Here is a 144,179-nt window from a genome sequence, read left to right as displayed (position 1 = left end):
ATAGCCTAAAGAACTATCTATTATCATCTCTTCTTGCTTTAGATCTTTTACAAAAAGCATTTGTACTCCACCCATTCGTACGTTTTGTATCACTTTTTTTTATCTCTCTCTCTATATATATTTCACGAAGCTCCTTTTTCATTCGTGACCATGACTCTTTCATACATTTTATATCTCTCTCCAATCGAGACTCATTAAAACCTTGTTTTTCATATTTTTTATTCTCATTAGTACCTTTAGTACTTTCTCTCTCTCTCATACAAATTGAGCCTCCATTCTTGTCAATCCATTTTTGTGACTCCTTTACTAGTTTAAAACTTAACTTTATTCTCTAACAACTATGAACTTCCTCAAATCGAGTTTCTTTAAAAATATGTTTATCAAATAAACAATAACTCATGTCAATCATAACTTTATTTTATGTCTTTTATCTCATATCAATCATGATTTTTTATTACTTCTTATCCTACTCGAAAATCCATATATGTCATCTCACTTTTCTCTATAACTACTCTCACTCCTTCCGCACATATCCATAAAAATATTTCTTATACAAGCAATTATTACTCTTCATTCATAAATATCTTTTTGTCTCATCACTATTCATAGTCAAAGTGTGTCCCTCTCATCTTTACGTATACTCATAAAACAATACAAATGTGAAGACACATTAATCATGACACATTTTTTTAAGGCATTCTTTTCTTTCAAAAATGTCATATCTTTCAAACCACATATCCGTATCACCCTTCTTTATGTCTATTCATTCTTTTTCCACACATATCAAAATATATACTTATTAAATAACAAATTATTGCCTCTCACTCTCTTATCTTTGTTTGTCTTATTCCAAAATCACTCTTCACGAATTTGGAATGCTTCCACATCAAGTAATATCATGTAGAAAAAGTTATTTGTTTTATTAGTCCATTATTTTCTTCACTCTCTTCAATATGTCACTCCATACTCCATTCATAACATTTTTCACTACTCGATAAACTCTCTCATAGTATATTTGTTCAAATCTATGTCCTTCTTAACTTACATACCAATATGATACACTATCTTCCACCATTGATTTGATTTGTCATTCACAAGCCCCTTAACTTACAACTCACGAATTTCCTTATTCAAACTACAATCCAAAAATCATTCACTTCCATTGTCATTCAATTATTGTCACAATTATTTTCTCTCTTCTATTTAATCGATTGGTTCATTCCTCACCAATACCACTCGTAGCTCACTATCTTCATACATACTTTCAAACTCCTCCTCTCTCAACTTCCTTTTGCAATGGCTTCCTCTTCAAACTCTGCAATCACTGCCGCAGATCTTAGGTATCCAGATCTTTTTCACTTCTACAACTCCCTTTGTTCTTGACCCATTCATGAAGGAAAATTAGTTCACTATGAAGACTTCATGCTATTTGACCTAGACAGCTATCTCCCCGAACTCAAACATCTACTAGGATCTTCATCCCAAGCTGCCTACTATCCTGAACTAGTTCGACTATTCTATACAATTTTTTCTTCTGATCATGAACGAACTACCATCACCACCAAAGTACGCGGACGTTTGATGTTCTTTCATGCCTCCTCATTAGGTCGTATTCTTAACCTTCCGTCCACCGGCATAGACCTCAACAACATAGTACCAATCGAACGATCGGTACTTCAAAAAATTCTTCTCTGCACCAACTGCTACCCACTTCCCTGGCACATGAGGAATCTCCAACCTCATGCTCAATTACTTGCCCAGATTCTTCTCCACAACATCTATCCCAAGCTTCCCCGTAAGGGATTAGTTCCACGAAAAATCTTTCTCCTTATCTACGCAATTTTTTCTTCTACTCCGATAAACTGGTCCAACATTCTTTTCGACCTTTTTCTTCGTTATCAAAAATTCAAGCCTCTTCTTTTCAGGTGTTTTATAACTCCCATTCTAAAATACTTCAAAGTATCCCTTCACAATGAAGTTATCCTCCATCCTTCTCAGGTCCTTGATGCTACTACCTTCAATCTCAGGTCCCTGCACCTTCCCGGCTCTGATGAAGACGATCCAACATCCAACTTTGATTACTTCTCTGCAATGATGGATGTCCAGCGCTCTCAGGATCGTATCCTTCGCAATCAAGCCTTGTTGCAGCAGACTCGTCAAGCTCAACAGCAGGATCTAGACGCCCCTACACATCAACCTACTCCACCTTCAGAATAAACTTATTTTTTTACTGTAATATTTATTATTGGTCTGTAATAACTCTCTTACTATGATCCCTTCCTTTTTGTCTATGACAAAGGGGGAGAAAAACCTGTCTCCATTATTGGAGAAATACCCTCTTTAAACATTTTTCAATATTTTATAAAATTATTATTTCTATGCATAATGTCTTTTTGACAAGGGGAGCATATTTTGTCATCATCAAAAAGGGGGAGAATGTTGAGAAACTCTGTTTTGATGTCACATAATATGATACACTGTCGTATTTGAATTTATATGATATGATAATATGTCATCTTGAAAAATGTTATATTATGACTGAATATGTTTTGCCATAAATCTAACGAGTATTTGATGCAAGGATATCTCACCCAAAAAGGATGGAGACTTCCTGTTCAAGTACAACTAGTGCAATCATACTCCTTGAAGAAAAAGCTTGATGAGCCATGCATTCCTAAAGATCAACTGAAGAGATCGGCTACCTCAAGATGAAGATTTTTTTCTTCTTTAGAGTCATATGTAACAGAACCTTCAGGAACATGCATATTGCATATTACATACTCATTCATAAAACCTATATCATAAAAGTATACGATAGTTTCAAAAAGCTCCTTTTTGAAAACTAATAATTGTACCTTCTTACAACCCTTTATGAAAAAGGTATTTTTGACATGATTTCAAAATGTAATAATTGTACCTTACATCATATACAAAACAACATGAAAAGAAATATAGGAAAAAGACAAAACATAAAATCGGCTACATAAAGAAAAACAAATATAATATGTTTTGAAAAGACTCTAGTTACCTTCTTTAAAGAAATGATTTTAAATATAAGAAAAAGACAAAACATGAAATCGGCTACATAACAAATATAATATGTTTTGAAAAGACTCTAGTTACCATCTTTAAAGAAATGTTTTCAAATATAGGAAAAAGAAAAAACATGAAAATCGGCTACACAAAGAAAACAAATATAATAAAGGTTTTGAAAAGACTCTAGTTACCTTTTTACAAACCCATAGAATGTCGACTTACTTGAAGTCATCATTCTCTTTATATAGCATTAAATACCTCCTGTAAGAAATCCTTGTTAAATATCCTTCTCAAGAATGTCGACTTTTTTGTAGTCCTCATTCTCTCTGAAGACTTTAAAAAACACAACATAGAGAAAACACTTGACATGACTATGTATAAATAAATATCCCAAAGCACTCATTGTACTTACACTCATTTAAAGTAAAGAAGTACTTATGTACCTCAAATCATTAATTAGGATAAAGACAAAACTACAATCCAACGTTCAATGTACTATTGTAAGAAATAGACTTTTTACATAAAATATGTATTACCTAAAATATTACAACGACTAGTGTACCCCATATTTTACTTTTATGGAAAAAGGCTTTCTCGAATTTCTCTAAAGATGTTTTTGAAATGACATAACATTTCACATCTCAAAAAGGCTATAATTTCAAAATGTAACGACTACTTTTTTAAAAGCTATATAAACACACTCAAATAAACTATTCAATAGGGGAATGGAATGGACATGTGAGCTTACAAAGAGAAAAATACCTATTCGATATTTGAAAAGAGAGCCTTGAAAAAGAAAGAGAAAAAGAAAAGAAAGAAAAGAGAAAAAGTCAAGTATAGCTCTTTGACAAAGAGTATCCTCTGAGTGACAAACAGAACATTCTGAGAATCCTTCATTCGTGCATTCATATCATTCTGAAGGTTCTATAGGAAGTATTGTAACTCTGTTATTCAGTGTTTTCCTTCTTTGTTGAAAGAAGTAGACCTCTGTGAAAGAGGGTGTTGCCCTTCTCTGTTGAGAGAAGAAGACATCTGTGAAAGAGGGTGTGCCCCTTCTCTGTTGAGAGAAGAAGACCTCTGAGGAAGAGGGTGTTGTACTATTTATCCGGTGACTCGGATGTTATAGTGGAAAGCTCAAGTGGTTTGCTTGGGGACTGGATGTAGGTCTGGGTATTGACCGAACCAGTATAAATTCTGTGTTTTATGTGTTGTGCCTTATTGCCTGATTATTTTATTTTATCGATCTTTATCGTATTTCACTATTCACCCCCCCTCTAGTGGAATTTCACACAAGACCAGTGTGTCATGAAGGTTTGGATTTGATTGTCAGAAAGTCTCTTGAAACAAACCCCCATAAATAAGGTCCACTGATGAAAACTGAGATGGGTTTTTTTATCAGTTGGAAGGTTGGTTCTATTGGTGTTTTTTTCAGCCATGTCTGCCTTTGAACCAGCAACATGTGTGGCAGATAAAGCAACATTATACTCATCAACTTGGGAATCATTGTTCAGTGGCAGTGCTTTTGTTTGGATTTATTGCAAGTTTATTGGGAGGTTGAGCATAAGCGAAAACAGCTTGAAGAGGCGATTTGTAAGTTGTAAGAGGATCCCTATATGGCGTCTTTGGTGAGAAAAGAGCACTTCTAGAAGCAACATGGGCCATTCTTTTATGGCCCAAAGCAAACTCAAGATGTTGGCAATTAGATGGGGAAGGGGCCATAATTGGTAGGATTGATGCTGAGCAATATTTACCACAGGATGGTGTGGAATGGTGGGCACAACAAGGTGTTGTTGTAGGAGACCAAGTGGAATATGAAGACAGTTGGGAGGCTGCAGGGAGAGAGAAAGGAAATGCAGGGTGAATTCTGTGTTGAATGCACAGAGTTGATGTCGTGAATAGTTGAAATTCAGTGAAGCAAAAAAAAATGTAACCAAAGTAAACCTAGTGAACAAAGGGATCGAAATGCAACCAAAAGGATGATCGTATGCCATCAAAACGGGAGATCGATTGTGAACATATAATCAAAAGAAGATCACACGAAAACATGGAAATCTAACATCAAAAGGAGAGATCACAATGCAAACAGGAAATCGAAAATTAAAGGAGAAATTCAAATGTAGACAGGAAATCGAAAGTCAACCGAAAAATCAAAATGAAAGGGGAAAATTAAAACAAAAAAGGTTATCAGCGAGATACAAAAATAAATAAAAAACGAAAAACGCAAGAGATCAAGGGATACCAAACAAAATTATATATATATATATATATATATATATATATATATATATATATATATATATATATATATATAAATGCAGATGCCAACAAAGAACTAATGCCAAATTGTTGAATGTAATACAAACGTAAGTAAAAAGAAATTCAGAAACGAGTTATGAAAAAAAAATAAAAAGAAGGTTGTTGGAACATGGCTATTCTGTTGGTATTGCACATGCGTAGGTCAATTTTGCTATAAACGAATCGACACTACATGGGTGCTTCGATGAGGTAATGAACACGAAAAATCAAGAAACACAGGAATAGCAGAGAGAAGAGGAAAGAGACTTACCGTGGTTCTGCAAAAGGCTGAGATGAGAAAGGCTCCTTCTCTGGATGTTACTGTTGCAGGGTCGGATTTCCTTATGTAGTAAGAAGGGAAAACGTAATCCTGTTGCAGAGGCCGGCTTCCTTCAATCGGGGCCAGATGAGAGACCGGATGAAGTGAGAAGGAAAAGGGGGAGCGATGTGCATGGATGATATGATGACCGTTACAGAGAATATTAAACAAAATAAAAGTAAAAGGATGATGCTAAATCGAGGAAAAGTAAATTTACAACAAGGAACGAATGGTGGCACGATGAACAAATACATTTTAACAGTACATTGGAAATTTAAACAGAGAACCAGCCGGAAAGCGATAGCCATGCGTAATGTAAAATATGTTGTGCGATTTTTTGTAGCCTCAAAATGCAATAAGCATTTGAAATAGAGGTGATATTATTGTTGCAATGTATATACCATCGAGGCTGCGATAAGCAGATCGATGATATAAGATTGCTTTTAGTGAGAATAAGAAGAAGAAATCATGAAAAGGGGGGAAAAAATACAGCAAGGAAATAGAAGAAAGAAGAGCATAAAAGAACAAGTGGGAGAACACGATACTTACCTTTGACTATCGTCGTTCGTGAATTGGGATCTCTTCTGTGGCTCAAAGGATGATACTAGAGGGATCGGGAGAAAAGGGAGGAGAGGAAGGGAAAAAGCAGAAGGATTGAGAGCGATGATAAGGTGAGAGCGGATGGATCATCGACCCCCCTGGGGGTCAATTTTATAAGAGATGGTCGTTAGGCCTCTTTCAGATCGGGTCCCCCTCTATTTGAAGTTTTTCAAAACAATGGCTCCTTTGTAAAAAAAAATCTAAAAAAGGGTTTTTCAAAAACAACTTTTATAAAAGGGGCCTCTCAACCATTTTTCGCATTTTTTTTTGTTTTTGTTTTTTTATTCTTTTTCTTTGTAATTTCTATTTTTTTTTGGTGTTTTTGAAATAAAAACTCTGAAAACTAAATGATTTTAAACTAATTTTGCAAAATTCATAAATATTTACAAAAGAAGGGTTTTCTGAGAATTCGGGTTTGATTTTTTTGAAATTTCTTAAGAAAAAGGGTTTAAATCCAAATTTTGAGAAAATATTCGAGTTTTTGGACCTCAAATTGAAAAATATAGGACAGTGGATCCAAACGGATACCGGATGGACTGTTTGAGTCATTCAGAAATCATTTTTGGATTTTTTATAAATTTGATTTAAAAATTAGATAACGAGGCACAGATTTGGATTTTGACACTAGATCCGGATCCAAAATTAAGTCAGATATAGAAAATGGATTTGATTCTGGTAAAATCCGAGAAATAGCTGAAATTTAAAATTAACTCAATTACTCAAAAAAATGGGGGCCAGGGCAAAAAACGAATATTTGAAATTTTTGGGGTGTTCACAGATGTCCCTCTTTGATGCTAAGCCGATTGTAAGCCGTGCTTAGCAGCAAAGAAAACACACCAAATTTTCTTCTAAAATGCCCCAGTCAGGAGGTCTGAACTAGGTGTGAAAGAATTATTTTTGTAAAATATTATTCTCAGGTTTGATACCTTATCTTGTAAGGTTTCGGGAAGAAACGAAATCCTTGAGAATGAAAATAATTTGGACAGAAGAAAATGAAGAAATCGTGATGAGACGTTGGGATGAATATCCAGAAATGATAAAAAAAGAGAGATTTTGAAGAAGTCCCATGGCTGAGACAAAAATGAGAATTTTTGAAAAGACTCAGATTTAGCCCTTAACCTAGATGGGATGAAGATATTTAAAAAAACCATGATGGGACATTTTTGAAAAATACCTTATGAGACAAGGTTCGTGTATAATCCTTATTTAAATGGATATACAAAGCATGGATTCCTTGATGGGGAAAACCATGATGGGATTGGGAGAAATACCTCACTAGAACGAGGCAACTCTCTTTGAAAAATATAAACAATGCTAGGTTGCATCAAAATAGATATTGAGCATTTATTTCATTTTTAGATAACCAGAAAATTTTGCCAATAAGATGAAATTGTAATTGATTCAAATGCTTGAAAGTGTGCACGTATGTGCGAAAGATATTCCCTCTTTTTTCCTAGAGTATTTCCTCCAAAATAAGGTTAACTTCCCGGATTCCAGAGTCAGATTCAAATTTTTATGTTGTTGAGTTTCTTCAAGGAAGTTATTTATTTCCTTGATATGAACAGAGAAAAAATACTCTTAATTTCATAAAAGCAAGCAGTGAAAAGATATTGATGAAAGAATTTCGTATAAGAAAAGATGATTTCTGGCAATTTTGGGTAGTTTGATATCCTAGGGCTTTTCCCATAATGATCTTTCTGGCACTCTTTTTGAGACATTGAGCTTTCTTGGGTTTTTGGTGAGAAGTTTATTATATCATCCTTTATTTTGGAGATGTCCTGACTTTTTTTTTCTGCGAAGGGTACGTCACAAACTCCATCTTAGAGATGCTCTGATCCTTCTTTGTCTCAGGAATTATACTGATGATATTGGCTCATTGGTCAAAAATCTCTTGATGATAGCAGAAATCAAATATCCTTTAGGGTTTGTCGGGAGGTTCATCGCATTTGTCTTCATCTTGACGATGATCTAAACTTTCCTTGGAAGGATCTGTCATAAACTCCTTCATCTCGGAGATGATCTAAATCTTCTTTGTCCCCGGGGGTCTAAACTCGCATATTCATCTTCAACTTGACGACAATTGAGAGATCTCTTTTGCAGATATTTGATTGCAGCTTAAATGATTTAAGAGATATGGATTGAGTGAATTCTTTTTATCGTTCAGGATATTTTCACTGCCTGATTGCCAGAAAGTCGTCTTTAAAATGCGCCATAGCTATGAACAATATCGATTCACTTCTAGCTTTTCAACATCATTGAATATTTCTTTCGCTAATCATACCAAGGATATTTCTTACATTCTTTTGGTTGATCAACAAAGAAAAGATTTAAATTTTATCATTTTTCGCAAAAAGCTTCACCCTTTTGAAAAGAATACTAGAGGTAATCTCAGGTGATTCTTTTGTACAGTAAAATATTGGAATCAACACATATTTTTAGTAAATTGGCAAAGTTTTCGAGAATCCTTTGTGAAATAATCACTCAATATAGATTTTGATAGGACCTTGAGCTGAAATTCGGAACACTACAAGAAAAATGCGTAATGTCGACGGATGTTATTCGTCGCTAATTCATCATTGTACATGTTTATGATGAATTTTGTGACGGACTAGCGACGGATATCATCCGTTGCATAATCCTAGTCGCTAAATTGCGACAAAATTTATTTGCCGCCAATCCGTCGCTATGTTGCGACGGATCATGTACGTCACAAATTCATCGTTAAATAGAGACTGATTTGGTTAAGTGATGGAATTTAATCTCTCACTATTTTTGTCGCTACCATTTATCGACGGATGAATATCCATCACTAATTTTCGTCGCTAATTAGCGATAGAGTAGCGATGGATTAAATTTTGCCGCAAATTGATGACTACCTCAAATTGGCGACGAAGCAGCGACAGATATTATCCGTCACTACTCCATCGTTAATTTGTTATAAAAAATTTAAATAATTTTTTTTAAATATTTTGAAAATTGAGAAAAATTTCTCGTACAATTCATATATTCTGCTTATAAAAAATAGTACAAATAAAAAATGCATACAAATTAAACAGAAATGCTAAGTTAAGCAAACTTTAATTACAAAGTACAGTCCTTGCAAAGTTATAATTAGTTACAAGTTTGTCAAACAAATTAAACAAAAAAATCTAATCCTCGCCAAGATTTTGGGCATCATCCTCTTCATTTTCTCGATCTGCCCCTTCCTCCATGCCTCCATCAGTTCCTCTATGTTGATCATCTCCATCATCCTACAAAAGAGAACCAAAATGTTAGTATTCATAAACAAAACATAATGAAATAAATTATATGTAATCCATCTAATCTAATGCAATAAAGTAAATGGCTGAATGACAAATAAACTAGTAATAAACTTGAGGACATTAACAAAATTATAAGAAAAAATTTATAGCAACTCAATCATGCATACCTGATGGGTACCTGAGCTCATGTTGAATGCAGATGAAGTTCTACTTTCCTTAAAAAAGTTGCACAACTTATTACGGACAAGGTTGGGAATGACATTATTTGAAAAGTGTTGCATTTTGTCCTCAAGATGTTGATAAACACCATCCCAAGACACAACAGGGTCAATAGGACGTTGGGAGTTGATGCTGGCGGAAGAACTCTGTGAGCCCGAGCTGTAGGAGGCAACGACTGTGTAGTGTTCATGTCACTCCCAAACTCGAACACACAACTTTTTTTTGGTTCACCTGTAGCAGTCACCCATGCTGCAGGATCAAAAGACGGATGCTGAGTGGAGTCATCGCCATATCGTTGTATCATTTGTTGCTCGTATGACTCCTACAAAATAACAATTAGAATATGAATTAATAATTAAGAATTACAATGTTTATGATAACATAATTCAAAGTAACTTGTATATTATAATGTTTATTAATAAAATAAATATATACCGTTGTCGCTCTCGCCTTCTCTGATACAAAATCTCTCATGCTCTTACGTTTATGTGTTTCAACAAATACATTCTTGTAAGGCACAATGCTTCCTTTTTTTGCTTCTTACAATATGACATGATATAAAAAATTGATTAATAAGTATGCAGAAATACTCACAAATTTGACAATATATATATATATATATATATATATATATATATATATATATATATATATTGATGACTTACCATTTTCTTCTGGTGGCTACCAATCCTAGATCCACTTGTGTGTAGATGTGCATCGGGCATCGCTGATCGGTTTTGTGCAGCCTTTGCTGAGTGGTTTCGAAAATCATTGCTCGCCCACTTGTCACACATGCCCTCCCAATAATCTCTCCTCATAGTAGTCGGCCCATGGCCCTTCCACTGCAGTGGATCATCTATCCCACCAGCTGTTTTTTTTGCTGCAGTCTTCATATTGTGCAGCATGTCGGCAAATCGATTGGCAGCCACCTTCTACCACACTACCCTCACGTCCTTCTCCATGTTTGCACTCGCGAAGCGATGGGAGGCCTATAAATACTTTCAGAACATTAGCACATATTTCAAAAAAACACTGCTTGTTTTGATAAATGATTGCATACCATGAATGAGGAAATTAAGTTGTCCAACACCTCTCTCGGGTACTTTTTCCCAAGGTTGTTAAATGCGATGAGGCGAAGCGAGGCGTTGAGCCTGCGCTTCACCTCTGAGGCGTACGCCTCTCACAACTGGTATGGAAGTGAAGCGGTGGGAGGGGAGGCAGTAGGAGAAGGACCACGCGCCCAGCTGGTACGGAAGTGAGGGATATGTCGGTCGTCCGGTGGTCGGAGAAGACTGAGCAGCACAGCAACTCCGGTGGTCGGTGGTCACAACTGGTCGAAGGTTGATGAGGGGCAATTTGCACATCACAGCAACGCCTCAGTACCTTGAGCGTGTGCCTCGCCTCTGAGGTGTACGCCTCTCACAACACTGCTCTTTCTATTGTGCTACCGGTCCTGGAAGATGATGCAATAATAACTTCATAATTTCTCGTATTACTTCTTGTTGCTCAAACCTCGCACTGCACAAGAAAAGATACACATTAACAATCGATCGTCAATATACATTCTTTATAAGTTAAATATTGAACAAGTGACAATGAAATACTTACGGTCGACCATTGATATACACTATTTGAATTACTTGTCGTGGGTCACACGGAGAAGACCTTGCATTCAGCATATATGGGTCATGTGTAGGAGAAACAACACCTACAAAACATTGAGTTAGAAATTCATATAATGTAAATTTCAACTAATCAAATATACAATTATTTAAATGATATACCTATCGACTGGCTACAACTGGGTGCTCGACGATTGTGTCCTTCATGAACCATATTCTAACAAATTAAAATATAGTGGCAATATATTCAAACATTGCAATATATTCAAATTATTCTAATCATTCAGATCAAATTAAAAAAACCTTCATGTAAGACATTCAATAATTGCAACACATTTCAATATATTCAAATTAATACATTACATTTCAATACATTTAAATCAATCATATGAAATTGAAAAAAACTTCATGCAAGACATTCAAACATTACAACCCATTTCAATATATTCAAATGAATACAATACATTCATATCATTCTAATCATTTAGATCAAATTGAAAAAACCTTCATGCAAGACATTCAAACATTGCAATACATTTCAATATATTCAAATCATTTTAATCATTCAGATCATTCATATCAAATTGAAAAAAACTCCATGCAAGACATTCAAACATTGTAACACATTTTAATATATTCAAATCATTCTAATCATTCAGATCAAATTGAAAAAACCTTCATGCAAGACATTCAATAATTGCAACACATTTTAATATATTCAAATCAATACAATACATTTCAATACATTCAAATCATTCATATGAAATTGAAAAAAACTTCATGCAAGACATTCAAACATTGCAACATATTTCAATATATTCAAATCAATATAATACATTTTCATACATTCAAATCATTCAGATCATTTATATGAAATTGAAAAAAACTTCATGCATGACATTCAAACATTGCAACACATTTCAATATATTCAAATGAATACAATACATTTCAATGCATTCATATCATTATAATCATTTAGATCAAATTGAAAAACCTTCATGCAAGACATTCAAACATTGCAATACATTTCAATATATTTAAATCATTTTAATCATTCAGATCAAATTGAAAAAACATTCATGCAAGACATTCAATAATTGCAGCACATTTCAATATATTCAAATCAATACAATACATTTCAATACATTAAAATCATTCATATGAAATTGAAAAAAACTTTATGCAAGACATTCAAACATTGCAACACATTTCAATATATTCAAATCAATACAATACATTTCCATACATTCAAATCATTCTAATTATTTAGATCATTCAAATCAAATTATATTACAAGTTGTATTTCACTAGCTCGTGAATGACTCATTATTACTTGTCTGATTTTCATAGTCTTCTTCCTCCTCCTCCTCCTCTTCGCCATCATCTTCTTCTTCTTCATTTATCATCCATCCACTTCGTATATCATTTGGATCACATTCTTCCATGCATGTGCCATCAGCCAATAGAGATATGACATGCATACCATGTGCGACATTGTGACCATAAGAGAAGTCATACATATCATCTGATTGATAGTATTCATCATCTTCATCAATCTTGTCTTCTTGTAACTGATCATACTCGGGGTATAGTTTAGACTTTACCTTACAAACTACCCACCATTCATTTATATCTGACTTCCTTGTAGTCGGATATGATGTATAGTACACTTGTTGAGCTTGTGAGGCTAATATGAATAGTTTATATGTTCCAAACCTTGACTTACCATTCACCTCCACAATGCATGAGACTTTGTCGACTCTAGTTGTTGTGGCATCAAACCATTGACACTTAAATAAAGTTAATCTGTTATGTGTTCCTAAGTAAGTAAACTTCATTATTTCTTCTATAACACCGTAGTAGTCATGTTCATTTTCACCATAGCTGCTACCCTTAACGCACACGCCACTATTCATCGTTGATTTGTTGACACCGTAGTCTTTTGTATGGAAACGATAACCATTTACGATGTACCCATTATAACACTGCACAACTTTAGATGGACCATTCTGTAAATCACATATTTCTTGATCTTTAACATCACCATGGTGAACCTACAAGCACAAACATGAACTATGATCATGACAAGTATCTTATTGTTGTATAAAGGGAAAAATGTATACAATCGTCCTTATTAACTCTTTCAACCATGCCACGAATTTATTTTCATGTTCTTTTTGTACTTCTGCATCAGTGAGTTGTGAAAGTTGTCTTCACAATTCTATATCAAATTGTCTACACTTAACATAAACGTATTTTACCGAACCATGTACACACGTATAGAACTTAACGTTACGTATTAACTATACTTACTCAATGTATGGGTCGATTGTTGAGCAATTGAAAAGGATATATATTTGTGTTGCATCTTGCTCTCGATCTTCCAAGAGTTATGACCGACAACTGCCAAATGCTTGTCCAAGTGATTGAAATACAGATAATTTGTCAGTTCCAGTTAATTGTTCTCCATCATCATTACGAGGTGGGCATGTGTAACGTGTTGGAATGTGAGGATCAAAGTACATAGATGAGAAATTTGAAATCTCTTCGAAGGTGTACGCCTTACAAATAGAGCCCTCTACTCTTGCTTTATTATGAACCTTTTTTTTAGGTCAAACATGTATCTGTCAACAATATACATATCGGATTATAATAAATTTCTCAATAGTATTGAAAAAAAAATTAAATAAACATATACCTTTCAAATGGGTACCATCCACGGATATTGCACAGGTCTACCAACCCTAAGTTCATATGGCAAATGTATGACCACATGTTGCATAACATCAAAAAATGTTGGTGGAAATATCTTCTCCAGCTGACAAATAGTAGTTAAGATAGATTCCTCTAGATTCTTTACCTCAAATACAACAACTCCAGTTGCGCACAATGTTTTGAAAAATCTACTCAACTCGAATAGTACCCCCCATATAGGTTTGTCTAACATATCATAGAATGTTAGGGGTATCAACTCTTGCATAAAGATATGACAATCATGGCTCTTCAACCCATATAACTTTCTATCGTCTATCTTCACAGCCCCAGCAATGTTAGAAACGTAGCCGTCTGGAAATCTCAACTGTCTCAACCATTGACATACCAGCTTTACTTGATCTGTACCAAGCACATACCTTGCCTTTGGTTTCAGTATTTTGTCATTGTACTCTTTGAGTTTCAATTCTGATCTTTTACATACCACTTTTAAATCCATATGTGCCTTCGGATTATCCTTTATTTTCCCTTTCACGTTCATTTCTGCATTGAATACATTATCGAACACATTTTTTTTCACATGCATGACATCTAAATTATGTCGTATCAATAACATTGGCCAATATGGTAGTTCCCAAAAAATAGATTTTTTTATCCAATTATGATCCTTTCCAAATCCAATAAGTTGCCCTACGGGCATCTGTCAGTCCACATGCAAAGTATCGCAGTCTTCTTAAAATGTCTATGTCAGACAACCTTATTGGTGGACCTTCCATTTGAGTTGTGCCTGCTCGAAACACATTCTTTTATCGTCGAAATGGATAATCGCTAGGTAGAAATCGACGGTGACAATCAAACCAGCATGGCTTCCTTCCATGCGTCAATCTAAATGATTTTGTATCCTCCATGCAGTACGGACATGCTAACCTCCCATGTGTGCCCCAACCAAATAACATACCATATGCAGGGAAGTCGCTGATTGTCCATAGAACTGCAGCCTTCATATTGAAGTTTTGTTTTTTGTGGGCATCGTACGTCAGAACATCGTCATCCCACAGTATTTTTAGTTCATCAATCAATGGCCTCAAATATACATCAAGATTTTGGCCGGAAGACGTCGGACCAGGGATCAATAGAGACAAGAAAAGATTTTGACGCTTCATACACAAGCTTGGAGGAAGGTTTTATGGGGTGACAAATACTGGCCAACACGAGTATGGGGTTGATCTACCCCCAAATGGATTAAATCCATCCCTACATAAACCTAACCTAACATTTCTTACTTCCAAAGCGAAGTTCTGATGAGTACGATCAAAGTGACTCCAAGCTTCTACGTCAACATGATGTGTGATCTTGTCTTCATCATGTCAAACTTTATTTGCATGCCATATCATTTTTTTAGTTGTCCTCGAAGACATATAAATACGTTGTAATCTAGGGGTGAAAGGGAAGTAGCGGAGTGACTTATATGATATTTCTTTTGACCTTGTGCTAGCATTTTCCTTTGTCTTTGGCTTGAACTAAAGATGTCTACATGATGGACATGATCTGCTTTTTTCTTGATCTTTAAAATACAACATGCAGTGATTGGGATAAGCATCTATCTTTTGATACCCCATACCTAGAACATTGACCATAACCTTCGCACGGTAGAGATTTTGTGGCAATTTTTCATCTTTGGGCAACATACTCTTCACAATAGAGCACAGACGGTCAAAACATGATTGACTCAAATTAAACTCGCACTTCAAATTCAGTAGTTGAAGAAATGCATACAGGATAGTGTGACTCTCGCAACCATTCCACAGTGGTTCATCAGCATCTCTAAGTAAGTCATAGAATGTACTAGCTGCATCGTTTGTTGCTTTTTCCTCTACCCCAGTTGGTGCATCACTATGTCCCAAAGCAGAACCCATTTTCGGTCCTACGGCATCAAATATCAGGTCCACATATAAATTATTGTGCACCGCATCCACCCTTGCGTCATAATTATTCCAAAATTATGATCAGACCGATAGGATCCACTGTACTGACACTTGCCGTTGCGAATTCAATAAAACTGTCAACACCATCCATATATATTCATGCGACACCTCATTATCAACTATCCTATGATACATTCATTCACGGTTTGCAGCCATTTTATCCTAAAATATTACAGATATTTTCATCACTAGTTAAAAGAAAATCTTAATAATGCTATGATGGCACAAATATATTCATTTGAGCAAAAAATTTATGATACAATTTCACATAGAAGGCATAATCAAATGGAAAATAACTTCATGCAAGTATGGATACAGAAATATCAAACATTGCAATACATTCAAATCATTCATATTAAAACAATATCAAACATGTACCTGCAACAAACACACTCCAATATCCCGCTAACTACTACCATGCCTAGCATGGAATCCGTACTTCAAAAATAAGAATACTTCTATTCTTATACATTAAAGTCATGTTCAGCATGATCTCCAAACTCCATCAAAGCAGTCCTAGATATCCATAACTAAGTGAGTGTGTAAACAAAAAAATGTTGCATCTAATAAATTAAATAACATGTGATGCGCTTGCATCACTTACTCACCTCGGGTATTTACCCGATTTGAATTGCTTTTCACCGGAAATCCTTTACAAGCACAGTGCTCAGAGCTCCTTATATTTACTAAAAAATAGTAAAACCTGCTGAAAATCACACCAGAAACTTAGTTGAATGCTAAAACAGATTAAAAAAAAAACAAAACAAAATCGAGGCACCCCCCTGCCTGTCAAAAACACACAGAGATAGGGGCTTTTCCCCTTGCCTGTCAAAAAACCTAAGCAGCAGGGGTTGAGGCCCCTGCCAGACTGTAGGAGACAGGTCCTCACCCTCCCTGCCGGAAATCGAGGGAGGCAGAGGCAGGGGCGAACCCCTGCTTGCCGAAAAATGAGGTAACAGAGGCAAAGCCTCTGTCTGACCAAGAGGAAAGAGGTAGGGGGCTGCCGGAAATCCAAAGGTGGCAAGGGGGCTCACCTCTGCATGCCTAAGGAAAACAGAGGCAAGGGCGAGGCCCCTACCAGAAAAATCCAGAGGTGGTAGGGAGGATCGCCCCTGCCAGACTAGAAAAAACATGGGTAGGGGCAGGGTCCCTGCCAGACATCCCAAGGTGACAGGGGGGCTCACCCCTGCTTGTTTGGTAAATAAAGAGGGCAGAGGCTTCGCCTCTGCCAAAAACTACAAAGGCTCCAGGGGCATTGCCCCTGCCTGCCAAAAAAATAGAGACAGGCAGGGGCTCTACCCTTGCCTACCATAAAAATGAGAGGGGCAGGAGCATCGCCCCTGCTGGAAAATAAGGTGGCAGGGGCGAAGCCCCTGCCTGATAGAGATGAAAGAGGCAGAAGGGCTCGATCCTGCTTGACCAAGGAGAAAGGCGGTAGGGGCATCGCCCCTGCCAGTCTGCTAAAAAATGATAGGCGGCAGAGGCAATGCCTCTGCCTGATAGAGAGGAAAGAGGTAGGAGGGCTCGACCCTGCTTGACCAAGGAGAAAGGCGGCAAGGGCATTGCCCTTGCCAGTCTGCTGAAAAATGACAGGCAACAGAGGCGATGCCCCTGCCAAAACAAGATGAAGAAGAGGAAGGGCGAGAAGGAGATGAAGAAGAAGAAGACCGGGGGAGGGAGTTACCTGAGAGACTGGGGGGCGGTCGCCGATAGCCAGAGAGAGGGACAGGGCGGTAGCCGGAGGGCGTGAGGGGGGCGGTCGCCGGTAGCCAGAGAGAGGGAGGGGGCGATAGCCGGAGGGCGTGAGGGGGGCGATCGCCGGTAGCCGGAGAGAGGGAGGGGGTGGTAGCTGGAAAGAGGACAAAAAGCAGCGTGAGTGAGAGAGAGAGAGAGAGAGCGGCGCGAGTGAGAGTAAAAAAAAAATCGATTTCGTGCCCTAGGGGGATTTACATCGACAGTTCGCGACGGACTAGCGACAGAATATTTTATTCTGTCGAAAAACTTTTATAGTAATTCAATCATGCATATATGTGTTATAAGGCAGTAAAAAAACTTTCATAGTGATGAAATCAAGCTTATATGTGTTATAAGGCAGTCAAAAAACTTTCATAGTGATGAAATCATGCTTATATGCGTTCTAAGGCAGTCAAAAACTTTCATAGTGATGAAATCATGCTTATATGTGTTCTAAGGTTGTCAAAAAAAGTTCATAGCAATTCAATTATGATATATGTGTTATACCGCAGTCAAAAAACTTTTATAGTGATGAAATCATTCTTATATGTGTTCTAAGGTTGTCATAAAACTTTTATAGTAATTCAATCATGTATATATGTGTTGTAAGGTAGTCAAAAAACTTTCATAGTGATGAAATCATGCTTATATGTGTTCTAAAGTTGTCAAAAAACTTTTATAGTAATTCAATTATGCATATATGTGTTATAAGGCAGCCAAAAAACTTTTATAGTGATGAAATCATGCTTATATGTGTTTTAAGGTTGTCAAAAAACTTTCATAGTAATTCAATCATGCATATATGTGTATAAGGCAGTCAAAGAACTTTCATAGTGATGAAATCATTCTTATATGTGTTCTAATGTTGTCATAAAACTTTTATAGTAATTCAATCATGCATATGTGTGTTGTAAGGCAGCCAAAAAACTTTTATAGTGATGAAATCATTCTTATATATGTTGTAATGTTGTGAAAAAAAATTTATAGTAATTCAATCATGCATATATGTGTTATAAGGCAGTCAAAAAACTTTTATAGTGATGAAATCATGCTTATATGTGTTCTAAGGTTGTCCAAAAATATTTCATAGTGATTCAATCGTGCATATATGTGTTATAAGGTTTGTCAAAAATTTTATAGTGATTCAATCATGCATACATGTGTCCTAATGCTAGCAATAAAAATTCATAGTGATTCAGTCATTCATACCTGACGGGCACCAGAGCTCATGTTGAATGCAGACGAAGTTCTCATGTCCTGAAAAAAGTTGCACAACTCATTATGGACAAGTTTGGGAATGGCTTCATGTAAAAAGTCATGCATTGTGTCCTGAAGAAGCTGGTGGATACCATCCCAAGAAATGGCAGGGTCAATCGGACAATTGGAGTTGATGCTGGTGGGAGAACTCTGAGAGCCCTGACTACATGAGACAAGGACTGGTGTGGTATTAATGTTACTCTCAAACCCGAACACACGACCCCTTTTTGGTTCATCGATTGCAGTCACCCATGCTGCAGGATCAAAAGGCGGATGCTGAGTGGAGTCATCACCCTATCGCTCTACCATCTGTTGCTTGTATGACTCCTATAAAGTAATGATTATAGTAGGAATTAATAATTAAGAATTACAATGTTTATTATAATGTAAATCATGGTAACTTATATATTACAATATTTATTAATACAATAAATACATATCGTTGTCGCTCTCACCTTCTCTAATACGAACTCACTCGTGCTCTTACATTTATGTGTTTCAACAAACACATCCTTGTAAGGCATAATGTCTCTTTTTCAGCTTCTTGCAAGGTTAAATGATAAAAAAATCAATTAGAAAGTATGCTCAAATAGTTATAAATTTGACAATATATATATATATATATATATATATATTGATGAGTTACCATTTCCTTCTAGTGGCTCCCAAAAGTCCTAGAACCATCTGTGTGTAGATGGGCATCGGGCATCTTCGCTCAGTTTTGTGTAGCTTTTGCTGAGCGGTTTTAAAATTCATGGCTCGCCCACTTGTTGCACATTGCCTCCCAATAATCTATCCTGATAGTAGAAGGGTCATGGCCCTTCCACTGCAGTAAATCATTTATCCCACCAGTTGCTTTTATTGTTGCAGTCTTCATATTGTGCAGCATGTCAGCAAATCGATTGGCAGCCACCTTTTGCCACACTATCCTCGCGTCCTGCTCCTTCTTTGCGATCGTGAAGAAATTCGAAGCCTATAAATAATTTCAGAAAGTTAGTGCACATGACTATGACAAAAAATTATATATGAAATACATTAACTATGATAAATGATTGTATACCATAAATGAGAACCATAATCTTTCCAACACCTCCTTTGGGTACTCTTTCCATTGAGCGACTGGTCCTGGTAGATGCTGAAGTAGTGACTTCCTAATTTCTCATATTACTTCTTGTGGCTTGAACCTCACGCTGCACATGAATTGGTACACATTAACAATCGACTATCAAAATACACTATTTACAAGATAAGTATTGGATAAGTGACAATGTAATATTTACGGTCGACTATCGATATACACTATTTGAACTAATCGTCTTGTGTCATACTGAGAAGATCCTGCATCCAGCATTGTCTCGTGATGTGTATGAGTACCTAGTGTAGGTGGGTCATGTGCAGGCGAAACATCATCTACAAAACAATGAGTTTGAAATTCACACAATGTACATATAAACTAATCAATTGTACATTTATTTAAATGATATATCTATTGAAGGATTACGTGAAGACGAACGCTGATACTGGCTATCACTGAGCTGGGATCCTATAAAGACAATTAACAAGTAACAATTTTTATATCAATATATAAGAAAAAATATAATGAATTCTTATATTTCAATATAACACAAAGACATCTACCTAATGATGTCCCACAGCCTCCACTTGGTCCTCGACCACTGGGTGCTCGACTATTGTGACCTCCATGAACCATATTCTAACAAATAAAAATGTTATTTGAATTAGTTACATAACTCTTGATCTTAGCATGGACATGACATATGCATGAAATGTAAAGATTTAAAGGTCTTACATGAATAAGTTTTATAACTATGCATGTATATGCTAATTATCTATAGAATATAACATGATATGCAATTCCATGAACATGGATACATAATCAAATAAAAAATAACTCCATGTAAGCATGGATACAGTCACGTCAAACATGTACTTGCAACAAACGCACTCCAATATCCCGCTAACTACAACCATGAATAACATGGACTCTGAACTACAAAAATAAGAGCATATGTGAAACTGATGTGGTATGTATTACAAGATGTACTTCACTAGCTCGAGTATGCTTCCTCATCACTTGTTTGACTTTCATATTCTTCTTCTTCGTCCTCCTCCTCTTCATCCTCTTTGTCGTCATCTTCATTGGGCGCCCATCTACTTGGTATATCATTTGGATTACATTCTTCCATACGTGTGTCATCGGACAATGAAGATGTGACATGCAAACCATGTGTGACATCGTGACCATAAGAGAAGTCATACATATCATTTGATTGATAGTAATCACCATCTTCAGCAATCTTATCCTCCTGTAACTGATCATACTTGGGGTATAGTTTAGACTTCACCTTGCAAACCGTCCACCATTCATTTCTATCTGACTTCCTTGTATTCAGATATAAAGTATAGTAAACTTGTTGAGCTTGCGAGGCTAATATGAATGGTTCATATATTCCAAACCTTTATTTATGATTCACCTCCATAATGCTTGAGGCTTTGTCGACTCTTGTTGTTGTAGGATCAAACCAATGACACTTGAATAAAGTTATTGTGTTATTTATGTCTAAGTAAGTCAACTCCATTATTTCTTCAATAACACCATAGTAGTCAAGTTCATTTTCATCATAACTGCTATCCTTGACACACATGCCACTATTCATCATTAACTTGTTTACACTGTACTCTTTTGTATGGAATCGATAACCATTTACGATATACCCGTTGTAACATTGCACAATTTTGTTTGGGCCATTTTGTAAATCGCATATTTCTTGATCATTAACATCACCATGGCGGACCTACAAGCATAAATAATGACTGTAATCATGACTAATTAAGTAACATATTGTTGTTTATACGAAAAGAATGCATGTCATCATTCTTACCAACTCTTTTAACCATGCCCCAAACTTATTTTGACGTTCTTTCTGTACTTCTGAATCAGTGAGATGTGGAAGTTGTCTTCGCAACTTCAGATCAAATTGTCTGTACCTAACAAATATTTATATTACTGAACCACGTATGCATGTATAGAACTTAGTGTTACATATTAAGTATACTTACTCAATGTAGGGGTCGATCGCTGGGCAATTAAAAAGGATATAGATCTGTGATGCATCTTGCTCTCAATCTTCCAAGAGTCTTGACCAACAACTGCCAAAGGCATGCCCAAGTGGTTGAAATATCGATAGTTTGTCAGCCACAGTAAATTGTTCTCCATCATCATTACGAGGTGGGTAAGTGTAACGTGTTAGAATATGAGGTTCAAAGTACATAGATAAAAATTTTGAAATCTCTTCTGAAGTGTACGCCTCACAAATTGAACCCTCCACTCTTGCTTTATTCTGAACCTTTTTTTTAAGTCAAACATACATCTGTCAACAATATACATCTCGTAATACAATAAATTTTCAATAGCATTAGAGAGAAAAGTATAAAAATATACCTTTCAAATGGGTACATCCACCGATATTGCATAGGACCACTAACTCTAAGTTCATATGGCAAATGTATGATCACATGTTCTATAACATCGAAAAATATTGGTAGAAGTATCTTTTCTAGCTGATAAATAGTAGTAACGACCGAATCCTAGAGATTCTTTACCTCAGTTACTATAACGTTTGATGCACACAATGTTCTAAAAAATCTACTCAACTCGGATAATACCCTCCATATAGGTTTGTCTCACATATCATGGAATGCTAGGGGAATCAACCATTGCATAATGACATGACAATCATGGCTTTTCAACCCATATAATTGCCCCCCGTCTATCTTCATAGCCTGAGCAATGTTAGAGACGTATCCATCTAGAAATCTCAATTGTTTCAACTACTGACATACCTGCTTTACTTGATCTGGTCTAAGCACGTTCCTTGCCTTTGGTTTCAATACTTTGCCATTGTACTCTTGGAGTTCAAATTCTGGTCTTTTACATATTACATTTAAATCCATATGAGACTTCGGATTATCCTTTTTTTTCATTTGACATTCATTACCGTATTGAACATATTATCAAACATATTGTTCTCCATATGGATCACATCTAAATTATGGTAGTTCCCAAAATATAGATTTATTTGTCCAATTGTGATCCTTCTCAAATCCAAGGAAGGGCGTCGGACTACGGGCATCTGTCAGTCCATATGGAAAGTATTGCAATCGTCTTAAAATCTCTATGCCAGACAACTGTGTAGGTGGACCTTCTATTTCAGTTGTGCATGCTCATAACGCATTCCTTTATCGTCGGAATGAATGGTCGCTGGGTAGAAATTGACGGTGACAATCAAACCAGTACGGCTTCCTTCCATGCATCAATCTAAAAGATTTTGTATCCTCCATGCAGTATGGACATGTCAACCTCCCATGTGTGCTCTAACCAGATAGTATATCATACGTAGGAAAGTCACTAATTGTTCATAAAGCATTAGCCTTCATATTAAAGTTTTGTTTTTTGTGAGCATCGTACGTGAGAACACCGCCATCCCACAGTATTTTCAGCTCATGAATCAATGGCCTTAAATATACATCAAGATTTTAGCTCGGAGAGGTCGGACCAGGGATCAATAGAGACAAGAAAAGATTTTGACGCTTCATACACAAGCTTTGAGGAAGGTTGTATGGGGTGAAATATACTAGCCAACACGAGTATGGGGTTGATCTACCCCCAAATGGATTAAATTCATCTGTATATAAACCTAGCCTAACATTTCTCACTTCCATTGCGAAGGTCTAATGAGTACGATCAAAGTGCTTCCAAGCTTTCCCATCAACAGGATGCATGATCTTGTCTTCATCATGTCGAACTTTTTTTGCATGTCATCTCCTGTGTTTAGCTATCCTCGAAGACATATACAATCGTTGCAATCTAGGGGTGAGCGGGAAGTAGCAAAGTGACTTGTATGGCACTTCTTTTGACCTTGTGCTAGCATTGCCTCTTGTCTTTGGCTTGAACCGAGGATACCCACATGATACACATGATTTGCTATTTTCTTGATCTTTAAAATACAACATGTAGTGATTTGGACAAGCATCTATCTTTTGATACCCCATACCTATAGCGTTAACCATAACCTTTGCACGATAGAAATTTTTTGACAATTTCTCATCTTTGGGCAACATAGTCTTCATAATAGAGCACAGACGGTCAAAACATGATTAGCTAAAATTATACTCTGACTTCTAATTCAGTAGTTGAAGAGCTTTATATAAGATAGTGTGACTCTTGCAACCATTCCACAGTAGTTCATCAGCATATCTAAGTAAGTCATAAAATCTACTGGTTGCATCATTTGTTGCTTCTTCTTCTACTCCAGTTAATACATCTCTAGGACCCATAGCAGAACCCAGTTCTGGTCCTGTAGCATTAAATATCAAATCCATATATGGATTATCGTGCACTACATTCACCCGTATGTCAAAATTGTTTCAAAATTCTTTACCATGAAGCCTCTAATTCTAATAATCACTCACAAAACCCTTTCTGTATAGGTAATATCTAACGCCATGAGGTTCTACAAATTGATTGTTCTTACACATCGTGCAGAGGCACCTGATCCGACCGCTGGGATTCATTGTACTGACACTTGTCGTTGCAAATTCAATAAAACTGTCAACACTATCCATATATTCAAGCAACACCTCATTATCAACTATCCTACGATACATCCATTCATGGTTTGCAGCCATTTTATCCTATAATGTTACGGATATTATCTTCACCAGTTAAAAGAGAATCATAATAATGCGTCGATGAAAAAAATATCAAATTTATCATGCATTGTTGGATATATATTACAAAGATATTTAGAAATATGAAATCACATTCACAAACACAATACATTCAATTTAAGCATGTTTTCATGATACAATTTTACATGGAATGGATAATCAAATCAAAAATAACTGCATGCAAGCATGGATAGTCATGTTAAACATTGCAATACATTCAATCATTCATATCACAACAATGTCAAACATGTACCTACAGCAAACACAGTCCAATATCCCGCTAACTACAACCATGACTAGTATGGAATCCGAACTATAAAAATAAGAGCACTTCTATTCTCATACATTCAAATCATGCTCAACATGATCTCCAAACTCCAATAAAATAGTCCTAGATATCCACAACTAAGTGAGTGTATGAGCAGGAAAGTGTTGCATCCAAGAAAGTAAATAACATGTGATGTGCTTGCATCACTTACTCACCACGGGTATTTACTCGATTTGCATTGCTTTTGCCTTTGCGTTTTTTTCTTATTTCTTTTTACATTGTATTTTTAGCCACATGCGATACTTATCACTATGCATCATGCAATTAGCACAGCTACATACTTGCAAAGCACAAATATACAAAACAATACAATACCAAATGATCTACTCATCCCTCTCACAAGGAGAGAATGCTACTACTGCACACACACACAACGACCACCTTTTTGTCACTCGAACAGACCTTCACGATTGGCGGATACAGGACAAAGGCCCGACGAGATGGATGGAGCTCGACTGGTACATAATCGCTCGTCGCTATTTTCACACAAACAAGGGTAGAAAAGAAAAAGAAGAAGAAAAAAAATACAAAGAAGGGCCAATGGAAAATCTGGTACTGGTCGATGAGAGCCGCAATAGTGGAGGGCCTCCGGGTCGACACTTGTCAGGGAGACGAAGTGTGTCTCGACGACAGCGGTGGTGCAGGGTGGACAAAAGAAAATAGGGGAAGAAAAGATGGGATGGGAGGTTGGTGATGGCGGCGGTGATGGTCGGTCTGCGATGGCTTGGGCGGGACTCAATGAGCGGGAGGAAGAAGAGGAGGTCGGCGATGGCGCCGCTCCGGTGGCCTGCGGATGGGGAAAGAAGGAGGTGAGGAGAGGACTCGGGGAGGGGGAGGAAGAAAAGGAGGTCGGCACACGACAGTGGTCGGACGATGGGCGTCGATGGCACACTGCGGCGAGAGAGGAGTGAGGGAAGAAAGAGGAGGTGATGGGCGACGGGCGGCGATGGCGACAGGAAGCGATGGCACATGGCGACGAGAGAGAAGGAGGAGGTTATGGGCGACAACGATGGGCAATGGGCGACGGGCGAGGGATAAAACAGAAAGGGAAAGAAAGGAGCCCATATTAGGGTTTTACGGGAGAATTAGCAACGGCTTAGCGACAAAAAAAATTTGTCTCAAAATCCATCGCCAATTAGAACAAAGTAACGACAAAATGTTTTTGTCGTAAAATTACGACGGAGTTTGAGCCATATTACATTCTGTTGCTAATTAGCGACAGATTTTGAGACAGAATTTTTTTGTCACAAATTTCACAACTAATTCTAATTTTAGGGACAACTAATTTTCTCTCGCTAATCCATCGCAAAATTGAGACGGATTATTTACATCGCAAATGTTCGTCGCTAATTAACGTTTTTCTTGTAGTGCAAGCCCTACAGGTGTCATACTGTAATGACCCCAAATCGTACCCCTGAAAAAAGTGCATAGTTTTTTTTTTAAATCAATTACGAAAATCTTCCCAAAAACCCATGGCTTTTAAAGTTCCATTTTCAACTAGATAACTCAAGACACCACAAGGGATCTTACACCCCATATTTCAATTCAAACCCAAACTAAATCAACTTTATTAATTAAGAAATGATAGAGTCATAAGACAAATAAATAAGAACATCAGAGTACAAAAAGGAAAATAAAAAAAGAGTCATTGTCCATAGAAGTCTGTCAAACAATCATGTGATCATCTTGTAGCTTCTCTCATGAGCATGTCGCCTCACTGGGCATCTGAGGCTGCAAAAAATACTAAAAGTAAGGTGTCATAATACAAGAAATTTTGTATATGAGTCCCTCTAATAAAAAAAATAAGCATAAAGAATATAGACAAAATTTATGCAATAATTAAGAGGGATGCATTTATGACAATTTTATAACTTAGACAATCATGTAAGTAATAGAGTACAAATGCTAAACAGAAGGAAATAATTAATATTAACAAAAAACCTTAATTATACATTAAATACATGTTGTCATGCAATAGAGAGCACATATCATGTATTCATCTATACATCACAAATAAGAAAATAAGTAAATATGCATGATCTAATGCATAGCAGGATTATGCATGATTTCTATGCATATGCATGAATGAATTATTATTTTTTATCAAAATATTCTTTTTATATGCATGTCCTTATTAGATACACACAATTTAAGTTTTTTTTATTACTGTTGCCCATGGATACACCAAACGGATAAAATCTTTGAGGTCAAGTAGGGTTCTCAGGGTAACTTAGCATCCAAGTTATATTTTATTAATAGGTTTCAAACTTAACCCTCGACCGAAACAACCTCCAGAACATTAGACCACACATCTAATATCGAAAACACTAGGGATCTAATGCCCCGGATTTCCAAAACAAAGCTAAGTTAAAATTTTCACAAATTTCTTTTTTTTTTCTTTGCAGCGGAACTTAGAAAAGCTTTTAGCAGCAGAATCAGACGATAATGAGTCGTCAGTTTTAGAAAACTCTGGGCACATTAATGATATGTGGTCAAGCAACACATTGACCACCAAAGTGTTCCATTTTATCGAAAACCACATGTTTATTACATCAGTACTTGAGAAAGCAGTATAGGTTCAATAAAAGAAAGCAGTACAACTCTGTCTAGAAAAACCCTGGAACTCGATGTCGCCTTGCTCTGCATATCACAATGCATGTCCAACACCTGAAATCCTTATAAAACGGGGTCAAAACCACTGATGGTCTGGTAAGCAAGCAATCACATATTCATTCAACTCAAGTAAATGCATTGACAACTCAGGGTCGCAGTTCGCAATAACGACGCTCAAGCCTCCACGACTTAGCGTATATCGCAAGAGCCTCCTCAGGGCTATGAGTTGAACATCCGCTCAAGTCTTCATGACTTAGTGTAATCCTCTTCCGGGCTGTGATTGAATAACCACACAAGTCTCGATGACTTAGCCTTGACCTCTTTCGGGTCTCAAAGGGATGTCTAGCTCAAGTCTTTATACTTGGCGCATCCGTATCCCACGCATCTAAAGACAGTTCCTCGAGCTTCGCTTAGTCGTGCGGATACAACACGGGTCTTTGCTCAGTCGGTCAAGTTGTATATTGATCATGACACCTTCACAAAGGTTATGCAGGGCTGACTCAACAATGTTCATCCACTCATACATTCAAGTATCGTTGAACCTAGAGCTAATGCATTGTTTTGATATTTAACCTCTTTCACCCTTGGTACACAGGCGAAGCATTGTCCGGGCATCAACTCGATGTTCTGGGGGTTGATTATTCTATGTATTTTAGATACCCCAGAGGCATGTTGACCCTCTCCATAGTAGGGCGGTGTGTCAACCGGGAGAACCCTACTAGGCCCATATTCGGATGCATCCTCTACTTGTAATAGTTGGGTTCAATTCTTAGATCTTAAGGATAACCACGACCCCAAAACCCATGAGTGATTGAGGTCATCGTGGAGTCTATCAGGTCCAAAGTTTAATACATGTCACTCAAGGTTGTACTATCACTGTCATTCCACCGTGAGCATAATTCTTGAAGGGGTCTGTCAGTCTTATGATTACTTGAACAAATATTGCATGCTATTTAGGCAGCCTGTGCCTCAGCACTACAGGAATATGTACCCGACCCCATTCAGTATGCCCTAAGCACGGTTATCAACCAAGGAGGATACCCCTAACACGATCATCAACCGTGGGGTATAAGCGACCTTAAGTCTTATTCATATGCATGTTTAACTCTGCTCTCGGCACTGCAACCATCACAAGCATCTCACCTCTTCCAGGTGGAAACAACACACTCTGGCTCTACGGCCCTTACGAGTCTGGTTGTGTAACTATTCTCAATGAGCATGCATATGACTCGATCTCAATAAATCGGCTACTCGGCGTATTTTTATGCAACAAGACTAAACCATGTCAAGGCGAAACCTCTACACTAGCTCAACGGCCCTTACAAGTAAAGTGCCCTTACAGGTATTTGAGAGATGAGTCATTCTGGCATTGTTCCAATAACGGACATCATTATGTCGTTCAATCGGTTCTGGCAGCTCTTCTGCCAACCATTTTGTCAGCACCTCTCTTAATCTATCGGCAGTGGTGCGACGATCCTTTCTACGTTGTAGAAAGCATTCCATGAACTGGGTAGCACTCTGTTATATCATGGAGTATCCTTCTATATTTTTTCTGAGCTACTTTTAGCTTCTTCAAAACTTTATGCAGCATTCCCTCTCTTTGACAGAGAAAGCATGTGTTTCTTTTATCTATTTCAGCGGCATCTCTCCTCTTTGGTCAAAAAACGCTACGCTTAACTCGGAAAATGGATACGCACCATTATGTGTACCATGCATCCATCAAGGTTGTTAAGAACCCTAGGCCATAGTCAGGCCATACGCAAATGACTTAGTCTTTACGTAAAGAGCAGTTTTGCCAAAAAGCAAAGCCTTTCCAATAGAAGCTTCATTCGTCAAGCAAAATCTTGAACGAGGAGCGGTAAGGAAATCCCATTTGGCAATTTGGAGTTGATCTTTATTTGAACGCTCACAGCGTCGGCGTCGGCGTAACAGAAACATGTGTTTTATACAGCGTCGGCATAAAGGAAATGCATATAATTAGTGTTCAGGGTGTGTAACTTAACGAAATATTCTACATATATATTTGCAGAAAGCAGGAGCCTTGACGTCATTCAACGCGATGGCGTAATATAATTGCTTAATCAAAAGTGCATAATTGGAAATGTAGAAAACAGAGAGCCTTGGCATCATAAGATACGACGACGAATGGTAAATTACACAACCTTGGCGATATAAGATGCGACAGCCCATTTCCAGACGATATACACCAAGATCCATATCCAACAATAGTTATAAGGTGAGCGAGTAAATACTGAAGTGTCCTAGAGGGCTCAACCAGAAACTAGGGCGAGATACCATTTTTAAGAACGCATATACAGTGCATTCGAACATATATATTCAACGATAGTTACGAGGTGAGCACGTGAACACCGAGGTATCCTAGAGGGCTCAACCAAGAACTAGGATCAGACACTACTTCAGAAAGTATATGCTATATACAAACAAGCAAATACTTGAGAGAGATGGATCAACGAAGCGAACTTACTTTAAATCGTGGAAGAAATGACTCATGAATGCTCCAACACTTCGAACAAAGTTTGATCCTTCCTTCGAAAGGTCAGACTAGGTCTGGGTTCAGAAAAATTAAACCAGAATCTGGGACCAAAAAGGACTTTGACTTCAAACCCAACTAGGTTCAAGTCAAGTCAATAAGGTTTGGACTAGGTCAGGTGAGCTAGAACCAGGTCAGTCACGCTAGGACCAGATCAGTCAGGCTCAGACCAGGTCAGGCAGGCTCAGGTGGGCTAGGCTAGGTAGGAGAGGTTTGGAAAAGGAGGAGAGAGAGAGGGCTAGACGATTTTTCAAAAGAGGGGGGCTCCTATATTTATAGATTCGGAAACTTGATCCCCAAGTTTCAGAATTTCCTTTTTAGTCCATAGCTTTTTCAAAAATTTCATGTTGATCTTATCTAGATGAGTCACTGATCTTATCCAGATGACTCACTGATCTTATCCAGATGAGATATTTGATCTTATACTGTGGGGCCCATCAGATATTTCCATGGGATATTTTGTGGGTCCCACCGGATATTTTTTGAGGAATATTTCTGTGGGTCCCACCAATATTTTTGTGGGTCCCACAAAAATTCTAGGTTTTCAGCAATTTTTTTTCAAAAATTTTTCAGTACGCCATTCTCTTCGTATTGATGTAACTAAGAAAGTTGGCTCGTGGAAATCTCTTGATTTCGTTCAGGTAAGAAGTTATGACTTCCAGAGTGTTTGAGCATATATTCGTGAAGTGATGAATATCCTAAGTATAATTGGTTCGTACAAATCGATTCAATTTGTATTTCGGATCCATATGCTATTTTTACTTGGAAATGCCTCATGAATTTCTTCAGAAAGATACTGAAAAATTACGGGTCTTACATCATTACCCCCCCTTAAAAGAATTTCGTCTGCGAACTTCCGTTAAGAGTACTAAGTGCATTATTCGGGATATTTCTCTCATACGTTAGATTCATAATGTTATTCACTTAGTTCAACTTCGTATTCATTCCAATCATAATCTCATATCATGATTCATGCTCGATGAGGTATGCTTCTCATATCTGAGTTCAAATTACGCTACAACCATGGCAGTTTTGTTGAATCAATGTTCTTCCAACTGGCTATCAACATAGTCATCTTGTGTAACTATTTCATACACAGATCATTCTTACTAGGATTTAACCATTTTGGAACAAGTCCTCCATCAGACTACCTGGTATTGGAAACGTACCTCCTCACAGGTTCGCCCTCGTCAGACTTACCTGATATTGGATCAGTACACCCTCACAGAATCATACTAGCCAAGCTAGTGGTTTTGGAATATATACACTAGCACGGAGTTATACACCCTCGCAGCCTCGCCCTAGCTAGACTATCTGATCTTGAATATGTAAAACCTCACAGGACTCTCTTCTTGGGAACAATTTCTCGATGGTTTATTTTATTAAGTGACTTTTAATGTTCTAATTACGCAAACTTAATTTCCCAATCATGGGGTCTATAGCCATCAATTTTGGGCATAAACACTCAAGATTTAATTTGACAAATCCAAAATTACTTTAGAGAGCAAGGATATATATCGGTCTAGATGACCGTACACAATATAAGCCTCTTGTCTCAAGCATTCATTGGATCTTGTCTTTAAAATCATTTTTTACCCATTATAACTCTATCTATCAAGGTATTCAGATTCCTTGATACGATCATTATCCGTGAGTTGTTCGGTTGTCACTGCATAGACACGACCTGCCACAGGTTTTTGCTCTGCCTTGGGTAGTTGCAGTCGTTGTGTTTGTTGAGAGGGTCTTCTAGATCCCATATTTTTCTGTTGAAGATCTGAGGCCTTCTCGCGACATTCACTTATATGATGCCCCGGTTTGCCACAATATAGGCAACCTCCAGTATCGCGAGGACAAACCCCTCCGGGGTGATCTGAGCTATACCTCGGGCATCGAAAATTAAGTTGTTGGTAGGGTTGATTGGCTTCTACCATCTGTAATGGCCGCTCGGCCGGTGGAGTAAAGCTTTGCTCTTGAAAATCTCTCTTATAAAAAGGTGGTTGTGATTCCTGACTACCTGGAAACGTCCTCTTGTTGTTCCCATTAGTGGTTATTGGTCTCTTTCCTACAATTCTTTTGAATCCTCTCAATATGCGTTAATCTTTGAAGCTGCCGCCACAGCGGCTTGGAATATCTGGGGCATACTAGTTATCACACAAGACCGTAGTTCTTCCCAAAATCCGTTGATATATTTATCGCCCTCTCTTGGTCAGTATCAAATAACTGAGAACAGTATCGCTCAAGGTTCTAAAACTTGGTAGTACAGTCGATGAGACTCATACCACCATGTTCTAGTTCCAGAAACTCCATCTTTTTCTTATTTCTGGAGTGCAACGGGAAGTAGTTATCCAAGAAAGTTCTCTGAAAATCATCCCAAGGGATGACTTCAAGCTGAGAGAACTGGATGATCTTAGTGGTATCCCACCACTTTCGTGCATTATCCTTCAGCCTATATGTGCCAAAGTTGATCTTTTTATCCTCTAGTACTCCTAATACCAGGAATGTACGCTCTGTCTACTCGATCCAACTTTCTGCAAGCTCTGGATCGGCACTACCAACAAAAATCGGTGGGTCGAGTTTGAAGAATTTTTTATAAGTTATTCTCCCAAGGTTCTCGTTGTGAGGCGTGGCTGGTTCTTGCCTTGATTTATGAATGGCTGACACAAGCTTGTTGAGTGTCTCCAGCAAGAACCCCTGTGTATGGGACTCCTCGCTCGGCATGGTTCTTCTTGTCATAGAAACCATTTATGTATTCACACAGATGCACCCAAATCAAAAAAAGTATAAAATTTATACTTACAGTGTGATAGCATAAATATGATGGATCTCGAACCAGGTTTTTCAGACACATGCTTTGATACCAATTCTATAACGCTCCAGATTTTCAAAACAAAGCTAAGTTAAAATTTTCATGAATTTCCTTTTTTTTTCTTTGCAACGGAACTTAGAAAAGCTTTTAGCAGCAGAATCAGACCACCAAAGTGTTCCACTTTATCGAAAACCATATGTTTATTACAACATCACTGCTTGGGAAAGCAGTATAGGTTCAATAAAAGGAAGCAATACAACTTTGTCTAGAGAAACCTTGGAACTTGATGTCATCTTGCTTCGCATATCGCAACGCAGGTCCAACACCTGAAATCCCCATAAAACGGGGTCAGAACCACTGATGGTCTGGTAAGAAAGCAATCACATATTCATTCAACTCAAGTAAATGCGCTGATCACTCAGGGTCGCAGTTCGCAATAACGACGCTCAAGCCTCCACGACTTAGCGTATATCGCAAGAGCCTCCTCAGGGCTATGAGTTGAACATCCGCTCAAGTCTTCATGACTTAGCGTAAGCCTCTTTCGGGTTGTGCTTGAATAACTGCTCAAGTCTCGATGACTTAGCATTGACCTCTTCCGGGTCTCAAAGGGATATCTAGCTCAAGTCTTTATACTTGGCGCATCTGTATCCCACGCATCTAAGGACTGCTCCTCGAGATTCGTTTAGTCATAAGAATACAACACGGGTCTTTGCCCAGTCAGTCCAGTCGTATACCGATCATGACACCTTCACAAAGGTTATGCAAGGCTGACTCAACAATGTTCATTCACTCATACATTCAAGTATCGTTGAACCTAGAGTTAATGCATTGTTTTGAAATTTAACCTCTTTCACCCTTGGTACGCAGGCGAAGCATTGTCCGGGCATCAACTCGATGTTCTGGGGGTTGATTATTCTATGTATTTTAGATACCTCAGAGGCATGTTGACCCTCTCTATAGTAGGGTGGTTGTTATCATCGCAAAAATTTTCCCCTCCCTTGCGAGAGAGAAACGAATTTGCGAGTCAAACTCGACCAAAGTTTTGAAAATGGTTTTGAAAATTACTCGCCTCCGTTTTGAAAACTTGCGGGAAAATTCCATGGAATGAGATCCGCCTGTCGGTACGAGGTTCAATCGTTCCTGGCACCTTTACCAGGGGTAATTGAACCAAGGACCAATTATGTGCCTTAACTTGACTCAAATATCTAAATTAAGCTCTATTTTTCCTAAAATGCACAAAGAATCAGGCTTGTGCTATGGAATTTTGAAAATTGCAAGTTTGAGAAAATATGATGTTTGCTTTGGAAAATTGAAATGTGCTTGAAAATTGATTGAAAAAGTACTTGAAATTGGGATTCCTGGGAAAATCATTGAAGTTCATTGAAAATCAGAAATTTGCATTGGAAAGTGATTTCTCAGGAAAACTTGAACTTTGGAAAATCGATTTTGAAATTTGGAATTGCTTTTCTGAGAAAATCTAAGAAATTCATTGGAAAATGACTTTTGAAATGGAAAATGAATTCTCAGGAAAAACTGGAAAATATGAGAAAATCGATTTCTGAAAACTTGGGATTTTGAAATTTGAGAATTTGAAAACATAGGAAAATCTTGATTTGAACTTGGGAAATGCTTTGAAATGTCATTTGAAAACTTAGGATTTTGAGAAAATCAGATCCTGAGAAAGACTTGGAAATTCTTGAGAAAATTGAATTTTTTTGAAATTGAAATTGGAAAATGAATTTGAGAATAATGCCATTTGAATGATATGAATGAATGAATATGAATTTGAAAAGGGAATTTCATTGAGGAATTGGAAAATCCTTTTAAAACTTTGAAAAATGCAGTGCATTTTGAAGTTAGCCTAAATGTGTAGGCTGAATGTGGCTAATACGAAGATCATAAATCTTGGTTTTCTTCGTATTCTGACTATGGCCATAAATACGAATCCCACCGAGTTTATAAACTCCATAAAAGCTTGTGCACGTGCCATTCGTGTAAACCATAGTGAATTTGAAATAATGTGCATGAATGATACATCACATATTGAAATTTGCATAAATTAAACTATATGCAATGCAGCCCTATTCTAAGCAGAAATGTAACTCTTATTCCAAATTATTATATTTGATGTTACATTGAATTTAAATAAAATAAATAAAATCTAAGTCTTCTTCTTGAATGTTCCTGCAAAACTAGAAAACAAGGTTAGCACAAAAATGTAGGTTTTTCTGAATTTATCCGAAAATATGGGAAATTGTCGGATATTATTCAGATATAAACCCAAAATCATACCCCATTTGATATAAACATGATGAATAATGAATAAATTTCGAAAATAAACTTGAAAATTCGAAATTGGGGTCAAAATGACCAAAATACCCCTGATAACCTTGAAATCAGGGTTTTCTGAAAGAATTTTTGTAAATTTTGGAAATTTGAAAATCAAATGAAATAAATCAAACATAATATGATGAAATATGATGATATGCATGAAATTTTGGAGAATTAGAAATTGAAATTTCGAAATGTAGGTCAAAATGACCAAAATACCCCCGATAACAAGACTATGGCCTTGAAACCAGGGTTTTCTGAAATAAATTTTGCAAAATTGAAAAATATGAAATGCAAAGAAGATTAAAATTAACCCTAATATGATTCTACATGCTTATGTACATGATAAAAACCCTAAAATGGCGAAAATATCATAAAATATCGAATTTAACCTGATTTTCGCTTGATTTTCGCTTCTGAATTTAAAGATAAACTAACACATGGAGCAAATGAACTTGGAATTAAACCAAATTTGGCATGGACACCTAAAATAACCTTAAGAACAGAATGAAGCTCGAAAATCTAATTTTTTTGTATTTTTAAATATGGAAATTCAAATAAAAACCCTAAATTTCATGATTTTTGCCTAAAATATTGATTCTAAAGGGGATTTAGGATATCAAACTTCCATTAAAATTTCCAAAATTTTATGGGATGACAAAGGACAGTAAGGCAAAGATTTTTGCCTTTTACACTTTCTGGTTTTGACCTATGGTCGGAGCTGTACCACTCCGGCAAGTCGGATCGGAATCCGGCGACTCTAGTAAATGAAGGAAACAGATAGGTTTCGGTATAAAATGTGGGAAAAATGGAAGACAGATGGGAAAATGGCTGAAATTGTGGTAAAAGGTCCCTGACAAATAGAGGAAGATTTGATCTTTTGACACTATTTGAATTAGGGTTACGGTTTGGAAAAGGCCACACTGCTATCAGAGACCTAAATCTCTGGAATTTCTGGACATTGGAATCTGTTAGACAGAAAGATAAAATCCGGGAAAAATAATGAAACAGATCCAAAAATTCCCAAATTTTGGGAAATTGCAGAACATTATGTTAGGAAAAACTTTCATGTTGAAAGTTTTTGCAGACAGGCTATAGATTGAACAGACTCGATATATTAGGGTATGTCTGTACCCTGACACAGGAAAATCAAAATTTTCCCAGGGGTCTGGGAAATCCGATTTTTGACAGAGATCAAAACTTATTGGAAAAAGCTCAAAATTTCCAGATCATTAGTAGATTCAATCCTGAATCTACTGTAATTTTTTTAAGGACGATTTGAATCTTCCACATGGGTGATTTTGAAGGTTCTTTTCTGCTAAATCAGAAATTGAAATCTCAGAGAGACAGAAAACCCGGTTTAGGGTTTGATTGGTTTAGAAAGGTTCCGAAACCCAAATTGAATCAAAGTTTTGACAGTACAACAAAGACATGTAAACCTAACTACTCTAAAATTTACAAAATTTTTAAATGCATAAAATCACATAAATTGCTGTATGGACTTTGTCTAAAAACTAAAATTTTACAAATTTTAAACTAAGTAAAGCATGGTTCATATATAAAACGAAATAACTAGCAAAACGAATTAATCTAAGTGCATGCAAACATAAGATGACATGAATCATAAAACTAAAACCTAAATCGAGGAGGATATGATCAATTTAATATTGGCTCTCCAAAATGAGAGATTTGATCCATTGAGTGGACGGATCTTTTCATTTTTTAGCCTACACATAAAGCACAAGTTTTGTATTTATCTATATATATATATATATGTATATATATATATATATATGTATATATATATATATAGAGAGAGAGAGAGAGAGATTAAATGAGAGTTTTCAACAATATGAAACCAGCTTTGGTCTGATCTCACGTTGTGTTTAAATAAACCATGTGATAAATATCTTAAAAAAAAATGAAAGCCAAAGGGTAAAGCAACACTTTACCTTGAGAGAGGGCTGGAAGATGGGGATGGCTTGGATGTGGAGCAGCTGCTGCCAGGCGTGAGGGAGGTGTGGCTGTTGGCTGGGAGCTTGAAGGTGATGCTTCCAAGTGGAGACCGGCTGAAGCAAGGTGGAGGCTGCAGCTGTTTGTTGAAGCAGATGGTGGCTTGAACCGGCTAGGCGTGGAGGCTGCAGCTGGAGATGACCGGAGGTGCTGGTTGGAAGTGTAAGCTGTGGCTGTTGTGGCTGCAGCTGAAGCAAGAGGGTTGCAAAGAGTTGGTGCTGGAGTACCAATGGAATTTGATGGTGGCTGCTGCAGGGGTGCTGCTGGAGATGTCACCTAAGCAAGGGAGTTGGGGAGTATCTTGGAGATGCTAGCTGAAGGTGGGCTGACCGGCTGAAGAAGGAAGGTCTGCTAGAGAGCTGTTGATCCCAACCGTATGGTGATTGCTTGGGCTGAAGCTGCAGCCAAGTGGTGGCTGTCGGCTGGAGAAAGGAGCTTGAAAGAGGGCTGCAACAAGGATGGTTGCAATGGAGAGCCAAGAGGGAGGGAGAGTATCTGAAGAAGATGGTTGAATGTTGTTGCAGCTGCAAAGAGGATGTCGGAGGTTGAAGATGATCTGGAGCTGCTGGGCATGGAGCTTCAAAGAGGTTGGAAGGCTGCTGTGGCTGTAGCAGCTAAGGAGAGAAGAAGGGAGGTAAAGAGAGAGAATATGAGAGAGAATAGGAGAGAGGCGTGAGATGGGAGAGGAGCCGTTCTTTTCCTTTTTTCTTTTTTTTGGTATTTGCTAACTTAGGTCTTAATCAACTAAGACCTAAGTTTCTAATAATATCAAATGACCTTTATGAAAAGCCATACGTGAATGGCTGGAGGCTAGGGAAAGGAAGGGAGGAAGGAAGGGAAGAAGGAAAGAAAGAAGGAAGAAGAAAAGAAAGAAAAAGAAAGAAAAGGGAAAAAGAAAGGAAAGAAAGAAAAGGAGGGAAAAAGGAAAAGGAAAGAAAGAAAGAAATGGGGCTGGAGGTTTGGGCAACCACCTTGTGGGTCCCACCTCTCTAAAAAAAATAATACTAATAATAATAATAATAAATAAATAAAAATCAATAAAAACAAATAAAAAGAAGCATTTTTTTTTTTTGAATAAAATAGAAATGCAAATGAATGGGCCATCTCAGAGCGGGTCCAAATTTTGATTTTGAAATTCATTTTGACGATTAGAGGGGTAAAATAGTCTTTTTAGAAAAATTTTAGACGAAACGAGCTATTTTTGGCAGTTTTTGAAACGAGCTCGGATTTTGAAGTTCAATACCCCGTTGCGAAGCAAATCCAATGTAGAATTTGAAAATGTAATTTTGAAAGAAATCCAAATTGTTTTTCTCAAGAAAATGCTTCCAACCGAAATGAGCTATTTTTGGCAGTTTTTGAAACGAGCTCAGATTTTGAAGTTCAATAGCTCATTGCGAAGCAAATCCAGTGTAAAACTTGAAAATTTGATTTTGAAAGAAATCCAAATTGTTTTTCTTGAGAAAATATTTCCAAATTTAGACTCCCGGGGTGAAAATGTCAATTTTGGAAACCCGAGGTTTGAAATTGATTTCTGAAAACTTTTAAAACTCAATCTGGATTGGAATTTATAAAGTTGGAGTTCTGGACTTCGAAAATGAAATGAAATGTGATGAAATGTTATGAAATGCTGAGAAATGATATGAAATGATGAGAAATGACATGAAATGCTATGCGAAATGCTAACCCTGAATGAAGAATTTTGGATGTTAGACCCCGATTGACACTTGTACCAGTTTAAAAAGCATTAAAATTGATAAAATTTGCAAAATAGCTCAAGAAATGGTTTTCGGGACTCTACTGGGTCAGAGTGACACTAAAAATTGGGGTTCGAGCTGGATTGAACTGAGATGAGCTAGATTGAGCTGGGTTTTAGAGTTTCAGAACTCAAATGAACTGACCAGGCACTGACTCAACTGACCTTTCCGACTGAATTTTCAAGAAAAGTTGTCATTTTTAGAGAAATGGTACGGAATGATCACTAGAGTGAAGTGAATTACGAACCTGAACTGGGTTTGAGCTAGAACAAAGGTCAGTAATACTGATATGAACTAAAATCAAAGCTTGAACACTAGCTCAATTGACTGAACTCAGCTCAATTTCAGCTGAAAGAGCTAAAATGGACTAAAATGGGCTCCTAGACACTTGGAAATGGTTTTGAACTGAAACTGGAGCACTTGAACTCCTGGTGAGCTCAAGTTAGACTCTGGGGAACATGACTGACTGGGAATGACTGACTCAAAGACAATTTGTTTGGATTTGAGTGAAAAATGAGCTCATTTCTGAAGAAATGATCCCATTTTGGCAGGAATGGTCAGAAATGAAAATGGCTTTCTCACTATGATTTCAAATGAGCTTGAAATGACTAATATTCTAAATGTTTTGAACTCACCAATGAGATTGGTTGACTCCGACTGACTGGGGTCTGGGATGACCTAGGGGTAAAATGGTAATTTTCCTAGTGAAAATGGGTAAAATGGTGATTTTCTGAAACTGACTCAGGGTTTGACTCCTACACTGACCTAACAAGGTTGGCACTGCATGAGGGGGGTTGTTTGAGAATGGATGTGGAAAATTTGGGGTGTTTACAGATGCCCCTCTTTGCTACTAAGCCGGCTTGAAGACGGGCTTAGTGGCAAAGAAAAACACACCAAATTTGGGCTATAAAAATGCCCCAGTTAGAAGGATCTGACTGGATATGAAAATATTAGCCCTGATGAAAATGGTAGATATGAAATGAAGAATAAAGAAGAAAATTTTACTTCAAAAGAAGTGAGATTCAGGTTTTGCCCTTAACCTGGATGGGACAGGAAATACCTCGCATAGAAACGAAGCTCAGGTTTGACCCTTAACCTGACCGGGAAATGAAATACCTCATCAAAGGAGGCTCAGGTTTATACCCTTATCCTGATTGGGCAGAAAATGAAATACCTCATCAAAGGAGGCTCAGGTTTGTACCCTTATCCTGATTGGGCAGAAAAATGAAATACCTCATCAAAGGAGGATCAGGTTTGTACCCTTATCCTGATTGGGCAGAAAAATGAAATACCTCATCAAAGGAGGCTCAGGTTTGTTCCCTTATCCTGATTGGGCAGAAAATGAAATACCTCATCAAAGGAGGCTCAGGTTTGTACCCTTATCCTGATTGGGCAGAAAATGAAATACCTCATCAAAGGAGGCTCAGGTTTGTACCCTTATCCTGATTGGGCAGAAAAATGAAATACCTCATCAAAGGAGGCTCAGGTTTGTACCCTTATCCTGATTGGGTAAAAAATGAAATACCTCATCAAAGGAGGCTCAGGTTTGTACCCTTATCCTGATTGGGTAGAAAAATGAATGGAATCCTCGAAGGAAGAAACCATGATGGAACCTTCGGATTTCCGCACAATGAATCCGATAGGGGTTTTGCAAAAGGATGAAATTGGGGTCCCTAAAGCTTGAAAAGGGGTTGATTTTGGGCGCCTCATTGCTGAGACTAAATAACTTTTAAAATTGGTGACCTTTTGCTGGAATTGGTGGCTTAACCTCAAGCCGAAATTGGACTGTCTATGGTGGGACAGTGGGGACACAGGGAAGTGTGCGAATCTGAGAGCCCATGCGCTCAGATTATACCAACAGAAGGGAAGGAATCTTGAAAACTCCCATTATCAAGTCCTTAAAAGGGATAACAACTGATGTCGGGATGCGCCAAAGATGAACCTCAAGCTCTCGCTTCACGCCAGGATAGCTAGAAAATATTGTCAAAATGTTGAAAATTGTTGTTGATTCAAAATAATTGAAAATGATGCACATTGTTTTGAAAGTATTCCCTCTTTTCTACCTGAAGTATTATCTCCGATTGTACTTAACTTCGTAAAATCAAGATTCGAATTCAAATTGCTTGCAATTGACTTTCTTTCAAGGAAGCTATCAATTTCCCTGATATGAGCAGAAAAGAGAGTATTCTTGAATTGTGAAAGCAATTTGTGAAAGAATATTGATAATAGAATTTCACAAAATTTAAAGAGGATTCTTTGGCAGATTTGGCAGTCTGATATCCTGGAATTCTTTCTCATGACGATCTTTCTGCCTACTAATTTTTTGTTTTTTTTTTTGGCAGAATTAGAGCTCTCTTGGGTTTTTGGAGATTACATCATCCTTCATTTTGGAGATGTTTTGACTTTTCTCTCTCTCTTTTTTTTTTTTTTAGAAGGGTACGTCACAAACTCCTTCATCTCAGAGATGTTCTGATCCTTCTTTTCTCTCAGGGATTATATTGACGGTTATTGGCTCTTTGGTTGGAAATCTCTTGATGATAGCAGAAATTAAATATCCTTTAGGGTTTGTCGGGAGGCCCATCGCAATCGCCTTCATCTTGACGGTGCTCTGAACTTTCCCTGGAAGGATCCGTCACAAACTCCGTCATCTTGGAGATGATTTGAATCTTCTTTGGCCCCGGGGGTCTACTCGCCTAATTCGCCTTCATCTTGACGACAGTTGAGAGATCCCTTTTGCAGATATTTAATTGCAGCTTTAGGTGATTGAGGAGATATATGGATTGAATGGATTTTTCTGTATCACCCAGGATATTTCGACTGTTTTATTTTCCAAGACTGATCTTTAAAAATGTGCCATTGACTGCGATCAATACCGATCACTTATGGCTTTGCAACAATATTGAATTTCCTTTGCTGGCCATATCGGGGATTTATTCTTCATCCTTTTGGTTGGCCAATAGAAAGAATTTGAATTTTGAATCCTTCTTCGCGAAAGCTTTGTCCTTTCGAAAGTAATACTGAAGGTATTCTGAAGTAATGTTTTTATACAATAAAAATTTTGAAATCAACAAATATTTAATAACAAATTGGCAAAATGTTCTTGAAATCCTTGGTGAGAGCGAGCATCTGAAGCACAACGCAACGCACCCATGACAAAAATTTTCTTCTCCTTTCCCCAAAGGAGAAGATTTAGAAATTGGAAATAGGAATTACTCCTCTCTTCCCTGAAGAGGAGGTGTTTGCAAAACGAACTTTCGAAGAGAAATTAAGCTTTCGTCAAAACTTCCTAACATTAGGCTTCTCTTATGTAAAGGGGGCCAAAATTGACTTCCTAACATTAGGCTTCTCTTATGTAAAGGGGGCCAAAATTGGTGAGGTTGGTAAATTGGTCATGAAGGAACGAGTTCATCACACTCTCCCTGAAAAGAGGGTCCTTCATGATGAAATGGCCTAGTACGAAATTATGGTCACAAGGAAAGCGAACTTCCGTCGAAGCTCTCCCTGAACTAAGGGTTCCTTGTATGAAATTGGAATTTTGTTTTGCAAACGGTTCACAAAGACACGAGTCCCTTCAAACTCTCCCTGAAAAGGGGCTAAGTGAACGAATTGGATAGCATGCGAAAAGAACGAGCTCCCTCGAACTCTCCCTATAAAAAGGGTCTCTTGCAAGAGAAATTTATTGGAATTGGTATTGGATGACCAAAAGGGTCAAATTTTGGAAATTGGAATTTTGAAATTTGATATTTGAAATTGAAAATTGGAAATTGGAAATTGGAAATTGGAAATTGGAAATTGGAAATTGATTGGCTAAAAAGGTCAAAATTGTGAATTGGTTTACTGAGAATGACATGGGTTCTATAGGGATTCCTCCTAAGAACGACATTGGTTCTATTGAGAACGGCATTGGTTTCGCAGGGGTTCGACCTGGGTTCAATAGGGATTCAGCCTAAGAACGACATTGGTTCAATTGAGAACGACATTGGTTCACTAGGAACGACATGGGTTCGATAGGGATTCAGCCTAAGAACGACATTGGTTCAATTGAGAACGACATTGGTTCACTAGGAACGACATGGGTTCGATAGGTATTCAGCCTACGAACAACATTGGTTTAATTAAGAACGACATTGGTTCACTAGGAACGACATGGGTTCGATAGGTATTCAGCCTACGAACGACATTGGTTCAATTAAGAACGACATTGGTTCACTAGGAACAACATGGGTTCGATAGGTATTCAGCCTACAAACAACATTGGTTCAATTGAGAACGACATTGGTTCACTAGGAACGACATGGGTTCGATAGGTATTCAGCCTACGAACGACATTGGTTCAATTAAGAACGACATTGGTTCACTAGGAACGACATGGGTTCGATAGGTATTCAGCCTACGAACGTCATTGGTTCAATTAAGAACGAGAACTATTATATAGACTTGGATTGCTTCTATGAACGGTTTCAGGATTATCCCCTTATCCTGAACGGGGATAGAAATTGGATGACTTGGCGGTCGAAATTGAGAATTTTGGTAATTTGAAAATTGGAAATTGGATGACCTGGAGGTCGAAATTAAAGAATTATGGAAAATGATTCAGGTTTATCCCTTAACCTGAAGGGGTAGTTCAGGTTTATCCCTTAACCTGAAAGGGAAATTCAGGTTTATCCCTTAACCTGAAGGGGAAGTGAATTTGATGCAAATGAATGTAAATGGATGCAAATGAATGCATGTAAATGTAAATGAATGCAAATGTATGCAAAATGATGTAAATGAATGCACATGTATGCAAAATGAGAGATTTGTTTGATCCTGCCTGCATACATAATGTTTTGAAGACAAATTTTAAAATAATGCCCCAGTGTAACTGGGAAAGAAGGATTTGACCATTATTGAGGAAAATATATTGAGGAATTACAAAGGATGGAATAGAGGATTTAAGTATAGAAAATTTTCAAATGTTGAGCATTGATGGGGTCTGATAATTTCACACCATCGGCATTGATGAACAGATATGAATTGTGAGGTAATGCTTCCTCGACAATATAGGGCCCTTCCCAATTCGATGACCATTTGCCACCTGGGCGGTGCTTGAGATAGGTCGTTGATCTGATCACTAGATCATTGACTCAGAATTTCCTTTGAATGACAAATTTTGCATATTGCCTGGCTATCCTCTGACGATATGATTGAGCATGCTCTACTGCTCTGAGTCTTCTTTTATTGAGCAAATCAAGTTGTACCAGTCGCTGCTGCTAATACTGATCAAGCGATAACTCCAGTAGTGATGCGAACTTCAAGGCAGGTTTATGAACATGTAGAGGCAGTACTACTTCAGTTCCGTAGACAAGTTCTGACGGAGTAGCATTAGTTGGAGTACAAATGGTGATTCTGTATGCCCATAATGCATCATGGATCTTCTCATGCCAATTATGGCCTGTTTCCAAGGTTCGCTCCAGGATTCGAATCAAAATTTTATTGGCGGCCTTTGCCTGACCATTCCCTTGAGGATAATAGGGAGCGGAGAAATGATGCTGAATTCTGAACTTCGAGCCAAATGTCCTCATTCTCTTATTCTTGAAATGACTCTCATTGTCTGACACGATATCGTGTGGTATGCCGAAACAACAATATTCTTGTGGATGAATAAGACCATGTGTCGACCTTCTATTATACGTAGAGTGACTGCTTCTACCCATTTAGTAAAATATTCTGTTGCAGCAAGAAAATATTTATGGCCATTTGAAGCAGAAGGAGTAACGGGGCCAACAACATCAAAAGCCCACATAGAAAATGGCCATGGTGAGACGACAGATTGCAAATATGTCGCTGGCGCATGAATGGAAGGTGCATGCATCTGGCATTGAACGCACTTCTTCACAAAACGATAACAATCTTGTTGCATAGTTCTCCAGTAATAGCCTGCTCGGATGATTTGCTTGATAAGAGTTTGGTAGCCGATGAGTCTACTGCAAATGCCTTCGTGAACCTCCTGGACAACTTCTTTGGCTTCATCTTCGTCTAGGCATCTGAAATATTTAGAACTGAATCCACGATGATAGAGGACATCGGCAATAATAAAATATCGGGCAGACACATGCCAAATCGCTCGTTACTCTTACCAGTGATATTCTAAGAGAAGGAGACAGATGTCTTCTTTTTTATGGGAGCCTTTCTGAAACAGTCCTTAGCTTGCTCAGACATCATCCTAATCATCATTTTCTTGAACATCTGATATGTAGTAGGATCAATGCCATCCCTATCATTCAAACTCTGTCTTCTGGCAAATCTTGGAGAATCCATTTCTTCTTGCCTGCTTCTAAAATCACTGATGCCCTGATACAGTGGTGTCTTCTTGCTTGATCTGATCTGAACCACTTGGGAATACTGATGCTCTTTGTAGAATGGATGATTAAATTTCGATGATGAAGATTCAAGATAGAAATGAATATAATAAAAATATTTGATGAGAATTTGATAGATAATTGAAAGAACATCCCATTACTAGGGATTGGGTCGCCGCTGGAGTCACGACAATTATGTTGTCATTCTTTACAAGGAGAACGAACAACTACAAATATGCCTTGTCACCTAGGCGAGGTTATCAAACCATGATAGAATGAAAATTGAAGGATTTTTTTTTTCTTTATTGAAGGAAAAATATGATTGCATCAATAGTGGACTTGAGAAAGAGGGAGTATATAGACAGTCTGTCACCACTCTTAACGATCAACAGAGACACGAGGACCAAGGAAAAGAGTGAGAATGATGAAAGAATCCCAGCCATATATGGCAGAATGGTATGCTCCGGACCACTGTGCTGATGTAAGGTCGAACTCTGGCACGACTCCAGATAGCAGCCGCATCTCTATGTGCTTCTGTCTCTGAGAAAACTGTCGAACACACCGCTCCGGATGATAGTAAGCACAGAAGAATGGACCAAGCAACTTGAATCTCTTGCCATATGCATAGGTGTATCTGGGAGGCGATAATTCTCGATCAAAATAGTCCCACACCACTTCTTCTTCCTGCAGATAGTCGATCAGGAATCGGTACCGCGCAACTGGAAGGAGCTCCTTACCGTTGTATCTGAATGAACTAGCTCTGGTTGGTACATGCTGAAGGAACCAAGATTGAAGAGCATAAGTACATCCCTCGACTAAGATGGACTCTCCAAGTGTGAAGCGGGTCAGTCCTCTGTATAGAAAAGCAAGCGCAGCCATGGCTATCGAGAGACGGCTGGTCTGTCGACTTCCTCATCTTCTCAAAAGCTGAACTATTCTGACATCCACTTAATTTTGTCCATCTGGAAAGAAAGCAAGTCCCACAGTACATAGAACCATCGCATGTTGAATTCTCTCTTGAGCTGTTCTGGACAGCGAGTTGACTTCTGCAAATTTTCCATGCTGTCGGTAGATCTCGATCAGGCTCACGTACTCATTCTCGTTTTCTTCAATCAGTGGCAAAGACTTGCCCCCTGTCATGCGAGCTACGACATCTTTGGGGTCCAGACCCTTGACATTGATCAGAAATTGCTGCTCTAATGGATCTCCAGGCTGATCGACTGGCTCGGGCAGTCCCATAATCTCTGAAAATTCATCCACCAGTATTGTCATCTCGCCCCACGGGAACCAGAACGTGCAAGTGCGCGGATTCCACCGCTCCGCCAGTGCATGAATCAGATTGCCGTTGACTGTCAACTTTCCCACTGCAGATGCCAATTCCAACCCACAATCGCTCAAGTGGTCCGGAAACATACGAGAGAAATTTTTGAACCAGACATAATACCACCGGGGGAAGAAGGGTCCGGTGCTAAGAGATCGATGCTCAAGAAGACTTTGTCGCACCTCATAGGAGATGTGACCCTCAGGAAAAACAGAATTGAGCTGACTGGATGCCATTGGACTGAAAGACAAGAAGACTGGAATTAGACTTTGGAAAAATATAAGAAATTTGAAAATTGCAGGCAGGATAAAATGAAAGCTGGAAATTCGAAGTCCAGAGGAACGAAAGAATGGAAAATTTCCTGGAGTTTTGAAGGAAAAGGTGGATAATTTAGAAAAATCGTCCAGGGTTTTTGAGAAAAAGGAGATATTTCATAAAAGATGAAAAATGAGGTATTTTGGAAAATTGTTTGGTATTTTGGAAAACTTGGGAAAAATATGAGAAAATAAGGCAAAAATGAATATCATATATACAATTACAAACAATTATGCACATACAGCAATCCCTAGGAAGCCAACTCTAAATGCATTGATTTTGAAAGAGCTTTAGGACCCTAATCCTGACTCTAGGCTTAGATCAACTGTGTCCAATCATGCTATGCCGATATACTCGAGCCGAGGCTCGATGTACGTGGCATAAAACTCATCTCCGGGTCTAGGCTTGTGTTTTCCCAACATCCTTGAGCGCCTGCCGATATACGTTGGACTATGGCCCTTGGTACGTGGCAGGGGGGCGTTAGCCCAAATAAGTGGCCCAGTTGTGAGGCTCTGTCCCGAACTATGGTTCTGGAAGAGAGCCCAGCAACGTGAAGACCGGGTAGACATAGGTGGGGTGGTTTTTGAAATATGATCACATGCAGGCAAACAGAGGGCTCTAAGTCCTAAAGAGATAGAATTTTGAAAACTTTTGAAGAAGCAAACATTGTTTTCATACAAGTCCTAGATTGAGGAGTGTTGTATTTCAGACCTAAGTCTATGTGAGCATGCATAATTCTCCTCAATATGGTCCTACCAAACCATGCCTAGTCTATATGCAATCCATGTCAGCTGGGTTCAAGTCTAGGCTCCTAGGTTCACATGATATCAGAAATTAAAGCTGACATTTCATAGAACATAATTTTGACAATTGGGCTAAGTTAAAGCACATAATTGATCAGGCGAGGACAGGTCCCATCTTGGTCGCCAAACCTGTTATCATCGCAAAATTTTTCCCCTCCCTTGCGAGAGAGAAACGAATTTGCGAGTCAAACTCGACCAAAGTTTTGAAAATGGTTTTGAAAATTACTCGCCTCCGTTTTGAAAACTTGCGGGAAAATTCCATGGAATGAGATCCGCCTGTCGGTACGAGGTTCAATCGTTCCTGGCACCTTTACCAGGGGTAATTGAACCAAGGACCAATTATGTGCTTTAACTTGACTCAAATATCTAAATTAAGCTCTATTTTTCCTAAAATGCACAAAGAATCAGGCTTGTGCTATGGAATTTTGAAAATTGCAAGTTTGAGAAAATATGATGTTTGCTTTGGAAAATTGAAATGTGCTTGAAAATTGATTGAAAAAGTACTTGAAATTGGGATTCCTGGGAAAATCATTGAAGTTCATTGAAAATCAGAAATTTGCATTGGAAAGTGATTTCTCAGGAAAACTTGAACTTTGGAAAATCGATTTTGAAATTTGGAATTGCTTTTCTGAGAAAATCTAAGAAATTCATTGGAAAATGACTTTTGAAATAGAAAATGAATTCTCAGGAAAAACTGGAAAATATGAGAAAATCGATTTCTGAAAACTTGGGATTTTGAAATTTGAGAATTTGAAAACATAGGAAAATCTTGATTTGAACTTGGGAAATGCTTTGAAATGTCATTTGAAAACTTAGGATTTTGAGAAAATCAGATCCTGAGAAAGACTTGGAAATTCTTGAGAAAATTGAATTTTTTTGAAATTGAAATTGGAAAATGAATTTGAGAATAATGCCATTTGAATGATATGAATGAATGAATATGAATTTGAAAAGGGAATTTCATTGAGGAATTGGAAAATCCTTTTAAAACTTTGAAAAATGCAGTGCATTTTGAAGTTAGCCTAAATGTGTAGGCTGAATGTGGCTAATACGAAGATCATAAATCTTGGTTTTCTTCGTATTCTGACAATGGCCATAAATACGAATCCCACCGAGTTTATAAACTCCATAAAAGCTTGTGCACGTGCCATTCGTGTAAACCATAGTGAATTTGAAATAATGTGCATGAATGATACATCACATATTGAAATTTGCATAAATTAAACTATATGCAATGCAGCCCTATTCTAAGCAGAAATGTAACTCTTATTCCAAATTATTACATTTGATGTTACATTGAATTGAAATAAAATAAATAAAATCTAAGTCTTCTTCTTGAATGTTCCTGCAAAACTAGAAAACAAGGTTAGCACAAAAATGTAGGTTTTTCTGAATTTATCCGAAAATATGGGAAATTATCGGATATTATTCAGATATAAACCCAAAATCATACCCCATTTGATATAAACATGATGAATAATGAATAAATTTCGAAAATAAACTTGAAAATTCGAAATTGGGGTCAAAATGACCAAAATACCCCTGATAACCTTGAAATGAGGGTTTTTCTGAAAGAATTTTTGTAAATTTTGGAAATTTGAAAATCAAATGAAATAAATCAAACATAATATGATGAAATATGATGATATGCATGAAATTTTGGAGAATTAGAAATTGAAATTTCGAAATTTAGGTCAAAATGACCAAAATACCCCCGATAACAAGACTATGGCCTTGAAACCAGGGTTTTCTGAAATAAATTTTGCAAAATTGAAAAATATGAAATGCAAAGAAGATTAAAATTAACCCTAATATGATTCTACATGCTTATGTACATGATAAAAACCCTAAAATGGCGAAAATATCATAAAATATCAAATTTAACCTGATTTTCGCTTGATTTTCGCTTCTGAATTTAAAGATAAACTAACACATGGAGCAAATGAACTTGGAATTAAACCCAATTTGGCATGGACACCTAAAATAACCCTAAGAACAGAATGAAGCTCGAAAATCTAATTTTTTGTATTTTTAAATATGGAAATTCAAATAAAAACCCTAAATTTCATGATTTTTGCCTAAAATATTGATTCTAAAGGGGATTTAGGATATCAAACTTCCATTAAAATTTCCAAAATTTTATGGGATGACAAAGGACAGTAAGGCAAAGATTTTTGCATTTTACACTTTCTGGTTTTGACCTATGGTCGGAGCTGTACCACTCCGGCAAGTCGGATCGGAATCCGGCGACTCTAGTAAATGAAGGAAACAGATAGGTTTCGGTATAAAATGTGGGAAAAATAAAATACAGATGGGAAAATGGCTGAAATTGTGGGAAAATGTCCCTGACAAATAGAGGAAGATTTGATCTTTTGACACTATTCGGATTAGGGTTACGGTTTGGAAAAGGCCACACTGCTATCAGAGACCTAAATCTCTGGAATTTCTGGACATTGGAATCTGTTAGACAGAAAGATAAAATCCGGGAAAAATAATGAAACAGATCCAAAAATTCCCAAATTTTGGGAAATTGCAGAACATTATGTTAGAAAAAACTTTCATGTTGAAAGTTTTTGCAGACAGGCTATAGATTGAACAGACTCGATGTATTAGTGTATGTCTGTACCCTGACACAGGAAAATCAAAATTTTCCCAGGGGTCTGGAAAATCCGATTTTTGACAGAGGTCAAAACTTATTGGAAAAAGCTCAAAATTTCCAGATCATAAGTAGATTCAATCCTGAATCCACTGTGATTTTTTTAAGGACGATTTGAATCTCCCACATGGGTGATTTTGAAGGTTCTTTTCTGCTAAATCAGAAACTGAAATCTCAGAGAGACAGAAAACCCGGTTTAGGTTTTGATTGGTTTAGAAAGGTTCCGAAACCCAAATTGAATCAAAGTTTTGACAGTACAACAAAGACATGTAAACCTAACTACTCTAAAATTTACAAAATTTTTAAATGCATAAAATCACATAAATTGCTGTATGGACTTTGTCTAAAAACTAAAATTTTACAAATTTTAAACTAAGTAAAGCATGGTTCATATATAAAACGAAATAACTAGCAAAACGAATTAATCTAAGTGCATGCAAACATAAGATGACATGAATCATAAAACTAAAACCTAAATCGAGGAGGATATGATCAATTTAATATTGGCTCTCCAAAATGAGAGATTCGATCCATTGAGTGGATGGATCTTTTCATTTTTTAGCCTACACATAAAGCACAAGTTTTGTATTTATCTATATATATATATATGTATATATATATATATAGAGAGAGAGAGAGATTAAATGAGAGTTTTCAACAATATGAAACCAGCTTTGGTCTGATCTCACGTTGTGTTTAAATAAACCATGTGATAAATATCTTAAAAAAAAATGAAAGCCAAAGGGTAAAGCAACACTTTACCTTGAGAGAGGGCTGGAAGATGGGGATGGCTTGGATGTGGAGCAGCTGCTGCCAGGCGTGAGGGAGGTGTGGCTGTTGGCTGGGAGCTTGAAGGTGATGCTTCCAAGTGGAGACCGGCTGAAGCAAGGTGGAGGCTGCAGCTGTTTGTTGAAGCAGATGGTGGCTTGAACCGGCTAGGCGTGGAGGCTGCAGCTGGAGATGACCGGAGGTGCTGGTTGGAAGTGTAAGCTGTGGCTGTTGTGGCTGCAGCTGAAGCAAGAGGGTTGCAAAGAGTTGGTGCTGGAGTACCAATGGAATTTGATGGTGGCTGCTGCAGGGGTGCTGCTGGAGATGTCACCTAAGCAAGGGAGTTGGGGAGTATCTTGGAGATGCTAGCTGAAGGTGGGCTGACCGGCTGAAGAAGGAAGGTCTGCTAGAGAGCTGTTGATCCCAACCGTATGGTGATTGCTTGGGCTGAAGCTGCAGCCAAGTGGTGGCTGTCGGCTGGAGAAAGGAGCTTGAAAGAGGGCTGCAACAAGGATGGTTGCAATGGAGAGCCAAGAGGGAGGGAGAGTATCTGAAGAAGATGGTTGAATGTTGTTGCAGCTGCAAAGAGGATGTCGGAGGTTGAAGATGATCTGGAGCTGCTGGGCATGGAGCTTCAAAGAGGTTGGAAGGCTGCTGTGGCTGTAGCAGCTAAGGAGAGAAGAAGGGAGGTAAAGAGAGAGAATATGAGAGAGAATAGGAGAGAGGCGTGAGATGGGAGAGGAGCCGTTCTTTTCCTTTTTTCTTTTTTTTGGTATTTGCTAACTTAGGTCTTAATCAACTAAGACCTAAGTTTCTAATAATATCAAATGACCTTTATGAAAAGCCATACGTGAATGGCTGGAGGCTAGGGAAAGGAAGGGAGGAAGGAAGGGAAGAAGGAAAGAAAGAAGGAAGAAGAAAAGAAAGAAAAAGAAAGAAAAGGGAAAAAGAAAGGAAAGAAAGAAAAGGAGGGAAAAAGGAAAAGAAAAGAAAGAAAGAAATGGGGCTGGAGGTTTGGGCAACCACCTTGTGGGTCCCACCTCTCTAAAAAAAATAATACTAATAATAATAATAATAAATAAATAAAAATCAATAAAAACAAATAAAAAGAAGCATTTTTTTTTTGAATAAAATAGAAATGCAAATGAATGGGCCATCTCAGAGCGGGTCCAAATTTTGATTTTGAAATTCATTTTGACGATTAGAGGGGTAAAATAGTCTTTTTAGAAAAAATTTAGACGAAACGAGCTATTTTTGGCAGTTTTTGAAACGAGCTCGGATTTTGAAGTTCAATACCCCGTTGCGAAGCAAATCCAATGTAGAATTTGAAAATGTAATTTTGAAAGAAATCCAAATTGTTTTTCTCGAGAAAATGCTTCCAACCGAAATGAGCTATTTTTGGCAGTTTTTTAAACGAGCTCAGATTTTGAAGTTCAATAGCTCATTGCGAAGCAAATCCAGTGTAAAACTTGAAAATTTGATTTTGAAAGAAATCCAAATTGTTTTTCTTGAGAAAATATTTCCAAATTTAGACTCCCGGGGTGAAAATGTCAATTTTGGAAACCCGAGGTTTGAAATTGATTTCTGAAAACTTTTAAAACTCAATCTGGATTGGAATTTATAAAGTTGGAGTTCTGGACTTCGAAAATGAAATGAAATGTGATGAAATGTTATGAAATGCTGAGAAATGATATGAAATGATGAGAAATGACATGAAATGTTATGCGAAATGCTAACCCTGAATGAAGAATTTTGGATGTTAGACCCCGATTGACACTTGTACCAGTTTAAAAAGCATTAAAATTGATAAAATTTGCAAAATAGCTCAAGAAATGGTTTTCGGGACTCTACTGGGTCAGAGTGACACTAAAAATTGGGGTTCGAGCTGGATTGAACTGAGATGAGCTAGATTGAGCTGGGTTTTAGAGTTTCAGAACTCAAATGAACTGACCAGGCACTGACTCAACTGACCTTTCCGACTGAATTTTCAAGAAAAGTTGCCATTTTTAGAGAAATGGTACGGAATGATCACTAGAGTGAAGTGAATTACGAACCTGAACTGGGTTTGAGCTAGAACAAAGGTCAGTAATACTGATATGAACTAAAATCAAAGCTTGAACACTAGCTCAATTGACTGAACTCAACTCAATTTCAGCTTAAAGAGCTAAAATGGACTAAAATGGGCTCCTAGACACTTGGAAATGGTTTTGAACTGAAACTGGAGCACTTGAACTCCTGGTGAGCTCAAGTTAGACTCTGGGGAACATGACTGACTGGGAATGACTGACTCAAAGACAATTTGTTTGGATTTGAGTGAGAAATGAGCTCATTTCTGAAGAAATGATCCCATTTTGGCAGGAATGGTCAGAAATGAAAATGGCTTTCTCACTATGATTTCAAATGAGCTTGAAATGACTGATATTCTAAATGTTTTGAACTCACCAATGAGATTGGTTGACTCCGACTGACTGGGGTCTGGGATGACCTAGGGGTAAAATGGTAATTTTCCTAGTGAAAATGGGTAAAATGGTGATTTTCTGAAACTGACTCAGGGTTTGACTCCTACACTGACCTAACAAGGTTGGCACTGCATGAGGGGGGTTGTTTGAGAATGGATGTGGAAAATTTGGGGTGTTTACAGTGGTGTGTCAACCGGAAGAACCCTACTAGGCCCATATTCGGATGCATCCTCTACTTGCAGTAGTTGGGTTCAATCCTTAGATCTTAAGGATAACCACGACCCTAAAACCCATGAGTGACTGAGGCCATCGTAGACTCTATCAGGTCCAAAGTTTAATGCATGTCACTCAAGGTTGTATCATCACTATCATTCCACCGTGAGCATAATTCCTGAAGGGGTCTGTCAATCTTACGATTACTTGGATAGATATTGCATGCCATTTAGGCATCCCGTGTCTCAACACTATGGGAATATATACCTGACCCCATTCAGTATGCCCTAAGCATGGTCATCAACCGAGAAGGATACCCCTAACACGATCATGAACCACGGGGTATATGTGACCTTAAGTCTTATTCATATGTATGCTTAAATGTACTCTCGGCACTGCGCCCATCACGAGCATCTCAACTCTTTCGGGTGGAAACAACACACTCTGACTCTACGACCCTTACGAGTCTGGTTGTGTAACTGTTCTTAATGAGCATGCATATGACTCGATCTCAATAGATCGGCTGCTCAGCATATTTTTATGCTACGAGTCCAAACCTTGTCAAGGCGAAACCTCTACTCTAGCTCAGTGACCCTTACGAGTAAGGTGCCCTTACAGGTATTTGAGAGACGAGCCATTCTGGCATCGTTCCAACAACGGACATTATTATGTCGTTCAACCGGTTCTGGCAGCTCTTCTGCCAACCATTTCGTCAGCACCTCTCCTGCTCTATCGGCAGTGGTGCGACGATCCTTTCTACGTTGTAGAAAGCATTCCATGAACTGAGTAGCACTACGCTATATAACGGAGTATCCTGCTACATTCTTTTTGAGCTACTTTTAGCTTCTTCAAAAATTTTTGCAGCACTTCCTCTCTTTAACGGAAAAAGTGTGTGTTTCTTTTATCCATTTCAGCGGCATCTCCCCTCTTTTGGCGGAAAATCGCTACGCTTAACTCGGAAAATGGATGTGCATCATTGTGCGTATCCTACATCTATCAAGGTTGTTGGGAACTCTGGGTCATAGCCAGGCCATACGCAAATGACTTAGTATTTACGTAATGAGCAGTTTTGCCAAAAAACAAAGCCTTTCCAATAATGGCTTCATTTGTCAAGCAAAAGCTTGAACGAAGAGCGGTAAGGAAATTGCATTTGGCGATTTGGAGTTGATCTCCATTTGAACGCTCACTTACGCGCCATATATTTAGTATAAGCAGAAACATGTGCTTTATACAGCGGCGGCGTAAAGAAAATGCATATAATTAGTGTTCAAGGTGTGTAACTGAATGAAATATTCTACATATATATTTGCAAAAAGCATGAGCCTTGGCATCATTCAATGCGACGGCGTAATGCAAATGCATAATCAGAAGTGTATAATTGGAAATGTAGAAAATAGGGAGCATTGGCATCATACAACGCGACGGTGAATGGTAAATTACACAGCCTTGGCGATATAAGACGCGACAGCTCATTTCCAGATGATATACACCAAGATCTGTATTCAACGATAGTTATAAGGCGAGCGAGTGAACACCGAAGTGTCTTAGAGGGCTCAAGCAGAAACTAGGGCGAGATATCATTTTTAAGAATGCATATACTGCGCATTCGAACATATATATCAAATGATAGTTACAAGGCGAGCGCGTGAACACCAAGGTGTCCTAGAGGGCTCAACCAAGAACTAGGATCAGACACTACTTTAGAAAGTATATGTTATATACAAACAAGCAAATACTTGAGAGAGATGGATCAACGAAGCGAACTTATTTCAAATCATGGAAGAAACGACTCATGAACGCTCCAACGCTTCGAACGAAGTTCGATCTTTCCTTCGAGAGGTCAGACTAGGTCTGAGCTTAGAAAAATCAAAACTAGAATCTGGGACCAAAAAGGACTTTGACTTTGACTTCAAACCCAACTAGGTTCAAGTTAAGTCAACTGGGTTTGGACCAGGTCAGGTGAGCTGGGACCAGGTCAAGCAGGCTAGGACCAGATCAAGCAGACTAGGACCAGATCAGGCAGGCTTAGATGGGCTAGGCTAGGTAGGAGAGGTTTGAAAAAGGAGGAGAGAGAGAGGGCTAGACGATTTTTCAAAGGAGGGGGGCTCCTCTATTTATAGATTCTAAAACTTGAGCCGCAAGTTTCAGAATTTCCTTTTTAGTCCATAGCTTTTTCAAAAATTTCATGTTGATCTTATCCAGATGAGTCACTAATCTTATTCAGATGACTCACTGATCTTATCCAGATGAGTCACTGATCTTATCCAGATGAGATATTTGATTTTATCCTGTGTGGTCTACCAGATATTTCCATGGGATATTTTGTGGGTCCCACCAGATATTTTTTGAGGAATATTTATGTGGATCCCACCAATATTTTTGTGGGTCCCCCAAAATTTCTGTGTTTTGATGATTTTTTTTCGAAAAATTCTGAATACGTCATTCTCTTCGTATTGACATAACTAAGAAAGTTGGCTTGTGAAAATCTCTTGATTTCGTTCAGGTAAGAAGTTATGACTTCTAGAGTGTTTGAGCATATATTTATGATGCGACGAATATCTTTAAGTATAACTGGTTCATATAAATCGAATCGATTTGTATTTCGGATTCAGATATTATTTTTACTTAGAAATGCCTCATGAATTTTTTCAGAAAGATACTGAAAAATTACGGGTCTTACAAAAGACCACTCATCCACAAGTGTCACTTTCTCGGTATATCAAAACAATAGTTGTGTCTACACACCACCCCCAAGCAAAGTAGCAGATTCTCCCTAAAATCGTGCTTAGGAGAAGAACTTCAATATCGGGTTCAGGGGCAACAATATCGTACACGAAGTTTTTTGTATCCTTTCAGTTTCTCTAAAACCATAACTCCAAGTGTCTCATACTTCCGACGAGACGTCTCAGAAAGTACATTATAATGTTCATTTTCTTTGTCTTATTATTAATAGTTGTTTCATTAATTTGCAATTCAGCATGCCAAATTAATATCATAAATCCGTATTTCCAAATGTGAGGCTCATCACGGGACTCTCGCCCATAGAAGAATGCAGAACATTGCAATATAGAGAAAAAATATCCAATGTGATTTTTGTGATGCATAAACACAAGTAGATGAGCAATCTCAGCTCAGAGCTCACCAAGCTCGCGATGATCCATTGATCATTGTTGCATCATATGCAAAAATTGAAACAATCATGCTATAAATGCAATAATGTCTACATGCTTTTAATATGCACACTCATACATGTCGAATAATAATATGCATGCATTAAACATCCATATGCATATGTTCACAACATTCATGTGCATGTGCTTTCATGAAATTAATCAACATACAAGCCTGCATCCATGAATCATCTCGATTTGGAACAAGTGGACCATTTATGAACCTATGTACATGCAAAATACATGTGAGTTCACGTATATATATGTATTTGAAACAACATTCAAATCACATAATACTTAAGCATATCACATAAATTCAAATACAAGGTAATTTCTCATTCAGAGCATGTATTATAACATAATCTGGACGTTTATATTCATATAGACTCTAAGAATTCCAGATTTATGAAGAACACAAAATGTTTCATCTTTATGTATATAATTTCTTTTCTTTTGTAAAAATAGGCCAGCATCATAGAAATAGAATGGATTCATTTATTTATTTATTTGTAACATGAATAGGCCAGCACCCAACTGACCCAGTCAGCTGGGCCTGACATGGGTGACACACGGCCCTGCTAGGCCTGTGCACCTCAGGTCACAACTGCCAAGGTCTGCCAGTCAGCCGAGTCAGTTCAACGAGTATTATTTCAAAGAAAAATTTATTGCTAAAACCCTGTTTTTTTTTTTTACAGAATATACTAGCAGCAGCTCTGCACAGGCTGCACTTGTGCAAGCTGCCCAAGTTATGACAGGTCAGTCAAACTGGAATTGCAATGTTGTTGGGCCTACAGCCTGCCACAACCATGTTCCTAATTTGGGAAAATATATTCTCTTTTATTTGATGAGTGTAGTCACAACTCACTGCATATAGATGTATGTTGAAACCGTAGATTCACGGCCCTCATAACCGAGACAACGCTATGCTAAAAAATCTCATAATAGCATGAAATGCTAGTCATATTTATATACACAACTTTTATATTATATTAGGACAAATCGATGTACACAACATGAATGATACAGCTTATAGTGACATGAAATAATAACCATGTGTACATGGTCTCCTCAATTAGAGCATCACATATGTCAATATATGACAAGCATGTTTATGTCTTTTTTTTATATATAACTTGCTACCCAACAGGTCTGGCACCATGTTTTTTTTTTATAGCTTGTTTCCCAGTAAGTCTGGCAGCATGTTTGTTTTTTTCTTTGATTGCTTGTTGCCTAGCAGGTTTGACAGCATGTTTATCTTTTTCTTTGATAGCCTGTTGCTCAACAGGTCTGTGGCAAGGTGGCTCAGACTGGCAGCACCTTACATGTGTTGCCAGGCTTAGCCAAGCTCACACTATCCTCAACACCATGTCAGACCTGTCAAAAATAGGCCTAACCATACTCGTCCATTCAGCCAGCATTAGCCAGATTGATATAGCTCAAATAAAAAGAAGAAAAATAGATATCTGCTAGAAATATTTTCCTGCTCCCTGCACTTACATATAGGCTTAGAACATTGAGCATGCCTTTAAACATACAAGTATACAAGAATTCCAAAAAGAAACTAGTATGCAAGTATGGCATCAAGCACTATTAAAGTTTATCAACTACAAACATCAATACACAATCATTATTGGAGAAATGCATGCACAAGAAACTATTTCATCACTTTACTTGCATACGTTTAACAGTCCATAACATGGACCCCTCCATAGAAATCGATATTTGTCAAAAACAAACTTTAAATAAGGCTTGTGACTACACTCATTCAAATATATATATATATATATATATATATATATATATATATATATATATATATATATATATATATATATATATATATATATATATATTCAAAAAAAATCAAAAATACCACCATGGAGGAAGATCCATGCATTCTCCTTCATGTGTATTTACAAACACAGGGTTGTAAACACCTTTTTCATAGATTTTCAATAAATTATTGCATGAAAATCCAATCTATATCAATTTCTCACTTGATTCAAGAGAGAAAACTCATACCTTGAATAAAAAAGTAAAATTAAATAAGTGTGAAAGTTGAAAAACATGGGTGGAGGGCTGGGGCAGCTCTCCTCTTTCTCTCCTTCCTCCTTCTTCCTCTCTTTTTTTCTTTCCTTCTCTCTTTCTTCCTTTCTCTTTCTCTTTCTCTTTCTCTTTCCTTCTTTTTTTTTGACTTTATATAGACAAGAGGTTGGGTGAGGCTCCCCCTTCTCCAACCCTCTTCAGATGGGTTGGAGAGGGAGAGTTTACTTATAAGAGGACTCTCTTTCACCTTTCTTTCCAAGAATTTCCAAAACTCTAATTTTTTCCATTTTTTCCATTTTTTCAAAGTTTCCATTTTTTTTTTAAGTCCCTTCTTAAAACCTCTCAAGCCTTTTTAGGCATGAGTAAGGAATCTATTAAGAAGTCCTTCTCAACTCTAAAATATAAAATTTGAAATTAATAAAAATAATTGATTAATGATTATCTAAAAGCTTTCAAAAATATTTAAATTAACTTAGAAGACTTCTTAACCTTATTTAACTTCAAATTAAAGCTTTTAGATAAATTTAAAGCTTAAAAATCATTGGGTATGGATTTAGATCTGGATATGGATCTGGATCCGGATCTGAATCCAAGATCCAAATTTATCTCTAAAAATTCAAATGAATTTTGGACTGGACCAAATTCAGATTAATATGGGTCTTGGATAGAGTCTAGATCCATATTAATTTGGACCAAACCCATTGGATTCAGTTCAATCCAAATTTGGATCCAAACCGACAAACTGCTCTTTTTTTCAAAAACAATATGATTTCTGGGCCAACCGAAACTCAAATTTGAAAATGTAACATACTGTTGTGCTCAGCATTTCGAGACACATCCAACGACATATTACATGAATATCAAATTCTGAAATTTGCCCAAAAATGACCCAAATTTTTCTCGAATTTTGCTTGAATTTAAAAATCGAAAATAAAACTCTTTCTTACGCTTCAATTGGCTCATCTCGACCTTGTCAATGAGACTTGGGCCAAGCCTAGACTCAAAAGCATCAGTTAAAAATCGATATTCAAATGATTTTTCTCCCAGACTTAGCCAATTTTTTTAAAAAACAGAAAAATAACTAAGTATGAAAATACGTGACATTACACATACGATGTGGTGCTTTGAAAATTGGTATGGTTTCAGGCAACAATTTAATGTGAAACTCTAAGTCTTAGTGAAGAGGAAGTCCAGGAAACTTCTTCGAAAATACATCTGGAAAGTTCCTTACAATTTCCAACTCTTCAATCGGCACGGTCTTTGGTTCCATTAGAATGGCACTGACTAGGAAAGTCATGTATTCCTTCTGAAAGTGCTTTCGAGACTTCAATATGAAGATCACCTAATACTTCAGAGCGGTTCTTGAAAGTCTGAACTCTACCATTGGAAGTCCAATTCATGACAAAATAATCTCTCTTTCGGCATAGAACATTAGCATGATATTCATACAACAAATTCGTACCCAATATGACTTCAAACTCAGTCATATTAACTACGATTACATTCGCAGGTAAGTGTTGTCCATTGAGTACTATGTGTATGTCAGGAATGCAGTGTAAGATCCACGAATTTTTTGTAATATTTTGAGTTAAATATGAGGTATTTTATGTATATTTGTCATTTTGACCTAAAGATACGAAATGAAAAAAATTCTAGGAATCAACTATGCTTAAGATACGTACACGTATCTCCTCGATGATTTTTGTCAAAAAAGTTTGGAGAACCATATAGAGTTCTTCAATCAAAACGAGAGTTTTTGTACGAACCAATCTGCTTTGTATCAACGAGATGAAGCATGTGATCAATTTTGGTTTTTTTCAAAAAAAATATCGGTGGGCCCCTGAACCGTGCGATCCCAACAAAATATTTTGCAGGTTCCACCAAAATGTCTTGTGAGGATACAAATGTCATTTAATTACTTCTTCCTTAAGTCTTGTGATGTGACAAGCTCATTAATGGCTATTAATGCTTTCCGCACCTAACATGTCTGCAGCTACCAATTTTTGTATATATATATATATATATATATATATATATTGCATGGGGTCGTGGACCCATATAACTTTTATGAGTTTGGGCCCCCCTTAAAAAAAATTAAAAAACCACTCTTTTCTATAAAAGAGATAGACATAGGTTATGTTGCTTATAGCATTTTCCTTCTTTATTTCCTAGTTTCCTGGTTCCCTAAAACCAGGCAGTGGTTGAGGTGCAGGTGTGTAAAGATATGCTATGAACCTTTATTTTGCCCCCTCCAAGAAAGTTGTGGGGTAAATTTAAAGCTGCAAGTTTTGTGTGCCTCATGATCTGGACAGTGAAGGTGAAAGACACTTTTACTAATGCAAAACTTAAGGAATATATATTTTCTGGATCATGTAGATTCAGAAGAAAGTACTAAAGTTTATTTTATATGTTTTTTTTTTTGTATAAAAGAGCAGTAGCTGATGTATGCACTCTTTAGAAATGAAAGATGATTTGTAGGATTGCGATGAAAAAGTAAAGGGACCTATGAAAGTTACTTTATGATTGTTGATAATGGGAAGTGTGATCTACAATGATCAAAAATAGGTATTATATTGATGTACTGATTCTTGGTTAAAATGTTCTTTATTTGGCTATTTGATCCTCGTTCATCAATGCCTTCTCTAAATGAAATTCTGGTTCATATTGTATGACATTATCCTCTGATTCTCAATGGTTTGGTTATTTGATCATTGATGATTTCTTTAATCAAATTAAAAACGAGGCTTTCATATATATATATATATATATATATATATATATATATATATATATATATATATATATATATATATATAAGTGAGGAATTGGTTTCTCCTAACCGTCCATAAAGTGTGGATTTTCAGTGTTCCAAGCTATGTTTGCTAAATCTAACCCTACAAATGTATTTAGCATGATCCATTTGCTAAGAATGACTGTTGGATCATACTTTTCAAGGAAAAATATGATTTTATAAGCTTTAAATTTTATAAAAATTCTGAGAGATTGATCTTTGAGGCCTTATAAAATCCTGCTCGCATGTCCTAATTGAATTATTCAAAAGCCAATTTCTACTAAACCGTGTAAATCACACCTGTAAGGTCAGATTTTTCAAAAAAGTGTCCAAAAAATGAAAACTAAGGTTGTCCACACCCTCTTACCGTTAGGAGGAACCAATCATTCATATATAACTGGTCCCTCATATATAAATTGTCTGGTTCTGCCCGTCAGTGGGAGAGATTGAAGCGGTTGATGTGAGGCATAGCAGCGGGAGGGACAAAGAAGTGGAGATGAATATGATATCAGATGCAGGGGGAGGGAGTTAATGAGGCCCTGGAACAGCCAGTGTTGATGAAGATGAAGCTGGAGATAAATTGCCGAAACATGGAGGTCTGCTATCGGTGTCCGGCGAACCCAAGTCGGAGAAAGTTTCCCACAAGGAAAAGGAAGGTTGTCATGTGCTGCCATGTGGCACAATGAGAGTAAATCAGGATCCTAATTTTCTGTCATTTGCCTCTAATAAAGGGAAGGTAATAAGGAAAGCTGAGGTAGGTGGGATCGTGCAAGGTAAGCTGCATGATAAGCTTACCATAAAAAAATCGTTTGAAGGGAAGGAAACCTAGCCAAAGCAGGTTATATGTTCCCTCCCCCCTCCGAACAAGGCCGGTACTCCATCTCATGTTTGGGTGTTCCCAAAGAGTGCCTCGTATAAGATGCAGACCGGCATGTATCCCCATGTGTGTCTGCATCATATTGCATCGTAATTTGGTGTTGTCGCAAAGACTTAAGTACCCTTTACCGCCATTCTCTTCATCTTCCTCGAACGGACATAAATGCCCTCTATCTAGAAAACTGAATCGACGGCTCGTGAAAAGGACAAAAATGTCCTCCATCGTTATCGCGCCAAAACGTTTCGCAAAGTTTGTGTATGCAGCAAGTTGTATGTTGTAGGATTTAAATAGTTCAAAACAATTCATTTTTTCCCTAAGCAGAAAACTCTATCGGAGCATACTTTGCTTTCATCTATGTACAACGGAGCATCATTTCCTTTGTTCCAGAGCATATGTTTCTGTCTTACGCGCAGTCGCAGCATCGTTGCCACCTTCTGTTGTGTATTAGTTGTTATTGTTGCTTACTCTACAGTTGAAATATCCAAAATTCTATCGTTTCGGTGAGTTTCGTGTAAGGTTTTGTTATTCAATCTGTAGGTTTCTTCTTATACAATGACTTGTAAGTTTGAGAAATCTTACAAAGATATGTACTTATGAACCCAAATATTGTGACGATTTGTAATCATGATGATCGTTTAATGTGTTGTGCAGGTTAGCAATGTATGTGCCTCATCAGAGAAGAGATGCCTCATCGTTCTATGGTTTGTGTATTAGAGAAGTGATCCGCGAGTCTCATTTATCTAAGGTTCTTGAGAGGTACCAAAATATACTTAAGATTGAGAATGACGAAGACAGAGAGAAAGCCTTGGAATTGTATTATGCGAAGGATTATCCCTCAGATATCGAGGCTGCGGACCAAAGGAAGAATGCTGAAGAACGAAAGATGCAGAAGAAGGATGACGAAGAGAAGGCAAAGCAAAGAAATACGGAGGAGAATGAAAAGAGAAGTCGGAGGAAGATGGCAGAGCAGAGGGAAAGGCAAAAAAAGAATGAGGAGGATTGGCAAAGGTATTTTAACAAGGTAATGATGGAGTCAAGGGCAGAAATGGATAATTGGATCTTGCAGAATAAAGCAATGTGAAAGAAGGCAAAGCTACTGAAGGAGGCGGAGGAGAGGCAAAGGCAAATGAATAAGGAGGAGGAAGAACGGAATAAGACTCAGGATGAGGAAGAAAAGGAAAGGCGAAGGAGGGAGAAGGAGTTTGAGGAAGGTAAGGAAACGCAAAGGCAGGAGAAGAAGGATGAGGAGAAAAAGGAAAGGCAACGGAAGGAGAAGGAGGAGAAGGAACAAAAGGAAAGATAAATGAAGAAGCAGGAGGAGGAAGTGCAGGAAAGAAGGAAACAAGACTTGGAAGAGGAAGAAAGGCGGATGAAGGAGAAGGAGGAGGAGGAAGAAAAGGAAAGAGAAAGGAAGAAGCAGGAGGAAGAAAGGTGGCGGAAGGAGAAGAAGGAGGAGGAAGAAAAGGAAAGAGAAAGGAAGAAGCAGAAGGAAGAAAGGCGGCGGAAGGAGAAGAAGGAGGAGGAAGAAAAGGAAAGAGAAAGGAAGAAGCAGGAGGAAGAAGTGTTGGAAAGAAGGAAACAATATTTGGAAGAGAAAGAAAGGCGACGGAAGGAGGAGGACGAGAAAAAGGAGAGAGAAATGAAGGAGGAGGCGAAAAAGGAGAGAGAAAGAAAGGAGAAGGCGTAGAAGGAGAGAGAACGGAAGGAGAAGGAGGAGGCGAAAAAGGCGAGAGAAAGGAAGGAGAAGGAGGAGGAGATAAAGCAGAGAGAAAGGAAGGAGAAGGAGGAGGAGCGAAAGCAGAGAGAAAAGAAGGAGAAGAAAGAGGAGAGAAAGCAGAGAGAAATGAAGGAGAAGGAGGACGAGGAAAGGAAGGAGAAGGAGTACGAGAAAAGGAAGGAGAGAATAAGGAAGGAGAAGGAGGACGAGGAAAGGAAGGAGAGAGAAAGGAAGGAGAATGAGCTCGAGAAAAGGAAGGAGAAGGATGACGAGAAAAAGAAAGAGAGAGAAAGGAAGGCGATGGTGGAGCTGGTAGAGAAGGAAAGGGAAAGGCAGTTGGAGGCAGTGGACCCACTAGAAAGGCCTAGGTTGGAGGGAGAACAGGAGAAAAGAGCGACCAAGGTAAATAAATTTGTCTTGCCTTTGAAGATTTAATAATATGTTTAGCGATTTTGGTATAGCGATTACTGTGTTAGGTATTAATATGTATAGCGATTACTGTGATAGTCTGTGTGCAACCAATATTATTTATAGCGGTTAGTAGAATAGTATTTATAAGTATAAATGGAACTAATTGACAATTGGTAGGAATAATATGTTATTTTGTGTTACAGGGAGGTCACAGGAGAAGTAGAGCACCAGGTGAAAAGCTCGGAGGCCAGTTTCAATGGCTTGTAGTTTTATCGTGGTATGGTCAGCTGAGTGCATATCAGAAGGACCAATTACGAAATATACACTTCGGTGCCCTTTTGGACCAGCAATATTTTGAAACTTGCTGGAATACCATGACCTACCTGGTAAATAAGTGGAATGATAAGACTAACACATTCCAGTTTGATTTTTTTGAGATCACCATGACTCTAGAAGATGTGGCGAGGATCACTGGCCTTAAGTGCGATGGCAGTGTTGTCCTATTACGGCATTCAAACTATAACGCAAGGGAAGAATGCACGGCCCTTTTAGGAATGTCGATAGACGAATGGAGTCAATGTATTTCTGGTGGAATGAAGTCCACATCAATGAAAGTTTCATTTTTCCGTAATAAATGAGAAGGCCACTCCACTACTTGTGCATCTGAAACAGCTGACTAAGAGTTGCGCGGCTTTCTTCTTTATTTTTTTGGTCTTACATTATTTTCCGATTGTTCTGATTCGAGAATAAGTTCCATGTGGCTGCAGTACCTGGCAGACTTAGACAAAGTCGACAACTATGTATGGGGTGCCGCTATGCTCGCACACTTGTACAGTCAACTCTACCGTGCAAGTAATGGTAAGAAAACAGTTGGGGGATTTTGGCCATTTGTTCAGGTATTTGTTGATTGCATAGTTAGTAATTGTAGACTAATTTCATTGAAGGTTGTAGTGTTACTAATAATATTGTTTTTGTTAGGCTTGGGCGTAGGAACATATTATCCCATTGTGTTCACGTGGTGCCCCTGCGAGTTGTGGTTTTCCAAAGATCAGTCGTTGGGCTAGAATAAACGTCACAGTGCATAATGTTAAGTTCATTTTAGATGGGCTGCAACTGAATAAGGTAAACGTTCTAAAATTGTTTACAATCGTGTCAGCATTTATCATTGAGTATTATAAATCTTTGTAATGTTTAGCATTCTTAAGTAATCATCGTTGCAGAATTGTCTTTCGTAGTACATATCGTTGTCGCCATATCATGCTTAAGTAAATTGTAATATATTTGTCACTCGTTATTAAAAAGAATTACCAATGTACAGGTTTTGTAGAGACCTTATGGAGATGGGGAGGTCGATGACCAAGACGTTGTTGCAGAGGCTGCTAGATTGTCTGACCGCGATTTGTGGTTGTTTTGCAATTATGAAGCTGAGTTGCAGCATGGTAGTTGAGTTCTTCTACAATCTGGCTTTGGGCAGTCTATCTCAAATATGCCTTTGGAAGTGAGAAGGAAGATGAATAGTGGTGGGTGCAGAAACGTGAATTGGCGCGAACGCTACAGGGATGAATTATTCATTTGAAACTCAGGTGGTGTCCTTGTTGTATCGTATGATTCTAACGGACAACAATTTGATCCCTTCTATTTCGAAAGCTTTTGAGAACCAATGCTCCAAAATTTGTCGATTGATAAAATTGGGAACTCATGCATCCCAACTGCCCCCTCTCATGTTGCAGCCCAGCCTCTACAACCAAAACGCCGTCTCTCTTTTGTTACAACAATGATTTCTTCAGTAACAAAGCCCGATGAAGAGCGAACACTTGCTACAAAAGAGAACATTGTCTCTGCCGCAAGGTTCAATCTTATGGAGAGGGAGAATAAGAAATTAAGGACAGAAGTTAGCAATGTGGGGATACAATTGAACTCAGTTGTAGAGATGATGACCATCTTTTTTAGTAAGATGGACGCAACCCAGAGGCCACCCAGGATAGAGGGTCCACCAATAAAAACAGAGAGACAAGTGTATGATATTTCATTTGATTCGTCAAGTGCCTAGTAATAAACCCTAGGCATTCTTTTTTATCACGATAGCTATTTGTTGTAATTGTATAATTAATTGTCGTAACTTGACATTCTTTTATTGTTTAATTCTTTATTATTACATGTAACAGACACGTTTCGTCTGTGGATCTCGTAAATAAATAAACTTTAATCGAAAATAGATGTTTGTTGTTCAGAATGCGTGACATTGAATAAGGTCGTCATCGTTATGATAAAGCATTTCTGCCCAGCAATCGTTGTATTTGTCTCCCCCTCGAAAATACATCACAAAAAGGATTTGCGATGTAGGCCGTGAACAATAATTTAACGAGTTCTGACGTCGTAAATGATATCAGTGAATAGCGATCAGAGAAGTTTGATGCTCAAAAATCGCTATTGATGATCATAAGTAAACTATAAGTAAATTGCAATCGCGCAATAGGATGTCGGCCAGCCAAAATTGGTACGATATTGTTTCCTGTCAAAAATCGCTCATTTGTGGGGACACCTTCAATGCGAACCGCGAAATAGGATTGCAATTAATGAGGTCAACAACGCAAACTACAATGGCTTGTCCCTTTGTAAACGTTGTAAGTCAACAAGGATTTGCAGTGTTAAATGATACTAGTATAAAGCGACAATGAACGTTGTTAAAAAACCGACAAGGGCTAAGATATGTGGCATGAATATATCGATATATCCATGTTTGATAATCAATTGAGTAATCGTCAAAGATTATTCATACCTGGAAATGGGTTTGTTCGGGTCGGGTCAATCTCCCATTCAACCATTGTTATAATATGAAGTCGAAACGACGGTTTTTTAATTATTTAAAACCCAATCATTTAAGTTGCGGGTTGTCTTCGATAAAGGGCGGTATTCGAAACGATGGTTTTTTAATTATTTAAAACGAAATCATTTAATTAGCGGGTTGTTTTCGAAAAAGGGCGGCATGGGAAAAGACGTATTTTGTATTATTTAAAACACAATCATTTAATTTGCGGGCATTTATCGAGCAAGGGCGGCATGTGAAATGACGTATTATTAATTTTTTAAAACGCAATCATTTAATTTGCGGACGGTTTTTTAAAAAGGGTGGCATGTTAAAGGATGCTTCCTTTATATTTGACTGACGACGTCGATTCCGTATCAGCGTTACAAAGGTGGCATCGATATCTTCGTCCAGGCATGGCGCCGAAAAAAAAGACTATGGGAGCAATACGACCAGGCATGGCGCCGAAGAAGAGGACGATGGGAGCAGTACGACTAGGCATGGCGTCAAAGGAGAGGACGATTGGAGCAATACGACCAGTCATGGCGCCAAAGGAGAGCACGATGGGAGCAATACGACCAGGCACGGCGCCGACGAAGAAGACAACCACTCCCACAGTACCAGCTTTAGCGCTTAAGACGTATATTTTTGCCTTTTCATGTCGTATTTCGACTTTTGTTGTTTATCGTAGAAAATAATTTCAATGTCGAATTTTGAATACTACGTTCATGGTGCACTCAGTGCAACATCCACAGATAAGGGTGGGCAGCAACGCCCTAACGAGGTCGTAGAGGACATCGAGCAGATGCAAGATGAATTTACAGATGGGAACACTATCAGTAATTTTGTACGTACTTAACCACTATCATTTTCTAGGTCTTCAGTTTGTATGTTTTGAAGTTCGTAAATTTTTGCAACCAGACAATATGTGATTTTGTCAATTATATTCAAAGCACCGCAACGAGCAATATAGTACGCATCATCACCCCTTATTTCATGGTATGTTTGGTCTGCCATTGTTTTATTTGCTTTTATGACTTACTTGTCTTGGTGGTTAAACCTTACTATTTCGTGCAACAGATGTACATCCGGCGAAAGCCATACACCAGTGGATTCGCAGATGCACTATCTTGTTGGAACAGCGGTGAAGAGTTCGTAGACTTTGCGAATTTTGATAAGGTAAGTGAACAAACCTCTTCTTCAAGGTTTAGTCGTTACATCCCCATCAGGATCTGTCTATGGAATTATAAATTATTGTATCGATTCGCATATTTTACTTCCTACGCTGTGACAAAATCCAAAACATTGGGTCTTATACGAGATGAATTTTATGGAAAAACAACTATGTTGCTACAACTCATTGGACTGCCACAGTGGTATAGAACGTGACGCTATGCATTTGGTAAGCTTCTGCCCATAGGTGAAGCGTAGCTATTTGAGGTGGACTGGACTGTACTATATTTTTCCTTTATCACAGGCGGGATTCCTGAAGGACTATGTGGGTGTCGACATTGCTGAGTGGATATTGCTCTGTGCTGACGATGCTCCTATACAATGTAATGGGTGTTGAGAAACTCGGTTTTGATGTCACATAATATGATACACTGTCTTATTTAATTTTGTATGATATGATAATATGTTCTCTTGAAATAATGTTATATTATGACTGAATATGTTTTGCCTTAAATCTAACGAGTATTTGATGCAAGGATATCTCACCCAATAAGGATGGAGACTTCCTGATCAAGTACAACTATGGTGCAATCATACTCCTTGAAGAAAAAGCTTGATGAGCCATGCTTTCCTAAAGCTCAAATGAAGAAATCGGCTACCTCAAGATGAAGATTTTTTTTTTCTCTTTAAAGTCATATGTAACAGAACCTTCAGGAACTTGCATTTTGCATATTACATACTCATTCATACATACTATATCATAAAAGTATACGATAGTTTCAAAAAGCTTCTTTTTTGAAAACCAATAAGTGTACCTTCTTACAACCTTTTATGAAAAAGATATTTTGTCATATAATAATTGTACCTTCTTACAACCTTTTATGAAAAAGATATTTTGTCATATAATAATTGTACCTTCTTACAACCTTTTATGAAAAAGATATTTTGTCATATAATAATTGTACCTTCTTACAACCTTTTATGAAAAAGACATTTTGTCATTATACCTTACACTATATACAAGACAACATAAAATCGGCTACATAAGAAAAACAAATAAAATATGTTTTTGAAAAGACTTTAGTTATCTTCTTTAATGAAATATTTTTTAGGAAGAAGACAAAAACATAAAATCGACTACATAAGAAAAACAAATAAAATATGTTTTTTTAGTTATCTTCTTTTATGAAATGTTTCTTAATACAAGAAGAAGACAAAAACATAAATCGGCTACACAAAAGAAAAACAAATAAAATATGTTTTTCTTTAAAAGGACTCTAGTTACTTTTTCTCATAACCATAGAATGTCGACTTACTTGAAGTCATCATTCTCTTTACAAAGCATTAAATGCCTTCTGTAACAAATCCTTATTAAATATCCTTCTCAAAGAATGTTGACCTTCCTTTTGGTCCTCATTCTCTCTGGAGACTTTGAAATACACAACATAAAGAAAACACTTGACATGACTATGTACAAATAAATATCTCAAAACACTCATAGTACTTACACTCATTTAAAGCAAAGAAGTACTAATGTACCTCAAATCATTAATTAGAATAAAGACAAAACTACAACCCAACGTTCAATGTACTATTGTAAGAAATAGACTTTTTACATAAAATATGTATTACTTAAAAACAATACAACGACTAGTGTACCCTCTATCTTACTCTTCTGGAAAAAGGCATTCTCGATCTTCTCTAAAAGATATTGTTGAAAAGACATAACATTTCATATTTCAAAAAGTTACAATTCCAAAATGTAACGACTACTTTTTATAAGCTATATAAACACACACACATAAACTATTCAAACAAGAGGAATGAAATAGATGTGTGAGCTTACAAAGAGAAAAATATTCTATTCGTGATTTGAAAAAAGAGCCTTGAAAAAGAAAGAGAAAAAGAAAAAGAAAGAAAAGAGAAAAAGTCAAGTTCAGCTCTTTGACAAAGAGTATCCTCTGAGTGACAAACAGAACATTCTTAGAATCCTTCATTCGTGCATTCATATCATTCTGAAGGTTCTATAGGAAGTATTGCAACTCTGTTTATTCACTGTACTCCTTCTTTGTTTAAAGAAGTAGACCTCTGTGAAAGAGGGTGTTGCCCTTCTCTGTTGAGAGAAGAAGACCTCTTGGGAAGAGGGTGTTGCCCTTCTCTATTGAGAGAAGAAGACCTCTTGGGAAGAGGGTGTGCCCCTTCTCTGTTGAGAGAAGAAGACCTCTTGGGAAGAGGGTGTTGTACTATTTATCCGGTAACTCGGATGTTATAGTGGAATCTCAAGTGGTTTGCTTGGGGACTGGATGTAGGTCTGGATATTGACCGAACCAGTATAACTTCTGTGTTTTATGTGTTGTGCCTTATTGCTTAATTATTTTATTTTATCGATCATTATCATATTTCACTATTCACCCCCCCTCTAGTGGAATTTCATTTGGTATCAGAGCAGGTTTGCTGGTTTCGACGTAACAAGTCTTCCAGCACAAATGGCATCTACCTCTTATGCTCTGATATTGAAGGTCAACACGCATCTCGTCCTCCCTTCTTCAATGGCTCCAACTATGGATATTGGAAGTGCAGAATGGCTATCTTTCTCAAATCCATAGACTTTGCTGTATGGAAAATTGTTGAGCATCCATACACATCTCCATCCGCAGACTATAACTTATGGTCTGATGAAGAAAAGAAAATGGCAAACTTAAATGCAAAGGCTATGAATCCTTATATTGTGCCATTGATCAAAATGAATTCAACAGAATATCTATATGTGAATCTGCATATGACATTTGGCATTCTTTGGAGGTGATTCATGAAGGAACCAACAAAGTTAAAGAAGCCAAAATATCATCTCTTGTTAGAAAATATGAGTTGTTCAAAATGAACAAAGATGAACTCATCACAGAGATGTTTACCAGATTCACCAACATCACCAACGATCTGAAATCTCTGGGTGTAACATATTCCCAGACTGAAAAGGTGAAGAAAATCTTGAGATCTCTCACAACTGATTGGGAGAGAAAGACCACTGCTATTGAAGAAGCTCAAGATTTATCTAAGCTTACATTGGACGACTTAATAGGCAATCTTATGGCCTATGAAGTCCACATGAAAGAAAGAAGGGAAGAAGAGCAACCAGTAAAGAAAACTCTAGCTTTCCCAGCCCTATCTGAGAATGAAGACTCAGATAAAGAATCAGAAATTGCGCTACTTACCAGAAAATTCCAGCACTTCATGAGAAGGAACCGGCTTCCAAACAGGCACAAGGAAAGAAAAGATCTTAAAGAAGATCCCATGTGCTTTCAGTGTAATAAGTCAGGGCACTTAAAACGTGATTGTCCCCTTCTCAAAAGAAAGTCCAAGACTGAGGAACCAAAGAAGAGGTTCTTCAAGAAAAAGGCTCTGCATGCTCAATGGGATGATTCAGAACCATCCACTAGTGAAGAGTCAAGTGATGATGAAGCCGAAACTGCAAATATGTGCTTCATGGCAAACGAAAGTTCGGTAAGTGAAATCTCTGATTTTTCCTTTGAAGAACTTCTAGATGCTTTTCAAGAACTATTTGAAGAATCTAGAAAATTGAGTTTCAAAAATAAAGCTTTAAAATCTGAAAATTTAGAGCTTTCTCAAGAGAATGAAAAACTCAGCAGTGAAAATTCTGAGTTGAAAAAGAAAAATCTTTTGCTTATATCTGAAATTTCTTCTACTAGCTCCAAAACTAAAGATATGCAAGTAGAAATTTCAGAGCTAAAAAGTAAAACTGAGAACCTCATGAAAACGGTTTTCAAGTTTACTAAAGGTAAAAAGAACTTGGATAAACTCTTATCCTCTCAGAAGGTCTCCTTTTACAAGAATGGGATTGGCTATTCTCATTTCAAAAAACCTTCTTGTATAAATCAAAAGACCACATTTGTGAAAAGTTCATCTGAACCAAATAAGGAGTATTATATTGATAATCTTTTTAACTCCTCTAAAGAGATAGACAAACCCAAATCCAAATGGATATGGGTTCCAAAGTCTAACAAAAAAGGACCCGATTGGGTACCAAAAAGAAGATTTACTTAATGTTTTGCAGGCTCCAAAGAAGAAGAGATGGATACTAGATAGTGGATGTTCAAAGCACATGACAGGACATCCAGACCTTTTTGCTGTTCTTCATCATAAAGAAGGAGGAACCGTCACCTTTGGAGATAACAACAAAGGTTTGATAATTGGTATTGGAAATATTGGTAACATAGACAAACCTCTTATCAAAGACGTTCTCCTTGTTAAAGGCTTAAAACATAACCTACTAAGTATCAGTCAAATGTGTGACATAGGTTATAATGTTAGCTTTAATCATGATGCATGCCTCATAGCTGACACAAATGAAAACATCATCTTAAAAGGTATAAGAAAGAATAATATATACGAACTATACCTAGAAAACATCACAGAACATTGTCTTATAGCTAATAATGACACTCAACATCTATGGCACATGAGAATGGGCCATGTCAATTCAAAATACATGTCCAAACTAGCTAAAAATAAATTAGTACGTGGGTTACCCAACATATCTTTTAAAAAGGATTATTTTTGTGATGCATGTCAATTAGGAAAATTGTCAAAATCTCCTTTCAAATCAAAAAATGTCATCTCAAGTAAAAGACCTTTAGAGCTTCTCCACCTGGACCTTTTTGGTCCTTCTAGGGTAGCTAGCCTTAATCATAATAGATATGGTTTTGTCATTGTAGATGATTACTCAAGATTTACTTGGGTAATATTTTTGAAAAACAAAAGTGACACGTTTTGTCAGTTTGAAATCTTATGTAAAAAATTACAAAACGAAAAATCATGTTCTATTGTTAAAATCCGTAGTGACCATGGAGGAGAATTTGAAAATGAACTCTTTGAAAATTTTTGTAACTTGCATGGTATTTCTCATAACTTTGCCTTCCCTAGAGCTGCACCTCAAAATGGTGTAGTAGAAAGAAAGAATAGAACCCTTCAGGAATCTGCCAGGACTATGCTCCAACACAATAATCTTGTAAAATCTTTTTCGGCAGAAGCTGTTAATACTGCATGCTACATAACAAATAGAGTTCTCATTAGACCCTTATTAAATAAAACTCCCTATGAACTATTCTATGACAGAACTCCAAGAATAGACTACTTCAAAGTCTTTGGATGTAAATGCTTTATCCTAAACACAAAAGATAGCCTGGATAAGTTTGATGCTAAATCTGTTGAAGGCATATTCTTAGGATATTCAAGTCATAGTAAAGCATACAGACTTTTCAATAAGTGTCATAATACTATTGAAGAATCTATGCATGTTAGTTTTTGTGAATCTATTGATCAATCTGTTCATATACAAACTAATGATGATGTTGAAAGTACAGATTTATTTTTAGATAACACAGCTAAGTCTAATGAAGATGATCACCAAAGAACCTTTGTCGATATCAAAGATCATCCTCAAAAGCAGATTTTGGGAGAACTAACAAAGGGGGTTCAAACTAGAGCTCAGCTAGAACGGATTGCAAACATGGCATTCATTTCTCAACTTGAACCAAAGAAGATTGATGAAGCCATCATTGATGAGTTCTGGATGCTAGCCATGACTGAAGAACTGAATCAATTCCAAAGAAATGACGTTTGGGATCTTGTGCCGAGACCAAAGGATCATCCAATCATTGGGACAAGATGGATCTTCAGAAATAAGCTAGACGAAACAGGTAATGTTATAAGAAACAAGGCCAGACTAGTAGCTCAAGGATACAACCAGGAGGAAGGTATTGACTTTGATGAAACATTTGCTCTTGTTGCTAGACTTGAATCTATTAGAATGCTCTTAGCATATGCAAGCTATATGGATTTCAAATTATTTCAAATGGATGTTAAAAGTGCTTTCTTAAATGGTTTTATAAATGAAGAAGTCTATGTAAAACAACCTCCAGGATTTGAAAATGAACAATACCCAGATCATGTTTTTAAACTCAAACGTGCTTTGTATGGTTTAAAACAAGCACCTCGTGCTTGGTACGAAAGACTTAAAACCTTTTTATTAAAAACTGGTTTTTCTGTTGGAAAAGCAGATTCTACACTATTTGTCAAAGTAGTGGATAATCATACCCTAATTGTTCAAATCTATGTCGACGACATCATCTTTGGATCTTCTAACAGCACTCTCTGTGAAGATTTTTCTAAGTCCATGCAGAAGGAATTCGAAATGAGTATGATGGGAGAACTCACCTACTTTCTTGGACTGCATATTAAGCAAACCAAGGATGGAGTTTTCATCAACCAATCTAAGTATGCTCATGAACTTCTGAAGAGGTTCAACATGAACTCAACTGCTTCAAAATCCACTCCTATGAGCACTACTACTGTGTTGGACAAAGATGAAGATGGTAAGACTGTTGATACAAAGGTATACCGAGGTATGATAGGATCACTTCTTTATTTAACTGCTAGCCGTCCAGATATAATGTTTAGTGTTTGCTTGTGTGCTAGATTCCAGTCAAACCCAAAAGAATCACATCTTAAAGTTGTAAAAAGAATAATGAGATATTTAAAAGACACAGTTGATTTTGGATTATTCTATTCAAAATCCTCTACATTTGATCTAATCTCATACAGTGATGCTGACTTTGCTGGAAGTAAATCTGACAGAAAAAGCACAAGTGGAACATGTCACATGCTAGGGCACTCACTGGTATCATGGTTCAGTAAGAAACAGAATTGTGTATCATTATCAACTACTGAAGCCGAATACATTGCTGCTAGCCTAGCTTGTACTCAAGTTATCTGGATGAAACAAACATTAAAAGATTTTGGTTTAAATTTTGAAAATACAACTATTTTTTGTGATAATACAAGTGCTATAAACCTATCTAAGAATCCTATTTTACACTCACGAACTAAGCACATTCAAATAAGACACCACTTCTTAAGAGAACAAGTCTTAAACAACATAATTAAACTAGAATTCATACCCACTAATCAACAGTTAGCAGACATATTCACTAAACCATTAAGACATGAAGACTTCACACGAATTAGAAGAGAACTAGGAATATGTAAACTAAGTGACTTATAAATTAATCACACTTAATATAATACTTCTTATAAGTTTTGTTAAAATCTTATTTTAAAATTCTTTTTCTTCTTATCGATTTTTGTTAGTCAAACTAGGTTTCCATATTCACGAATACTCTAAACTCTTATAAGACACATTCTTTATGTCTTTCAAATTGTCATCTTTCAAGTACACATCCATAATGACTCCTTGTCCTATCTCCTTTCACTCATATCCATAAGAACTAATTATATTAAAAGCTATCATGACATTGTTCACATCACTCATCTCATATCTCCTTTATTATTATTTGTTGTCCTTTTGTGAAAACTTCTCTTACGATAAGTTGATTCACCTTCAACATGATAACATATTATTTTATGAGAAATCTTACTTTTCAAATTTTAGTCAAAATCGAATGATTTTTTTCTTTTCTTTTTACCTTCTTCTTCTAAAGATCTAGTTGCTATGTTTTTACGTATAAATTTTACTATATCATTTGTTATATCATATAGTATGTACACTCTATTTTTATCATGTCTTCCTTTCCTCCTATCGACACTTCACTAAGACATTAATGCCCTTCATGAAAAATTCAAATGATTATCCTCTCATACCACCTTTTAAGTTATTATATTTCACATAAATTTTTACTATATCATCTATTATATCATAGCCTAAGAACAATCTATTATCATCTCTTCATGGTTTACATCTTTTACGAAAAAGTACTGTAAAATTCTCTTTTCAAAAACTTGTACTCCACTCATTAGTACGTTTTGTATCACCATTTTATCTCTCTCTCTCTACATTATACGAAGTTCCTTTTCATCCGTGACCATGACTCTCTCATATATTTTATATCTCTCTCCAATCGAGATTCATTAAAACCTTGTCCTTCACTCCACTTTATGTCATACAACTTCTATCCAACTTCAAGTGATTGGTGTCCTTTATGACCACTCTCATTTCTTTTACATATCCGTATCACCCTCCTTTATATCTATTCGCACTCCTTTCACGTATATCAAAATATACACTTCTTAAATAAGAAATTATTGCATTTTCTCATACTCTCATGTTTGTCCTATTCCAAACTCCCTCTTCACGATTTTGGAATGCTTTCACATAAAGTAAATTCTTGAAAAAGTTGTTTTTATTAGGCCATTATTCACTCTCTATTCTTCATGATCTTCACGAAAAACTTTAAAAACTCTTGAATCATTCTTTCTCTTACGTTTAATATGACACTCCATACTCAATTCATGACTCTTCTCACTATCCAACAAGATTGCCCATAGTAAATTTGTTACATATATAGAAAAATTATTTCGAAACTATGTCCTTCTTAATATCTATGCTAATATAATACACTTTCTTCCAAAATTGATTTGATTTGTCATTCACAAGTCTCTTATTTTACAACTCACGCATTTCCTCATTTCATATCAACAATTATTTTCTTCCTTCTATTTAATCAATTGGTTCATCTCTTACCATTCCATTCGATCTTTTCTATCCTTATACAAATTTTCTCTCGGTTCTAGCTCCTTTCTCTCCTAGTGCTTTCTTTTCAAGACACTCGAAAATGGCTTCCTCCTCTACCAATGTGATCACCTCCGCCGATCTAAGGTATCCTGATTTGTTTCACACCTACACCTCACTCTGCTCTCGCCCCATTCATGAAGGAAAATTGATCAACTTTGACGACTTCATGTTCTTCGACTTAGACACCTATCTCCCCGAACTCAAACCTCTCATAGGATCTTCATCCCCAGCCGCCTATTATCCTGAACTAGTTCGATTGTTTTATACCAACTTCTCTTCTGATCATGAACAAACCTCAATCACCAGCAAAGTCCGAGGACAGCTGATGATTTTCAATGCTTCCGACCTAGGTAGAATTCTAAATCTACCTTCCACCGGTACCGACCTTAACGCCATAGTACCAATCGACCGATCGGTACTTCGAAAAATACTTCTCTGCACCAACTGCTACCAACTTTCGTGGCACATGAGGAATCTCCAACCTCAAGCTCAGCTACTTGCCCAGATTCTTTTCCACAACCTCTATCCCAAGCATCCCCGCCAGGGATTAGTTCCTCGAAAAATCTCTCTTCTTATCTACGCAATCCTTTCTTCTCTTTCGATAAATTGGTCATCCATTATTTTCGACCTTTTTATTCGTTATCAGAAATTTGAGCCTCTTCTTTTTGGGTGTTTTATAACTCCCATTCTCAAATACTTCCAAGTACCACTTCACAACGAAGTCATCCTCCGACCCTCTCACGTCCTTGATGCTACCACCTTCAATCTAAGGTCCCTGCACATGCCCGGCTCTGATGAAGCAGATCCAATGTCCTCCTTCAATTACTTTTCTGCTATGATGGATATCGAGCAAACTCAAGATCGAATCCTTCGTAATCAAGCCCTGTTGCAGCAGGCTCGCAAGCGGAATCGTGCCAACCGGACAACTTCACCTTCTCCACCTTCGAGATAGACTCATTTTTTATTATTATATTTGGTCTGTAATAACTTATTAAATACTTTCGGTCTGTAATAATTTTTTTTACTCTGATCCCTCCTTTTTGTCCATGACAAAGGGGGAGAAAACCTGTCTCTTTAAACATTATTTCACCTTTTTTATCATATTATTATTTCTATGCATAATGTCTTTTTGACAGGGGGAGCATATTTTGTCATCATCAAAAAGGGGGAGAATGTTGAGAAACTCGGTTTTGATGTCACATAATATGATACACTGTCTTATTTAATTTTGTATGATATGATAATATGTTCTCTTGAAATAATGTTATATTATGACTGAATATGTTTTGCCTTAAATCTAACGAGTATTTGATGCAAGGATATCTCACCCAATAAGGATGGAGACTTCCTGTTCAAGTACAACTATGGTGCAATCATACTCCTTGAAGAAAAAGCTTGATGAGCCATGCTTTCCTAAAGCTCAAATGAAGAAATCGGCTACCTCAAGATGAAGATTTTTTTTTTCTCTTTAAAGTCATATGTAACAGAACCTTCAGGAACTTGCATTTTGCATATTACATACTCATTCATACATACTATATCATAAAAGTATACGATAGTTTCAAAAAGCTTCTTTTTTGAAAACCAATAAGTGTACCTTCTTACAACCTTTTATGAAAAAGATATTTTGTCATATAATAATTGTACCTTCTTACAACCTTTTATGAAAAAGATATTTTGTCATATAATAATTGTACCTTCTTACAACCTTTTATGAAAAAGATATTTTGTCATATAATAATTGTACCTTCTTACAACCTTTTATGAAAAAGACATTTTGTCATTATACCTTACACTATATACAAGACAACATAAAATCGGCTACATAAGAAAAACAAATAAAATATGTTTTTGAAAAGACTTTAGTTATCTTCTTTAATGAAATATTTTTTAGGAAGAAGACAAAAACATAAAATCGACTACATAAGAAAAACAAATAAAATATGTTTTTTTAGTTATCTTCTTTTATGAAATGTTTCTTAATACAAGAAGAAGACAAAAACATAAATCGGCTACACAAAAGAAAAACAAATAAAATATGTTTTTCTTTAAAAGGACTCTAGTTACTTTTTCTCATAACCATAGAATGTCGACTTACTTGAAGTCATCATTCTCTTTACAAAGCATTAAATGCCTTCTGTAACAAATCCTTGTTAAATATCCTTCTCAAAGAATGTCGACCTTCCTTTTGGTCCTCATTCTCTCTGGAGACTTTGAAATACACAACATAAAGAAAACACTTGACATGACTATGTACAAATAAATATCTCAAAACACTCATAGTACTTACACTCATTTAAAGCAAAGAAGTACTAATGTACCTCAAATCATTAATTAGAATAAAGACAAAACTACAACCCAACGTTCAATGTACTATTGTAAGAAATAGACTTTTTACATAAAATATGTATTACTTAAAAACAATACAACGACTAGTGTACCCTCTATCTTACTCTTCTGGAAAAAGGCATTCTCGATCTTCTCTAAAAGATATTGTTGAAAAGACATAACATTTCATATTTCAAAAAGTTACAATTCCAAAATGTAACGACTACTTTTTATAAGCTATATAAACACACACACATAAACTATTCAAACAAGAGGAATGAAATAGACGAGTGAGCTTACAAAGAGAAAAATATTCTATTCGTGATTTGAAAAGAGAGCCTTGAAAAAGAAAGAGAAAAAGAAAAAGAAAGAAAAGAGAAAAAGTCAAGTCCAGCTCTTTGACAAAGAGTATCCTCTGAGTGACAAACAGAACATTCTTAGAATCCTTCATTCGTGCATTCATATCATTCTGAAGGTTCTATAGGAAGTATTGCAACTCTGTTTATTCACTGTACTCCTTCTTTGTTTAAAGAAGTAGACCTCTGTGAAAGAGGGTGTTGCCCTTCTCTGTTGAGAGAAGAAGACCTCTTGGAAAGAGGGTGTTGCCCTTCTCTATTGAGAGAAGAAGACCTCTTGGGAAGAGGGTGTGCCCCTTCTCTGTTGAGAGAAGAAGACCTCTTGGGAAGAGGGTGTTGTACTATTTATCCGGTAACTCGGATGTTATAGTGGAATCTCAAGTGGTTTGCTTGGGGACTGGATGTAGGTCTGGATATTGACCGAACCAGTATAACTTCTGTGTTTTATGTGTTGTGCCTTATTGCTTAATTATTTTATTTTATCGATCATTATCATATTTCACTATTCACCCCCCCCTCTAGTGGAATTTCAATGGGGTCGATTGTGGCATATTCGTAATGAAGCACATTGAAGCAATATACAAAGGAGAAGAACCTTTTTTCGACGTTGTATGAGCTTTGTATTCGCTATTATTGGGGATTCATGTTATATATTGGTTTCACATTACATATTTTTGTTGCAGGAAGATATACCAGATTTATTCGAGGAAATATGCGGAAATTTGATTGAGTTCAAAAAAAATGAGAAACAAAATATGTAATGTGAAACCTATCGATTGCTCTCTCTGTACAACCTAACGAGCTCCGCCATCACCGTTCTCGCCCAACTACGATGGTGCAGTCGCAACATGTTGAGGAGCGGTCGGTGGAGGTGGAGTTGGCGACGTGGAGCTGTCGGCGGTGCAGTCGCGAGCATTTAATTTGCGGTCATCAACGGTGGTGAGGGACGCGGTCGGCGCGCTGAGGGTGGCCATCAGGAGCTCCACCGCGTCATCTTCCTCTCCCTCGCTAGGAGGAGGTTTCAGAGGAGCGGTCGTTCCGGTGACGGGGGTTCATCTAACCCGGTATCTGAATCGTCTTGTTTCTGGTATCAACAAAATTGACGAGACAGACACAAAGAGATAGGGACAAACTGGAGATATGTAGGAGAAGGACTTCCGGTAGGCAAATTTTGTAGGACTACAAATATTGTAAATTTGTCTCCGTTGAAATATAATTTGAACATTACAACACACTCTTGTAAATTGTTGTATTGCTTCATCTACGAAAACTAAATCGTATCGAGACATAGTTTTTTGTTGTATGCGCTTAACCAATGCTGATAATGCTGCTCTTCGGTAATTGAAAATACTGTACAGCAAAAGATATTTTGTTGTTGTTCCGAAATCGTTGTATAGCTCGCATTACGTGAACGAAAAGTGCAGAAATGGATTTCCGCGATTCCTAGTAACAAAGGCACGTAATGTTCGCTTTGAACAAAGTTGTGGATTTATATAAGACCAAAAAATATTTCTACAATCAAACCCACACGCTACGTGCTACCGCGATTTGAACTACTAGGTCCCATCGCATTGATTAGTTTTAAGAATAGCTCTCTGACATGCCATTTTTCAATTTCATTAATGCGGAGGGTATTTTATTTGAGATTTGCTCTTTGTTTATTAAAACTGTCGTATTTATTTGAAAACTGACGGAGGGTAATAGGATGTTTCATTAATATTTGAATGCAACATCCCACAGGTTATAGATGTGTTCCACTTTGCTTCGCGAATAAGGAACCGACAAACCGACAATTCCTGCAAAAGCGACTTGTTCTTGAATCGAGTGTATAGGCGCTTCGACGCAGTTGTTGTATCCGTGTAGATTCTTTTCATATGTATGCAATATCATAATTAAAGGAAAAGTTGTTTAAAATTAAAAAAAAATCAAATTCTTACACAAGATTTCATGGTAGTAGTAGTGAAGCTGACGTTAGACCACCATTTCTAAACAGCAAACCCGTCTTATCGTTGTGTACTATTTGTAATTACGAAAGCGACATTAATGGCTCGTGTTCACCGCATTCATCTCGAATCTCTTCTGCGATTTTCATTCTGTGTGTGTCAGCAATAAGGCGATGGTTAAACATCAAACATTTCATAACGATGTTGACTATTATCATTTCGAACATTACACGGCTTCGTTCATTGCATACATCGCAATCTAATTCTGCAACTGTCAATCATGCGGGTTGGGCACCGCTGGTCGTTGCCTTTTACATCCTTGTGGCGGCTCGGTTAGTTTCGCCTCTGCAATTAGAAAGGACGTCAATATTTGGCAAAGTTCTTCGCGGAATCCCGGTATATCAACCTACAAAAACAAATTATAATGTGGAACCAATAGACATGCATTTAATCACGAATAACAGAGGCCAAGAAATGGCATACAGCGTCGAAACAGGGTTCTGCACTATTGTATATCGCTTCAATGTACTTCATTACAAATACGCCGCAATCAACGCCATTATTTTGTAAATGAGCATGGTATGCAGTGCGATAGATCCACTCACTAACGTCGACTCCCAAAATGGCTTTGACGAAACCGATCTGAGAAAAAAGTGGTTGAAACTAAATTCATGACCCTAGTACACGACATGATACTCATATAGATGGAATTTTACGAGATGGGAAATGTCAAGCCGTAAACCACTATCGACTTCCAACGAATTGTAACACCATAGTTGTTTTTCGTGTAAATCCATCACGTATAAGACCCAATGCTTTTCAGCATGCCAGAGTGTAGGAATCAATATCTGCAAATGGATCGTAAAAAATGATGTTAGCACTGTTATGCTGTGACCTTGCACTCTAGGGATGTTTACTTACTTTTTCATTAGACAAAAGGTCTCCGCAATGATTACCGTTAACCCAATAAGGTAGGTCGTCTTTAAATCCATTGGAGTATGGCAAACGACGTAAGATAGTCTGCAAACTGAAACCTTATTAACAGCAATGTTAACATACGAATCAACTGGACTAAATCAATAACCAAAAGCAACATAAAATACAACTGATATACCATGAAATACGGGCTGACAATGCTTATAGCCTTGCTTGGCGCGTTGCTTTTAATATAACTGATGAAATCGGATATAGTCTGTTTGCAGCAAATATGTTGTTGTTAACGTACGCACACATGGCTTACGTATATAGACAACTCCTACTACTTTCATACGAACAAAATTATTGATCATGTTGCACTGTGCGAATTCATTGTGCATTCTTTTGATGTCCTGCAGGAGTGATTGACTAAGTTCTCGCCCAACTTCGTCGGTGGATGTTTTACTGAAATGAACAAGCACATTGCAATGAACGGTATTGAAATTACATTATAGAGTACACAACACAAAGCGCAAATACATCATGGAGACGGATTTTGATGAAAATGAAGACGATGTGTAGGCATTATCGTACTGATTCGCCATTGTTGGTCGTATAGCTGTCTTCCTTTGCCTCACATGTTCGAGGGAGGAACACCAGGTTTATAAAGGTACCGTCGGTTTGACTATTGCTGGTTCACGAAGTAGAAGATAATCACACTGTCCACTGCTTGTGCGACTATATATAAGCCAAAAGATCTACTGCTCAACCACCGTGATAAATGAATAATGTACGAATAATCAAAAAACTTACAAGACATCCTTTGTTATCCGTACGCAACGCCTAATGGAAAACAATTATGGTGTTACATTCAAAGCTGTTTGTGACTGGTTTCCCTCCTTATTCAATTCCGTAGCAGAATTCCAAGTGCATCGCCTGATCATGTTGAGGTTGTCCTTCCTATTCGCTGGACAACGATTTGTAGTAGTGATCATCAGCTGAATGACGATTTGTAGTAGTGGTCTGTCTGTGTCTATGGACTCAACTCCATTTTCATCCTTTGTTGTCCTCTCCTCTTTAACAGCCACAACTATCTTTTGATACTTGTCAACAAGTCGCTGGTAGAAGGATGGCACACCCATCGCTAGATAGTTTGTGATGTGAGCCGGACAGCGATTTGTGGCTTCTGCAGGAAGTCGATTCATGGCATCACTGAATGGCGATTTGTGGAAATCGTTGAATAGTGATTTGCGACATCGCAGCATAGTGATTTGTGGTTGTCCTTCGAATGTCAATCTAAGCGGGCTGAGAAGGGTTGTTCAAGTAAGCTTTTTTGGGGCATTGATCAAGGTTGTAATTTATTTTATGATCTGAGTAAGCTTTCACCTGCATTTTTCAGGTAGGTGGTTGCACAATGTTGGACTTGAGTAATGATAATAAAAGGAAATCATTTTATGATCTGAGTTTTTTTGGTTGATTTAAACAAGTTCTTTATTTCTTGAATTGCGATTTACATCCAATAAATAGAATGTGTCCCAACATAGCTGCCAATCTACTTCCAACATTGAAATAGAAAATATAAGACACATACTACAAGTTTCACAGGAAATGCAAACCTCCTACAACATTGATTATATACCAAAAGACTTCTAAAGCATAATTTACGATAAATAAAATAATAATCAATTTTACAAGATGTTTATACGCACAAGTACAAAGAAAAAGAAGGGCACTCGTAGCATGTGGACATGACACTATCTTGGAAGTAGATTGGCAGCTATGTTGGGACACATTGTATTTATTGGATGTAAATCGCAATTCAATAAATAAAGGACTTGTTTAAATCAACCACAAAAACTCTGATTATAAAATGATTTTGTTTTATTATCATTACACAAGTCTAACATTGTGCAACCACTTAGCTGGAAAGCGCAGGTGAAAGCTTTCTTACATCATAAAATTAAGCGCAACCATGATCAATGCCCCAAAAAAGCTTACTGGAACAACTCTTTTTAACCCGCTTGGATTGACACTCCAACAATACCCGCAAATCACTATGTTGTGATGCCACAAATCGCTATTCAATAATAACCACAAATCGTCATTCAGTTATGCCATGAATCGACTTCCTGCAGAAGCCACAAATCGCTATCTATCGGTTTAAGCAAATCCAACCACGAACCATAAGTCCTCACTGACAAATCATTATAAACTCTTAACAAATCCGACAATGTGGAAATCGGGTCATGCAAAGAGGCATGACAGCTAAATTAATAGCCCACACGAGATTCCTGTGTCCCATACCTATCTGTTGAATGCATCAAAGCCTGTCATGAAATAGAAAATATAAGACACTGCATTAAGTTTCACAAGAAGTGCAAACCTCCTCCCAACATTGATTACATACCAAAAGACTTGTAAAACTGAAGCTATCGTTGTCGGAAATCTGGTCGGGAGGAATAAAAGTTTCAACATTTGGTGTTACTTCTATAGGGTATTGTTGCATGTTGAACATTACATGAGTTAAATATTGACAAGCTTCACGTAATGGAAAGCAATATAATGTCTTACATACCTGTTCATTCGAAGGGCTTTGTTGTTTTTTATTACAGCTTGGTTGTTTCTTAGTCCTTTTCTTGCCAACCAATTCTAGTGCACCCTTTGCCCTCCGACGACTGCGATCAGAGGCCGGTTTTCTTTTCATACCCTTTGCTTCATAAATATGTCCATCATAATCAACAATGTTCATCACTACTGACTTGTTGAAGGTAATGTTTACGCTTCGGCACAACTTCTCAGGAGTGTCGAGCGAAACATGATTTTCACCTACGTTGTTTGATCCCATTATCTTCAACTGGTATTCATTGGCTGCAACGGACTTAAGGTGAATTAACTCCAAGTTTTCAAGTAACTGCATTGAAGCTTTTCTCACGCATAAATAGCCTTCTTCACTTCTCGATGCCAAATCAACAACATGCATAAATGACCTACACAGTTGTTGGTAACGGGAGGCTATGTGGCACTTCTCGTCAACACCAGATTTACTCACATTGTCTATAACAATGGTTTCAATCTTTGCACGTCTCTTTCATCTTCCCATTACGTAGGACTCGGGTATTTCTTGTATCTTCTCTTGATTGAGTGCCTTTAATGCATGACAGCATAAAATACCTTTGAATTCATACATTTTACACGAACATTCAACTCTTCTATTGTCAACATTGTACGTGACATGTGCTTCTCGCCTTTTGTGATGCTTTTCGCTCTGCCATAATATATGGTATTTGTGCATATTCTCGGTTTGCACGAGTCCTTCTATTTTGCAATTCATGACATGTAACACCTCTTTCTTGATCCATTCAAATACAGTTAGTATAAACAGAGCTGCAGGTCGCATCAATATTTTCATGCCAAAAGTTAGAGGTTGTGTGTTGAAGCATTTCACGTCTTGTTCAAGCTCATTCTTTCTTAGACCGTCTACAAATAATTCATATTGTTTCATGAAACGAAACATTGTCAAACATTAATACAGGGTTTTCTTCAGCATGGCATGCATAGATTCATCTCTTTGTGTGCTTATCATACCAGCACAAAAGTATTGTCTTCCATATGTCAATGCTCACTTCTCCTTTTCTGCATATAAATTTTGTAACCACAGACAATCTTGAAGGTCGTATGTCTGAATCATTTCCTCCCAATCAGACATAAAGGTGATCTCGTCTACGCTCTCAAGCACACACCTAGTAAACTTTTTGTCAAACCCTATCTTCTGATTAAATGTGTCCTATGTTCTTTGCTGCATTTTGAAAGATATGCCACAAACATAGGCGATGATGTGCATTTGGCCACACGTGAAGCACTGCAGCCACAATTGCGTGATCACCATCTGTAAGTACAGCTTCAGGTTGCTTCTCGTTCATTGCCTGTGTAAATACTCTGAACAACCACTCAAAGCTTTTCTTGGTCTGGTCATACAAAAATGTCTCGCCTAATATACAACTCTCTGTGTGATGGTTCACTCCGACAAACTGCGCAAATGGCCACTGTTCAGTATTAATCTTTACTGTAGTATCAAATACAAGCACATCATTGAAGCATTCATAATCTACTCTTGACTTTAAATCTGCCCAAAACATATTCAGAGCATATCCATCTTCGTCCACTTGCATTGCATTAAAGAAACCATGTTCATTGCTTGATTTATTCTGTAAGTAATCAACTAAAGAACATATTTCTCATTTCTTCATGTTATCTGTCCTCTTCCTTCTCAAGTGGTTTCTTAGATCCAAAGGTGTGAATGGCACATTATCGCAACCACCGTCGATGTGAGCAAACAAATTGTATGTCTTCCTTGGTGCAATGTCAGCGCTATCGGCTATTTCAGTCATTGCAGCATGCGCTACAGTTACTTTACGATGTGACCTTAGCATAGGAGTCATAAATGATGTAGATAAATTATGATTATGATCACTGATTAAAGTATGAACTACAACTTTCCCATTCGAATGTCTTCTCAAAACCATTCTCGCTTGACATCCACATCTTGATTCTGGCATGCTCCTTATTGGATTTCCCATTGATTTCTTCCAACCTTGCTTGGAACAAACATACGTCTTTCTAACCAAGACACCCAGTGCATTTTTTGACCAAGAAAACCTTCTCACACTGAAGCCAACTTTTAAGGCATAATTATTGTAAAATTTATATGCAGCTTCCTCGTTATTAAACTGCATTCCTTCTACAGGAACCGAGTCAAGTGTAGTTTCATTTACATTCCCAGTTCCTACACTTTTATTATGTGTACTGACATCAAAATCTACCTTATTATTGAATTGCATTTTCACTACTTGAACATTTAAGTCTAGTGTGCTTCCATTTAAATTCCCGGTGCCTACTCTTTTATTATGTGTACTGTCATGGTAATCTACCTCATTATTGAATTGCATTTCTTCTACTGGAACATTCAAGTCAAGAGTGGGTCTAATGCCTGCACCTTTCTTTTCATGTGGATCATTAGCGCAGATGTTCACTTCTTCAGTAGCGTCATTAGTACAGATGTTCAATTCTCCAGATCTTTCAATTGATTGAGCTACATCATCTTTATTACAACTTCATGATAAGCTCAACAAAGTTTTAAGCAATATATCAATTGTTGTTTGCAACAAAATAGCAAACAAATCGATATTACCTAACAAAAATGTATCTCACAAAAAATGGAAGTTTGTTACTAATACAGCGGTTTGAGATACAATGCATATAATGAGTGAATGTAGGATACCAGATGGGGTAGAGGCCCTTCCTAGCATTTGTAAACAAGCATTCTTATCAACAGGTCCTAGCGTCTTACAAATATCGATAAGTTTCCAACCATCGTAAGAACAAGATCTACCTGTAATAACCAAACAATGCCTTAATGGCACACAAGACGACATGCCTTCTTCATCGATAGCATGATGAGATGGAAAGCTACTCATGCCGCCTTAATGGCACTGGTTGGAATGTTTGTGCATCATTGCTTTCTTCCATAATGCCTAACAACAACGAAAAAGAAGAGAAGAAATTGGAATGTTTTGTAAGCAATATATCAATTTGTGTTAGCAAGTGCATACGTTTACTGCAATTTAATCAGGATGTATATAACAACGTATACCCATAAGGTTAAGCAAGTCAAAGCAACGACTTAATGAATGACAGTATCCAAGCAAGTGCGGTTTGATATTTGCTTATACTGACCATCGAGTTGTCACTTACCATGCCAATAAAAGATACATGTCGTACATGTGTGTTGACGATAATGCTCTCATTATATCCACGATGTTATAAAGCGAGTTCAATAGAAATCGCTGACAGAGCAGCGGTATGAATGCAAAAATCTCCCCCGCAATCGTGTAACGATGTGTTTCTGCACGCACACATTTTCAAAGTCTGTGTACAAATATCTTAGAAATACATCTTACAAAACATATAATATCTTACAAAGCGATATGAATATCGAATAATATATTGAAAATCGATACGGCAGTTCAGCATAATAACTTACAACTCGACAATACAAAACCATAATATCTAAAAGGTCAATAAATATATCGCACAATAAATTACAAATCGATACAGAAGAAATTGAGCAAAATAGCAAACAAATCGATATTAACTAACAAAGATATATCTCACAAAAAATGGGAGTATGTTACTATTGCAGTGGTTTGAGATACAATGCATATAATGAGTGAATGTAGGATACCTGATGGGGTAGAGGCCTTTCCTAGCATTTGTAAACAAGCATTCTTGTCAACAGGTCCCAGCGTCTTACAAATATCGATAAGTTTCCAACCATCGTAAGAACAAGAGCTACCTGCAATAACCAAACAATGCCTTAATGGCACACAAGACGACATGCCTTCTTCATCGATAGCATGATGAGATGGAAAGCTACTCACGTCGCCTTAATGGCACTGGTTGGAATGTTTGTGCATCGTTGCTTTCTTCCATAATGCCTAACCACAGCACAAAATGAAGAGAAAACACGGGAATGTTTTGTAACACAAGGCAGGCACGAGAAGGCGACAATGTGTTGTAAAACAGGATAAAAAACAAGGCGGAAACCTCGACTGGAGAAGAAGGCAAAGTTTGGGTTGATAATGGGAGCTATTGTTACAGCAGATGCCGCAGGAGTTTCATGAATAGGGAACGTCTCCACTTTAAATAGTTAACATCAAACTTTCTGGATGGAGGAGTTTTTTGTCCTTTGCTCGAACCGTATTTTCCCAACTTTTGAATACGGGATATTTCTGTCATTTCCTCGAACTGTCATTTCTGGGCAAGAAAAGCAAGTAAGGGTGATCAAGTCTTTGCAACAGCACCAGAGTCCGATGCAAAGTTATGTCATCATACACGGGAATACGAGCCCCATGTGCATAAATATGTGGCGCTCATTCGACCCCCCGAACACAGACGTGGGATTCAGTGAATTATCGGGGGCGAACATACACCACCCTCCCAAACTTAGCAGCTCCTTGGATGGCAAGGTGGGTCCCCCAATTCTTGTGTCCTCTTTCAAAGAGAAAACTTTTGACTTTTTCCCAAGTGGGGAAATTGGCACAAGCTTTGGATGATAACATTCAGATGGATCCTCAGGATGGACCCATATCCATTAAAACCATATTTGATATATCCAAATTCTCTCAAGGAGCACCTGAAGAGAAAAGGATGGAAGTTGTTATTCAAGAACTAGGGACGTCACCAGTAGAGGTGGGCAATGGGCCAGGCGGCCAGGGCTTGGGCCTATAAATTAAGCTCCCGAACTGGGTTTTGGCCCCACCCTTGTGTGTGTATATATATATATATATATATATATATATATAAGCCCGGTCTGGCCCAGCCTGATTAGGCTCATGGGCCTGACAGGTGGGCCGTGGCCCAGGGTTTTCCCTTCCAGCCAGCCTGAACCAGGCTTTGACTGGGCCGGGCCGGTCAGCCCGGTCCATTAGCGGGCCGGGCTAGCCCGTTGCCCATCCCTAGGACTCACCAGTTCAGTTCAGGGGGCAAGATCTTAATGAGAAAGGGGGAAAACTCTGTTAATCTGCCACATGAACGTCTCTGATGGTTAGATTTCTTTCTTGGAATAGTAGAGGCCTTGGCGGATCTTGGGACAGAAAGGAGATATTGAGTGTGATGCTTAAGAATCGGGCTGGTGTCAATTTTTAATTGAGGCAGGATGGAACATCGTTATGGGCTGGATAAGAAATCCCAAGAGTGTGATCGAGCGTTAGGCTTGGAAAAATATTTTCACATCATGTAGAAGGGATGTGGTGGCCATTGTTAATGCTATGGTGGAAGGAAGGGATGTGGTAACCATTGTTAAGGATGTGGTGGAAGGAAGAGGTAGACTTGAGGCTATTGACGATGATCTGATGGAGCTAATCTACACATTTGACCGTTTCCAATGCGGGCTTGTGATGAAATAAAAGAATTCTGTGGCCAGACTGCCTCCTTGGCCATGATTAAGGAGTCTCAAATCTGGAAGGTAGCCCCCGGATTGGTTACTGAATTTTGAAGGTTTGTGAATTGACTTCAATCTAATTGATTCTTGGATGTAATCACTGATAGGGGTCTACCTAATAAAAAAAGTTTGATTGAACGTAGGGCCACACAACAGGCTTGACTCGTTTAAACCCGACTCGGGCTCGTCGTCCGATCAGGCGAGCTTGATTAAGCTCGAAGCTTGGCTAATAGAGACACATGGGAACTACTTTTAGGATATGTAAAAGTTTTTCTGACAATTATTGGTAAAACTTGCCTTTAGCTAAGTGGGTATTATGTTTGCAATGCATGTGTTGTCCTGGGCTCAAATCCTGCCTTGTACAAAATAAGTTCTATTTTTTTAAATGCAAGTTAGTGCGGTTTGAGCTGAGCCTAGTTTGTACACAACCTTTGAAGCTCAGCTAGATTAGAGCTGAGCTTTTTTAGCCTGAGTTCAGCTCAAGCCCGGCTCCTGTGCACCCCTGCTTGCATGGAAAAATAAAACCAAATTCTCACACTTGTATCATTAAAGGTTTGGGAGCTTATTTCTCAAAGAGATTTTTAAAAGTTAATAAATCTCAAGAATAATTCGGTATTATATAAAAAATTAAATTAAAAAATTAAAAAATAAGTAAAGTACAAAAAATAAAAATAAAAATGAAAGCAAAAGTCTCTTATTCCTTATTCTTCTATTTTTTTTCCTCTCTTCCTTTCCTTTCTCTTCCTCGTTTATTTTCTTCCTTTCTTCTCTTTCTTTTTTTCCTTCCCTTATTCCCCTCCCTTCCTTTCTTCTCTTCCTTCTTTGCTTTCCTTTCTTCCCTTCTTCTCTTCCTTCTTTTCCTTTCCTTCATTTCTTCCCTTCATTTCTTCTAGTCCTTTTCCTTTTCTTCTTCCGCTCCCTTGTTTTTCTTCTCTTCTTTCCTTTTCTTTTTTCCTTTCTTCCCTTCTTTTCCTTTCCTTTCCTTTCCTTCCCTTCCTGTAAAGATATTTATCACGATATTATAGTGACATTATCACCAGAAATATAATTTGCGCGAGACAGTGCATAATACTGAAAACAGACAGGAGGTTTAATCAATAAATCAAATAATACACTCGTCTTAATCCCTCTGGTCCCAGATTATAGTCCAAAACTACAGGACAATATTATGCATGTACAGACAAAATAACTGGAAGCACCAATTTCTAGTTTCCCTATGTGGGTGGTACTCCCAGCTGTACTCGAGCACAGGTACTAATGAATGTACAAAAAACAATTGTAACAGCATATTACCATGGACATGAAAAATACATATACCGTGAATCTACTTGCATGGCATTTTCCCCTATTAAGAGCGCAAGGACCAGATCACCTGCTGATGCGTGTGACAATGTAACGCCCCTTTTCAAGGTCATATATAGTCTTCATTTGTGGTTTTCGCCACCTTGACACTAACCATACTGTGACAATTAAGATTGCAGAGACGGCGAGAACCGAAAAAAGGGTCAGTGAGTCATCTGCAAAGATCCAATTTGAACCTGGCATCGAGTTGTCCGTTTGCATGATGAATGCCCCCAGTGCCCACTCAATGGGAATCTCACCTATTTCATTTGCAAAACCAATCCTGCAGAAAAGCAGTCAAATAACAATTTTAATCAGATGCTGCTGACAAGACACCATTTCATTGAGCACATGTTTTTGGATTTATAACCCGAAGAAACCGCACCCAGCACGAAAACTTGGTCGCGCTCGCTCAGCCTGTCATACCTACATCATGCCGGCAACATAAAACTCCGACGCTAGGAACCCTGCCTCCGGGACCTATGATAAGTGTTGGCTTGAGCAGAGGATGGACGCCCATGGGAATCAAACCTTGACTGCCCATCTAGCAGCCAAGGCCCCGCCCCACTACGCCAACCTGCCTTGGGGCCTGAGCAACATGTTTCGTGATGGAATTCTCAGCCATTCACAGTCCATAAACATTCATAACTTCATAGTAGCATACTGATGATTGGGTCAAAAGGAAAAGGCTACTGATGACAAACGAGACAAAACGCACAATAAACCACAAGCATACCATAAATTCTAACATGTAAGACCACCATGATTCAACTCCTGGCCACCAATTAAGCAAGGGTAACATACACGAATAAACTACTCAAGTGTGTGTCATATATATATATATATATATATATATATATATATATATAGAGAGAGAGAGAGAGAGAGAGTGTAATGCAACTGTGCTCCGGGAGTACCTACTATAAATCGTAGTTCTATGTTTGATCTTCTCAATCAGACCTTATAGATATATTCGACATAGATTATTTGATAGGAATCATGTTTTGGATCACGTTTTTGGGACATAAAAATAGGATTTTTTAAGTCATAAAATTTTGGTACATTGTGAGCTGTCGATTTTGAAGATCTTAAAAACCTACATGTATGCCATAATCACATGATCCAAAACTTGCTTTGCACTAAATAATAAGTGTAGATCATATCTATAAGGTCTTATCAACAAAAAAACCCAAAAAATTAGAAAAAATTAAGCTTATATATATACTTGGGGAGCACCCTAGCATTACTATTTTATATATATATATATATATATATATATATATATATATATATATATATATATATATATATATATATATATATATATATATATATATATATAGGTTTCTTTGTCTAGCTTTAAACTTAATGTTAGAAGTGTTCAACTGTGTCTTGTTTTGAATGGAAACAAAAAGTCAAAAAAAAATCAAAATCTAAAAAGGCATGCTTTAATAATTTAAATTTGAAAAGTAAAGGTAACTTTCTTTGAAGCCAAAAAATAGCTATATTTTAAAAAATGTAATTGCATTTAAAGGTGGGTTTGGTGATTTCAATCAATTGAACATCACTGATGTGATGTGATATATACATAGAGCAATATTATTTGGTCGTGTCGACCTGACGGTGCACATAGTTAGAAATCATAGGCACGAGTCATGACGACCCAATCAGACCTCATAGATGGATTCAGTAAAAAAAATACAATTTAGAAGCTGAGAAAATATCACGCATTGTAGGCAGTGGATTTTTCAAGGCTCATAAAATTGTGTCTACATGTAATCAGACAAACCAAGAGGCGAGACCCACTAACCAAACCATGTGGATCACATCTGCAAGTTCAGTTTCATGAAAAACGACCAAAAAAATAAAAATAAAGGAGAAAACTCATATATATATATATATATAGAGAGAGAGAGAGAGAGAAATCAACAAGGCCTGTGGCCAGATTTAATGACTCGCCACTACCTAGAAGTAAATTCTTTTTCAAAACTAATACTTTTTAGACATGAATGATATTGGATGCAGAAAATTGCCAAGAAACTGCATACAGTACTTCAACATATAATTGGTTTTTCCAAATACCGATGCCTACAGAAAATAGGGGTATATCAAGGAAAGACTTAACTTTTTCCAGCTGCCAGATGCATTTCAAAATGATTCATGGTAAATTCAAGTCATCATATATCATTAGAAGAATAACTTCTATAATAACCATAAAAAGATGAAAGAAACTTTGAACTAGCAAGAGAAATTACACTCGATTGCCTTAAATTTTTCAAAGATTGAGAAACATAAGCAGTAATTTTTGTGCTCTGACAACTAGGGGTGAGCAACAGCCCGGTAGGCCCACAGCCAGGCCCGGCCCAGCCTAAAAATGTGTGTGAATAAATAAATAAATATATATATATATATATATTTATATTTATGTTTATATAGTTATATTTCTATCATATATAATATATAGTTTGTATGTATATTCCCAGCCCAGACCGGCCTAGCCTACTGCCTAATTAGGCTCATGGGCCTAATGGGCAGGCCTCATGGACAAGCCATGGACCAAACATTTGCCAATGGGCTGGCCCAAACCGGGCCTAGGCACAGACCGTCAATTGATGAGCTGGACTTGACCGGGCCTGGCCTGGTCCATAAGTGGGCTGAGCTGGCCCGTAGCCCACCCATGCTGATAACTATCCAAGCCAGTATCAGCATATCAACCAATAACAAACAGCAAGAAGAAATTGTGTCATACTAGAATCCGAGAGAAAGCTGATGTTCTTTACAACATATCAAATGCCAATCACCTTTTTTCATCCATCGGTATTCCAAGGCTATCATGCAGAAGCGCAACAATGTATGCTGAAGAAAAGCAATATTTAACCAACTCTTCCTCATCGATTGACTGGTATCTATTCTTCAGCTTTGTCCAACCTTCGCCACAGAAACTTTCTCCAGCCAACATTAGATCAGTAAGGAGGCCCGAAGGAGCCAAGCCAAAGAACTGTTGAAAAGAGAAACATATTGCAACAAACAGAAAGAGAAACTTTCGTTTCATTAGCTGTTTAGATGAGCATGAATAAAATTTCAGCACACTAAAGATCAAAATTCATGGTTCCAAAGGGGAACTGTCACGAATCAAAGTCCTTATGACCTAACAAATGTGAGAAGCTCAAAATAATTCCAACCTTTGAAGTGTGGTAAAAATTTTCTGTGGCTACAAACTTTCCATGCAAATGAGGAATAAAAGTAGAACCCACATTGCAGTGTCGGTGCAAGCACTCATCTGCATGTTATGTGAATTAACATTAGATTCAACAGAGCTAGCCAAGAAGACAGATCTGCTACGAAACAGGATCAACATGAAATCTGCATCAAGCATGACAGAAAGCATAGGAAAAGCATTCACAGACATAGAATTTACCACTCCATCAAAACTTCTTGTAAAAAATGCACAGCTAGACCAACAAAAGTCCAAGAAGCAGTCTTGAGGCTTGCAATGTTCACATAATATTGTATGCAAACAATCAGCAAAAATACTTGGGGCTCAAGGAACTTGTATACTAAACAATCAGCAGAAGCTTTTACAATCTTGTGCAAGCCAAAAACCAAGATATATTTGTGTTAGAACTTCAGCTGTTTAGAAGAGAAAAAATCACTTCTCTGAGAGTGACTAACTAATAAGCTGCACATGAGCCGAGCCTGGCTTGTTCAAGCTTGGCTCGTTAATCAGAGCATCTGTTCAAGCTTGGCTCAAGCTCGAGCCAAGCTTGACCAGCCATTATCCGAACCCGGATCGAGTCAAGCTCGAGCTTACCTTTGGCAAAAAAGGTGGCAGTGGGAGTGGGATTTAAACACCCACCACTTTTAAAGCAGACAGACACCTTAACCATTGGGATACAACCACCTTTTTGGATTATTTAATGAACAATTACTATGCATATGCTATTTTTTCCCTTACATAAGTACACTAACCAAGCTTAATCAGGCTAATTGAGCTTATTTGAGCTCGACCACCTGATCAAGCTCAGCTCATTTATTTATGACGAGCCTGAGTCCTTGCTCAAGCTCGGCTCATTTATATACTTGGATGAGCTCAAGCCGAGCCCGAGCTAGCTCGGCTCATTGTGCAGCCCCACTAACTAATACTAATCAAGCATGAAAATGACGAGATACATGTCAGAATCTTCTCTGCAATCTATAGAATTAAAATCTGATAGTAACAAAAGGGTACCCAATACTTAGTTCGATCTATGTAACTTCACACACAGAAATAGATGAATGAAACCAACATGGATCATAGGCCAAGTGATGAAAATGTTAAATGAGGTATATCAAAGAATATATGAGGGCTAAAGCTTTATTGGAGATGTAATAACTGCATGATGAATGAGCCAAAGCCAAAATACAGAGAGTTTGATCATTTACCATTTCCTTTCTGTAAAAGCATCAGAGCAGCTGATCTACACTCAGAGAAGTTTCCCATTGCATTAACTGAGACATGCTTGTCATTATTGTTGCTCTTCACAGCAGCTGAGAGCTCCAATTTTTTCAATGTATCTATGTATCCTCTAGGAATGCATGGATCTTGCAGGACCATATCTCCAAGAGATTCTGAAGCTGTGAGAACAAAAAAATTAACAGATGCTCTAAACAGAAATGGCGCACACTTGATTCCAAAACTAGAAAATTTGATAATGACACTAAAAATCCATAAATTTATTGGAGCATCAAAAGTAAGCATGCCTTAAACCAAATAGAAAGAAAAACTTTTGACACTTTAGAACTGGTCCTCCTAAAATACAGAATGTACAATATCAGGACCATAGTCACAAATATCAGCAATATTTTGAATTTCTGGCAAAAAAAATGCAAGAAAATCATCAAACAAAATATTACCGATAAAAACATGAGATATTTCATATATCAATTAAACTGAATATCTCATGATTTTATTGCATATTTAAAAAAAGAAGTGACAAATAAGGGAACCATCATTTACTATGGTACTATGTCACATGGGTGCGGGTGCAGGGGTGCGGAAAAAATATAAAAAATTATATATATATATATAAAGTCCAAAAGTTGGACATAAATGACCCTGGGTGCTTTGACTGCACCCAAGGTCAGGTTAACCGCATCGGGTGCGGGTGCAACGCGGGTGTGGCACCTAGTTGGAGAGTCCTTATGACATAGCTATGGTACCATTGCTCTTTTTCTTTTAAATATTACAGCATTCAATGCTGCATACCTGCTCTGTCAGCATTGAATGTGGCATGACGGGCAGAATCATACGCCTCATCCCCTCTTTTATAACAAGCAAAGGGCCCTCCCTCCTCCAATCCCTTCGATGTGGGACTATTTTTTCTTCTTATGAAGTACAACTTACTCTCTCTCTCTCTCTCTCTCTCTCTCTCTCTCTCTCTCTCTCTCTCTCTCTCTCTCTCTCTCTGAGAGAGAGTTTTATTTTAATTTTACTGAGATTTTCTGGAGAAAACCTTTTTTTTTTAAATCTCCTAAGATATTCCTTTGCCGAGAATATCCCGAGAACGAGATTTGTAAATATAATACAAGCTAGGATTGAATGGCATGAGAACTTCCTTAACATAATACAAGCTAGGATTTCTGTCACAGCAATGCTTCCCCTAACTTGAGTAATGAATGAAGATTGTGACCAAGGACTTATCTAGATTTCAGGCAACAAACCCTAATGCAATATTTTTCTCACTTTTTTTCTGTCCTTTTCTTTTCTCTTAATGTGTTAGGCTGTTTTAAAAAGCACAATGCATTGCTATTTTATATAGCTAGAGTTGGAAGCCCCCAATATATGGACAACACAGCCGGGCTCAGGACTGGCTGATCGGGCCCATTGAACATTTATTTTACCCAGACCTTAGCCAGGGTCCTACTGTGTTTCGAGCTGCACAGACAGCCAAAACTGGACAGTAGGTCAAAGTACCCAAAAAGCCCATCAGGCGCAGGCGCACACCCAATGTCCATCCACTTCAATAGCAAGCAAGAATGAAAACATATTTGGCTGGACATTTCGTTGGTGAAAGTTCAAACAGGGAAACTTTCATCATTAGATGGATGCTATTATCCAAAAGTTATTAGAAGGTACACTTGAACTTGCACATTTACAGTTTCTCATGAACACAGTGTCATATCTCATGTTAGCAGCAACACGCCATTAGCTAAGTAGCACAGCCACATGTGCACAAACATACACATGCGAATAATTAGCCAAAATGTACACTGACACGAGACATTGAAATGTTGGAAGCACACAGCTCAGTACCTCTGACAAGCAATAACCAAGGAAAACGTGCATCAATTAATTAAGATTCTTTCCTTCAAAATGAAAAAATTAAAGAAAACAAAAAATATCACATTACAGGAAGCTGAATTTTGCAACCACCTTTAAAGTTTAAACCTTTCTTGGTAGTCAAATTCTAGAACTTCACTAAAAGTTCATTAAAGACCAAAGATGCACATCAACATTCACCAATTTATTGGCGGCATGCACTAGAAAGCCACTTACATTGTACCATATCTCTTGAAATAAGCAACTGGCGAACTGAATCATATGCCACATTCTGCAAGCAAACATTCAAATATGAAGCCTTCTTTTCCAACAAACATCAACAATGTAAGTTAGGATATTATCACATGCCAAGAAGGAAGAGCACACACACACACACACACACACACACACACACACACACACACACACGCACGCATGAACGCACATGCACACGCATGCATGCACTGGATGGCTTAGCATTGATAAAATTGACTCTGATTATAAAATGCTGCAGCTCCTTTAGTTTAAAATAAAAGCTGGTGATTTCTACTCAATCCCTGGTGGATCCCCAAATTTATTTTCTCCAGTCAATAAAGCTTCATTTTGCTTGGCTTCCCAATCAAGCATCCATTCAGGCAGTCACAACATTTTATATTCAAGTGCATATGCCTGCAAAGTGTATTAGAATATGGGCTGGATATGGATCCATTCAATAAAGGATCCATATCCATTTCCAGGTTTTGTATTTTAATGTAATATGAGTTACTAATACAGGGGCACTTTTGTCCATGTGTAAATTATTGTAACCCTATTAAGGCTAATGAAGTATTAGCGCAGCCTGTGAAGGATATTGGCTGCCGATTCCCAACAATATCAAAGCTCTCTCTCTCTCTCTCTCTCTCTCTCTCTCTCTCTCTCTCTCTCTCTCTCTGATTTCTGCAGGAGTTCTAACATGGTATCAGAGCAGCGGCAGGTCTGGGCATAAAAATATCTTCATCAAGAACGTGAAAAGAACGTCTTCATCTCTTCTTCAGCCAGCCGAGTCTTTCTCATTCAGAGACTGAGATCCTTCAGTCGAGTCCCCTTCATCTTCTTCAGCCGAACCCAATAGCCCAGTCTGAAGCCCTCTTCTAAACAGGTCGAGTTTCCTGTTTTCCAACCAGTTTTGCTTCATCATCTTCTAATATCTATTTTTCTAGTTTCTACCGTGAAAATTTATTGGTCGAGTTTTCAGTTTTCCATTTGTTTTGCTTCATCATCTTCTAATATCTATTTTTCTAGTTTCTGTCGTGAAAATCTATTCTTTAGTTTCATGTTGATTCATCATATTTAACATCTAATATTCTGATATTAAAAAAGTCGAGTTCCCTGGTTTTCCAACCAGGAATCTGCCTGTGGTATCCCCATTCATTTTCGTTCACTTTACCTTCGTTTCCTCATTCATTTTTTGTCAAACTTTCCATACACTCAAAAAAATATATAGAGAGCTCTCATTTCTCTTGTTGTGACATTGTGCCGATTTCTGTCAACTGTGTCAGTTTATGATAAAACAACCAAGTTTCAGTCACTAGTGTTATTTTAAAAAAAATAAAAAATAAATAAAAGTTGTCAACAAGCCTACAAATGGATACTTCAGCCAATTCGGGTCTTTCTTCCAATTTCCTGGGGCAGCTAGTTTCGGAAAAGCTAAATACAAACAACTATCTGACTTGGAAAAGGCAAATTGCTCCTTTTATTCGAAGTCAAGACCTTTCAGGTCACTTGGATGGCTCAACTCCAATGCCCCCAGAATTCATCACAATCGAAGCCAAAGAGGATGGAGGATTGCCGAATATTGTTCGCAATCCTGCATTTGTTTCTTGGATGAAGCGCGATCAGGCCCTTGTCGCATACATCACTTCCACGTTATCACAAGAAGTACTGATTTTCATTCCTAATGATTGCACATCCAAAGTTTTATGGGAGGATTTAGCTCAGATCTACTCTCAGATATCGGAGGCCAAAGTGTTGTTTCTCAAACGCGAATTTCAGATGTTAAAAAAAGGGGCAATGAGCATCATTGAATTATTAAATCAAGTCAAAAGCATCACAGATTAGTTAGCCATGGTTGGATATCCAGTGTCAGATAAAGAAAAGGTGCAGCAGACACTAAATGCTCTGGGATCAGAATATCATGTTCTTGTGACGTCTTTATTGTGCCTACCTATGCTACTCAGTTTTGAAAAATTATGTGCCAAACTCGTTCAATACGAGATGACTCTCATGTTTGATGCTTCAGCAGGACAATCATCTACGCATGAGGTTCTTGGCACAGGGATAATAGTCGATCGTTCACGAGGAGGACGTGGCAGAAGCAGGGGAACTCCAATCCAGGATGGACGTGGGTTACTACCTACACCAAGTTCCAATGTCAGTTTTTCAAATAATGTTCCCACATGCTACAAGTGTAACAAACGTGGTCACATCAAAGCCAACTGCTGGTTCAATCCACAAAATCGGAATAGAATACAAAATAATAGAAATGTTGCTACATCAAGAACTGCAGGTACATTTCGAGTCAGTGATGATGCTAAGGATCTTCTCTTATCTGCGATGGCCAACTTGAATCTGAAACAGAGTGATGATGGAATATGGTATGTTGACTCTGGGGCAGCAGCTCATGTCACTGGCAATAGCACATGCGATTACTGAGTGCCCTTCGGCAGCTCAGTACCCTGAATTTGTGCAAGAGCAAGTTCAGGTTGCTCAGGGTTACGCCAGACCCCCAAACAATCCATATTCACCTACATATAATCCGGGGTGGCGTAACCATCCTAATTTTTTATGGAAGAATCCCCAGTCTTCCACTCAGCTTCCTCCATCTTCTCAGCTGGCTCGGCCGCCATCATTCACTCAGACATTTCAAAGGCCGAGCTATCCTCAGAATACTCTTTCATTTCCTCCTCAGATCTCACAAGAGTCTGCTCCACAGATCTCTTTCGAGAAGAGACTTCTCCAAGCGCTCCAAGAGGTGAAAACCTCTAATCAGAATGCCTTCGAGAAGTGTAGTCAGATTTTGAGCTCACATACTCAGTCTATCGCGAAGTTAGAGTCGCAGATGGGACAGTTAGCTGAAGCGATCAGTAGGAGACCTGAGGGTAGTTTGCTGAGTCAGGCAGTGATGAACCCGAAGGGCAAGGATCAAATGACGGGAGGCTTGTACAGTACTGATTCACAGCAACATGCCAAATCTGTTATGGCCCTGAGGAGTGGACGTGAGTATCACGTCGAGAGTAGAGAGAAGATCGATAAGCCAGATTCGAGTATACCATCTTTTGCGGCTCAATCATCATCATCTTCCCCCGTTCATAAGCAGGATAGGAGTGAGTCTTCTCACAAAGAGGAGGACCCCCAGATGTATATCCCTAAACCACCCTATCCCAAACCATTAGAATCTCCTGGTATTAGAGGAAAGCAAGGCACGAAGGTCCAGGACATGCTTGAGATTTTCAAGCATGTGCAGATTAACTTGCCTTTGTTAGATGCCATTTAGCAGGTGTCGGCATATGCCAAATTTCTGAAGGAACTATGTACCTAGAAGAGGAAATCTAGAAGAAAAGTTTTTACCAAGGTTCATCTGACTGAACAGGTGAGTTCAGTGATTCAGCATCAAACCCCACCAAAGCTCAAGGACCCTGGAGCCCCTATCATTGCTTGTACCATAGAAAACATCAGGATAGAACGCGCTTTGCTCGATCTTGGAGCAAGCGTGAACATTCTGCCCGGATATTTCTATGATTCATTTGGGCTAGGAGAAATGAGATCGACTCCGATTACACTTCAGCTGGCAGATCGTTTTGTCAAGGTACCGAGAGGTGTCTTGGAAGACGTGCTAGTTAAGGTGGATGAGTTTTACTTCCCAGTCGATTTCATTATCCTTAATATGGAAGGAGTGGATAGCCAGCACCAGACTCCGATCATTCTGGGCAGACCATTCTTGGCTACTGCCAATGCATGTATCAATTGTAGAACCAGAGCCATGGACTTGTCATTCGGCAATAGAAAAGTCAGGTTAAACATTTTCAATGCCGCGATGGGTCCAGTGAGATATATGGAGTGCTTCCAGGTTGATATCGCGCATGATTTAGTGGAAGCACAGTCGAAGTTGTACATGACAGAGGATTCCTTAGATTTGTATCATACAGGAGAGGATAGTTGTAGAGTTAGTGTAGATGTGTCTGTAGTGTCGTCAGAATTACCTCCCTTAGAGAGGAAGCATTGAGCCTCTCCCACCACTTGCGGAGACCCCCACCAAATCATCGATAGAGTCTTCACCGAAACTTGAGCTGAAACCCTTACCGGATTCACTCAAGTATGCATATCTCGGAGTTGGTGAGACTTTGCCTGTGATTATCTCGTCACTGCTCACAGAGGAGCATGAGCAGAGATTGCTTGACATTTTACGAGAACACAAGGCAGCGATTGGCTGGGGGGTTGCTGATTTGAAAGGGATTGATCCTTCATTCTGCATGCACAGGATTCATTGTGATGAAGAAGTCAAGCCAGTGCGAGACATGCAGAGAAGATTAAATACCAACATGAAAGAGGTGGTGAAGAATGAGGTAGTCAAGTGGTTGGATGCTGGGATCATTTACCCCATTTCTGATAGTCAGTGGGTCAGTCTGATTCAGGTTGTACCGAAGAAATCTAGACTCACTGTAGTGGAGAATGAGAAGAGGGAAAGCATTCCGATGAGGACCACCACAGGATGGCGAGTCTGCATTGATTACAGAAAGCTGAATGTTGCAACACAGAAGGATCACTTCTCGTTGCCATTCATTGGTCAGATTTTGAAAAGACTCGCAGGACAGAGCTACTACTGTTTCTTAGATAAATATTCGGGATATAATCAAGTAGTTGTCCATCCTGACGATCAGGAGAAGACCACGTTTACATGTCCATATGGCACTTTCGCGTTTAGACGTATGTTGTTCGGGCTCTGTAATGCCCCGACAACTTTTCAGAGGTGCATGTTAGCTATCTTCTCTGACATGGTGGATGATGTCATGGAAGTTTTTATGGATGATTTTTCGGTGTATGGCTCTTCATTTGAGGATTGCCTCCAAAAACTGATTCGAGTACTGAGTAGGTGTACGAAGACAAACTTGGTTTTGAGTTGGGAAAAGAGCCATTTTATGGTCCAGGAGGGGATTGTGTTGGGACACATTGTGTCCAAGAGAGGGATTGAGGTTGACAGAGCAAAGGTGAAATCTATTTCTCGATTGACTCCACCCATCACTGTGAGACAGGTTCGGTCATTCTTAAGGCATGCCGGATTTTATAGGCGGTTCATCAAAGATTTCAGCAAAATCTCTCGACCGCTTTGTTCATTATTGGAGAAAGATCAGCCCTTTGATTTTAGTGATGATTGCATGGAGGCCTTTGAGATACTCAAAGAGGCCTTAACTACTGCGCCCATTTTGAGACCTCCGGATTAGACACTTCCATTCGAGATTATATGTGATGCTTCTGACTATGCTATGGGGGCCATTTTAGGACAAAGGATTGAAAAGAAGCCATATGTGATATACTATGTCAGTAGAACTTTGTCTGATGCTCAGATGAACTATACCACGACAGAGAAGGAACTACTTGCAGTCGTATTCGCATTGGATAAGTTTAGGTCCTATCTTCTCGGTTCGAAAGTGGTTGTCTATTTTGATCATGCTGCATTGAAATATCTTCTTAGCAAGAAAGACACCAAACCGAGACTCATCCGATGGATCCTGCTACTACAGGAGTTTGATCTCGAGATTAGAGATAAGAAGGGAAGCGAGAACGTAGTAGCAGACCATCTATCTAGACTGATCGTGGAGACCACGCGGGATCAGAGACCGATTAGTGATCTTTCCCTAATGAGCAGATCATGACAGTCAGAACATCACAATTACCCTGGTTTGCGGATATTGTGAACTATCTGGTGTCGAGGTAGATCCCTGAGCATTGGAATAAGAATGAGCGAGAGCGATTCTTATCTCAGGTGAGACAGTATTATTGGGATGAACCAGAGTTGTTCAAATATTGTGCAAACCAGATCATCAAAAGATGCGTTTCAGAGGAGTATGAGTCCATCCTTAGTTTTTGTCACTCTTTAGCCTGTGGAGGGCATTTTAGTAGTAGGAAGACAGCTGCAAAGGTTTTGCAGTCTGGATTTTTTTGGCCCACACTCCACAAAGATCTGCATGAGTTTTGTAGGAAATGTCTTCGTTGTCAGCAGACTGGGAACATGTCCAAGAGGGACATGATGCCCTTGCTCCCGATTCTGATTGTTGAGATTTTTTATGTTTGGGGCATAGATTTTATGGGCCCATTTCCGCCATCATTCGGAAATTTGTATATCTTAATGGCGGTCGATTATGTGTCCAAATGGGTCGAGGCTGTAGCAACCAAGACCAATGATCATAGAGTGGTGCTTAAGTTCATTAAGTATAATATTTTCAGTCGTTTTGGTGTGCCACGTGCGATGATAAGTGATGGTGGCAAGCATTTCAGAAATGTACAGATAGCTTCTCTTCTGAGAAGGTATTCTGTCAATCATAGATTCACCACTCCTTATCATCCGCAGACCAGTGGACAGGTAGAGGTTTCTAATAGGGAAACCAAGCGGATTTTAGAAAAGGCAATTCGTTCGGACTGCAAGGATTGGTCTCAACGCTTAGATGATGCACTTTGGGCATATAGGACTACATTTAAGACTCTCATTGGCATGTCCCCGTATCGCCTTGTTTTCGGGAAAGCATGCCACCTCCCTGTCGAACTGGAGCACAGAGCATATTGAGCTATCAAGAAATTTATTTTTGACCTCACCCAGGCTGGCAAAGAAAGATCATTACAGCTCACCGAGTTAGAGGAACTCAGGAATGATGCATATGAGAATGCCAAGTTATATAAAGTTCGCAGTAAGACATTTCATGATAAGCACATTATCAGAAAAGTGTTTGAGCCAAAGCAGAAAGTTTGGTTATTCAATTCTCGTTTGCATTTATTTCCAGGAAAATTAAGGTCGAGATGGGATGGACCTTACATTGTGAAAGAAGTATTTCCACATGGGGCAGTGACATTATTTGATCCACAAACCGGAGGTACATTCAAGGTGAATGGGCAAAGACTGAAGCCCTACATTTCAGATGCCTTACAGGTTGGTGAGTGTGAGGTTTGGGATCTCACGAAGGCATAGGATTTGAGTAGAGGAGTGTATCATATGTAAATAGTAGAGTAGTTTTGTTTTTCAGTTCAACACTTTCTTTTGTTCAGTTATTTTATCTCATATGAACTGACATTTGTTCTGATTCATGCAGGTTTTATCTAATATTCAATGTGTGAGAATTAGTTACCAGGTACAGGGCACAGCTTTCAAAGCAGACCATTGACCAGATTAGCAGAAAATTATGCATTCAAATATGCATAGGATGTTCCAAAGTCAAGTCAATCAACTTCAGAAGCTCGACACATATCAGGTTGTATCTATTCTTTCTCCCGTATTTATTTTATTGTTCTTTAGTGTGCATTTGCATTGCATGTTTACTTATTTTGTATGCCACTAGGGGCAGTGTCATTCAAGCATGGGGGGTGGTTTAGATGCACACTAAAAAAAATTTTATGACAGGTAGCTAGAAACTCATAAAAGTAGTTGTTAAGAACAAAGTTTGTAGCATATATGATTGTTTTTGGCATAATCTAACAATTTAGAATTTTGTAAGCCCCATGTAAATTTTTTTTTCTGATCTGATCCAAAAAGAGTAGTTATTTATGAGAAAATTCAAAGAAAAGATAGTATTGGAATGTTAGAAAGTTTTGAATCACTTTAGTATAAGTATGCACAATATGTTTTGTGGAAAATCAAGCAATGGAAAGATGTTTAGAAAGACGAGCTTAAAGGAAAAGAGCTACGTTTAGTTGTTGATGTCTTGGCGATTCCAAGTAGTGGAGTTCAGACACAAGTTGAAGTGTTTGAATCTCTTGACGAAAAGGATAACGAAGGAGATCATCTTCTTGTCTAGTCGATATCTGTTGCCTATGTGGTTCGAGTAAGTAGAGTCTGAAGGGTGTTTTACACCTGATGCCCTAAAGCCATCAGGTTTGGGAGCCACCGATTCGAAAGCTTGTTACATGAACTTCATAGAAAGCCTAAGAGATAGAGACATTGCATATGATGAGAAGAAGACTATACGTAAACTATTAAAGTAAAAGGTCTAGTGACTCGAGAAATTAAGTCTGAGGGATACTCTGTATCTGGTGCCCTAAGGTCGTCTGGTCTGGGAGTCACTGACCCAAAGCTCGTTACACGGGTCACGAAACTGGATATTTGAAATAGGGCTCAATAGAGAAGAATGATCAAGTGAGAGGAATTGGAAAAAAAATGGTGAAAAAGTGAAAATCAAAAGAAAAAGAGTGAGCTTAATGAGAAAAATTCATTGCTTAGGAATAATTGTGAAATACTGTGCAGAAAATATATAAGTGAGGATAAATAAGTGATAACATGATAATACTTGACTTTCTGAGAAAATCATAGATAATTACAGTTTTAGAAAAGTGAAAGGAAAAGATTTTTACTGTGGTGGCATAAGAATTCTAAATTTGTTATGAGAATGTACATTACATGAAATATTTGCTCAAACCGATTTCTTAATTGCCTAATATTTCTGAAAAATCATTCTTGCATGACATTGATGTTTGTGGGTAGCATCTCTGCAAACCCTCACGAGACCTTACTCGTCCATCGGGGTAACCCAGGGGTTTAAAGGACTTGTTGCATGAGCTAAATGCAACCGTGATTCTTACGAAAGTGAGTTAGGATTTTAATTGTTTAGTACATATTTAGTTCCAGTTGCATAACATAGTTAGTTGTTTGTTAAGGGACTAACAAACATTCTACTTTGACTCCTTGGTAAATCTAATATTGTAACTGGAGATGGGACTCACCACCCTATTTCAAACATAGGCAATGTCCTCATTCCTTTGTCTGAGTCATCTATTCCTTAATTTGATGTTGTTCATGCACCAAATATAAAGAAAAATATTATCTCTGTTTCTAAGCTTGTTGACTCTACCAATTCATCTGTGGAATTTACTCCTACTTCTGTCTTTGTCAAGGATCTTCAAACGAAGGAGATGTTCGCTAAAGAAGAGCGACGTGGAAACATGTATGTCTTCAATGAAGATTCAGCCTCCAGTGTCCTGAAGCCCAAGTCTAATCATGTCTCCAAAAGCGTCTTAAGTATATTCAAATGTAATAAGTCAGATCTCAGGCATTCTCGTCTTGGTCATTGTAGTCAAGTCTTTATTGAAAAGTTAGTGTCCAATGGTTTTCTTTCAAAGTCTGTTTCACCTTCATTGAAGGATAAAATGTGTCCCAGTTGTCAGGTCTGCAAAAGTCATGTACTTCATTTTCATCAAATAAATAAAAAAGCCTCCATGCCCTTTGAAATAATATGTTCTGATGTTTGGGGCCCAGCCCCCAATCCTTCCTCTTCTGGAAGCAAATATTATGTATCTTTTATTGACAGTTTCTCTCGTTTTACCTAGATATTCTTTATGAAACACAAATCAGAGGTTTTTCTCATCTTCCGTCACTTTCATGCCTATGTTAAAACTCAATTCTCCCAAAACATTCAAATTCTCTAATGTGACGGAGGTAGTGAGTATTCCTCCAAAGAATTTTTAGATTTTCTCCAAGATAATGGGATACATCGTAGAGTTTTTTGCCCGTACACTCCACAACAAAATGGAATTGCTGAACGTAAACATAGACATATTGTGGAAAGTGCAATGAGTATGATGCATGGTTGTAACTTACCCATTAGTCTTTGGACAGAAGCTTTTCACACTGTCACTCATGTGATAAATCGTTTTCCTATGCCTATCCATGAAAATCGGCCTCCCTATTATGTTCTCTTTGGTGCACATCCTGATTATGATGAGTTACGAGTTTTTGGATGCACATGTTATGTACATATTGACATGTTGGTTATGCAGATGATCATAAGGGTTACAGGTGCTATGACCCTGCCAATAAGAAGATCAGAATTTCCAGAAATGTTGTTTTTGATGAAAATAGTTTTCTGAAAAGTAAAGCAAATCACAATCGAGAATATGGTGACGCAGCTGGTAATTGGTATGATCCATGGCTTAGTGCTGAACTTATTTCACATACTGCCGAAGATACTATTTTGACCCCTGAAGGCATACATGGTGAGACGGTTTCAGATGATGCATCACAAACAGCATGTCTGAGATACAAAGGTAATGTGTATACCAGGAGATCCAGAGAACAAACAAATGTACCTGCTAAAGAACACGTTGCATTGTCTGATAACAGAGAAGCACCAAGAAGATTCCTATTGAAAAATGGGTTAGTTATGACAACTTTTCTATAGACTTTCAAATTTTTCTATCCAAGATTGAAAAACATGATGAACTACTTGGTTTTCATCAAGCTGTCCAATCCAACAAATGGATTGAAGCGATGAATGAGGAGATCGAGGCACTTCATGAGTGTCAAACATGGGAGATAGTTAGCCGTCCTCCAGATAAGAATGTTGTTGGTTCCAAATGGGTATATAAAATTAAATATAAACCGGATGGTAGTATTGAACGGTACAAGGCACGTCGTGTAACCAAGGGTTTCACTCAAGAATATGGTCAGGATTACGATGAGACATTCAGCCCAGTGGTGAAAATGGGAACTATTCGCATCATACTTGGCTTGGCAATTGAACATGGCTGGATCCTTAGTCAGCTTGATGTTAAAAATGCATTCCTTCATGGAAATTTAAAGGAAGAGGTCTACATGGAGCAGCCTCAAGGTTATACAGAGGGAGACCCAAAAGAGTATGTATGCAAATTAACCAGAGCCTTGTATGGTTTGAAGCAAGCTTCCAGGTCATGGTTTGAAAGCTTCTCCTTAGAAATTCAGAAGCATGGTTTCTTTCGTTCCCAACTAGATCATTCTCTGTTTATATACAGGAATGATACCAGCCTGGTTTTCTTACTCATATATGTTGATGATATTGTGATCACTGGTAATGCTCCAGACCACATTCAACGAATTAAAGTTTTATTGAGTATGCAGTTCAAAATGAAAGACCTTGGGGAACTGAGATACTTTCTTGGTGTAGCGGTGGACAGACAAGATAACAAAATGTCATTAACTCAACACAAATACACTCTTGATCTCCTGGCTCAAGCAGGAATGACAGATTGTAAACATCTACCTACACCCAGTGTTGTTAACCAAAAGCTCAGTATTTGTGATGGTGAGTTATATCCTGATGCAGTCAAGTATCGCAGTTTAGTGGGTATGTTACAATATCTTACTTTTACTAGACCAGACATTGTATATTCCGTTAATCAAGTATCTTAGTTCATGCATGAACCAAAGACTGGTCACATGGATGCTGTCAAACGCATCCTTCGCTATCTAAAAGAAACGATAGGCGATGGACTTACATATATTCAATCTTCATGGAAGTCACCAACACATAACATACTGGCCTATACAGATGCAGACTGGGCAGGGGATCCAGATGAGAGGAGGTCTCTTTTAGGATATTGTGTTTTCATTGGAAGAAATCTTGTCTCATGGAGTAGCAGAAAACAGAAGGTTGTGGCAAGGTCTAGCACAGAGGCAGAGTATAGATCTATGGCAGCCACCACTGCAGAAGTGACCTGGATTAGGCATCTACTTACAGAGATGGGAGAGGATATCTCAAATTCGACACTTATGTGTGATAATAAAAGTGTTATACAAATTGCATTCAATCTCATTCATCACAATCGAACTAAGCATATCGAGATTGATCAACATTTCATCAGACAAACAATAGCAAACAAAGAGATTGAACCAGTTTATGTGCCTTCAGAAGACCAAATTGCCGATATGTTTACAAAAGGTCTTACAAGTCACCGTTTCTGGTATCTGAAGAACAAGTTGCACATGGTTCACTCCCATGCACAACTTGAGGGAGGGTATTAGAATATATTAGAATATGGGCTGGATATGGATTTATTCAATAAAGGATCCATATCCATTCCCAGGTTTTGTATTTTAACGTAATATGAGTTACTAATACAAGGGTACTTTTGTCCATGTGTAAATTATTGTAACCCTATTAAGGCTAATGAAGTATTAGCGCAGCCTGTGTGAAGGATACTGGCTGCCGATTCCCAACAATATCAGAGCTCTCTCTCTCTCTCTCTCTCTCTCTCTCTCTCTCTCTCTCTCTCTCTCTCTCTCTCTTCTTTGATTTCTGCAGGAGTTCTAACAGAGTGCACAACTGCATCTTTCATAAAGTTCAATCAATGCTAACCCTTGTGCAAAGAATATCAACATCTAGCTCAAAAAGAGAGCACCGAATGCAAGAAAAAGCAATTACACCATGCAAGTTACCTGACCAAAATGAAGCAAACTGTGGCTGAACAATTTATAGGTAACTCCCCCAAAACTGAGCATGTGTGAGAACTCAGGATGTGGTGGATCTTTTGGAACAAAGGTTACCTGATGTGATGAACAAAAAGCTTCAAAACTTCATAAACATTTCAAGTACTAGATCTGTCCAAGAAAAAGACTGCAATTCTTAGTGACAGATAGAATGTGTTCAAGAAAATATTACTATTTCAAATGATAGATGAAACACAGAAGATAAAGAAATGTGATTCAATAACATACAAGCATATAACACATTTTCCTCTTTTAGGCATACATGAATTCAAAAAATAAACAAAAGCCTTTGGACACACACATGAACATAAATCATTGTGTTAAAGATAGTCCAAAATGGTGAAAACCTCCTTGAACTGTTCAAGACAAAAGATGGAAATGGTAGAGAGATAACAAAAGGTGGACAACATGGTGAGCTTTGGGACATGATATAATCTTTTTTTATTAATACATGAAAAGAAAATTTGCATCACATCAGTATAGATGGTATAGAACTCCAATGACATTGGTGTTACTATGCTTCGAGTGTCACGACTCGGTTGGTCCCCAGTCCTCGGAGTTAGGAGGTCGGACTACCAATTTGTCCTAGGTAATAGATTCAGATTCTTCTGCAGAAGTGAGGGATGCATCCTATTTTTGAGGGTTTCTCTCGATTATTACAATGCCCTTTTTTATTTCAGTTTCAATTAGTCACTCAAGTTATTAAAATATATAGCATAATAAACCCCCCAGTGGTCTCTTATGTTGTGGTTGTTTTGGCTTGCGAGTACTCGTAGGAGTATAAATAAAGAAACAAAATATTACACTTAAGCAAATTTAGTTCATGTTGATTTAGTATTGAAATATGACATGACGTTGTGAATGTTATATTGTGGTTATTTACATGTTTTGAATTATGGGTGCATGAAATTAATTGTCATATCTTGTTCAGTTAATGATATCATGTTAGAAATTATTTGCATATGTTTGAAAGGACATTTGATCATGCATCCTTGGTACACTAGTCACATGCATTGTTAGTGTGAATCTATTGAAACTCGTTGAAGTCTGACCCACGTTTATTATACACTTTTAGGTGAGCGGTTGTAAGATGCTGCGAGTGACGCCAAGAACCATTAATTTTATGTTCCCGGGATGTTATTTGAACATTTAATTTTATTCAGAATCGTTTTGTAAACAATCTATTTATTTGTGTTCCTTTAAAAAAATGGCTATATTTCGGGTTTAAAAATGTTGGGGTGTTACAGCAATGCAGTTCGTGATCATGGTTTTCATAGGAGTCAAGTTCATTATTTCTTATTTATGTACAAGAAAAATTAATAAATCACTATTATTTTGGTGTATGTGGATGACATTGTTATAATAGGAAACTCTCAAATTTACATTTTAGAGGTTAAATGTTTCTTGTATGAAAGAGCTCGGACCATTACATTATTTTCTTGCTGTTGAAGTAGATAGTGTTGACAAGTAATATAGTTTTCATATAGTCTTGTGCTACCCCTGATAAGCGTACATATTCTAATTTATAGGGGTATTTCTGTCATTCCTCTACAGTTAGTTGTATTTTGTCTTGTAGTGTAATAAAGAGGTTGTTCCCTTTTAAAAGGGTTGTATTCTTTCATTCTCTAAATGGAGTACTATTTTCTCTCATTCCTCTCTTTTGAGCTCCTCTTCTTGAGACTCATTGATTGTTCTTGATATGGTATTAGAGTCATAGCTCAAGAGAGGAGATTGGAGAAGGTTTCATTGCTGCTGCATCTTCTCTACATCAGAACTAGTGTGCAAAGGTGCTGACATTAACAGGGTAGAGTATCGAAGTTCAAGTTTTGGGGGTATGAGTTAGGGATTCACTAAAGCTTGAATTTAGAAGTTTTTAGAATCAGATATTAGCATAACCAGAGGTATATGCCACTTTATATGATTTTTATAAGATTTTCTGTATATCGCCATTTTTTAGCACCAGATTTGGGTTTTTCGATCATCTGAAGCATATCAGGGTGTTTTAGGCTTTGGGTTTGGTACCTATGGTGTCATTTTTTATTGAAGATTATGCTGGTATAATTTTCTTGGAGGTATTGCTTGTTTTTTATGGGTTTCTATCAAGATTTGTGCTAGGGACTAAGTCGCAGTAATGTACTCTTGAGTTTTCTCATGTCGAGTTGCATGATTTTGAGATTTCATGATTGCTACATCTGTATTATAGCATAGCTTGGGTGCTGTTTAACCTTCTTGGGTGTGTGAAGCATTAATTTGGGCTCTTCGAGTTCATCGGTGTGCTGTTTACTTGAGGTTGACTGCTGATTATACACTACAATAGTAGTTCTTGAGTGTGCAGCTTGTTTCTTGATCATATGCCATGCTGTGGAACCCATTGGATTCTATTTTTTTGCAGTGAATTTGTATTGTGTGCAGGCTGAATTGTGATTTGGGGATTAAGGAGGTAATGTATAGATAAGAAGGAATCAGTGCATATTATACACATTAAGTTGGATGGAACTAACTATGCACATTGGGCTGAGTATGTAAGAACTGTTGTTAAGGGGCTCGGGTATGGAGGATACCTGGATGGCTCAAAAAAAACCTGAAGTTGATAATGAAGACTATGATAAGACGTTTGAGTGGGATAGGAACAATGCCAAGGTCAAGACATGGCTTCTAAGCTCGGTTGAGCAAAACATTGCCCTGAATATTGTGAAGTTTGAGGAAGCAAGAGAATGTTGGGAGTATTTGAAACAAGTGTAAGTAATCAAATTGGGCTCGCAGATATCAATTGTCTCAAGATCTTAAAACCTTGAGGCAAGAGGGTGAATCAATTCAGAACTTCTGTGCTAAGTTTCAACAACTTTGGGATGCTCTCACTCTTATTCTCCCGAATGTGAAGTGTGCAAAATGCAAGAAGTGCGGTAAGTGTAAGAAGCTTAAAGCAGAGGCAAAGGATCAACAAGTCATAAATCTATTGATGGCTCTGAGGTCTGAATTTGATAGTGTGAGGAATGGAATTCTTCATAGAGCTTCTCTTCCTACTCTGATTCAGACTATTGGAGAGTTGATGGCAAGAGAGACAAAGAATAAGTCTATTGGATCACATCCCACTGAAGAGACTGCTCTTGTGATGGTCAGGCAGCAAGATGGTAGAGAAGAAGGTAGAATTGGTGGAAGATTTGGAGGTTCAAGAGGAGACATGAGTTAGGTTAGAGGTCATTGTAGCAAGGAGCTTAGACAAATGAAGCATACATGTTCAGCTCTTAAGAAGAAGACAGGTGCCTTTGTTGCCTCTTCTAAAAAAGATGATGTGAAGTCAAAAGGAGTACAAATAGCTAGTGACTCATTTCGTGAGAAAAGATTGAATCACAAGAACTGCAAACACAATTTATTTATGGGAAGGATCAAGTGGCGGATTTGTTTACCAAGGCATTGACAAGGATGAGACATTGTATCTCAAGAACAAGCTATTCATGGTCATCACCTATGTATAGCTTGAGAGGGGTTGTTAGAACGTGACCAGGATTTGGGTATGGATCCAAATCCAGATCCAGATTCAGATCCATAATATGTTTTGGAAGCATGATAGGATATGTCTGACATGGTTATAGAAGACTTCTGTTAGTTGCTGGAATCTTTTATCTTTGTTTCCTATTCAGATTCCTAATTGGCTATGTATTCAGTTTCCTAATTGGTTTTGTAACTACTCAATGTTATTATAGGAGAAGCTCAATGGAACGTCCAGCCCTATGACAACAAGAGGGTTCTGAACTTGCTGCAACTACTCTTTCCCCCTTCACTCTTCTTCTATGTTTTTCAAAAAGTACTCACACTCTCTTTGCTTGAATGTTAGTAGTTTCTCATGAAAGCAACAAGAAAATATTCAAAAATACCAACGATTGCCATACAAATGCTCGAACACCAATAATGGCTGCTGAACAAAAAATGCAAAAGATTCTGCTTGAAAGCAACCTTTCATCTAAAAAAATGCACATTAAAAAACTATATATCTAAAGGAAAACAACATATAAAAAGAATTGGGGGAACTGTAAAGTAAAACCTGAGCAGATGCCCCACCAAGTTCAATGATTCCAGTCGTTTCATGTGGATCACCTCCTAAAGTACCAAGAGCGTAGTTTGCAGCAACCCAAGCATAGATGCCTTCATCAGCTCCTGCAACCAGCAACACAGTTATCCTTTACAAATAGGCTTTCCATTGTATCTCATCTATACATTACAAAAATGCTATATATATACATATATATATACTGTCAGAGTGTGTGCATATCACCTCCTTTTCTTTTCATACCATACAATATATAAAAGCAAAAGCAAGGGTATTCGATACCGAAATTTTGATCTTTTATCATCTTTTTTTAAATGACTCTCATGCCATGTTCTTGTGGTATGTAATTATGAAATTTGTCAAGGCATTTGTATTTTTTTCCACAAAAAACAAAGTGTTACTTACATGGCACTTGTGTAATTTTTTTCAAATAATAGAAGGGAAATTTAAGTAGGTATAATAAAGGTTACTCTCTGATGCAGAGCAGGACTGGGTCCAGCCTACACCAAATGACCCAGGCAAGAGACCGGGTCTGCACATGGGGACTGACAATCGGATCCAGGTGGTGGGTCTGATCCAGATGGTGGTACCAAGGCGCCAGAATAGAGCACTCCTGACGAGTACGAGGAACGCAGGCCCAGACGACCCAGATCCAGCAGCAAATGGATGTTGTCTCGGGTCCGGGACCGGACCCGAGACCCGGATCCAGCATGGCCATAAAAACCCCTCTAGGGTTGCGTGCAGGAGGCAGTGAACAGAAAAAATCGCAGCAGCCTTTCTTCTTTCAGCAGCTTTACCTTTCTTTGTTTTCTCCTTTATTTCCTTCTGTCAGACGTAGGCACAGTGCAGCAGCCTTTTGCATTCGTTCTTTATTTATTTCCTTGTTTCCTGTTAGTTGGACTGGCTTTGTCTTATCAGACTCTCATTGAAAATAAAGCATAAAGAGTATTGTTTTACTGTTTCGGTGGCCCTTTCCTCTGAATCTTTTCACTGTCATCGCACGACGTGGGTCGTGCCTTCGGTTCAGCCCACAGCACACGAACAGCATCCAGTGTTTGCTGCTTATCATTGTGGTGTCTTGCACGACGTGGTGGACGAGTCCATCCATTCAACATCCAAGAGTCGCAGCAGCCGGTAACCCACTGCATCAAAGTGGTATAAGAGTCAGGTTCTCCTCTGTCATCAGCGATATGGTTCAAGAGGCGAGGAGCGATCCGGTGAACGGAAACGAGCAGGAGGTTGCCGGCAGCACGGATCCAATGTTGCGTATGATGGAAAAGATGACTAGAATGGAGGAAAATATGTCGAGGATGAGCAGAGACATAGTGGGCATATCTAGACGACTGGACGGGATGGATGATCGATTGGTCGCCCTCGAAACACAGGGAGAGGGGCACGCAGCGTCAACCCAAGCGCAGGGAACCGATCCGGGTCGTCAGCCGACATGTGTTCAGCCTGTCCAAGACAACGGCCCGAGTTCGGTTTTTCCTCCCCATCCCGATCTGCCTCCTCCGCTCCAGACAAACCAGAGGGTTCACGCAGGTATGCTGCCTCCCTCGAACCAGAGTGTACCCCTTTCACTGCAGCGGGCTCCTGCGGCTGCACCGCTTGCCGGACCTGCTCTGCAGGACCCCAGCTTCACGCCGGGTCCTGCCGAGGGTCCAGGCTCGTGGTCGCGAGCTGCTGGGACGGCACCTCTGATTGGGTCGTGCCAGCAGGGTCCCAGCATCATGCTGGGTCGGGCTGCTGATCCAGGGGTGTCGACCCGACCGGGGAAGGCGATTGTTTCTGATGATTCTGTGTGTGGGAGCAAGACAGCAGCAAATCAATGGCCAGGTTCGGATCCGAGAGGGTCCAGACCCGAGTTTGCGAATACCGGACCCGGGCTCGGGTTTCAGGGACCACCCTTTGGGTCCCCGGGAGCGGGTCCAAGTGTCGAACCCTCTAATCCGACTTACCCAATTGGGATGGATTCGTGGGTCGCCCCGAATCTGACCCGACCCATTAATTTTGAACCTCAAAACGGACCCCTTACCGACCCAAACCCATATCGGACCAGGACGGAGCTCCAGTTTGAATTTGAGTGGGGTCACAACCAAGCCCATAATCATATGGATCGTGGATCGATTTCAAATCAAGTCTTTTATCCCCACAACTAAATCTCCGATCCGACCTATCCATATCTAGGTCTGACGCATAGTCTAAGATTAGACCTGATCCAGATCCAATCGGGTGATTCGTCCCAATATTACACCACTCAATCCCGGTACCCTCACCAGTCCCAAACCTATAACCCAGTCCTGATCCAAAACCCAATACCAAAACCAATCCACTACACCTTTATCCCAACCCAACCGCTACCCCAGACCTGTACTATCTCGTTCCTACCCACCTAAAGCCCGAGACCCGGCAACCCCATCCCCCTTACTTTGGACCTCCTGTCATATCGGTGCCATAACGCCGGCCACAAATGGCTCCCACCCATGGGCCAGCCAGACCGAGGCAGATTCAGTAGGGACCAGCGCGACCAGAGCGCCGACAATAGGTCGTCGGCATTCGTCAACCCCAGCAGCCAGGCGAACAGGACCGCAGAGATGAAGCAGTGTGGGATGATGACACCTTCTGGAACGAGTATCCTGCAGGAATGGTGGAGGCCCGACAGCAGAGAGCACCAGAGCGCCCCTCCACGTATGGGGTAAAGTTGAAGCTTCCAAAGTTCGCAGGTCAGTTCGATGCGGAGCAATTCTTCGATTGGTCATATGCCGTCCAGTTCTTCTTCAACTACCACGATGTCGCCGAGCACCGTCGTGTCTCCCTAGCCTCTACTCGGTTGAGAGGCCTAGCACAGACATGGTGGGTTGAGTTACAGAAGTCGAGAGAGCGGCAGGGATTAGAGCGTGCACAGACTTGGGAAGAAATGCAGCGGTTGATGCAGTCTAAGTTCGTGTTGTCACATCACGCCGAGAGAGCATACAAGGAGTACCTGACCCTGCGTCAAGGCACCAATATTGTGGTGGATTACACTGCCGAGTTCCATCGTCTTTCTCTACGAGTGCAGATCGAGGAGACCGCCCGCCAGCAGGTCACGAGGTATATTTCTGGTCTCCGTCCTACCATTTCTGACGACTTCAGTTGTATCACAGTCAAGTCCTTAGATCAGGCCAGTAGTTCTGCCATGAATGTGGAGGAGAAACTAAAAAGGAGGCAAGAACATAAGACATCCCGTAGTGACCAGTCCAGTCAACCCAAGTCGAGTTTCCCAACAAGGGGAGTGAGCTCCCCTAGGAAAGAAGACTCAAAGTCCACCCCAGGAGTCGACCCTAGCAAAACTGATCCGTCTGGACCAACATACCACACCAGATCCAAAGGTAAGCCCAGTGAGTCTATTGTTCGATGTTTTAGATGTCAAGAGTCGGGTCATATCGCGTCCAAGTGTCCCACCGTGAGTAAGAACACCCATTTAGTAGAGGGCATTGTCGAGTCTGCATCCGATAGTGAGAGTCAGGGTGAGACCAAAGTTATCAGTCGAGGAAGCGGGAGCGGGAAGCGATACAGGAAGCGGGAGCGGGAAGCGAGGCACTTTCAAAAATTTAAGAAGCGGGGAAGCGGGGGACCACTTAGAAGAAAATTTTGAATCGTCTCGAAAGCGACCTAGGAAGCGACATAAGAAGCGAACCGAAAGCGAGGGGGAAGCGAAAAAAATGAAAAAAAATGGAGAAGCGAGGGGGAAGCGTGGGGGAAGCGCGCTTCCCAAAAAAAGGGGATGCTTCCCCTCATGCTTTGGAAGCGCGACGTTTCGCGCTTCCCCTTTTGCCTAGCCACTTCTGGTAACTCTGGGTGAGACACCTGTTGAGGAAAATGACGAGATGAAAGTCGTAGAGTTCGATAGCAGCCTTGAAAATTTGTTAACTATCTGTCATGTTTTGACTACCTCCCGAGAGTCGACCCCGACAAAATGGTTGCAGAATAATATTTTCAGAACTCAGTGCAATTGTGAGGGGTGTGCATGTAATGTTATCATTGATACTGGGGCTTGCGAGAATATGGTGTCTGAGGGTCTTGTGTCCGCCTTGAACTTAAACACAGAAAAATTGTCATAACCCTATAAAATGGCATGGTTCAAGAGGGGGGACGAGGTACCCATCACCCTGTATTGCCTAGTTCGATTCTCCATGGGGGAGCATTACCACGATGAAGTGTGGTGTGATGTGGCCCCTATGAGTGCGTGCTACATCCTTTTGGGGCGTCCCTGGCAGTTTGACCGAAAGACCATTCATGATGGCCGTAGGAGCACGTACACATTTGTCTCTCAGGGCCATAAGATAGTTCTTCTTCCCACCAAGGAGCCCGGGCTTCCCCGGCTCGCGGGCCTACTAGACCGATCTCACCTCTTGAGCTGCCCGAAAATTGGCACTTTTCTCCTACATTTACTGAGTATGATCTAAATGCTTACTGTGAGAACAACAAGTCGCCAGAGCCGACTTTTTCCCAACCAAGGGAGAATGATGCAGAGCAGGACTGGGCCCAGCCTACACCAAATGACCCAAGCAAGGGACCGGGTCTGCACATGGGGACTGACAATCGGATCTAGGTGGTAGGTCTGATCCAGATGGTGGTACCAAGGCTCCAGAATAGAGCACTCTTGACGAGTACGAGGAACGCAGGCCCAGACGACCTAGATCCAACAGCAAATGGATGTTGTCTCGGGTCCGGGATCAGACCCGAGACCCGGATCCAGCAGGGCCTTTAAAAACCCCTCTAGGGTTGCGTGTAGGAGGCAGTGAACAGAAAAAATCGCACTAACCTTTCTTCTTTCAGCAGCTTTACCTTTCGTTGTTTTCTCCTTTATTTCTTTTTGTCAGACATAGGCACAGTGCAGCAGCCTTTTGCATTCGTTCTTTATTTATTTTCTTGTTTCCTGTTAGTTGGATTGGCTTTTTCTTATCAGACTCTCATTGAAAATAAAGCATAAAGAGTATTGTTTTACTGTTTCGGTGGCCCTTTCATCTGAATCTTTTCACTGTCATCGCACGACGTGGGTCGTGCCTTCGGTTCAGCCCACAGCACACGAACAGCATCCAGTGTTTGCTGCTTATCATTGCGGTGTCTTGCACAACGTGGTCGACGAGTCCATCCATTCAACATCCAAGAGTCGCAACAGCTGGTAACCCACCGCATCACTCTCTCTCTCATCCCCTTCCTAATAGGTAGATTAGGTAAATCTTTTTCCCTCTAAAAATGTAAATTAGTTGACTATAAATCTAGGCATGAAGTTGACCCTTAGGTAACTTAGACAACTCTCTCCCGCTAAATAGGTGGTTAGATAGTTTTATCTTAGGTAACTCTTTCTCCCTACCATAACACCTCTCTTCATTCGTACCTCTTATCCCCTTCCTAATAGGTAAATCTTCGGTAACTTACCTAAGTAATTTAGGTACTCTCTCTCTCTCTAATAGGTAAGTAGGTAACTATGCCTCATCCCCCTCCTAATAGGTATATAAATATATATTCCTTGATTTCCTTCATTTTTTTAGGGAAGGTTTATGGATTTTTGTTATTTTTTTGGAGCTGCATCTTCACAAATTAATGGTACAATATCTCAAATTTCTCAAAAAATAGCTTATCTTATTTTTCATGTTTTTTTCTGTTACATATTTTGGTTCTTAATTTTTTTGTTTATTCATTTCTGCCAATATATTGTTTGCATGTAATTATGCAGCTTTTTATTTAGTATATAATGCATAGCATCATCTTTAGAACCACGGAGGCTTACCAATGTGTGTGGTAATGGAGGGGTTTTTCTCTTGACCCAAAAAAACAATCATGAGACCAATATTACATTATTGAAACTAAATATCATTGATTCTTTTAAGGATAACTATAATACTAAGCACTTTCTAAAACCCGAAAAATTTAATTAATGAGAATTTTTTCTTTAATTAATAAGATTTTTATGTGAATGCTTTTATTACAAAAGATTTGTAGGTGTAGACTCATCATAATTAATTATTATTTATTTAGAAAAGGGATTAGTATTAGAAGTTGGATCCTAGGAGTGGACCCTATGTTGGATCATGAACCAAATAGAAATGATCCATAATCCATGCATGAGACCACTTGAGGAGCCCAAATTTTAGATAACATTAGTGATTTAGTTTACCAAGGATACATAGGAGACAAGAGTTAAAATAAGACTAGGAGTTTAATTTTTTAGGAACTCCAAGAGGGGGGGAGCATCACCTAGGAAGTGGAATAGGAAGAGAAAACTCAACCTCTTCTACTTAAGAGGTTGAGTCTCCTCACTTTTTACCTACTCACATTTTTTTAGAGAGAGAGACCAATGTTAGGAGAGAGATCAACGTTGGGAGAGAGAGAAAAAGATAGAAAGGGAGGAAGACCGGCCAGCCCTTGTGGAGGCCATCGTTGCCTAGGTAAGTTTTCTTATCTGCGATTTTTCCAGTGACCCGCCATATTAGCCGATCTTATTCGTGGTTTGGTTTGGTTTTGTATATTGGGTCTGATGCAAGATTTGTACTTTCACTAGGGACAATAACCATGTGTGTTAAGAATGAGATCTACAATCTCTTTCGCATTCTGAAGGTGTCTTGGGAGAGTTACGGTACAGTTTGAACTTCGTTTTTGTGTGCCGTATTTTAACCGAACAAAAACCGCATCAAGATACGAGTTTTTTACATTTTTAATGGGGTCCAGCATAGGTCGATCAAGTGTTAAACCTTGTTTTTATAGATTGTGTACAGAGGATCTAGGTTAGATTAATTTTATTTTTTTCGTAAAAAGAGATTTTTATTTGTGGTATAGAGCAAACATGTTTTCTTTCAAAAAAGGATTGATTTTGGGTTTTATATTCATGATAGGTGTTGGATTTTTGTATCTATAGCATGTTAAATATTTATATGATTGGATCAGATGTGTTCTTGATGGATTAAGAATTTTTTATGATCGATGGTCATTTTGAAGTTCTTTTTGAAGTCTTGAAATTTCTGGGTTGATTCCTGAAAAGTTATTTTCTGTTTTATGGTACTTTGATCCAACTAGTCCGAAAGAAAAATCTGGTTCTCTCAAACCCTAGACCCATAAATCCTAAAAAATTGTGGGTACGTTACATACATATTGAAAGAGTCCCAAATCAAATTGAAACTTGGATGAGTTGTGAATTGAGAGATATGTCATATGCAAGTCGGTATAAAAATTGTCCTAACTGCAATTCTGAAGAGACCAAATATTTTATAAAAATTATATCTCCAAGAACACTCAGGATCTATGACTAAAATTTTAGGATGTGTTAGTCCAGATTTTAGGAAGAACACGTGGTTAAAATTTGAGAGGTCGATTCCTCATGATTTGAAAACAAAAATTCATGGAAGTCAGTCCAGATTTTGTAATTTTCATAAATATGTTCTGTCAAATAACAGAAATTGTGTGTTTCGAGATTTTTAGCTCTCGGCTAGAATCGAATTAAATTCTATAATTTTGTGAGCATGAATTTGACATATCAAGTCAACGACAGTAAAAATCCCAGCATCTATTTTTTCCTGAACGATTTATAACTGATTTTCTTTGAAAAGACGGAATTGGACAAGTTTGTTCTGTGATCAAAAATCAATGTGTTACAGAAATTTTATTCCTTGTTTTGTAATGAGTTAATGTATGGATTTTTGCTTATATGTAACTAACATATGTAAGTACTTTCAGTTAAACTCTCAGAGCCTAAATAGTTTTGTATGATTTATGACAGATTTTCTAATGCCAGAAAAAATTTTGCATTAACAGTCTTGTGAGGGAACTATTTTTTGTTTGAATAAATGTGATGATTCTAGAAGTGAACCAAATGAACTTTCTGGCGTGTTGTTGAGCATCACGTGAAATTATTGAGGTAGTGTGTTGATGCAATCTTTTGTAAAAATTATATTTAATGCAAAGTTTAAATTTTTTCATGATGTATATGATGAACGGCATATATTTGCACATATTGGGACATGATGGGCGAATGGTTGTGTCTGAGGGGGAAGATCGCCCAATCGGATGATGCATGAGATGATATGCATGTTTGAGATGAATAGAGCTCGTGTGGCACGAGTGAATGCTATGAATATTGTGGATCCAAAATCGTTCTTTATGAAAAGAACGTATGAAAATTTAAGATGTAAAAGATAGCCAAACAGTGTACTAATTTTGCTCTTTGGTTGTTCTCTAAGAAGGTGGGATCCTTGGATGGTTGTCCTAGGGGACAGGGTGGTACTGAATACCTTGATATGGTTTTCTACTAAGAGCACGATATGGAGGCTCGTTGTCTTCAACCACGGTAGTAGGGGACATTTTTCATCATTGAGACCCACGAATGGTGTGGTTTTGGGCTTCAGCTATTACGCATTATTGGTATACCAATAAGTGGTTGTCTAGGGTGTTGTATCCCGATGTCAGCCCGAGGAACAGGGTAATACCAGGCTAATAAAATACAATTATGTGTGTGAAAAGTATACCCCTGAGATTACCTTGTACTTCGGTTTTTGCTTGTGAGCATTACTCATTTTGGGGTCAAGAGGAAACTTAAATTGATTGCAAATAACATGTTCATGCATTCAAAAGTAAGTGTCAATAAAGAAGATAAAAGTTACCTCATGTCTTATGCATTGGTTTATGTATCTTATGTGATTGCAAGCATGTCTGAATTGTTTTACATACCTTAATATTTTTTGAGGTTGATGTTGTTAGATTTATGTTTTATGTTATTACTGTTGGATTATGTAAGGTTTTGTATGAGAACTGTGTTTATCACCCGTTGTTTCATATTCCCAGGTAGTGAGACTCGGACATAGCTAAGCACTGCTCATTTTTTTTAACAGGATGGGTTGGATGGAAATTGTGAACTTAATTTAAGTTTATTAAATTTTTCTTATTAATTTGTACTATTTTGTTTCATCAATGGTTCGAAATGAATGGTTGGTTTGATGGTGGAACATGGGTTCTGAATCTGTATGTGCCCGGGATCCATAGCATGTATTTCAGCTTTTATATAAAAAATTTCTCCTAAATTTTGTAGAAGAATTTCAAAAAAAATCCCATGATATTTGGGGTGAGTGTTGGATTGTTACAATAACAGCTTAAAAAGAATGTTTTAGTGAAGGTAATAACAGCCCCTTAGAGCTTGAACATCTGGCTAGGTGGGTTGGCTTAAGGCATTCAAGTTTAAGGATATCACAAGTTTAATGACCGGAGTGTGCACCTCTGGTCTTATGGCCAGGTCAGTAGGATCCCTGGTGAACAAGGGAGCGGTCGAGGGGTTTTAATTTTAACACCTTAGTGAATCTAAGAACAGTATTGGTTACTTGGCAGGGAATGTAACCTCTGAAATTCGTCGTAGAGCAAGCCTCTTTTTATTTTTGTATAGATGTAGTTTCCTTGTTAGACATTATCTATCAGTTTAAGATGTTTTACATTGCCTTGAGGTTAGTGTAAAACCATGAGAAACCATTGTGATGAACCATGTTGCCTGAAATACATTAGGTTCGTTATCTATCAGTTTGAGATGTTTTACATTACCTTGAGGTTGGTGTAAAACCATGAGAAACTATTGTGATGACCCAAGTTGCCTCCAATACATTAGGTTTGATGACAGTATACCTAGCTAGAATCATAATGTCAACCTGTTCTTTTTCGTTAAATACTATGTCACATGGGTGCGGGTGCGGGTGCGGGTGCGGGCGCGGGTGCGGGCGCGGGTGCGGGGATTCGGCACTTCCAAAAAACCCGGGTGCGGGGGTGCGGCAGGGGCAAAAATGTAATAAGTAATATATATATATAAAGGGGGTTGGGGAATAGGCGGGGTTTTTTTTTAAACTTTGCAGCTGTCAGGCAGCTGCTGTCAGCAGCTGACAGGCAGCTGCTGTCAGCAGCTGTGCGTGAAAACTGAAAAACTTACTTTATGCTAGTCTGTCAGCAGCTGACAGACTAGCATAAAGTTTTTTAAAAAAAAATTCGAAGCCCATTTGGGCAATTTTTTTTTTTTTAAAATGGACATTAATGATCCTGGGTGCGGTCAACGCACCCAGGATCGAGTTGACCGCACCCGGTGCGGCACCCGCACCCGCGTCGAGTCGCGTCGACGCGGGTGCGGCACCCTCCTAGCCGAATCCCTATGACATATGTTAAATATATACAGCTAAAATTTCATAAAATTTTAAACTTTTTTATATATCTCGCATCTTCTGGCAAAAAAGGCAGATATTGAATTAAAAAATAAAAAACCAATTTTAATTAATTTTTATAAAATAAAAAATACATTTAAAGTTTAAAAATCAAATATAAAATTGCTACATATATATATAATATTTCCATATATATATATATATATATATATATATATATATATATATATATATATATATATATATATATATATATTATATTTTATATATAGAGAGTAGGGGGTAGCTGCCTACAATTTGAGCCTACCACCAGCCTACCATGAGCGAACGGGGTTTGTGGGTTGCTTTATGCAAATTTGAACCCCAGATGTGGTTGACATGGCTGATTTGCTAAAAATCATCACTTAGATCGCATTTTTTCAATGAAAAACATGATTTTGCAATCCTTGAATATTTATGATATTTATGATATTTATGAAAATTTTAGACCGCCAGTTTTCAAACATTAAAAAAACTTGCCCATGTGTCGGAATCAGACGATACAAAAGTCGATTCCTATAAAATCAAGCATGTAAAACGTATCTATATAGTCAGTTGAAAAATAATGGAAAAGCCCTTCAAAAGCCCGGTAAGCTGGGAAGTAGGCACTATCAAAGTAAGCATATCTCTCTCTCTCTCTCTCTCTCTCTCTCTCTCTCTCTCTCTCTCTATATATATATATATATATATATATATATAATTATTTTGATAAGCTATTTAATGAAAGTCATGCTTAGGATCTTGGAGACTTCTCTATTCCTTTTCATGAGATGAATCGTGACTTCATGCACAAGATTCAAAAGAAAGAAATTGCAGAGGCTTTGAAGAAAATGAAATCAAGAAGGGCAGTTGGCCCAGATGGTATTCCTATCGAGGCTTGGAAATGCTTGGGAGAGAAAGGTTTAGAATGGTTGACAAATCTTTTTAACAAGATTTGGCGGACAAATAAGATGCCTAATGAGTGGAGGAAGAGTACTTTGGTGCCTCTATATAAAAAGAAGGGTGATATACAAGATTGCACAAACTATCGTGGTATAAAACTCATGAGTCATACTATGAAACTTTGGGAGAGGGTGATTGAGTCTAGGTTGAGGAAGGTTGTCATGATATCGGAGAATCAATTTAGTTTTATGCCTGGAAGATCAACTATGGAAGCTATACATCTTCTTAGACAACTTATCGAGAGAAATAGAGAGAGGAATAAAGATTTGCATATGGTTTTTATTGATTTAGAGAAGGCATACGATAGAGTACCTAGGGACGTTCTCTGGTGGACAATGATGAAAAAAGGTGTTTCTCTCAAGTACATTAAAATAATTAAAGATATGTATGAAGGAGTAGTAACCAATGTCCGCACTTGTGGAGGGGTGACAACCAATTTTCCTATAACGGTTGGGTTACATCAAGGATCTGCTTTAAGCCCTTTCTTATTTGCTATAGTGATGGATGAGCTTACGAGATCAATTCAAGAAAATGTGCCGTGGTGTATGTTGTTTGTTGATGATATTGTTTTGATTGATGAGTCTAGAGTTGGGGTTAATGCTAAGTTAAAATTATGGAGACAGACATTGGAAGCAAGAGGTTTTAAGTTAAGTAAGAGTAAGACAGAATACATGGAATGTCGGTTTAGTAAGCAACGAAGTAATGATGAGACTGTAGTGAAGCTTGGTGAGCAAGAAATACCGATGGATGATTGTTTCAAATATTTGGGATCTATCATTCAAAAGTATGGAGAAATTGATGGAGATGTAAATCATAGGATAAAGGTTGGGTGGATGAAATGGAAAAGTGCAACTGGAGTGTTGTGCGATCGTAGAATGCCATTGCAGTTGAAGGGAAAGTTTTATAGGACGACTATTAGGCCTGCTTTACTATATGGTATGGAATGTTGGGCTGCCAAGAGACATCATATTCAAAAAATGAGTGTAGTTGAGATGCGTATGCTGAGATGGATGTGTGGAAATACAATAAAAGATAAGATTCGGAACGAGGAGATACGTAAGAAGGTAGGCGTTGCACCCATTGAAAATAAGATGAGAGAGAATCGTTTACGGTGGTTTGGACATATTCGGCGAAGGCCTAATGATGCTCCAGTTAGAAGGATGGAGAAATGGGAAAATATATTAGTTAAAAGAGGTCGGGGTAGGCCTAGGAAGACATGGATGGAGGTGATAGGAAAGGATATGAATGCTTTGAACCTCACCAAGGACATGGCATTGGATAGAAATGATTGGAGGAGAAGGATTCATGTGGAAGACCCATAATGATTTTCTTTTTTGGTTCATATCGCCGACCCCAATTATTTTGGGATGAAGACGTAGTAGTTGTTGTTGTTGTATATATATATATATAGAGAGAGAGAGAGAGTAATGGGTATGTGCAAAATGAAACATGCTAAATGAGTTTTTCATTGTTTTTTCATTTTATTTTTAAATTTTGACTATACAGATGTGATCTATGTACTTGATTTTATAGGGATTAGCTCTTGAAGTGTTTGATTCCGACACATGTGTGGGTTTTTATAACATTCAAAAAATCAATGGTCCAAGACTCCAAAATCTTTGTAAATTTTTTATGCTCCAAATATCAGTTTTTTCATCGAAAAAACATGATCTCGGTGTGGATTCCATATAAATCAACCATGCCCAACACATTTATGGAAGCAGATCAGGTCATGCTGAAAATGAGCGTTTTTGCTCATGCGGGCATCTTGGCCGTCTGTTTGCATTTTGGATGAATGCCACGTGGTTTTGTTGACTTTTGAGCTTTTTAAAATGCAAATCGGATGGCCACGATGTCAGCATGAGCAAAAACGCTCATTTTCAGCATGACCTGATCTGCTTCCCACATTTATGGGGTCAAAACTACGAAAAAAAACCGGAAGAGCAGAAAAACCCATTTAGCATGTTTCATTTAATACGTACCCATTACTATATATAGATAGACAGATAGATATATTCATACATAAACACACACACTCTTGTTAGTGGCCTATTTTACTAAATCTTGGAGGAGAAGAAATAACATTATGAAATGAATACTCATCCATTTCACACAATAAATAAGAAAAAATGAATAGCATAAAAGCAACTCAATGAGGAATTAGACACACCAAGCAGCAAAGAAAATTTTGCTATTCAAAGATAGGACTCAACTGAAGAAGTGACAGTGATTGAAAAATTTCACAAACAGGCAAACTGATAGCAAAGTGTCCTGTCAAAAACTGGCAGTATTGATCAAAGAACATTTACTTTGACATGTGTGACACAAAGATTCAATAACAGCTACTAACAAAAAAAGAAGGTAATGGAGTATGCAGCTTATTTGTTAATACTAAATAAGCCAATCCCAGAGTAAAGTACTTTTTAACTACAATGACCAGAAAACGCGTTTCGTTCATTTTTGGCAAGAAAGTGCGAATACCCACATCCATTATATTGAGCAAAAAGCAGCCATCTCAAGTGAATGTAAACAGTAGAGTGAATATCTAAATTTCATGATACCGATGAGCTTTAGAGAAAGTAAACAGTAGAGTGAATATCTAAATTTCATGATACCCACGAGCTTTATAGAAAAATAGATAGCCATTCTTGCCTTTGGAAACTAGATAAGCACAAAACACAATTACATTTAAATTCATCACGATTCCTCATGAACTGGCTTCAATCTCTCCTGGCGAGGTTGTTAGTTTCGTTTCTGCTCCATTCATTCGATTATGCAAGAGTTCAAACGATGAGCATGTCGAACCTTTTGTTCAACAGCACCAAATAATGGGAAGAAAAAAACTAAAGAGGAAAAAGAGAAGGAGAAGAAGAAGATCTGAATAGACAGACCTGTAATTACAGAAGCCCATTCATTCTTGAATTTAAATCCGGACAATGCAAGGACCCTTCTGCATGCGTCCAATATGCGCTCCTGCGACTCTGAGTCCAGTCTCCGCAGACCCGCAGTCGCCATCAATCTAACCTCGGTTTCTGCCCACTGCTCTTTTGGGATTCTCTCTTTTGCAAACTTCAAGAGCCCCGATATTGACCTCCCAGCCCCATCAGGATCCTCCTCGAATGCCGACAGACCAGGGTGTGTCCTCATAGTCAAGAAATTCTCCTTGGAAACAGATTCTAAAACAGGTGTTTTCCCATGGTTGCGAAACTCAAACAGATGAATCCGTGAGCCTGTGCTCCCACCATCTATAACGATCCCATATCCCTTATCTCTCCGCTGAAGAAACCCTACATCGACCCGGGGACCGAACACCACAGCCAACACGCCCAACAGCCCAAATAAGAAGAACACGACGGAGACGAAGGTCAAAACGCTAGATTTAGTTGGCTGCAAGCTCGGGGATTTCGTACTTGCTGGAAGAACGTGGGGGAGGAGCTGGAATCGAGCAGGAAAACTCGTGGGGTTCAAGCCGGACGGGAATTTGAAGGGCTCCATCTCGGAAACTGCGGTGCAGGTGATGGTCTGAGGGGCGTGCCAGACGGATCTACGCATCAAAATTCAGGGATTTCGCCTCGCAGTCTAGGGCATCGCGGAACGCAAAAAATCGGACGAAAATAAGAACACAAAACAGATCAAATGTAGGGCCTTTCCCTGCACACTAAGGCATGATCGAGAGAGGAAGATCGGAAAGAAAGAGAAGGAAGAGAGCAAACAAAATTAGATATTGAGGGCAAGAAGGAAGAGAAGGAGAGGGGCTGAGGGAGACGACTCTCTCCCTCTCTCTCACTCTCGCCCTCACGAAGACGAAGGTGCGCCTGCAGGGTTCCACAGTTTATACAGGCAGACGATGACAATTTTATGGTAGGGGTTCACCCACGCAGTTACTGTGCTTGGTCTCGCTCTCCGTTCATCTTAGAGATGAACGGTGGGTGATGAGACATTTTTGGGGTTGGGACGCATGCAACGTAAACCGGTATGTGTTAGGAAGTAGTCGAACGTGGATGTTTTTTAAGGGAGTGTTTGTTTGCTTGTCCAAGATTGGATGGACAGCATAGCATAACAATCAGAACACATGTTATGTCAACTGTACTACGTCCAGCGTTTATTTCGACTGGACAATAAGTTACTATCTTTATCTCCCACGTTTGATTTTGATGTTGTGCGGATTGGATGGACACATATGGATAATTGGTCGGATAACTTTGTTTTGGACAGAACGACTGATTTTGTCACATCATTTAAGTGTTTTAACATAGTTATTATGGATGTTAGCTTCAGATATGGATTTCGGATTTGATTTAAAAATCAAAAAAATGTTTAAAATTTGAGTAATTTGAAAAAAAATAAGAATCAATATTTTTTATATTTAAATGCTTTAATCAGTGAGATAATGGATCTAATTATGAAAGTTTATCAAAAACTTATAGATTTTAGCTTCAAATATAGATGTTAAATTAGATCCAAGTACACAAAAATGTTTAAATTTTGGGTAATCGAGAAAAACAAGAATTCTTGTTTTTATTATATAAATGCAAAAAGTATAAATAAATCATAAAACCCTAAAATACAAAAAAAATAAATCATAAATAAACCAAAAAACCCTAAACTACAAGAAAAATAAACAATAAAATTAAGTATAAAAACCCTAATTAAAATACTAATAAAAAAACAACCTTAATCAAATTAACTATAAGAAACACTAATTAAAAAAAATTGATTTAAAACCCTAATCAAATCAAAGAAAATTCCTAATCAAATTACATGTCAAAAGTCTTAATTAAAGATATTTGATTAAAGCCCTAGTCAAATCAACAAAAAATATTACTCAAACTAAATATAAAAAATCTTAATTAAAGAAATTTGATTCAAAGCCCTAATAAAAAAAATATTATTTGAACCTTAATAAGAGAAGAAGGAGAAGTTGAATGAAGAATTAAGGGAAAGAGAGAGAGAAGAAGAGGAGAAAGAAAGAGAGAGAGAGAGAGAGAGAGAGAGAGGAGGGCTTTCGCCATTGGCCCGATTGCCGACCAGTGTAGAGAGAAAGAGAGCATCGGGGTTAGACCCCCCTTCGATCATTTTTTTTAAGTGGTGTTACCATTGTCCTGTTCTCAACGTAACAGGGGTTCACCGTTCCATGGACGCATGTTTGCAGCGTTCAGTGTTTAATGAGCACAACATCCAGCGCAATGCACGGGATGTGCCATCAAACACACCCAAAAGGCCTTAACATAATAAGACCTTTTTGAAAAATGTAAGGCGTATGCATTGAGAAATATTAAGGTTGAATTCTAACATTTAAAACATTAAATCATTAAAAAATATTTAAAATGTTAAATTTTGTTAAAAACATTTAAAATATTAAAAAATCACAAAAAACTAAAGGATGTTTTTATGGTGATACCTTACTATAACACTCCAAACATATATCGGAAAATTGTAGAGAATTTTTTTTTAACCAACGGAAGTGATATACAAGCCATTTGCAAACCCGAATAAACTTGGGCAGGTTACAATCAAACTACAACACACACATAATTGAAATAGAGTTTTTAACCAACCATTTATTAATTTAAAACGTTCAATTATAATAAAATCAATCTTAATACATTATTAAAATATCTAAAATACATAAAATGCCCAAGAGCCAAAACATAAGCCAAGTATTCAGGAAGAGAGCGATGATGTTCGTCTTGACACCACCACAAGGTACTACATCACCAGCTTACTCATTGCCTGAAAAATAATAAAAAGTAGAGAGAAATTGTGCCCAATAGATAACACTCAACCATACAAACAAGGAAATCAATTTCAAGAACATACAATATGTAATTTACATATCAATCACGCACATATCACAGATCCAGGTTACCTACACAAATATTTGAGCATATAGGTAAATAAACAACATTAACTTACTCTTTAGCATAGTACCTGCATTCAAACTTGTCAGTAATTAAGATCATGCAATATTGCATACAATCATTTCATACATCTCAACATGTGGAACATGTGAACCAGGTAAAACTCACCTCTAATGCATTATTTCTTTTTTTTCGCCCTGTAGGAGTACACTCTTAGGGACTCAAGTTCGATCAAACAAATCCGATGGGGACTTCATTATGCCATGTATTTCATTAACTTCATAGACTCAGAAAGATCTACAAATGCCCGCTGAATTGGCCAACCACCGAGAGACACTTCAATGTTCTAAGAAATCGATTCCTACTCTACAAAATTGTAGCTCTACCAACCTAGGCCTTATCAGGTAGTTCTGGTTCCCTACACCGAGGATGGAAAACTGGGAAGACGCCTCGCTCTCCAAATTAATTAGTTTTTCCTCGATCGTGTGTACCACCTATAATTTCTAAGGTAGGCATAGGTTTAAATGGGTTACTTAGTGTTGATTAATTAAACTCATAAGTCAACTTAGGTACCTTTGCACCAAAGGCCTTCAGCCTGAGCCTCCCTCAGGATGCTCTCACAGCAAAAAAAAAAACATCAACTCATTTAAACCAAGTACTTGGTAGCATATTCCCATTCCTGGATACCTTTGAGCCAAACTCATGGTAACATACTCTCCTAGAGAGTACCCTTGAGCTATACCTCCCTTGAAGTTAAAGAGTGTATGTGCATGCATTACAATTATTCATTATAGGGTGTGTACAAACACCGCAATGGTTCCACTGAACCCAGGCTCATTTTCGAGCCATGTACATGTAGGGTCTCTCATGACCCATGTCCGATCCCACATGCTTTACATACATCTTTCAACACAATGCATGATGCACATGCCTATACGTAAACCATTTATACATCATTCATACAATTCATCATCATACATGGCTTATCCCATCATGATTCATCACATCAAGTAACGTGATATTCATCATAATAATCATGCATACACATATCATGTTGTCACATGTCAATTTTACACATTTCATAGATTGTACATAGATTCATACATTGACTATCTATATGTGAGCATGACAAGCATTGAATCATATAAAATCACAAAGCATACTTAAAACAGTAATTAAGAAAAATCACCCTATTGTTACAGGCTCTGTCATAGCTTATACAGAGCTCTGACAGTCAATCAAAAATTCTAGGTAACACCTATAAATGTTCCCTAACATCTTCAATTTATACATCTGAAAAACCTCTTATATTTTTATTGTAGAAATTTCTTGTCTAAAACTGGTTTTTCTGTCAACAGACCCAGGTGCAGAATTCTACTCTTTGAATAAATAGTGATTCAGTACCCTATTCAAAGACCTATAATTTTCTCATTTTTTCTAAAAATAACATTATTTGTTACCTTTCAAGAATCCATTATTATTGCAAAACTCCTTGCCAATATTTTTAAATTTATTCTGGGCCAAACTTCTATCAGAGAAATACGCAGGTCCTGATTTCGTGTAACAGATTCTCCCTAACTTGGATGAAGTTCTTGTACTTACTGGCAAGAGTTATAATTTACTTTTTTATTTTTCATAGGATGTTCAAGATGTCTAATAACACATCCAAAAATAAATAAATAAAAAATCATAAAATAGATTTATTGGATTTTTCATGATAGGACATACCAGGTTTGGTTCTGAACAAGGCCAGGTTTTCAGGTTTGTGTTATAGAAACTATAACCCTCAAACGGTAGGATTTATGGGTATAACACTTACCACCATAACTTATAGTGGTATACACACTGATTTACATATATCCATGCTCCAAATACAAAAATTGACATTTGGATCATGCTTAACATGTTTTATTTACTATTTTGATGTGTTAAAGTTGACTCAAATATGAAGTTTTATATCATTTATAGACTACCCATATTTTCATGAATTGTAAGTCATTGATTTTTCATTATTTAAAAAATGAACCATACGATTCATTAAACGTGATAAAACCTTCTAACATAGTAAATAAACCATGCTAAACACATATGTACTTGGTGGCTACATCCCTATAAAGAAGAGAGTGCACCACCATATGGTATCATGGTACATAAATGATGCAGTCCAAATCACGAGTGAGCCTAACCCAACTCCAAGGATCTAACAGATCCATGTGTGACTAATTCAGACCCATAATCTAATTACTCCAAGTTGTGGGACTCACCCAGGACATGCCATCTCAACATTGTAGTCGCCTAAGCCATGTGAGACCCATCCTTGGGCGCCCTCTCTTATTTACTGATGTTATTAAGTGCTACTGAGACTCACATGGGGCGTCTCCTCTAAAAGGGTCTAAGAAAGATGTGTGAGTCTCACTCTCTAGGCACCCCAAGGTCATGAATCCCTCTTCATGGAACACATGCAGCCCTTTGGGGTCCCTCTTTAATGGACCTTGGAAGCCCAAGTGAACCTTGTGAATTGGGCTCAATATTGATGAGCTAAGGGAAGGTCCATCTAAGGAAGAATTATACTTAGGTGTTGTCTAATTAAATTACTTTGTTTATTGTAAAGCTTTTATGAGAGCTCCCTTAGTCTATAAAAGTGGCTCATTTTGGTGTATTAGATATGAAAAATGAAATAAAAGCTCCTTTTTCAAAATCAACTTTCTCTCTTCCTTTTTTCTAGTTCATGCACCCTCTCTTAGTGGAAGTTCATCTCTCTTTCTCTCTATTACCCTCTTGTGAGTCTCTGTCTCCTGACTCGTCTCACCCTTTGTAAGAGCTCTCTTTTGCCAACTAAAGTAATTGAATCCTTAGCGGGTATGATTTGACTAAGGACTAAGTCCAAGCAACCAACTGAAATCGATTTATGTAGACTGCACCAACAACTTGGAGGATTTGATCTAGCCTAAACCGTGAAATCTTGACCAACCTTGAATGAACTAGACCTTTAGGCAGCCTTATCATACTTGGACCAAGTATTGTAAGTCGCTAGAACCCCTTCCTTAAGCCTAGAATCCTCTAAACCCAAGTCTACCTAGAACCAGTTTTCTGATAGAGTTCAAATTTTGTTAGACTTTCAGAGTAGTGCAACCCAAATCATAAATCATCTGAGTCTAAAATTTTGACCCATGCTTCCTTAGGATCCCTGGTTCAGACCCTCCAAAAATATTGATTTTATCATATCTCTGTGCAAAGATATAAATTTTACAATTCGAGTCTATTTTTCCTAAACCTAGTTCAGCTTGTAGAAAACCTATTCTGGTCTAAAACTTGTCTAAATTATTTCTCCCAATCTACAAAGTCTTTAACCCTAAAATTTAGTATGTATGTTTATTAAGGCGCCTAGTTAAATGTTATAATTTTTGAAAAAAATTTATCACACAATTTGGGCATATCAAATTTTTTTACTGACCTAGCCTAACCTATTACCCAATTTTGACATTGACCCAAACTTTAACCTAACCTATTTCACCTAAGCCCCAAATCTTGAACCAAGGTCCACCTGAAACACAATAAGTGGTATAAGAGCAAACGGTCCTTGTTTCTCATTTTTTTTTAAGATGAGTTCTATTGTCATCAAGAAACATGCCAAAAAAAAGAGCAACCTCAAGCCAGTTCGTGGGAGAAACCGCATAACCAGGCTTGTGGAGAGCTTTTATTATATGTTGGATGTGTTGCAGCAAATCCAAGACAGCCTTCAAGATGCATGACAACAACTTTGACCTGCTGCTTTTGATAAAGATATCCTTGAGAAGTGTGTCAAAGTTTCAGCATGTGAATCCACTCCATTATCACAACCTGTCTGTAAAACTGGTGTAAGTGATCATGTAATACCCATGAATTTTAGCAGATAAATAAACTTTAGATTTAGATCCTTAGGCTGGTACAAGGATATTTTATTGTTTATTCATATTTGGATCTTGGATATTTTATTTGGATCTTCAATGTTGGATCCTTAATACCCTGTTCAGAACTTTGATTTTCCATTCAGATCTTAGATAGCGGATCACGAACATTTTAATTTAATAACAAATAAGGGATTTTAGACAAATGGATCGGATCTTTGATATTGGATCCTCAATATCATGATCATATGGGATATTGGATCTAGGTCGAATTCAGTGGATCCTCGAAATTTAAATCCAATGTTAATAAGAAAATTTCTATTTTTGGACCTATAACACTTTATTAGGATCCATAGTAGCCTATTCAATGTTTGGATCCACACTACTTCATTTGGATCTTGGACTTCAGAGATTTAAATATGGTAAGGGTCCAATTAAAAATTCTAATTGGATCTGGGATACGTTGCTTGGAAACCCAAAATATTTGGCTTGGATCCATAATTCCAATTTATAGTATAAATAAAACCTTAGATCCATAATAAGTTATGGGAGATCCATAATAATGAGATTGGATCCAAGTAATTTTAAATTGGGTCATATTCAAATCTTAAATATTTAATAAGTTAAACATTAAAAAAAAAGGGTCTGGATCCTCGGATGGATCCGGACATGCCCAAAACCTGGGCCCCGCTGTGGTGGGTCACGGGTCACGGTTTGGGGTTCGATCAAACCAGACCCGCACCCGCTGTTGCATGAGAAAAAAAATAGATAAGTATCAGAGGGCGCTGTGCAAGCTCGATAAAGAGGGTCGTTAGGGTTCACTCAGAACCTTAATGCTGGTTGAAGGGCGAAGAAGGGGGGATGCGTAGCCGCCGCAAGTGAGGGTAACAACCCTCCCTTTTCGGGTACCCTTCTACAAAGGCCCTCTCGTTCCTCTCTTCCTCCCACTCTCGTTGTCTCTCTATCTCCCCTCCCACGCCCCCTCATTTCCCCTCACTCTCTCTGTGACCTTCGGCGGGACGCCAATGACCCCTTTTTCATGAATCCCCCACTGACTCTGTCGTCGCTACCTGAACCTGTCAGGAACCCGAGCCGTTGTCCTCTATATCCTCCCTGCAACTTTTCTCCTTTGCGAGCTTCGGTGACATCGCTGCCACCTTCACTTCCCCTTTTTCCGGCATCACCACCCAACAACGACTCTCCTCTCGTTCCCTTCCATTCTCACACCCCGTCGGTGAGCAGGAGTTCAGCTGCACCCAGATTCATGACAGAACAAGAGGGGAAATCATCAAACAAGGTAGGTTTTACTGTGATTTCGCATATTTACTAAGTTTTCAAGCATGCTTTGGATTTTCCATAACTTCCAATTTGAAAAATCAGGGTTTTGGGTTTGTCAGGAATTCCCAAATAAAAAATTTGAGGATTTAGGTTGCCGTAAATCCCAAATCGACAAATTTGGAGATTTAGGTTGTCGTGAATCCCAAATCAAAAAATTGGGGATTTCGCATCTTTGAGGTAGGGTTGTCATGATTTTATAGTGTAATTGTTTCAAATATGTGATATAATGTAAAAAAATCCATGACCTTCCGATCGAGATATACGTGAAATCAGACCTGAAACATAGGCTTTATGTTTTTAACACATTATAGATAATTCTGAAAAAAAGGGAAAAAGCCACAAATTCCTGAGTATGAGTAAATACTCTGATTTTGGGTAAGTATATGGTTGTGGTGTGCTTTGTCTGAGTGTATGAGCATTGATGTATACTATGTCATTGATAATTTGTTCACGGTAGGGGCAGTTGGTTATTACCGATGAAATCACGAAGGAAAAAGAAAATATACAGACTGGGTATTCATTGCCTATGGTTTGAGTGTTTGGACAAATTTAATCTGCATTGTTTCAACTTTTGGTTAAATTTGATTCACTTTTCTTGCTACAGTTGATTTATGCTTGATATTACATTAAATTCTATATTTCTTTTGCTTCACGGAAGGATTTGGGCGACTGTTTGATGGGTGTTTGCCTTATTTTATGGTTTTGTGCAATTTGTACTCACTATATGCATGTGGTTGATGGTCGGATTACAAGGCTGGGCATATACTTAATACAAACTGTCTCCCTGAAACTATGCATAAAAATATATCATTGTACATGTTTTAGGATTTGCCTTCATCAAACTCATTGAAATGGTTGTTTTGTTTTATGAGTAGCTAGAATACAGACCATGAATTCATGCTGCTAATTTGTTTCTGTAAACCAAAATCCCGACATGCGTGGTACAATAGTCATATTTGTCTTTGTATATTCAATAGATAAAATTAGTCACTGCGTGTTTTCAAAAAAGGGTGATCTATCTGTAGATGGGGAATCAGAAATTGTAGGTTCCTATTAGTAAGCTTTTTATATATAAATAATAAAACAAAAACTATGAGCTGAGTATGTGCAATATAATATTTTTGTGTCTTGCATCCTTGATAAAACCCTGTATTGCTTATCACAATTTCTGAAGTAGTCTAAGTGAAAATCCTGTTAGAACTTTACAAATGGTCCTTGACGTATCTATGTTAGATCCCAATGACCGAGTAACTATGCTTAGTAGATCCATCGATAGAAACAATTTCAATTTTAAGATTAATAACCAATATTAGATATATATGTTGAGGTCATTGGTAGAAACTTACTCTGGCAACAAGGATACTGATAGAGATTGTTCTGTTGAATTTTGTTCAGCAAGAGAAATCTAGTTCTGCGTTTACAATAAGCATGTTTTTGTGTTATGTTCTTGGGCACAAGCTGACTGTTGCATATTGTTTTCATAATCTTTATGCAGATTATGTTCTTTTTGTACTTTAGGTAATGTATGGAGCAAAGTTTATTGATGTTTGCTATACTTTAATCAAGTATAGTTAATTTGGAAGCCCATGAGCTTTTCTACAGTTACCATGCATATTTTGTAATCTGCCTATATGTGACAGCACTTGAAAGGATTCTGCACTAGCATCCAAATTTCTTGTGACAACATGATTTACATTACCAATTTGAATTACTTACCTATTCTCGTAGTCTTTCAACAAAAGCCAAAAATAAACAGTACACTGTGCCAATGATCAAACCCTGTTTATAAACACTTTAATGTAAAGGATTAACCTTAGGTGGGTCTTACTCCTATGAAGTGGAAGTCCATGATTTTAGTGATAATAAAACTGAGTATGATGAAAAGATTGTGGTTATGAAGCAGTACATTTACTTTTGTGAATAACTTGGCAGGGTAGCCCTACATATAATTCTCAAAGAATGAATTCATAACCAAGCCTGCGGGTTGGTTTGCACATGAATGGCCAAACCTTGTGGAAGAGGGTTCCATGGGGGGCCTCGAGTTTATAAAGAGACTACACAAGTAAATTGAAATATAATAATTGTTGCTTGACCGGTTTAAAGGTATCGGGGCATTCGTGCTTAACTGGTTTAAAGGCACCGCAGCACTCAGAGAGTGAGTTTAGGAAATCTTGCCTAATGGGAAATATGGGTTGGGTACCTGATGCAGGTACTTGGGTTGATGAGCTTGCACTCAATGTGAATAACACTGGTGAAAAACTTAAATTTAATTTTTTGTGAGCTTGATTGGTTGAAAGGTATCAAGGCATCCGTGCTTGACTGGTTTAAAGGTATCGAAGCACTCTAAGTGGGTTTATGTAATCAAATAGACAAAAAATGGCTTGTATACCCTTTATAAGATAATGAAGGGTGAGGATCTACTACTATGATAGTAAATTTTGGGGAAACACCCTTGTACTTTGGGAAATTTAAATAAATAAAAAGGTTAACCCACTCAGATTCGGGCTTACCTTGGAGAGGGTAGGTGCTACAAAACTTTAGGGACATGTGTTTCTTGTTTCGAGCGAAAATGGCTTATTGATCTTTAGTCCTCAGAGTTGGGGAACCCAGACTACCAATGTATCCTAAGTAGTAGCTCTTTGTTCTTCTACAGAAGTTAGGGATGCATCTTGTTTTGGTTTTGGGCCTTTGAGAGGTTCTCTCGGTCACTGGCCTCTCCCTTAGGATTTATAGTTTCAATTAGAATGTTCGGGTTAATAAAACACCAATGAATAATGAACCCTCAAATGTTCTCTTCTAAAATGGTTGTCTTGACCTGCGTGTACCCATAGAATAATTAAAGCTAAACATTTGAATTAGATCATCTTAGGTATCACATCTGAGTAGGTAGTGACAGATTTATAATTGTATTCATAAACAATTACTTTTAAAATATGGTTACTTACTTTTAGCATTCAATGAAATCTATGGTTATGAGATATTTAAATGCTGCTAATGATGTTACCTTAGCATGAATTAAATTCTTTATTCTTGTGATGGTTGATTTGATCCTGTTAGTGATCATATATTCTAGTTAGAAACTTTAATTGGTAATGTGCAGTAGTATGGTCATGCAAAATTTTTTCTCTCAGTTCCTTTCTTCCTTCTCTTTGCCTTTCTACCCTCTATTCCCTTTTAAAGGGGAATAAAAGATAGAAAAGAAGAGAAAAAAGAAAAGAAAGAAGAGAGAAAAACTCTTTTGCAAGGTCTCATTTGACCAAAGAAATGTTTTGAAAATCACTTGCCTCCGTTTTGAAAATTTATGGGAAAATAAAGAGACGTGATTCGCTCATCGGTACGAGGTTCGACTGTTCCTGACACCTTTACCAGAGGTAATCAAACCAAGGATCGAATTTATGCCTTTTGCTTTGCCTAAATATTATCTAAAAAATTATTTTAAGTCTAAATACACAAAGAATCATGTTTGTGCAATGCAAAATGCAAAAATGTATGCTTTTAAGAAAACAGTTTGAAAATTTGAGATTTTTCCAAGTGATTCTGAAACAAATATGATAATGGAGTGAAGAAAGGATTCAAAGATTTGAAATTGGTTTGAGAAAGTTAGATTTTGAACCTAACTTAGAATTTTGAAATATATCTGGAAAGAGAGACTTGAATTTCCAAGTCTTGGAGTGATCAGAATTTGGAAAGATAAGCCTTTAGACGAAGAGAAAAGGAATTTAGAATTAGATTTTTTTTAATAAGAGTGAATTTTCAAAGTCAGAATGGACTTTGAATTTGGATCAATTTTCAAGAATCAATTTTGAAAAAGGAAATTTTGAATTCAAAACCTAAAACAGGAATTGAATCTTGAGTTTAGATTTGAGAAGTAGATTTGAAATTGGCTTTGGAAATGAGAATTTGAAATGGGACTGGATTTTAAATCTGAAATAGAATTTGATCTGAAATCTGAAGTCCTGAATAGATTTGAATCCTGAAATATGAATCCTAAATGGAATCAGATCCGAAGTTTGGAATCATAAATGGAATTTGATCCGAAGTCTGGAATCCAAAAAATGGAGTTGGATCCAAAATCTGGAATCCTAAATGGAATTGGATTTAGAAATCTGAATCCAAGGTGGAACTGGATTCTAAATCTAGAATCAAAGATGGAATTGGATTTTGAAAATCCAAATGGGACTTGTTGATGGATCTGGATTTTAGAAATCCAGATTTGAATTTAAAAGTAGGTTTTTAAACTTTAGAGAGAAATCAAATTTTTGAGATTCAGAATCAATCTTAAAACCTTGATTTTGAATTGAGGATCAAGACTCAATCTTTAGATAGCACTTTGAAGATAAAAAATAAATTTGATATAAAAGTTTGAATTTGAAATGAGAAGATGAATCAGGAATTTCAAAGTTAAATTGAACTTTGAAATTTGATTTAAAATGTTAAATTGATTTTGAAATTGAATCCTGAAAATGAATTTGGTATTTCAAAGCTGAATTAAACTTTAAAATCTTGAATTGGAAATCAAATTTTGAATTTAAGAAGATAAATTGAAATTTCAAAGTCAAATTGGACTTTGAAATTGAATTTTGAATTTTGAAGTGAGATAGAAAGATGGATTGAAATCAAAATTGAAAATTGGTTTGAGAAATGAAGAAGATGTTTGAAGAATTATCTCAAAAATCACTTGGATTTTGAAATAATATGAAAAGAATTTTGAAAATATGATGTAATTCTATCCTAAATGATGAAAAGAATTGAAGAATTTCAAATTGGATTTTGAAAAGCATATTTCATTCTTTAAATGAATTGAAATAAGATTGAAGATATAATACATCCTTCACTGGTCATTGAATGTATTATATAGTAATCATATTTAAATTCCAGTAAAGAATAAAACACATTTTTGGTGCCTTTATAGGATTTAAGATGAAATTAACCCTCAATATATCCTGACTATAGCCATTGATATATATTTTGAGTTAATTTTAAATTAAACCCTGATAAAGGAAGAAAATATTTGAAAATATGGTGATTTTTGAAAGAGATCCAATGTGGATCCAATGTTATTCCATAAAAGATGAAAATCCTAAGTTTTGTTCACATCCTGACTATGGCCATTGATGCAAATCGTCAACTTAGGATTTAATCACCTTTTATAAAATGGTGCATGTGTCATTCGTGTTCCCATTTGTGAAATTTTGCAATAAAAGAGGAAATGATATGAAACAAGCATTTCTAGAAGATGCGTATGCTTATGCATTTTAATATAGTATAGGAAATGTAAAGTTTTCATTAATTTCTAACTATTACAATCTTGAATTGGAATTAAATTTACAACAAAATCCCTAATTTAAATAGCATTCTGCACTTATTTTCTGCAAAGACTGGGTTAGCATAAAATAATGTTCAAATACAGGGAGAGATGACAAATATCACAATGGATTTGAAACACAAATGGTGAAATGAATTTAAAATGCATAAGAGATGCATCGAACTAATAAAAAAATACATGTTACAAAGCATAGGTGATGCTTAAATGGTATGATATATACATATATAGAATGATGACTGAATCAGGTATATATAGATGCTAATGAGGATACCTTGTCAAATCTAAGACAGGTTGAATGATATGACTATTTTTGTAACCTAGAAAATCCATATTGTTGAGCATAATTCTGTGATCTTTGATCAATCCTAAAGGAAATGATGCTAAAATCTAAGGAATCAGGTAAACAAAGTGAAACAAATGGGGCAACCACCCCACCTAATGCCATGTAGGTTGTAACAGGGGAGGATGAAGCAAGTGGCTAAAGTAGATATCCAGAATATACAGTGGAGATGGATGATGTCGTTTGCGAAGGTAGTTGAGGTTGCAGTAGGCCGATGGAATTAGATCTAACAAAGCCAACACCACTAATAGAAAATTTTATAAAATGCTGTTGCTGTGGCATGGTGTTGTGACAGGTACCGAGTATGCAACAGGTGCAGTTAGCAGGAGGGTACAATGATAGTATGTTGTGTAAGTAGATGCATCATATTGTTTAATGAGATGCTACAATGGAGGTGGTGATAAGATGGGGAAGTAGTAAGAATGCATGCTATGACATGCTGTGTAATATGTGTTGGGTGCTGGGGAAGGGTGAGACTAAAATTCATACAATATGTACACAGGTGGCCCATACACTCCAAGCTAAACCTAAATAGCTTACCAATTACATAAATATACAGGCAAATATGAAACCTCTAAGTCCATAAATTGATTTCAAGAAAGGGATTATGTAAATAACGATGCATGCTTAATATAGTGATCACAGAGATTGGCGTGAGTGATGGAATACCAACTACAACATTAGGAACTAAGGCCTACAATCTCATTGTAGCGGGATTCTATATACATCTTGCATATTAGGGAATGTGTAAAGAAGGGGATTCACCGTTGGGGATTCCTTGCTTCAGTACCATGACCCCAACACAACTCACTCTATACAAATTATACAATGAACATAGAGACAAAGAGCATGAGCTCACTCATGTATATACATAATTCTTCTATCACTATGTTTTAGCTTCAGGAAATA

The 144,179-nt window shown here is 37.8% G+C and overlaps 1 protein-coding gene across 2 annotated transcripts; it reads right to left on the bottom strand.

The window, feature by feature from the left end:
• Nucleotides 1-92,275: 92,275 nt before the first annotated feature.
• Nucleotides 92,276-130,324, bottom strand: LOC149816831 (putative apyrase 6). 2 transcript variants are annotated; one of them, XM_089986602.1, is made up of 8 exons: nt 129,410-130,324; nt 115,366-115,478; nt 111,273-111,380; nt 99,083-99,137; nt 96,970-97,161; nt 95,730-95,827; nt 95,349-95,545; nt 92,276-92,830 (listed from the first exon to the last, which is right to left on the bottom strand). In XM_089986602.1, exons 1-8 carry the CDS (start codon nt 130,068-130,070, stop codon nt 92,575-92,577), a joined length of 1,680 nt encoding a protein of 559 aa, XP_089842728.1. In that variant the 5' UTR covers nt 130,071-130,324; the 3' UTR covers nt 92,276-92,574. The 2 variants fall into 2 exon arrangements, with proteins under 2 accessions (XP_089842728.1, XP_089842729.1); XM_089986603.1 differs by lacking the exon at nt 111,273-111,380 and having other exon boundaries at nt 129,410-130,323.
• Between the last annotated feature and the right edge of the window lie 13,855 nt (nt 130,325-144,179).

The sequence above is a fragment of the Nuphar pumila genome, chromosome 14 (genome assembly GCF_984573655.1).
Source record: "Nuphar pumila chromosome 14, dmNupPumi1.hap1.1, whole genome shotgun sequence".
NCBI lineage: Eukaryota > Viridiplantae > Streptophyta > Magnoliopsida > Nymphaeales > Nymphaeaceae > Nuphar > Nuphar pumila.
This window is presented reverse-complemented; position numbering and strand designations above follow the sequence as displayed.

Bases quoted from the DNA above. Each gene is read 5' to 3' on its own strand.
- LOC149816831 (XM_089986602.1), bottom strand. From the start codon at position 130,070: ATGCGTAGATCCGTCTGGCACGCCCCTCAGACCATCACCTGCACCGCA. The intron at 115,479-129,409 runs GTCTGTCTATTC...TGCTGGTTGCAG, and splicing joins ATGGGCTTCTGTAATTACAG to GAGCTGATGAAGGCATCTAT. The intron at 92,831-95,348 runs GTGATTGGCATT...GCTTTTCTGCAG, and splicing joins ATACCGATGGATGAAAAAAG to GATTGGTTTTGCAAATGAAA.